Source organism: Micropterus salmoides, unplaced genomic scaffold (genome assembly GCF_014851395.1).
Source record: "Micropterus salmoides isolate LMB-PRFRI ecotype aquatic unplaced genomic scaffold, ASM1485139v1 Ms_hic_scaffold_14, whole genome shotgun sequence".
Classification (NCBI taxonomy): domain Eukaryota; kingdom Metazoa; phylum Chordata; class Actinopteri; order Centrarchiformes; family Centrarchidae; genus Micropterus; species Micropterus salmoides.
The window spans coordinates 22,201,943-22,342,509 of NW_024040485.1; the positions used below are offsets into that span (position 1 = coordinate 22,201,943).

At 39.7% G+C, this 140,567-nt stretch overlaps 13 protein-coding genes and 4 non-coding genes across 25 annotated transcripts in view; 11 read left to right on the forward strand and 6 right to left on the reverse strand.

Moving 5' to 3' along the window:
• LOC119902315 (receptor-interacting serine/threonine-protein kinase 2-like) overlaps window positions 1-4,863 on the forward strand; it is an 11,566-nt gene extending 6,703 nt beyond the window's left edge. The window contains exons 8-11 of one of the 5 annotated variants that reach the window (XM_038718421.1): window positions 759-860; window positions 1,009-1,105; window positions 1,288-1,512; window positions 1,661-4,863. In XM_038718421.1, the coding sequence (XP_038574349.1) occupies window positions 759-860; window positions 1,009-1,105; window positions 1,288-1,512; window positions 1,661-2,052 (816 nt within the window). In that variant the 3' untranslated portion in view covers window positions 2,053-4,863. Of the gene's footprint in view, window positions 1-758; window positions 861-1,008; window positions 1,106-1,284; window positions 1,513-1,660 lie in introns of all 5 variants that reach the window. The other 4 variants (XM_038718420.1, XM_038718419.1, XM_038718423.1 and 1 more) reach the window with 4 other exon arrangements.
• A 716-nt stretch (window positions 4,864-5,579) lies between these two features.
• LOC119902317 (Y+L amino acid transporter 2) lies at window positions 5,580-17,205 on the forward strand. 3 transcript variants are annotated; one of them, XM_038718424.1, is made up of 10 exons: window positions 5,580-5,756; window positions 6,051-6,585; window positions 10,643-10,768; window positions 10,854-10,998; window positions 12,128-12,251; window positions 12,507-12,610; window positions 12,909-13,005; window positions 13,137-13,286; window positions 15,625-15,808; window positions 16,137-17,205. In XM_038718424.1, the coding sequence occupies exons 2-10, from the start codon at window positions 6,066-6,068 to the stop codon at window positions 16,229-16,231; spliced, it is 1,545 nt and encodes a 514-aa protein (XP_038574352.1). In that variant the 5' UTR covers window positions 5,580-5,756; window positions 6,051-6,065; the 3' UTR covers window positions 16,232-17,205. The 3 variants fall into 3 exon arrangements, 1 of the variants encoding a protein (XP_038574352.1); XR_005444318.1 differs by lacking the exon at window positions 5,580-5,756 and having other exon boundaries at window positions 6,066-6,585; window positions 16,137-16,371; window positions 16,780-17,205; XR_005444319.1 differs by lacking the exon at window positions 5,580-5,756 and having other exon boundaries at window positions 6,066-6,585; window positions 16,137-16,371; window positions 17,042-17,205.
• A 465-nt stretch (window positions 17,206-17,670) lies between these two features.
• Window positions 17,671-20,854, reverse strand: wu:fc46h12 (uncharacterized protein LOC568958 homolog). Its single transcript, XM_038718426.1, has 5 exons — window positions 20,669-20,854; window positions 20,084-20,192; window positions 19,307-19,417; window positions 18,985-19,063; window positions 17,671-18,086 (listed from the first exon to the last, which is right to left on the reverse strand). Exons 1-5 carry the CDS (start codon window positions 20,764-20,766, stop codon window positions 17,995-17,997), a joined length of 489 nt encoding a protein of 162 aa, XP_038574354.1. The 5' UTR covers window positions 20,767-20,854; the 3' UTR covers window positions 17,671-17,994.
• A 3,734-nt stretch (window positions 20,855-24,588) lies between these two features.
• Window positions 24,589-36,363, reverse strand: ccdc39 (coiled-coil domain containing 39). The gene is made up of 20 exons (XM_038718427.1): window positions 36,117-36,363; window positions 33,172-33,291; window positions 32,912-33,058; window positions 32,658-32,816; window positions 32,451-32,543; window positions 32,013-32,141; window positions 31,685-31,876; window positions 31,495-31,598; window positions 31,273-31,405; window positions 30,200-30,394; window positions 29,937-30,101; window positions 29,703-29,840; window positions 28,341-28,549; window positions 28,031-28,154; window positions 27,750-27,909; window positions 27,467-27,573; window positions 26,225-26,365; window positions 25,788-25,967; window positions 25,535-25,623; window positions 24,589-25,211 (listed from the first exon to the last, which is right to left on the reverse strand). Exons 1-20 carry the CDS (start codon window positions 36,213-36,215, stop codon window positions 25,034-25,036), a joined length of 2,862 nt encoding a protein of 953 aa, XP_038574355.1. The 5' UTR covers window positions 36,216-36,363; the 3' UTR covers window positions 24,589-25,033.
• Window positions 36,364-37,368: 1,005 nt separating this feature from the next.
• On the reverse strand, window positions 37,369-41,222 carry dcun1d1 (DCN1, defective in cullin neddylation 1, domain containing 1 (S. cerevisiae)). The gene is made up of 7 exons (XM_038718429.1): window positions 41,123-41,222; window positions 40,237-40,450; window positions 39,860-40,028; window positions 39,104-39,234; window positions 38,943-39,025; window positions 38,748-38,844; window positions 37,369-37,968 (listed from the first exon to the last, which is right to left on the reverse strand). Exons 1-7 carry the CDS (start codon window positions 41,123-41,125, stop codon window positions 37,892-37,894), a joined length of 774 nt encoding a protein of 257 aa, XP_038574357.1. The 5' UTR covers window positions 41,126-41,222; the 3' UTR covers window positions 37,369-37,891.
• Window positions 41,223-41,449: 227 nt separating this feature from the next.
• On the forward strand, window positions 41,450-42,849 carry setd9 (SET domain containing 9). Its single transcript, XM_038718430.1, has one exon. It carries the CDS (start codon window positions 41,496-41,498, stop codon window positions 42,366-42,368), a length of 873 nt encoding a protein of 290 aa, XP_038574358.1. The 5' UTR covers window positions 41,450-41,495; the 3' UTR covers window positions 42,369-42,849.
• A 1,164-nt stretch (window positions 42,850-44,013) lies between these two features.
• eif4a2 (eukaryotic translation initiation factor 4A) lies at window positions 44,014-48,810 on the forward strand. Its single transcript, XM_038718428.1, has 11 exons — window positions 44,014-44,140; window positions 45,019-45,076; window positions 45,186-45,318; window positions 45,519-45,658; window positions 46,072-46,240; window positions 46,334-46,443; window positions 46,774-46,917; window positions 47,276-47,413; window positions 47,539-47,628; window positions 47,881-47,960; window positions 48,037-48,810. Exons 1-11 carry the CDS (start codon window positions 44,112-44,114, stop codon window positions 48,179-48,181), a joined length of 1,236 nt encoding a protein of 411 aa, XP_038574356.1. The 5' UTR covers window positions 44,014-44,111; the 3' UTR covers window positions 48,182-48,810.
• LOC119903055 lies at window positions 45,358-45,430 on the forward strand. Its single transcript, XR_005444416.1, has one exon. It is a non-coding gene; the product is annotated as a small nucleolar RNA SNORD2 (small nucleolar RNA).
• LOC119903054 lies at window positions 45,910-45,984 on the forward strand. The gene has a single exon (XR_005444415.1). It is a non-coding gene; the product is annotated as a small nucleolar RNA SNORD2 (small nucleolar RNA).
• On the forward strand, window positions 46,493-46,674 carry LOC119903053. The gene has a single exon (XR_005444414.1). It is a non-coding gene; the product is annotated as a small nucleolar RNA SNORA81 (small nucleolar RNA).
• Window positions 47,001-47,180, forward strand: LOC119903052. Its single transcript, XR_005444413.1, has one exon. It is a non-coding gene; the product is annotated as a small nucleolar RNA SNORA81 (small nucleolar RNA).
• Window positions 48,811-55,346: 6,536 nt separating the features above from the next.
• On the reverse strand, window positions 55,347-62,592 carry b3gnt5b (UDP-GlcNAc:betaGal beta-1,3-N-acetylglucosaminyltransferase 5b). The gene is made up of 2 exons (XM_038718431.1): window positions 62,355-62,592; window positions 55,347-57,545 (listed from the first exon to the last, which is right to left on the reverse strand). The coding sequence occupies exon 2, from the start codon at window positions 57,275-57,277 to the stop codon at window positions 56,114-56,116; it is 1,164 nt and encodes a 387-aa protein (XP_038574359.1). The 5' UTR covers window positions 57,278-57,545; window positions 62,355-62,592; the 3' UTR covers window positions 55,347-56,113.
• A 3,527-nt stretch (window positions 62,593-66,119) lies between these two features.
• tbl1xr1b (tbl1x receptor 1b) lies at window positions 66,120-90,862 on the reverse strand. Of its 3 annotated transcripts, none has more exons than XM_038718435.1 (16): window positions 90,690-90,862; window positions 88,476-88,540; window positions 83,722-83,825; window positions 82,311-82,456; window positions 81,940-82,159; window positions 80,107-80,239; window positions 77,767-77,908; window positions 77,274-77,337; window positions 77,076-77,173; window positions 76,087-76,147; window positions 75,150-75,271; window positions 74,925-74,999; window positions 74,125-74,252; window positions 70,629-70,794; window positions 69,369-69,470; window positions 66,120-68,914 (listed from the first exon to the last, which is right to left on the reverse strand). In XM_038718435.1, the coding sequence occupies exons 3-16, from the start codon at window positions 83,777-83,779 to the stop codon at window positions 68,888-68,890; spliced, it is 1,542 nt and encodes a 513-aa protein (XP_038574363.1). In that variant the 5' UTR covers window positions 83,780-83,825; window positions 88,476-88,540; window positions 90,690-90,862; the 3' UTR covers window positions 66,120-68,887. The 3 variants fall into 3 exon arrangements, with proteins under 3 accessions (XP_038574363.1, XP_038574360.1, XP_038574364.1); XM_038718432.1 differs by lacking the exon at window positions 90,690-90,862 and adding an exon at window positions 90,241-90,442; XM_038718436.1 differs by lacking the exon at window positions 90,690-90,862 and adding an exon at window positions 90,237-90,442.
• Window positions 90,863-100,113: 9,251 nt separating this feature from the next.
• On the forward strand, window positions 100,114-102,441 carry kcnmb2 (potassium large conductance calcium-activated channel, subfamily M, beta member 2). Its single transcript, XM_038718438.1, has 5 exons — window positions 100,114-100,388; window positions 100,818-100,940; window positions 101,115-101,288; window positions 101,555-101,750; window positions 102,039-102,441. Exons 2-5 carry the CDS (start codon window positions 100,882-100,884, stop codon window positions 102,321-102,323), a joined length of 714 nt encoding a protein of 237 aa, XP_038574366.1. The 5' UTR covers window positions 100,114-100,388; window positions 100,818-100,881; the 3' UTR covers window positions 102,324-102,441.
• A 2,310-nt stretch (window positions 102,442-104,751) lies between these two features.
• Window positions 104,752-118,319, forward strand: LOC119902325 (phosphatidylinositol 4,5-bisphosphate 3-kinase catalytic subunit alpha isoform). The gene is made up of 21 exons (XM_038718437.1): window positions 104,752-105,091; window positions 105,995-106,410; window positions 106,686-106,895; window positions 106,985-107,235; window positions 107,582-107,827; window positions 108,048-108,133; window positions 108,238-108,343; window positions 109,006-109,158; window positions 109,735-109,869; window positions 110,975-111,099; window positions 111,250-111,331; window positions 111,509-111,673; window positions 111,841-111,944; window positions 112,208-112,379; window positions 113,314-113,420; window positions 113,678-113,799; window positions 114,226-114,304; window positions 114,533-114,703; window positions 114,873-114,990; window positions 115,090-115,241; window positions 115,415-118,319. The coding sequence occupies exons 2-21, from the start codon at window positions 106,059-106,061 to the stop codon at window positions 115,683-115,685; spliced, it is 3,207 nt and encodes a 1,068-aa protein (XP_038574365.1). The 5' UTR covers window positions 104,752-105,091; window positions 105,995-106,058; the 3' UTR covers window positions 115,686-118,319.
• A 131-nt stretch (window positions 118,320-118,450) lies between these two features.
• LOC119902327 (calcium-activated potassium channel subunit beta-3) lies at window positions 118,451-123,139 on the reverse strand. The gene is made up of 4 exons (XM_038718439.1): window positions 122,355-123,139; window positions 121,054-121,251; window positions 120,373-120,541; window positions 118,451-119,746 (listed from the first exon to the last, which is right to left on the reverse strand). The coding sequence occupies exons 1-4, from the start codon at window positions 122,435-122,437 to the stop codon at window positions 119,378-119,380; spliced, it is 819 nt and encodes a 272-aa protein (XP_038574367.1). The 5' UTR covers window positions 122,438-123,139; the 3' UTR covers window positions 118,451-119,377.
• Window positions 123,140-124,133: 994 nt separating this feature from the next.
• mfsd8l2 (major facilitator superfamily domain containing 8-like 2) lies at window positions 124,134-132,885 on the forward strand. Its single transcript, XM_038718440.1, has 11 exons — window positions 124,134-124,252; window positions 124,456-124,641; window positions 125,475-125,537; window positions 125,640-125,759; window positions 125,980-126,059; window positions 126,546-126,828; window positions 129,565-129,638; window positions 130,098-130,311; window positions 131,204-131,326; window positions 131,500-131,630; window positions 132,098-132,885. Exons 1-11 carry the CDS (start codon window positions 124,177-124,179, stop codon window positions 132,176-132,178), a joined length of 1,431 nt encoding a protein of 476 aa, XP_038574368.1. The 5' UTR covers window positions 124,134-124,176; the 3' UTR covers window positions 132,179-132,885.
• Window positions 132,886-140,567: the final 7,682 nt, after the last annotated feature.

Consider the following 140,567-nt stretch of genomic DNA (forward strand, 5'->3'; position numbering starts at 1 on the left):
AAGGATTAGTTAATACAAGAAATTGACTTTTGTTTTTTGTGTTCTTGGTCAGGAAACAATAGTGAACTTGTACAGATTAAAGACCCAGGCTATTCTGTAAGTCCCAATATAACATTTGGTGATGATAGTTGAAAATGTAGATTTATTTTTCTCCTGTTTATAAACATTACTGATGAAACAAGCCTCAAAATGCAGTGGAAAACATTAATAACTTACATTTAGTAGTGTGTTATTGTGTGTTATAGTGAAGAAATATCTATGTATTAAAAGACCTGTCAGTCATTTTGGGAGTAAGAGAACATTCTAGTCTTGTGTTTTAAATGCTGTTACTAATAATACATAGTCACTGTATATTACTTTTAAGTTAAGAGCAGCCATATACGGCAGGGGTTTAACACCGTAGGGCCCTTCAGCAAAACTTCCACCAGGGGGAGAATAAAGTGAAAGTTAACATTTAACTGTGGTCAGATACATGAAACCACTTGTGCTCCACAAGCTGTTTGACATAGTTTATAGTCTTTTTTTCCTCCTTCTTTTGTAAATCTAAAAAACATATTACCTTGTGTGCTGTGTGGACAAATCAAATCAGCATTTTCTTGTATGTAAGGGTTAGTGAATGAGGTGTTTTATGTATTTGTGTTAACAGCAGGTAGGTTGGATTTGTTTATGACATACATTATTCTTAACTTTTGATTGTTCTCCACTAATCTTTCCTGTCAGTGTGACCCCTTCCGCTCTTCTTCCTTGTTCCTCCACAGTTGATCAGAGCATCAGGTTGTTGTTCAGCCCAGTCAGTGTGTGAGAATAGGAATGATGAGGGATGCCTGAACATGCTGAAAGACAGGCACAGCCCTTGGCCGGTCAGTAGATGAAATGAGAAGATAAAGTCTAATAAGAAACAATGATGCTTGGGGTTGCACTTTTACATTTAAGTCTTGTCTGTGTTTGGTTTTATGTCTGTGATGTCTGCATGTAAATATAAATTAAGTATTATTTGTTCTGCCACAGGAGAGCTCCAACTCAGGCTCAGGCTCTTGTTCCTCCCAGGACACGGACATATCTCTACCAGGTGCCCTCACCAGCAGCAATGCTGCACCTTCTAAAGGTAATTAGAACAGGACTGGCTGACCAGACTGCAAGATCACAGATGAGATCGGATATAAAAACGAAGGACAAGCTCACAGTATAATGTTTTAGGTTTTATGGAAAAATCTGTATACAGTACATTATAAGCTTTGTTTGCTACGTGGGTGCATCAAACTTCTTGTACTCTTTTTGATGTAGCAGGACTTCCATCGTCATTCTTAGCTCATCCTCTGGAGGCTCCCGAGTCTTTGAAGGACAACTGCACCGTCAACAATTTGAACAGCTACCAGAGTGCGAGGCCCCTGAATGATTTGAACATACCCATCAAACCAAGCACGCCCGTCACTGAATGGGAGACGATGCTGGATAACCTCACGCTCAAGCCTCAGCCTCAGCCTCAGCCTCAGCCTCAGCCTCAGCATCATGGTACAAGCAGTTAAAGCATAATGTGTGAAATGGGTGGTGATGATGATTATAATAACCATAATAATTAATCTCAAAAGTTAAATAAAATATTTTTAGTTTAAAATTTGTAACCATTATCTGAATACCTCCTCCCTTCTCTCTTTGCTAGCAGCAGAATCCTCTCCTCCCTTGCTGCACTCCTCTTCCTCACAAGGCCTAATGGCCCTCTGGATTGAGACACGGCGTGAGGAGATCGTCTCCCAGATGACAGAGGCCTGTCTGAACCAGAGCTTGGACGCCCTGCTGGCCCGCTCCATGATGATGCGGGAGGATTACGAACTGGTGGTTAACCAGCCCACGCGCACCGCAAAGGTCCGCAAGCTGCTGGACAACTGTCCCCGACACAACGAAGACTTCTGCCGCGTTGTCGTCCGCAAGCTGTACGACAACAAGCAGATGGGCCTGAATCCCTACCCGGCTGAAATCAGCTCTCCTACTGCAGCCCTCCTCCCCAGCGCACCGCCACTGTCCATGTCCTACAATATCCCCAGGAACATGTAGCAGCAGTCACAGCCAAACAATGGAAATAATCCAGATGCAGACTGTGCTACCTTTACACTACACTCAACTTTTACTGGTTCCGTTGTCATCAAGATGGTCAACATTCCTCCCTTCCTCAACATTCCCTTTCCCTCAGAAAGTCTGAGAAATGGCTGGTTGAGCAAAAAGAGTCCCAGGTACAAAACAGAGCTATTGGCTTTGAAGTAATCCACTCATCAACTAGAGACAAAAGGTTTTATTCTGTATAATCAGAATCAAAAGGTTTTGACTGAATCAGTGATTTAATGAATGAAAGTGACTTATTTATAGTCCACTTTCTTTATTCTGTGGGTTTCTCTCCTTTTGGTATCTTGTGCTTTTGTCACCAAAACTCAGTTACCAATATGTGAAAGCATAATTATGTAGCCCACTATATTTTTGTGCGTGTGTGTGAGTGAGAGAGTATGAGTGTGTGTTGCCTTATTTGTAGAATGCAAACCTCCTCAATATATACTCAGTTGATCTGAGTAAGTGACAGGAAGACTGTTAACATGCTGGAAAACCTACAGCAAAAATAAGTTTTATTTCTATTATAGCAATCCTAAAGTATTATGAAGTATGTCATGGGTTAATTATCCTGATAATGTTTACCACCCAAGCGAATTGAGTGAGTATGTTGCCTGCTACAGTTACAGAGAGTGTCTGTGTTTTTGTAGCGAAGCACATGACTTACATTAAATGTGTGAGAAAATGCACAGTCAAGTGTTGTGCAAGGACGACTTCAGAGCTACTGATACCAACTATGTGGTGTTGAATGTAACTCAACCGAAGAGTTGGAATGAATTGTGATTTTGGTAGACTGCCGCCATGTGACTGTATGGAAAGTTTTTGTCCCTCTTTTCCCTGCCCCTGTTTTTTCAACTGCTGAGCTAAAGAGAGTCACTGGGACGTGGAGTAAAGAGGAAGATGAGATTGTAATATAACACCCAGAATGAGAGGGACGTGTGTGTCTGCATGTCTAGATTAAAAGTGGACCAAAGTATTCTGCCCTGGAATTTCTTTTGGTCTTAATAGTGGCCTCACCTCTTAGTATTCTTCATAATGTTCACACACACTCGTCTAAATGCTTCCCGAGTAACAGTTTATTTATGGACTCTGAGCTAAGAAGAAAAACAAGTTTCACATTTTTAATGCTCTGCAGATGCATAAGACAACTACTACAATTGAAGATCAAACCTGCTTTGCTTGTAGAGCAAACCTTAAGTGTAATTGCTTTACACAGAAGTTTAAGCAGTCACCCTTGACTCTGTACAACTTTTTCTACTGTAGCTGTGTTTCCTAATCTGACAGTATCGCTTGCTAATATAATTATTTTCTTTTTTTTCTCATAGACAGAGATCAGTAGCATTCAGCAAGGCACAATCCTGTTGTGCAGGAAATGCAGGAAAAAACACATACTTTTTACCTTCTTTGGAGGGGGGGTATAGGCATTGCTTGATGACGTCATGTCGTGGGGAGACTCTGCATGTTCAAAACCCGAGTTTGGGCTGTTTTCAGTACTGCTTTAATAGCCTTCCTGCGCTTGGAAGGGTTCATTTCAGCATGTAAATATCAACACTCATGTTCTCTGGTACCTTTCTTTATTTTGATAGCCAAGCCTATCAAGAAAACAGCATGATAATTATTATCAGGTCGGTAACAAAGGCCCAGCCAGCAATCACTGACCCAACTGATTCTCACCTGAAATGAAAACACAGTATGTAACAGCATGTGGAAAGCAAACAGAACAGCCTACTAACCTAACAACCGGTCACCTCCATCACATGGAGATGAAAAAAAGAAGCTGCTAACTGTAGTTTTGCCTAATTTTATAATAAAGAAACTTGGGTTAAACGAATTATATCTGTTAGGCTATGGCAAGTTCACCACAGCGTTTTTTTCCTGCTTTGCATCTGGCAACGCCCATCCACCCTTTTAGTGTAGTAGCCTCTAGTGTGTATGTTGTGTGCACGTTTGTGCATATAGTTTCTCATTAAGGGCCTTACAGTCTGTCTTTATCACTGCTTTTGTTTCCTCAAATGGGTGCCTAAATTACAGTAATGTAGCTGTGGCGTTTACTGTTTGTACAATCTATAAATTCACTGCAGAATAGCATTTGTTTGGTTCCCATTTCTTTCAATAAATGCACTTAATCCTTTTAGTATGTGGATGCACAGGTTCCCCATCATTATGTCCAAAGTGTATTAAAGTTTAATAAAGAACGTTTTATGAGAAACGGTTAGAAATGAGCCATAGCAGGTCATTCTTACTAAGACACATTATTACATGAAATTGTACGCAGTGGTATTTATGATGTTATTTAAATTACAACAGGAAGGCCAAGCAAGGTCGATATGCTTCCATAATGTTGGACTTGTATTGCCTTGTCTTTGATAACGGTGCCTCATATTTTGCTTTTGGTCTCAACTATAGTAACGTGCAAAAGCCTTTTACACACGTATCGAGCAAAGTTGAGTAAAAATGCTATAAATTTGATAGGCCAAGTATGTTGTAACATTTTGTACTGTAGATAATAGTTTCATCTATTTTATATATATTTTCATTTGTTATCTCTCGTTAAAAAACTCATGCATTGTTTTTAAGTGATGATTTGATATTTGTAGACTCCCCTTCTGCAAAACACTGGCCTAATTTGGTGTCATTATCAGTATCACTTGATCAAACAATAATATATGTTACATGAAGTTCAGTCGATGTGTAATTGTGGTTTCAACAGAAACTAGGATTTTTCATATATTGTATTAAACACTTCATTAAAATGGGTACTTTTTTTTTTGTTTGTTTGTTTTTTTTACTCCTACCTGCTTTCTTCACTCCACGAGCACACTTATAACACACACTATCAGCTAACATAATGTCATCATCTATATAAACCTGCTGATTGGGATGCCAAGAATCAACACACTAGGGACAGGCCAGGGACTCCTGACCTCTACTGTCCCCAGTAGGCCTGCTGCCGCTTTTAGTGCAAAATATCACTGAAAGTCTCAAAATGACCACAAAGTGACACAGCACAACCGTAAAAAGATGCAGCAGTACTTCAACACAATGTAAAACTACCACAAAGAGACATAAAACAATCTTTTAAAAAAATCACAAGATCACCACAAGGAGACACAGAATTGCCTCTTTCAGTCTGGGTGTCTTGCTCCTATGTTGGAGGGTTTGGGAGTCTGTTACATGTCTTTGCCCAGGGCTCAATTGTCTCATAATCCATCCATGTAGTAGCGACCTGTCTGAGTGACTGAAACAGGCGTTGGGCCAATCACAGCGCATTAAAATATTCTTTAATGACAGTGCACATCACAATATGTTCTATGTTATACAGTCTGCTGACTGTATCCTGTATGTTCACCCAGAAGCAGCTTGGCTCCCCCCTCTGTCTTAACTTGTTTGAGGGCTCCCTGGGGGCAGGGACGAGGTCTTCTTGTCTGAAAATAGCACAGAGGGGGAACACGAGAGTGCGTTCGCCGGGTGCTGGAAAAATATGCGTTGTGGTTGTGCTGGTCTGCAGGGATTGCAACATCGACGCCCTGTTGCTGCCTCTCAGATATGTTCTCCCCAATGCTTCACCGCCTGATTCAGAGGCGCAGCACTGACCTGAAGACAACACATGCTCAGAGGAGCAAATATACCTGGTGATCTTTAATAAGAGAGCACATAAAGTAAGTTCACTTTTTGTCAATTTATAAATAACTACACTATAAATATGTTTTGCTCCTTTCAGGATGCATAAAGAGTGGACTATGGGGGAAATTGTTACTAGATTTGGCCACCCGTGTGTCATTTTCTTGTTTAGTGGACATAGCTGTTCAGTTTCTATTTTTCAGTCTTGAGATGCGTAGCTGGACAGTAAAGGAAAAGCATCTAAATTGTGTCATATTTATGTGGAATAACTTTGTTTTGACTGTTAAATTGGAATAATCCCTTTAATTCTTGCCCCATCATCTCCACACCAGCACTAAAGTAGGCTAATGGGGGATTTGAGGCAGAAGATGAGGGTCATGTCACAGATGATATGCCCAAGTTCACGGGCTTCGTCTGACGAAGACCTAAAGGCCCCAAAAAATGGGAAAGAAGAGAAAATGCAGATGAGGCGAGAAATCTCCCTCATTAATGGAATCTGCCTCATCGTTGGCAACATGATTGGCTCTGGGATCTTTGTCTCACCGAAGGGTGTACTCATGCACAGTGCCTCTTACGGCCTGTCTCTGGTGATTTGGGCTATTGGAGGCATCTTCTCCGTTTTTGGGGCTCTGTGCTACGCAGAACTCGGCACCACCATCACCAAGTCTGGAGCCAGCTACGCCTACATCCTGGAGTCATTTGGAGGCTTCCTGGCTTTCATCCGCCTGTGGACGTCCATCCTGCTGATTGAGCCGGCCAGTCAGGCTGTTATTTCACTGACCTTCGCTAACTACCTGGTGGAGGCTTTCTACCCCACCTGCCAGCCGCCGTACGATTCTGTCCGGCTCATTGCTGCAGCCTGCCTCTGTAAGCAACACTTCTGTGTCTGAGTGTGTGTTTGTGAGATGAGGTTCAACATATAGGGGAGACCGGGTATGGTTGTAACATGGGAAGACTTGTAACAACCCCAGTTCCACCAATTAGAGATAAGATAGGAGTTAGGAGATCATTTCAGTATTTACCTACTTCCTCCCCAATCAGGCATGGTGGTTATCAGGTCTGGAAAGAGGTATATTCAGAATATATAGAGAAAATACTGATTTTGAGGTAAGAAAGTAAATTTTTGACCAAAACTATATTTAGTTTAGTATCTATACCATTGCAAATAGAATTGTATCACTTATATTAGATTGAAATGTAGTTTCTTAGGCAACATGTGATGCATTTTTCCCTTTTTACTAATTTCAAACTACTAGGCTAATACAGCTAGCTAAACATAGGCTGACAGGGGTGGGGTGGGTTGTAACACTTGAATATTTTAAAGAGTGCCCTCTTGGCCCACCCAACCTGCACTCCAGGGTTACCAACATTCATTTGTCAGCACTGTGACCAGTACTCCCCATTCACATGTTATTCACATGTTTGCGTGAGTATCAGCACTCGATCATTTCCATACTCCGTCTCCACCGGTGGAGAGGTCAAAGAAGTGTACGGGCAGCTTGTGAGAAATTCCAGTGCGCAAGAAAAAGTCCCAATACATCAAAGAGTAAAATATAGAAGTGCCGGTACTATGTACCGGTGACTACCGGCCCACTTCGAGCACTGACTGTGACTCTGATTAAGAATATACACACACAGACAGACACCTCTTTTTTGTTAGACCCAAGGATGTACAAAGATGTTCTTTAATTATGTTCATTTTAATAGTATTAATTAAGTATATAAGTTTATTCGATAGTAAATTTACATTCACATACTGTACATATGTACGAGTGATCAGACATAGTGTGTTACAGTGAGAGAGAAACTTCTTTTATGTCACTACCTGTTTTTGAAGCATATATATTAGGGTAGGTTGTAACAAGGGAATACAATTGCATTTGACATTAACTCACGAGGTCTGTGATATTCTTGTTGAGGATTGAATTGGTGCCATTTGTAGTGAACAAATGTGGGTACTTTGTATTAAAGTTTGAGAACTCCGGCTACAAAATTCAGTAAGTTATAGTTGCTGAAGCAAATGGTGTTACAACCATACCCGATCTCCCCTAGTTCATCATCCCAAAAAAATTGATAGTGAGATTTAGGCTTTTAGAATGTAGTTTCTTGAAATGTAATCTGTAAACTCCAGGGTGTGTTCTGATAGCTATAAATGTGCATCTAACATGAAACATGTAAGTATGTGCAATTAAGTAAATGTAATTTACTTCTTTATTTGACAGGGACACACACATAAGACAATATGCAATGCATACAGGTTTCTAACCATGACTAATTTGCAACCCCTGTCCCTGCTTGGACTTTGAAAGTTAAAACAGAAATTAAAGAGTATTGAGTTGAAAATATCATAACCATTAAAAAACATACAATAAATACATCCATTACATGCAACAAGAAAGGGCCTAAAAAGGAATACAGACCAATATTAAACAGAGACCAGAAACATTCAACAATATTTTTCAATACAACAACACAAAGTAGGAGGTGTATGCATACCTGTGTGCTTGTGTGTCCATGCATGCTCACACATGCACACCCAAAGTGTGCTCAAACAGCATGTTTGTATGTGTATGTTTTGTATTGTATTGTAGCCTGTACAGTCAGTGTTCACAGACTTGTTGAAGTTTCAGCCATTGCTTTTTATGTGTGTTAAAACCCTTAGGTTCTGTCAATGTTTAGATTTCCGATGGTAACACATTCCACAAATGTCCGAGATTCCTCTTACTGAAAACAATGACTGACCAAATGTTTTGCTGCTTTACAATTTCCACTTACTGTGCCTCTAGTTCTGATTCTCCCATTTTGTTTCTCTGACAGTTGGCTGTTTAATTCTGGCACAAGATTGTTCACACCCTTCAAAAATTGTTTTATAAATGAAAAGTCAATTTATTATGCTTCCATAGAATGAGGCATGTTACAGATTTCTGATCCATTACTTTTGATGCCTGTTTACATGATAACCTAATGGGTGTAATTGTTGTTTGGTTGGCCTGATCCCAAACAGTAATACAGTACATTAAATCAGAAAATATCATGGTATGCATAAACTGCCGTGCTTCCTTAAGGGGTGTAAATTGTCTCATTAAACAGAAGCAGTTTACGTTTACAAGACCAGAAATACTGCTCCCACTACATTGCCTTCATCTAGTTATTGTTTTATTGTTTCAACGAGATAACAGTTTGTCAACTGAGTACCGTGATCTCAACTCAAATAGTTTTGGGTGTTGAAGATAATTACTTTCAAGCTAACTTTTAAGAGTGCAAATTTAAATTAGTTTATAATTTGAGACCTGGTCGGGTGCTCCAGACTTAGAAATTGTAGTTATAATAGCCGTTTTCCAGTGCTGAGGTAATTCGGTAGCGCTAATGAATAAGTTGACCACATGTGTTACTGGCATTAAGAGGAGAGAACTGACCATGGTTATCCTTGGCCTTAGATTACTCTAACTGCATAATGACAATAGCTGTCTCACTTTGGTCTGCCTCTTTTATACAAAAAAATGTTTCCTGGTCTTGTGTGTTGAAACTGTCCTGGTTAGAAATTTGCAGCCAATTCCTCAGCTGATTGGATAAAGAATTTATTAAATACATTTGCAGTTTCAGTCCTTTCATTACTGACTATTCCATCCCATCCACTTGTCCATCCAAGTTATCATCCCTAAGATTGTCATTAGATCAAACCCCATTTTTGCCATTTAATTGATTTACTTTTTTAGTGGTAGAGTCCGCCACTCCTGCATTGGCATCAAATTGCCAGTTATCCAGAATTATTGTTTTTAATTTAATTGAGAGCTTTACTCTCTGTAGCTGTATTCAGGAATTGCCATAGCAAACCCAATTTGTCATAAGGTCGGTGTTTTGGGTTTCATTTAGTTATTTCCTGTTTTATGTTGATAGAGTCCGTGTCTCCGTGTCTTTGTGTGTTTTGCCGCCTGTGTGGTGTGGTCTGCCCTGCACTGATTAGTTTCACCTGTGTCTAGTTATCCTCCCTGCACAGGTGTAATTAGTCTGTGTGTTTGCTTGTCTCTGTGCCAGTTAGTGTTTGTACAGTGCAGCCCTGCTATTTTGCTATTGTTTGTTGCCCCAGTATTTTTGGACTTTCTTGTTTCTCTTTGACCTTGGCTGTACTTTTGGATTTAGATTTTTGCCTGCTCCCTTCTGCACTTGTTTGCCAGTTTGGATCTCTTTCCCGGTTTTTACCCTTGCCTGCCTCACCTTCCCATAAGCCTGTGTACCTTTTGATTTAATTATTAAATATCACTTGCTGTGCCCCTTTTTTTCCTGATGCACGATCGAACAAACCTATATCACCTACATCTTCATATTAAAAGCATTAAACTATTATTGTGAAGCAGTCACAGGAAGCACAATATATTTGTCAATGTAAGTATTCTGTTTAAACAGATAAAAAAAGATTTAAAACTACCTATTAAGGATGACAGAGGCAAAAACAAGTGGTAGAGTGGTATTATAACTTAGTAACCCTATGTGGGACTGGCACCAGCTATAGTTAGACCGCCAGTATTGTAAAAATACCACCATGGTTTACAGCCTAGCTTTGTGCTATGAAGAACGTAGTTAGCAGAAGTGGTATTTAGGTTACAGAGCCATGCTATGAGTCATGAGCTGCCTTACCAAGAAGTGAGTTTCTGTTCTCTCATACTATATGTGGCACATATTCTAGAGTGGCGACGGTCAATGATCTTCGGCATGGGGCTGAGAGATAGCAGGCTTCCATTAGCTATATAGCTTTTGAAATTGAAATTGTCACAAAATGCATTTCACAAAGTGACAAAGGTGGTTTAACCCTTGTTTCCTTGAATGATTTCTTTTCGTCTGCACAAATATGTCCTGACAAGAAAGCAGAAGCTGCACTAGAAGCTGTAATAATTGTATCATTACCTCACTCCTCTGGTTTGTCCAGGTATGCTCATCTTCATTAACTGTGCCTATGTGAAATGGGCCACTCTGATCCAGGACATTTTCACTTACGTCAAACTCATGTCGCTCTTCCTCATCATCATTGCAGGAACCCTGAAATTATTTAATGGTAAGATTACATAAAAGTTCTGAATGCATCACTGCAAATATGAGTAATAAACACCACATGCGTAAAACTTTCACTTTTTATATAGGAGAAACAAAGAGCTTCGAAAGTCCATTTGAGGGTTCCTCCACAGATCCCGGAGCCATAGCTTTGGCCCTCTACTCAGCTCTCTTCTCCTACTCTGGCTGGGATACACTCAACTTTGTCACTGAGGAGATTCAGAATCCAGAGAGGTAAAACACACATACAATGACATACAAAGAGAAACACTCACTCAGAGACATGCAAATGTACACTTGAGTCTACGTGGACACGTTTGATCCTTTTTGGCTTGATTTCACTTCCTGCTTCTGGCTCGCTAGTGAAGAATCTTCACAGTGACAAACGAGAGCTCTTTTTCCCCCCGTAAATTATTCAGGGAAGTTTCACAAAGAGGAAGTGTCACTTTTGCAGGAACGACCTGATCATGTTTGCACAGTTACACATTTGCACCTGATAGCTACCCAGTACAACCACTGTGTGATTTGCTGGCCTCTGATCAGCCCCACTGGAGCGGTTGGTGTTAAGGGGCAGGGGCTGGTTTTCACCTTCCCCACCCAGATTTATCCTGCCGGTCCGAGAACTGGACCGACGACCTCCCAGTCACAAGCTCACCTCTCTAACCTTTAGATCACCCTTGTCATTAAATGACAATTGGTTTTGATCTTACTCTGTATTATCTATTTTTCCCAAACAGTTAAATGACTATGTAGGCTAAGTGTGAAAATGCATTGCTTGTAATGATGAAACCACAGAGAATTATATGATTCTACAGTTCCCCTCAGCTCTATGGAGGATCAGCTCATTGTTTTGGTTTCCATGCACTCAGCTTTAATGTTTTAGTCTCACTTTCACCGCTCTCATAAACCTTGTTTACAGAAGAAGCAGTTTTACGTTAAACAACAACTGTACACTACCTGTGACTAGCTGCTGAACACAGTGGAGCATTTAGCAGCTAAAGAGACATACATTTACCTCAGAAGTTAGTGAAGACCAAAACCAGAGCTAAAATATGGTGAAAATATGTCAGTTTTATGTTTCGGCTGCAGCCAAGTGGTCAGAATATCAGTTATTACAGGTTATTGCAGTCTTTTACAAGACATGTTGAAACACGGGCAGATATAATTCTTCCTTTCTGTTGTTGTTTTGTTTAGGTGAATTTGACAGAAGTAAAATCACTTGAGTTGGGATCACATTGTAATCATGTGTAATCATTTGTAGGTTGGAATTAAACTGTAAGTTAATTTGTCATGACACAAACCCTCTGTAATCTGTTTCCTGCCAGGTTTAAGTGAGTCAGTAACCTCTCTGTTGTTTTTGAAGGAATCTGCCCTTGGCCATTTCCATTTCCATGCCCATAGTGACCATCATCTACCTGCTGACAAACGTGGCGTACTATGTAGTTCTGGACATACCATCTCTGCTGGCCAGTGACGCCGTAGCTGTGGTAAGACAGCAACAGCCACTTGACAGAGATAATTCCCTCTGATGCTAAATATAGCCCTGCTCTCTAAGAAATGTTTGACCCAAGACATTGCTGTCTGACTTCAGAAACTAAAGTGGAAGTTCCTTGTGTGATGTCAGTGAAATGTGGATAATATAATGGTCTGCGCCATTGATAGGCTCTCCTGAAAACCTATCTGATTAGACGTAGACCCAGAGTGTGCTGTTAGTAGTAAACCATGTCAATCTGACCCCACAGACATTTGGGAATGCAGTCCTGGGGCCGCTCAAGTGGATCATCCCTGTTTCAGTGGCCATGTCCTGCTATGGAGGACTAAATGCTTCTATCATTGCTGCCTCACGGTAATGAGGAAATACTGAACCGGCCCTGACTTCAGGCTCGTATCATCAAAGCATTTTGTTACCTTTATTGAAAGGTTCTATACAAATACAGTTGTCGTTGTCGTTGTTGTTGTTGTTGTTGTTGTTGTTTTTGTTTGTGTTGTTGTTGTTGTTGTTGTTGTTGTCGTCGTTGTTGTCGTCGTCGTCGTCGTCGTCGTTGTCGTTGTCGTTGTCGTTGTCGTTGTCGTTGTCGTCATCGTCGTCGTCGTCATCATGATGAGTATTTTGCAAAAACTTTCCATCTTTGTCGTTCGTGCAGGTTGTTTTTCGTTGGGGCCAGAGAGGGCCACCTACCCAACAGCCTGAGTATGATTCACATGGAGCGCTACACACCCATACCTGCACTGCTGTTCAATGTGAGGACCAAATATTTTATCTTATCAAAACAAACTATCATCTGTTTCCCACACAACAAAAAGGCATAAATATATGAATTCATGTCCTGATAGAATAATAGGTGACTTGTCATTGTGCTGTGTGACTGCAGGGGTTAATGGGCCTGATCTTCCTGTGTGTGGAGGACGTGTTCCAGCTCATCAACTATTTCAGCTTCAGTTACTGGTTCTATGTGGGTCTGTCTGTAGCCGGCCTCATCTACCTGCGCCTCACTCAGCCGGACCGATACAGGCCGTTGAAGGTGCAGCTTGTCTCACGCTTCACATGTCATTCTGCGTATATTGTAAAGAACACTCACCTAAAGGATTAGTAGGAACACCTGTTCAATATCTCATTAATGCAATTATTTAATCAACCAATCACATGGCAGTTGCTTCAATGCATTTAGGGGTGTGGTCCTGGTCAAGACAATCTCCTGAACTCCAAACTGAATGTCAGAATGGGAAAGAAAGGTGATTTAAACAATTTTGAGCGTGGCATGGTTGTTGGTGCCAGACGGGCCGGTCTAAGTATTTTCACAATTCAACCATTTCTAGGGTTTACAAAGAATGGTGTGAAAAGGGAAAAACATCCAGTATGCGGCAGTCCTGTGGGCGAAAATGCCTTGTTGATGCTAGAGGTCAGAGGAGAATGGGCCGACTGATTCAAGCTGATAGAAGAGCAACTACAACCGAGGTATGCAGCAAAGCATTTGTGAAGCCACAACATGCACAACCTTGAGGCGGATGGGCTACAACAGCAGAAGACCCCACTGGGTACCACTCATCTCCACTACAAATAGGAAAAAGAGGCTACAATTTGCAAGAGCTCACCAAAATTGGACAGTTGAAGACTGGAAAAATGTTGCCTGGTCTGATGAGTCTTGATTTCTGTTGAGACATTCAGATGGTAGAGTCAGAATTTGGCGTAAACAGAATGAGAACATGGATCCATCATGCCTTGTTACCACTGTGCAGGCTGGTGGTGGTGGTGTAATGGTGTCGGGATGTTTTCTTGGCACACTTTAGGCCCCTTAGTGCCAATTGGGCATCGTTTAAATGCCACGGCCTACCTGAGCATTGTTTCTGACCATGTCCATCCCTTTATGGTCACCATGTACCCATCCTCTGATGGCTACTTCCAGCAGGATAACGCACCATGTCACAAAGCTCGAATCATTTCAAATTGGTTTCTTGAACATGACAATGAGTTCACTGTACTAAAATGGCCCCCACAGTCACCAGATCTCAACCCAATAGAGCATCTTTGGGATGTGGTGGAACGGGAGCTTCGTGCCCTGGATGTGCATCCCACAAATCTCCATCAACTGCAAGATGCTATCCTATCAATATGGGCCAACATTTCTAAAGAATGCTTTCAGCACCTTGTTGAATCAATGCCACGTAGAATTAAGGCAGTTCTGAAGGCGAAAGGGGGTCAAACACAGTATTATTATGGTGTTCCTAATAATCCTTTAGGTGAGTGTACATAGTGTGTATGTGCACACATTCAAATGTATCTACAGTTACATTTAGATTCACAGGTCTTATTTGTCACATGCTCATGCAGCATGTGAGATGAAATGCAGTGTGGTGTCCTTAGTTAAACCTTTGGTTAAACTAAGAGATAGAAATGTTTTTTTATTTTATTTGACCTTTTCTTTTCTAAGGGAGACCTGGCCAAGGTAGCACACCAGTTACAATTTAAATGGGAATAAAAAATACAGTTGACAGTGAAACAAACAACAATCACATATAGAAAGGAACTAAATCCAGCTCACATGAGGCAGTTACATGGAGTTTTAAGCTTTAAATTCAGTTAATGGGACTTCATCATTTAGATGTAGTAAGTTTTGTAAATCATTCCAAGTCTTTTTTTTCCCCCATCTGGTAAGAGAGACAACTAGTGGAACGGAGAATTGCTTGAAATCTGCTTCAGGAGATTACATAAATATGCCTGCAAGTTTACCCACCATGGGTTTGTTCACAAAAATATACAAATTAAATTGTCTGCATAGACGTAGTAATAGTCAGTCTACTACATCAAAGAGTGTACAATGGTGAGTACGGGAACCAGAGTTAGTTATAAAACACAGCACACTATGGTACACAGAATCTAAAAGGTGAAGTGTACTAGAAGCAGCATTCATGTAGACAACATCATAGTCCCATATTTAAAGGATAAAAATGATTAATAGTTTAAGTGTATGTTGGCCCAGTTGTAAGGGAAATCATACAATAAAATATTGCTTGCACTTGAGTGCAAGTGTGCAGGGCACTGAATGGGATGCACAGAGGACAATGTGCTACACAGAGCAGGGGCTATAAAGAGGTCACCATCCCGATGGCCCGAGGGAGGAAACCCCTTCAGCTGACTTAGCTCATCAGCCTTTTGTGGACAACCTCAGTGGCCTTTCTGTGTTAAATTAACAAACAAATATGACTAAGACATTTGCATACAGTGGGTCTGTGATTTTTTGTCTTCTCTGATTATGAACATGATGTGAAGCATTCATACAGGTTACACCGTTTCCATAGTTCATGTAATGGCATGTAGACAAATAAGGTACTAACCAGATTTGTGTCCTTTTCTCTCCACAGTTGACCTTGTTCTTCCCCTTCATCTACTGTCTGTGTAGCCTGTTCTTAGTCATCGTCCCTCTGTACGGAGACACCATCAATTCTCTAATAGGAATTGGCATTGCGCTGTCTGGGGTGCCAGTCTACTATGTGGCCATTTACCTGCCAGAGGAGAGGAGGCCCAAATTCATATGCAAGTTAAACAGTAAGTTTTAAATGTTATATTTAAGGGCAGTAGAATGTGTTTTCATTTAAGGGTATGATTATCAGGACATTACTGTATTTGTTGAGCCACGTTCAAACATGTAAAGAGGAAGTGACACAAGCAAGACACTACATGAAGAGTATGGTTACTATGTTTATCATTACACAATCATACAGCCTTCACCCACTTTGTCAAATATCTGTCCCACGGGTTTTTAGATAACTTTCGAAAAACAGCATTAATCATGTTGGATTATCAGAGTAAGGTGTAAATGATGTCTCAACTCACTCTTTCTTTTCTCATCCCTCCCACATCTTCTCTCCTCCAGCCTTTGCCACCAGATCCATCCAGATGCTGTTCTACTGCTGCCTGACTGAATTTGACACAGAGACAGAAGCACAAGCCGGCAGTAAAAGGCAGTGAGCAACAGACAAAGCCTGCCGTTCAGTAGCCAGCTTTCGGCCGGAGGCCTCAGTCCGTGTTATCCGTGTTGTGTTTACATCTGTGTTGACCTCAAGGCCTTTCATGGAAAGAGCAACATTTGTGGGGATTGCTCCTGCCAGGTGAAGTAAAAAAACAAAAGGCTTGACATCTGAAATGATTCAACACAAACGAGCAGGCACTGTGAAAATGTGATTTTTTGTTAAACTTTTTTTTTTTTCACAGAGATCAAGGAATATCTTCTATGAGGATTTAATGAAACTAAGGGGAAAATATGTAGCTCAAACTCAATCAGTATTTTTCAGACTTGTGTGCAGATGTAAGCTGGTAACATTTTGTCTGACACTGTTTATATATCAGATTATGATTATGTGGCTGGAATTCAATCATGGCATAGTCGCTAATTATCAAAAGAATTTCAAATGCTCTAATTTATCCAGGGATAGTTTTATAGTTTGATTACATATTCATCTGTGGAAAAACTGTAAATGTAAAAACATTGACATTGTCAATTTCAACCAATTATCTAGGATTGGTTCCTGAGAAGCTTCACTATGGAGCAGTTTAAGTTAAGTTCCGTATATATTTATTTTTTTACTTATTTTCAACTTGTTATTTCAGAACAGGTTTTTAGAAGCAGAGCACCTTGTAACTCACTCATTCACCTTTAGCTGACTGCAGCTTCTCCACAAGGGGGAGCTGTTTTATCTGTGTCAGACCTGTTCTACACATGCCAACCTGAGCCAAAGTGACAGGACCATAACATGTTGCTGTTACTTTTCTTGCCTCTAGGTGGCGCAGGTTGGACTGGAACTGCAGGTCCAGTACTGCTGCACATTTTAATTGTCAAATGATAATTGACCAGAATGGATGGTACCATTTATAAGACGTGATTTTTGTGCCTCATACTGTTTTTGGAAAACAGGCAGATATATTTAAATAAAAGGTAAAACCTCTACTTTTCCAGTTAACTTGAATCTGTTTTCAATCAGTTGAATTAAAATAAATGATATCTATGAATTAAATTAAACGCAGTTTAATCACATCATTTTATGTTTAACTGCAAATGTTTTTCATGCATCCTATTATTTAAATCTCTTCTTTGCCATTGCATCTCTGTTCAAAGTACCATTTCATAAAAGTAACTGAAATTTCTATTTTTTTTTTACAGCTTTGCAACAAATACACATGTATTCTTAGTCAAACACACTTGAATACAAATTGAAAATGAGCTGTTATGATGAAACCTCACTGTAAAATTTGACTGGTAGACCTCATATCACACACTTAAGTGGAGTAAACTCAACCACATACTTTACTCTCATCTTATCATTTTGTTGTGCTTTGTTTCTAACATCTTACTGTTTTCACTTCATCATGAGAAGCTTCAGATTGTTGGCTGAGCAAGTCTTACAAGAGGATGTATTTTCAGTTTTTATTTCATTTATTTATGGTAAAAACATGACATTAATATAATATTTAAATGCTGTTCAGGGGAATTCTCTGTGCATCAGCTGTTAAAAAATCCTGGAACTTCATTCATTTCATCATGTTTATATAACACAAACAACTGAATTTCAGAGAAAATACAGTTGAATCAAACCATTTTAAAATGCACTTACAAAGCATTTTTAACACAAATCTTAATGACGCACACGGAATAAAACAGGAAAATACACTGTTAATAACCAATTTTCTCTGAAGTCTTACAATCATTTAACACATGAAGTGACATTTGGAGCAACTTAAGATAAGGTGCAGTTGGCAGTATCGAACCCAGAACAGATCCACTTGTTGCTGAACTGTTTGTATCCTTCAGCATTGATCAGGTCACTTCCTGAACAGAGAAAAGCACACAGACAACTTATTATCATGGCTCCTTATGGATTTAAACACTGACCAAAGTTCCCCAATGTTAGAAAGAAAATGCTGCATAAGTGCCCTCTTGAATGCACATTTCGTAAATAAAACAAAATATTGTGCCTTCTATGTGTCCGGTGTGCAAGAGAACATGATGCAGTGCCCTCTAGAGTGCCGGGGCATACTGTGTATATGTCTAGGGCCCATTTTATGCTAAAGGTACCCTTCAGCGTCTGTATGAAACTTGGAAATTTCCCAGTTCCGAGCAGTCTGGAACGTGGCATAACCCTACCTGTTAGCATGGCCGATGTGCACAGCTGTAGGGTTAGCCGGTCTACATGCATAAAGTCAGTGACTTATGCCATGTTCACACTGAAAGCGAATCCAGCGTTTGTCACCCAGTTCCCGGGAGTTCAAATTATTCAACTTGAAATTCGCTTGACATGATGTTGAAAGCTTATCAGTGATGAAAATGTTTAGACTTCACCTGCTGACTTTGGAGCGTTGTTTGGAGAGGACCAGGCCAGCGGTGTAATGACAATCCACTGGCCCATGGGGAGCTGCTAAAGAACGGGGAAGTAGACGGGGAGCAGAGCTGCAGCTTTTGGACAAATAAACACCTGTAGTGGGTCTGGATTCTGCTCTGACAACTTAGCTGTTTAACCAGGGGGGGAGGTGCTGCCCCACTATTTTCGCCCATGTCACTCAGACAGAGTCCACTACTGTTTATTCCTATAAGTCATTTAGACCCCAAAATATGTAAAACAAGAGAGAGAAAAAAGGTCCATAATAACCCTTTATTTCCTATTTCTAGAAGATAGAACAAAACCCACTTGAAGTGGTTCTTATCTAAGCAAAACATTTGAAATATTTACCGTCCATCAGGTTCTGAAGGCTACAGTAGTTTGTGTTGTTATCAGCTGGATCTTTGGAAAACTCAGACACTGCCTCGCCCTGCATGTCAGAAACAAGAAGGCAGAATTGTCATGAAGCATGAAAGAAGGGAAACCACATGTCAAAGAGGAATGTCAGTGACTAATGCTGATTAATTCTGAACTCCGATTATCTCTTTAACTTCTGAAAAAAGTAACTCCCCACTGTAACATCACATGCACATTTTCAATCTGCTTGATTTTTTCATCAAAGCCATATGACATATGAGTGTTATTACTCATTCAGAAAAAAACACGCACTTACAGTCACTTTGCAAACGGTGGACTGCTCCAGAAGAAACTGTAGGTTGTTCACTCTTTTGGTTGCTGGAGAAGTGTGGGTGGCTGTGATCAGGTACGGGGCTGTCGACACAAGCTGCAGCACATTTCACATTCAGTCAATTCTGACAGGAACATTCTTACTGCACATTTCAAGCTCAGTTTGTTAGTATGTATTTCTACATTGTGCATCGGGTACCACTGATCATATCGCAGTGACATGTTTCAGTTTGCACGTACTGTTTAGTATCTTGTGAAATTATTTTGTTTCTGTTAACTGTTTTAAGAATCTGTGTGGCTGTGATTCAAGTGCAAGGTATAAATGGTAAGACATTATAACTGTGTTTTTAAATACATTTTTCATTCAATATCTGTTTATACAGCCTCCACTTAGACTGCCAGGAAGTGTTATAATGGTTGACAAATACATTAATAAACAATTATATCTGCTTACAACTACATTATAACCCATTTATTAAATGTTCATGTACAGCATATAAATGCAAAGTTAAGTGTTACCCAGAAATGGCACAGTATGTTCCTATATCTGTTCTGCATGTTCGCAAGATATTAAAGGATTAAGGTACATCTGATTACATTTATATGTCACACCATGTTCTATCCAGACATGTTCGCAGGCAAGTGGCATTACAGGCATTCTCTATCGAAAATGTTTCATTATGGTTTATTTGAGATGTTTTAAATGTTTAAAAATTCTTCATTATAATTCCACAATGTATTAGTTGACTTAGATGTTTCTGACCTCATATGAGCACCGCTCTCCTGCATATAAACAGCTTTGCCGGATCTGCCAGGCCTTGATCTGGCTCACCAGCTTCCCATACACATCTTGGCACGAGATGCCAAACAACCTGCAGAGCACATCAGTGAATGTTAGATTTGTTCTCGTCGCATTTAGTTAAAGGCTCATGAATTATTTCACCAACAACAGAAAAAAAGGGATTAATAAAAAGATGAACTTGAATCTGGTAATCATTTCTCTGCACAGATGTGACTAATGTGAGTCCTGTCTCCACCGTGTCCAAGATAAAATGCGTGGGAAATTAGGCTGCACCTTGTCCAACATGTATTTGACCCCTTTATACTGTGACAGCACCATCATATAGCCTTATCTCTGTCTAGCTGGTCACATGGTACAGCATGGACGTTAATAATTAAATGAAGCAGTTTTACATTTTTGCAAAAATATGAAAGATTCCTTAAAAGCACCCACAGTACACTCATATACAGTTTTCTTCAACACAAGCTAATTAAATCTCTAAATTCTCTCTCTTTATATAATTGGTGACTTTGCATAAATACTCAAAAGAAAACTTTACAACATTACCATTTGACTTTGCACTGTGCGGTGCGGTCTGCCAGTGAGATGGTGAGTGTGGCCCCCAGGAGGAGAGCTGACGCTGCAAACAGGATCCTCAGGTCCATACCAAACACCGGGTAGATCAGGTCTAGTGTTCTCAGTAGGCTATGTGGTCAAGTGTGTGGATGTCCTGTGAATGTCGGCTCGATCTCTCCCCCGAGGCCTTAAAAGGGCAGCACATCACAGGTCATGTGGAAAAACTGGAAAAGAGGATATCGATTAACACGGACACGCAGCATGGGTCAGAGAAAGAGAGTGGAGGAAACTGAAGTGTTTTCGGCCTTAATGGGCTGTGTAACCATTTTAAATACAGATGAATCCTTTTCAAAGCATTTCAGAAGTTTTTAGATTGATTTAATATCTTCTGCAGCCATTGCTTTCCGAGTGAAACACCATATCACCAGCATCCACAGCAACATTGGGCCCCTGTTACCCTGGACAACCCACAGAACACATTGTGAACAGTTTTCAAAAAGACTCTGTGGAAGAACCATGGAAGAACATCTTTTTTTGGTGCACAGTAATGTAGAAGGGGAAACTTGAATCATACTTAATTAAGATGATTTGTGGTTGGATGATTAAAATCAGTGTTTTGAAAGAAGTCTCTCCTTAGTTAGAGTTTTTGCCTGTTCTGCCTCCCAACACCTGCGTATATCCAATCAGTAACACTGATTTAATCATTTGTTGTGCTAATTAGGGGCAGCAGGAACAAGCATTGAAGACACGATTGACCTCTTATCACCTTTTAAATTAATACTGTATGATGAAGGTGTTGCTTATTTACACAGCAGACACGCAGCAACATTAACAATTGTTTGGAGTCGCGTTTCTGTCCAATATTTGTGATTTAATTCTCAACAAATGACACATTTCTTATAAACATAATCATCTGATACATTTTTAATATGAAATATATTATAGCAGCTTTTATATTTTAAATGAAAATATCAGGGGCTTTTTCTTTTTCTCAAACAGTGACATTTGTTCAAACAATTGTTAATTCTAATAATAAATCCAATTCAATATTGTTTGGATTTACAGGTTGGTGTTTGTTGGTTGATAGCCACGCTTATGCTGTGAACAAGCATAAGACAATATTTCTGAGAGGTGTAATGTTAAAAACTAAAGAAAAGGAAATGGTGCAAAAAATATACTCAGTTTTAGGTTGCTCTCTACTGTCTGGAAGTGGAACTGCAGCAAGAACACACCATTTTTAACTTACTAACATAAGCAACACACACAAACACACAGCTTGTTATATTTTCTCATCACACAGTTTTGCTGATGTTTCAGCACAGACAAGGGAGGATTTGACTCTGGTTTAATTTTTCAGTCTTCATTGTCCAACTTGTCATGTGGGACATTATCTTGCTTTGAACCTCTTGAACAGTGTCTTGTATTCACAGGCTGTGATAGTTTTCCAGTCTCTGTTTTAGACTGCTAAACAACTGTGGTGTCACTGAATCAAAACTATCTAACTATTCGTGAGATATCTCATGTTTGTTTAGGTGTACTGGTCTGGAAGTAACTAAAACAGGTTGTAATGTCACTATGTTGAGACACATCAGTTCATCGTTTTCAAAACATTTTGAACATTGTTGCGTTGTTTTCTTGTGAGCTTATTGAGACTGACCCTGAATGTGAACAGAATTACATCCTGAGTTATTGGCACTAAAAGAAAGACAAAGTTGACTAAATCAAAACACACACACACACACACACACACACACACAAAGACAATATTTGTTTTTGGGGAGCAAAGCCTTCCAACAGATTTATTAACCTAGTTTAACATCTCTGAATCCGCCCACATCTGCAGATTATTCATCGATTCAAACAATAAAAGTGAAATGAAGCATTTCAGTCTGAGAATGAGGTTACTGATTTATTTCTTCCATGCATTTTTATTGCATTTAAAACAGCTCACTAATCATGTGTGTTTGGTGAGAGTGGACGATTGAGAAGAAGAGGTAATTAAATATATGATTGCTGGAAATACAGCATTTATTTTGTAATGCATAAAGTAGATATGGGCACAGATAATTCTGTGAAACTTCAGAAGAAACTGGTAAACTTGTTTTTACATTTATGCATTTTGAAACAGAAAAATACTGCATAACCTTTCTGTCATTTGGATTATTTTGTACAATTGCCACGTCTCACAGCTCTCACTACGATGTCACTCAGCTTTCATTGAAAATCTAGTAACAAACCCAACAGCTCCCTGCAGTATGTCACGGTGGAGTTTAGGTTTATTTTAATATTCATGATTGCAGGAAATGTGTCACTAATGTTTTAAAAACAACTAAAACTTCTGACACTTCAAACTTGACACCATGCAGAATCATTCATTTTTACCTCCCTTTGATGAATCAAGGTAAATGCAGTTTATCATTTTAGACCAAATCAGGTCTTTTGCTCAATTAAAGTTTGTCAGTTTAACACCAACTAAGACTCATATTTTGTCCTCAGTAGTACTGTACTTCCACTCAATTCTGCATGTTTCAAAGAGAAAAATCTTAAAATCTCAAAAATACATACATTAAAAACTGCACTGAGAATCCTCTTTATCCACATTTTATCATAGAGGTAATAAAGTCTTGTGTTTCATGTCTAGTAACCAAACACGCAGAAAGCTGTGAGTTGAGGTCTCAGACTCTGGTGAGGCTCTTTACTGTTAGACTGAAGTTCAGATCAGGTTGGAGATGCTGGATAATGCCATAGAGCTGAAAGACACAAACGAAGCTCAGCATTAAGTTCAGTTAGGAAGATTATTTTAATGCCTCTGTTTCACAAAACTGTTGCGACCCTCCTCCTCCAAGGTTTGACCCTGGCATTTGCCATCTTTATATTGTGCACATGGCAATAGAAGTGTTATTTGTTCACTCTCTCCTGAGTGAAATCATTTTAAACTCATCATATTCAGGTCCTGTGTGGGAGCATTGCCTGTTTTCACTGTACAGTCAACAATTACAGTGTTATCAGATTGCGTACTGCATTAATTACATCAGAGAGCACAAATACTGAAATGGTTTTATGAATGTTTTACCATATACATTTTAAAAAAAGGTTGGATATTATACCCTGTAAGGTTATGAACATTAGTGAGTCACCTGGTTCAGGACTGGAGCAACTGCCGTTTCATTTAGCTCCTGATAGGACCAAACAACTGTCTGAAGGATTGCCACAACTGTGGGACATATAAAGATATGTCACTAATATAAAGTTTGACTTTTATTATAATTATATATATAAGCTTAAAATGCTTAAAATGCTTACCATTGTCTGTTGAATTAGATGTTAGCAGGACCGACGTTGCCTCGATTGATTCTGATTCAGTGAAGAGAGGTGGTGTCATTGGGGACATCTCCCTGTCATATAGGGGAAAGGAAGCTGTGGAAACACGGCAATTAATTAGCTGACACTTTAAATCTAGACATTCAAACTTCTTACACCAAATCTTAGCTCTATACAAAAAAAAAGATCTCCTTTAGTGACTTCTGCTGGTGAACTCACTTGTCTGTGAAGAGCATGAGGCCAAACATCCAGCAAACAGGATCAGCAGCAGCATGTTGAAGCTTTATTCCAGCAAAAGAGCAAAATCGTTGTGTTCCGCCTGCTTCCACAGAGCCTCTGGCTACTTTTGTTCTGTACAAGGAAGTGATACCCTTATTCAAAAGGTGCAGCAGCAACAACAATAGACTCTTGGAAAATTATCTGGGCCGGAGGGATTTGAGTGGATGACCGAAAAGCCATACCATTCAATGAAATATGAGAAGGAACTTAGTCGGTCAAGCATGCAATTTCCAAGGACAATTATCCGTTCCCATGTGTGCTATAAGTTTTAGTTTAACTTAAAACAACCAAAGACAAACTGTGGCAGCAAGATTTTTCTGTCTTTTTATTGAGATGTATTTGAGTCAGTTACATTTTTGAGACACAAACCCCATAAAAACAAGAACAGGAAATAAAAAACAAGGGTCGTGTTTCTTTTTTCAAATTAAGTCTGTCTACACATGGTGGGCACCTCCAATCTTTTTTTGGAGGATGTGACTGTCTTCCTCAGGCTACATTACAGTTGAATAAATAAATAAAATAACTACAAAGAAATCAACAAAGTCTACAAATAACACACTTACACATAATACTAAAATTAACAGTAACAGACTTTTTAATCCATCACAAAACAGAATGACCCACACAAGTTATCCTGAACCTCTTCAGAATTGTGTCCATCAGATAATAAAACGTTATTTTGTGCAACTATAATGAATAATTTATGAGAAAATAAAGAATGATGATACATCGGCCATCAGACAGAGGAGCAGCACACTACGGGCTCTTTAGCTTTCTGTTGCTGCTGCTGCTGGTGCTCGCAGAGCTGGAACGTCTGGAGGTGGTGAGAGGAGAGGAGGTCACAGTCAGATCCAAGCCCAGTTCCACAGTCTTCAGTACGGGGGAGTGAAGAGCAGAGGCCCTGGGGCTGCTGCCTGCTGACGACGCAGGAGATCTACAGTGCAGAGAGAGAACAACACCATAAAGATAGTGAGGGAGAGCAGCATACAAAATTTCTCAATATTTTTTGTTAAAAAAGTGCAAAGAATCTCGAATGGTATCTTTAAATATTTTAACGTTTTATTTATACAGTTAAAGACAGGTCAGGCAACCACGGTCTTTCTCACTGAGAAATTCTCAGCCAAATGGTTATAATCCATTGGCACGAGAGCAGTAACAGTTCAAAAGTTTAAACCAATGGCCATCCGACAGTAAGCGCTCATTATTTCTGTAACCTCTCACCTTCTCTGGGGAAGAGTTTTTAGCAAGAAGTCTGACCTGAGGGAGGCGGAGCTGCAGGCAGAGTTTGTCTTGGAGCTCCGATGGCTCGTAGGAGTGGAAGAAGGAGATGGAAAAGTCAGATTGGCCTGAAAAAAACAGCAGAAAAAAAAAGACAGTTAAGGAAACCTGTTTTTGCTATTGCAAATCCCCCTAAATGACTCCAAAATGACAGTAAAGCACAGCCTGTCATATCTTCATGCTTAAATGAATCATCTGAATATAAAACAATGCAGTGTTTATTGTTGCATACCTGCAGGAAGTATTTCTCCAACACTGTTCTGAGGTCAGGTTTGTCCTCCACAGCTTCGTTCAGCATCTTGTCGATACTCCTGTTGAATTCTTTCAACTCCCTCAGCTTAATGTCCTTCTCCTCAAAAGTCTCAGCCTTGGTGTTTTTTGCTGAGCGGATCTCTTTCGTCAGCTTAGAGCACTTGCAAACGGCAGGACAATAGCAAAATTAAAATATGATTGTGGTAACTGCAAATAAATGTTTGTATTCCAGTATACGTGCACTGTATATACACACACAATCAGTGCATATTGTTACTGTAGTGTACACTGGGTTGTGTCAAAAAAGACAAAACAAATCAGGTTGATATCCAAGCAGGTTACACCATAAATACACATATTGTAATTGTGAAAGATGTTAAAAGTGACTAGAAAAACTGGAACAGGTTGACATCAAACCTGCTTTGTGGCTCTGTCAATTTTCTCATGCTGGGAAGCAATTTCTTTGTTCAGTTTATTGATGAATGACTGTTTTTGCTCTATCTTATCTGTCTCCACCTGCTCGTCTTGCAGCAGACTCTCAAAGGTATTGTTCATGTCCTGGAAATGGAGGGCGGTACACAAACACACACACACACACACATAAGCACACAAAAGCAATTTCTCTGGCAGGGACACAATTAAAGAATACACAAAGCTAACTGTGTGATACTGAAAACGAGAGACATAGAGAGAGAATGGAGGACAAGCGGACAAAGAAATTAAGAGAGAATGCTTTCACAAGGATGACAACGTAAAATAAAAATAAAAATAAATGAAGAGTACATTGAAAGAAAGCAGGACATTTTAGATGGTACAGTATTACTGTAGCTCTTAAGAAACGAAGGAAGTCATGCTATCAACTGCAAATCATACTGAAATCATATTAAATGTTCAAGAATACATCATGTGAGCTGTTAAGACTGATTCTACTTTTGATACTATTTTTTATGTTTTAATCAGATTTCTCTCAGATAAGTATAGTTTGCACCAGCTGTTTGTTAATATATTTGTTAATACATTTCAATAAAAAATGTAATTAGCAGTTAAGCTTAAAATATTGTTTGACCCGATGAAATTGTTATTTTGGAAGTTATGTTACAGCTTGTGACACTGCAGTGACTTCCTGTTTACATAGTTGATTGCATCTGATTAGTCAGCACTACAGATATTCCTAGCAACTAATTTGCACATGATTAACGTCTTTACTAGCTAAGACATTTCTTAAGTTTTAGTAAATCACTAGTTCAAAACAAGCTATCCATTAGCAAGAATTTCAGAAGAACTTTATAAAAACAATTTTGAATAGCTGGTGTGACCCAATGCAGGAGAGGGATTGTTTGCACATTTTTAGTAGTCAGTCAGAATTCTTGGTCCCAGAGAAACTATGATTATTTTTTTTAATACTATCAACTATTATGATGTGATTGACTATCATACTAGGGATAAATGAGGAATGGGCAACAAATGTGAACAAATGTTTGACAGAGTTTAGCATATTTAAAATGACTTTTACAGGATGTATTGTAAATCTAAGTTACTTCTGTGAGTACAGTAACAGGATATGTTACTGATTAAGATGAGGTATTTTAGTATTCAGGGATTAATTGCCTTTTCCATTTCTAAATGTTCTGCTCAACACTGGCTATAAAAAGAAATAACCTGTAAGTCCTGTTGGAGCTCTTGGATTTGTCTTTTCTTATACTTAAGCGTCTCTTCAGCTGCCTTCAACTGCTCTTCTAGCTTCAGCTTTTCCTGGTACTCTGGACCTAAAACCAAAACAGTCTAAATTACTTGTGATCACTGACTGATTTTAACCAACAAAGAGACATACATAATACATAAACATATGCATAAACATACATAAATCATATAACAGATGCAGATGATCCCCGATAAGTGTGTCGCTGGTTTAGTTACATTCATTCTACCTGGTCATACGTACTGGTTTCATTTGTTTTGTTGAGGGATTTGCGAAATGCTGAGTTACTGTTGTTGAACAACTGAATGGTGTTGTCCAGAGCTCTATTTTCCAACTCCATCTTGCGGATTTTAGCATCCAGACCATCTCCCTTCCGCTTGAGCTCCTCTTTCTCTTGTGCAGCCTGATGAAAATTACACAGCAGTGATTCAAAGTGCTGGTGTGCACTGCAGGAACAAATCTCACCTTGTTCAGCTTCAACAAACTATGTATGTAACATGATGGCGTTTTTAAAGACCTCTTACCTTCGTGATGTAGTAAGCCTGTGATTTTTCTTTTTCCCCCTCAGGAGCTGCTATTGAAAGCGTCACCACCTCAAAGCGTTTCTTCATCATGTCGATCTTGGAGAGTTTCTCATTCAGTTCAACACTGAAACAGAATCAATTGCTATCTTAAGTGATTTTTTTTTTGTAAAAATGCTAATGTAGTTCAGTATACACCCTGCTGTTTGAACATAGCTGAGAGCAAAGTTTATAGTTTATATATAATAGTCAACTAGATGAGCACAAGACCACAGGAAAGTAAGATTTGCAGTCACAGGTGATCAGTTTTTACCTGAGTCTCTGTCTCTCCTGCTCACTGATCTTGAGCTGCTGGCTGAGCATTTCTCTGTACACCTTGATCTCATCCTCCCTCTCATTTATGGCTTTCTGTAGCTCCAGTTTCCTCTTCTCCAAGGACAGCACAGTGTCTGCCTTGTTGTACAGCAGATCCCTCATACGTTTGACCTCTATCTTCATGATGTTGTGGTCCACCATGTTGTCCTTATGAGGAAGAACATGTGAGGTCAGCAACACAGTGGTTTTGTTCTGCATGCAGATGGTGCTCATTTCCAGATCACATAATGTCTGCTATTTTCTGGTGCAAAAGCCTTCTAAAGATTTTCTGACTGATTACGTCTTAGCTATTGTATGTAAATGTATGTGTGGAAGGTATGGCATGTGGTGGCAAAAAACAAATCCAGTGGTGTCTCCAAATGCAGCTGTGCTTGATTGCTGGAGAGCTTGCATTAACTTCCTAATAGTGAGCATTAGAGCTGTAAGTGATTATTCTAAAAAATAATAATAATAATGATTTTTCGTTACTCATTTTGTCTATAAAATGTAAAATAAATCATTAATTTATCTCTTGTGCTAAAATGAATAGTCCATATCAGTCAAATGAAAATTAAGTGACTAACTTTGATAATCAATTAATTGATTAAAGGAATAATTCACCATCTTGGAATAAATGTGTATTCTTGTCAAGAGATAGATGAGAAGTTTGATACCACTCTCATGTCTGTACAGTAAATATGTAGCTGAAGCCAGCAGCCTGTTAGCTTAGCATAGTCATTAGCTTAATATTAGCTCAAAACAATAACCGAAGTGTAATTCTGCGTTTTATGGAGAGGCTTGGCTATTTCTGGAAGAAGTAACTTCCTGGAGTCTGGTTATGAATTGACTGCTGGTTAGGTCACCTTGGGCTCCAGGAAACTGTGACGGCACAGTTTTCATTAAATTCTGACATTCTACAGGCTAAACACTTAGATAAAAGAATAATTCATAATGAAAGAAATTGTTACTTACAGCCCTATGTAGTGTATCTCCATCAAACATTTCAGAAAGCTATTCAATTTACAGTGATATTAATCAGAGATAAATAACAGATGTTCACAGATTAGGCGCTGTAACCATTCATCTTATTTGATTAATGACATACTGTAATTTTGCTAATCAAACTAGCCCTCAACTCATTTTCTGTCAATCAAATAATTATTTCAGAAATGTGGAGAATGACCTTCCAATATGAGATATGACCTTAACAAACTTAACAAAAAATAATCATTATGTCTTATGTCTAATCTCCTAAACATGGTTTGAACACCTACTGGGAACTGCACATCTGTGACTAATAACTATGACATCAGTTAGTTACCTGTTTCCTCAGCTTGAGTCTCTTCAGCTCCTTTTCATTGGTGCTGCGGAGTAGCATGAGCTCCTCTACCTTGTTGGCCAGATCTCTCTTTTGCGCTTCTGACTTCTCCATCTCTTTCCTCAAATAGCGAATATCATCCTGTCAGAGGCAAAGATGCGTGTGAGATGGAATTGTTTCGCTGGCTCAGTGTGTGAAAAAAAAAGAATAGTATGGTGAAAAAATATTCAGACTGACCTCAGACTCTTTGAGGGTGCTGGTAAGCATATTTGCTATCTTCTTCTTCTCTTCTAAAGCTTTAGTCAGCTCAGTGATCTTCCTGTCTAGCATCTCCTGTTCTTCTGAGTGAATGTCACCTTGCAGCTGTGCCAGTTTTCTACCCAGGCAGATGATCTGGGAGTCCTGGATGATGCAGGAAAGTGAAAGGAAAATATTTATTTGTGTATTGCATGGCCTAACACCGGACTAGGGAATGCTGGGTAGTGTTATTGTAAGCGTGCCTGTTCACTCGTGGTCATCTGCTGTCTCATAAGTTCCTTCTCCACTTTTCTGAGCTGGCTGTCCAACCTGGTGATGGTGGATTTACTCCTCGAAACATGGGCGATAGAATCCTTCTCCTTTGTCTTGAGGGCCTGCAACTTCTCTTTACGACAAAAAAGCTCCTCCCTGTAGTCACACAGCTGGACATCCAACTCCTATAGCAAAGCACAGGGTTACACAGTATTACATATTTCTGGGCACAATATAAGATGCCTTCTCAAATGTAACAGTGATTCCTATAACACAACATCTTTTTTTTTATTTGGTCTTTAAACAAAACAACTCTCTAACATGCCATGGAGCACTGTATGTCGCATGAGAGGCAACACCCAAAGGCAAAAAGAATTCCCAAAGCACACGCTGCTTTGATGAAGCTTATTGGGGTGAGCCGAGGATAAGTGATGAAGGCATCCGAGATTAATGTATTAACAATTTTAGTAAATCAGACCCCTCTCGTCTGGATTATGGTGAAAAGACTGTAAACAGACATTGTTCAGATTAATCTTAGCAAGTAAATCAAACTGAAACTGTAAAAGTGGAGGGTTGCAAAAGCAAGATTTGAAATCTGTCCCCTCTTCCAATGCACAGTGGAAATTATGCCCTGGAAACCAATGAGCAATGTTGCTTTGGGTTCAAAAACTGGTCATTTTCAATCTATTTCATCTTTGTAATTGCACCACAACTCTAATGTGAACCTTAAAGTTTGTATATCTTTCCAATACATGATGACCTTATATGGTAATATAAGGTACAATTCAAAGAGTATATTCAATGATAAAAAATACAACAGGTGAGCGGGAGAACTGTTCGCTGTTTGAGATAACTGCCCCCATGCCACGTTGCCCAGCGCATGCAACAGCAGTAGTTACTGCAGTAGTTACTAGCATAAATAATAATCAAAGAGTGTGCTGATATGCAAAACGGCTCTGAGATGAGAAAAAAAAAGAGTTGTAACATGTTCAACAACAGTTCTCTTCCAACTGCCACTACAGCAAATAAACAGTTTATGGTTCAGGATTGTTACACTGCTTACCTTGATCGCCAGTTCCTCGTCCTTGAGGAACTGGTCCATCTGTGCAGCTCTCTCCTCCTCACTAAGGGCGGTCTGAGTCACAACTTTCAGCTTGTCTTCCAGTGTAACATTGTAGGCCCTGGTGTCCTTGAGTCTGCAGCACACACATATGCAGACAGAGCTTGCCTACTAAAGCCAGAGTGGCAATATGGCAACAGACACACATTCTAAAATTCCACGGACCTGTCATTGTTTTGCTGTATGTCTTTCTTCATTCTGGATATGTGGGACGTCACAGACTCCACATCAGAGGTTGCTCTGTCCCGTGCACCTTTGCAACTATCCAGCTGCAAGACACATTCACAGGATTCTCAAGTGACAAACATTTAGTCAACTGTAGTTGAAAAGCTTTTCATGTTGAGCGGAAGCTGACCTCATCCTGCAGCCTGCTGCAGTTATTCTCCTGCTCCTTCAAATCCTGCCGCAGCTTTACAGCCCGTTGGTTGGCTATGGTTATCTTCCTCTCAGTTTCCTTGTTGTTGTTCCTCTGAGTATCCAGCAAGTGCTTCCTCTCTATAATTGTGGCATTCCTTTCCCTGATGTTCTGGTTGGCCTGGGCAAGTTGCTGGTTGGATGAAGGAACAAGACAGGAACACAAAGACTTGTTACTCAAGTCTACCTGTTTGGCGTGCGTGCACATTCTGTTGGCTTTGATTTTTAAGGCGTTAATATGCTTTAGTTTGAGTCAGCATGTCTTTTACCAGTGCACACTGCTGCATCTCAGCGTCTCGTTGCTTCATCTGCTTGATTGTATTTTCCCACTGGTGGATGAGCTGCTGTGTCTCCAGGTGGGCCTTTTGCAAGTTTTCTGTAGTTTTATCCAAAGCAATCTGTTAGGAAAACAGAAGAAAAATGTATTGTCGTATACACTGTGACAGTCTGTGGCTTAAAGATTTCAAACAATTTCCCATGGAAGTGATATTCAAGGACAACATGATGTATATCCTAATTTATTCTTAAGCAATTAAATGTCATCTTACATAATTAGGGACATAAAAAGCAAAATGTTTTGCTGTCAAGCCAAAATGCGTTCTTCCTAAACAAACATCTGCCAGGTACCACTGGCATTTTGACTGATGTATAGACGAGGTAAACATCTTCCATACAAACAGTGAGAATGTAGTGTTTTCTTACAGTACCTGTGCGGATATAGTCTCAGTCAATTCTTTGTCAAGTGCTTTGCGCTTTCCATTGGCCTCCAGTGTCTTCTTCTCTATAGCCAGAGTGAGTGACTGCATCAGGAGAGATTATAAAGCTGTTAGCTCAGGATGAGTCAGAGTTGTAGTTTAGTTTGGATGTAACTGCTGCTTAAATCAGAATAGATGTAGAGTCTTATTTCTCTCTACCTTGATCCTCTGCTCATCTTGCTGGGCGTACTTGATGATGGCCATTGTGTCCTCATCTTTGCGTGCTGACTCTTCTAAAAAGGCATCCATAGTCTGCTGGTCCCAGTTCATCTGGTCTTTAAACTCTTCTAGCTTTTGTTTAGCCTTGAATATATGGTTCTGGGGGTATACACAACGGTTATGTAGCACATTTTGCCACCAGCAGCTATAATTGTTTCTATTTTTAAAGTATTTATGTTGTGGATAGTACAGACCTCTAGCATGTTCCTTCTCTCTGCTAAAGCTCTATGGTCACTCTCCATTTTAGCAATTTCCTGTGCCAGGCGACCTGTCTCCCTTTCTCCGAGGGCCATAAGGTGTTTCTCCAATTCTTCTTCTCTTTCCTTTGCCTTGTACAGAGCCTAAGTGCATTAAAATCAAAATGAGAAATTAACAACACACCCTGACACTATGACTGTAATCCAATTACCAGAACAGACACATAATAATAAACGGTGTCTTCGGATATACCTACCTCGGTATTGTCCAGCTCATGTTTTGCATTTTTGAGAAATTCAGTCAATAACTGCTTTTTTTCCTTGTTTCCCTCAAGAGTGTTTTCCAGTTGCCCCAACTTAGTCTCTTTCTTACGAATCTGTTGTAGAGGAAGTTATCAGATTGAAAGCATAACATATATGACATACAACCTGTCGCATGGTTATTCTTGTGAGCAGTCTCACAGGGTCTAGATGCTTACAATTGCAGTGCAGTTGTTCATAAAAAATAAAGCATTATATAATAGTAACTGATGAAGCTTGTGTGAGCCTATGTGGTAAGATATTTTAAATATGTGTCACATGACCTATGTATCCAGGGACGTAGGAGCGACTTTGAACCTGGGGGGGACACTGAAATGCTAGGGGGGTTCGGGGGCATGCCCCCCCATTTTTTTATTTTAAATAAAGCACTTAAATGCTCATTCCTAATGATTTTTGAAAACAGAATGTACTTATTAGTGTGGCTGAAAGAGGGTCTTTGTAGTGACAGAAGATGGAGAGGCTGACTGGATAGACTGGAGAGGGGAGACTATGAAAACTCGAAGAGGGAGAGGGTCAGAGAGAGGGAGTATAATATAACTAGAACAAAACAGACTACCATTAAAACCATGGAACAGCTGCTAGTTAATGTAACTAGCCACAGTACAAATGTATTTAGTTATCCATATCTAATGTTACACTTGATATAAGCTGTCTGTGATATTTCCTGTGTCTCTCTTGGCCCTGACTCTCCCTGCAACAAATATTTGTGAACACAGATTTGTCTTTCACAAAGTCTTTTTACTACGTGAGTTTTAGAATTGAATATGTCGACTAGCCGAGACACATACACACCTCAAAGGCACAAGTTTTTAAGGTCAAGGATGGTCACAAACCGAGGCAAAAAAGTGGCCCAGGAGTTTGTCCCTGGTCAGCCCGCTCTCCAGACAAAGCATGAGTCGGGGCTCTGGGTCTTTAGAGAACTTTATACTTTTACTTTTTATTCTAATTTTTTTTCAAGTAGAGTACATAACTAAATGAGCCATTAAAATACATTTTCAAAACTAAAAACATCCCTCTAACACTCCTAAAGTAAGGTAATCACTTCAGCTGAGCCCTTGAGTAGATAACTAAATAAGCCTCATCAATCATCATCAGTCTGACCATAAACTGGTGCTCTGACTCTATTCTGCTATTGACCTCATCTCTGCTGTCTGTCTCATGTTCACCATGTCAGCCCTCGTACTGGTGCCGCTGGCCAGTGGCGGGTAGAGTACTCAAAATCTTTACTCAAGAAAAAGTACAATTACTCCCATAAAAAGTAAAAGAAAACCAATTACAAACCTACTCATTTAAAAGTATAAGCTAATCATAGATTATATCTGCTGTTCATCAGGTTTCGAAACAGCTGCTGTGCAACAGGTTATTTCTAGGGAATGCAATTTGTTTTGCTGGTTGATTATTTTTAGTTATTTCTGTTTAATAATTATTTTCCTTTTTAAATCTCCATGAATGTGTTGATAAAATCACTTTAGATTAGCAGGCTTGCTGCCCAGCCGGCTATTGTTGCCTGCATCTTTTATTATGGACATGTAGCCAACCAAACCACTTGCTTTGCAGTAGTACAGGCAGCCAAAACAATCTGATTATTCCTAAAGCATCTAAATAATCTTTACAATGCAAGGAATTATTGTGGCAGTAACAAGGAGCAGCTCGTTGTTGAAGCAGGTAAACCTAGGCCTACATACAGAGGAAGCTGTGCGTCATGCGTAATGCCCAACAGGACTGTTTTATCCGCCCGTATTTTCTCTCTCTGTGCATCTCAAATATGATTGTTTCCTGAATAAATAACAGCTGGTAGCTGTTGAGTGAAGCCAAGATTCGTTTCACCGGCGACCTTCTGTTTATCGACTCACTGTCTGACATCGCTATAAAAGAACATTCGGTTAACGAAGCCTATTGCAGATTACAGACTGGTGAAGTTATGAACGGATAATGTAGCGAATTACAAGTAGATTACTGGCCCACAGAAAATACTGGAGTAAAGAGTAAAAGTTGGCTACAGTCTTAAAAAAGGAACGTGAAAAGGTGCCAATTACTTTTTTTAAATTGTATTTATTTATTTAGCAAAATAATGTTACTCCTAACAAGTCACTACCCACCCTGCAACACTGCTGTCTTCAGGTTCAAAAAGAACAGCACAAAATAAACGTAATATTGAGGCACTTTGTTGCACCTGCCTCGAGCGCACTCTTTTTTTCTCCCTTAACTTTTCAGCACCACCTTTGCATTGTGTCGCATGTTTTCTATAGGCCAACATGATTTTTTTCCGCGTTTCAACTGTTTAATTATGTCTGATGCGGAGTGTGTGATTGATTAACAAGTCACTCAAACCGCCTGGCTATGAGCCAACTCCAAAATCGCCGACAAAAGTGAGGACGTGAGGGACAAAACATTGATTTTGAAATGTGTGGGGGACATGTCCTCCTCATGTATAATGGCTCCTACGCGTATGTATGTATCTATACTTTTGAATAAACGAACTTTCAGGCATCATTAACCATCTAAATAATTCAGCGCTGTGAAACATTTCTGCTACAAATATAAAGTCACCTAATAATTCAGCGAATATGTATACATTCAGTAGGTACACTTATATGTATATGCAGACATAATATGTAAAAACATCGCAAAATTCCACACATTTTAAAAGCATAGCCTAAATCTGGCAGTTTTCTGCATTTGGCATTGATGATGATTTCTTTTTTTTCATACAACAAACTTTTTTTATGTGGTCATCTAGTTAGTCTAAGACGTTAGGATCTCAATACTGACCACGTTAGTTAACATTAATTCACAGCGCTATCAATTACTTACTTAACTTGCAGATACTAAAACAAACAGTTGAATTCGTGGTGTCATAAATAATTATAACAACACTCACCTCTTCTATCAAAGCCTTGTTTTCAGCGTTAGGTTCCGGGATAGCAAAGCGCTCATCCCAGCCTACCTCTGATAAAACTGTATTAAGAATGCTCGACATTTTCCTGCACTGCTCGACCAAGTCAACAAAAGAATAATAATTCAAAAGTGAAGAATAATTGTGATGAGAATAAGTAATGACCGTTGCCGCTACATTATAATGAACTGCAATCAGCTTTGTTCCTTCTCCGGTTTAACTGTCTGTTGTCAGTCGCCCATGGCAACCACAGCTGCGCGAGGCTACAAAGAATGCTGCAGCACTTTACGTGACGTTGTCCGCTATACGTCACAAGTCTTTTATTGCAGCCTTCGCTAAGCCACGCCCCGAATACGCAAACTGGCCAATCATAGCGCACTACAGGACTGGCTCCACACAGGTCCACTCCAGTGACTCCTATGCAAAATTTGTAATTGTAATCGCCGAATGATTGTAATAGTGAATAGAGACCTACTCAGCTTTCCAAGAACAGTGTTGATCCTTAATATTATTGTCCTCTGTCTCAATAGTCAGGTGATGCAGTAGTTCAGTTTTGCGGTGGTGATGGCGCATAGATAAGATGCTTGCCTTTGGTGTGGGTTCGATTCCCACTGTGAGACATCCACCATTGTGTCCCTGAGCAAGACACTTAACCCCTGGTTGCTCCAGAGGCGTGCAACCTCTGACATGTATAGCAATTGTAAGTCGCTTTGGATAAAAGTGTCAGGTAAATGTAATGCACTGATCGGTTAGCTTTTGCTTCTGTCTTTATTTTTTCATGTCAGTTTGACAACCTGATAACCTTCAAATGTATGATGCACACCCTTCTGTCTGCTTCTTCCTGAAATCACTTTTTCGTTTTTCCAAAAATTAGACTAATTCTCCAGGGGACTTGGCTTTGCAAAGGGTCAATTCCATTAACATGTCAAAAACATTCAACACAGACAATACAAGACCTGTGCCAACATTCAGTGTCAAAATTCAGTTCCACAGATTTCTCCAAGTTAAAAGGAAATTGTAATAGTTTAGAGCAAATAACCTGCCGAACATGAATCGTGACATCTGCTAAATCATCAACAAAACAGCATTTGTACTGGTGAGAACAAAGAGCGCTTCCATTTTTGATGGTATTTGACCTAATTTAACTCAAAACTCATACAGGCACTAACCTAGTGTTCAAGAACCAGGGTTTACTCAAAGACTCTCATCAATCTTATAATTTCAGAGGCCAGGCAGCTTTAAAGATACCAAATTGAAACATTTATTTTATCTTCATACATTTGTGTTTAAACAAACAGCATTATGCTTAAAAAATTACAATCAATGTTTTATACTGACTTGTCTCACAAATGTATCTTAAAACAAAATCAGGAATGCACACAAGAGTATTAAAATTCAATATTTAGATTACAATTCAAAAGTGTGTCTATCTACCTGCTTTTGAGCGGAGCGCGACCATATCAATGATCCATGTGGGCCAAGATGGCCACTCCTCTCTAGTTGGCTTGAGCGCACACAAAAAGCCCAATACTTTAGATAAAAGTTCCAAACCACCACAAGCTGACCAACAAAGAGATATGCCTTTTTATATATGTAAATACACACACACATATATAAAGTCTCTGCTGTGTAAACTATTTCAGTCCTGAGGGTTGAAAAGGCAACATAGTTCTCAGCTCAGTGCGGTCCCCCTGTCCTCCATTCACTGCGTGCTGTTTTGTGGAAACCTCTCTTGGATGTTCCTTCTGTGAGAGCAGCCCTTAAACTGCCGTACTTTTGGTCCCAATATGCGGCCGTGCAAACTCCACAAAGTCATCAATGAGGACAGGCCATGCTCCTATTGAACGAACAAACAAACTATAGGTGAAGTCATTATCATGGAGAAGTGATATTTTAATACTGTAAAAACCAAACCAGATCAGAGGCACTTACTGTACTGTAAACGTCAAGTAAAAGCTCAGGCTTCTATTTGCTTAAATCACTGAACTCTCATGGCCTATATTACAAACAGAGTGTCTATACAGGACAGGCCATGAGATGTGCACAGCCCAGGACCAGAGGGCTCTGCAGCAACTGCTGCTGAGAAGAGCATTGGTACCCATCTCCTGAGCATCAGTGATGTCGGTGAGGTGCTACGCAGAGCCCAAAGGATATTAAAGGACAGTATCCACCCCAGCCACAGCCTGTTCACCCTGCTGCCTTCTGGGAAGAGGTATAGAAGTTTCAGCTGCCGCACCACGAGACTGCAGAGCAGCTTTTTCCCCCCAAGCTATCAGACTTCTAAATTCAAATTCATCCTCAGCACTGCTCCACTGAATAAAGTTTATTTCTGTCTACCATTTTTGTAACTGCTTTTATATTAATTTATACTGTCTGCTACGTAGCAGAAGGGGGATACAATCTCAATTTCACTCTATAACCTGTTGTATTGTGACAAATAAGTCAAAACGTGGAGCCACACCAGGCCAGTAAAAGGGACAGGTGTCTAATTAGGACAAGGTTTTTAATTGAAGTTTTACAGTAATGGGATGTGAAACAACAGTAACTGGGTCATAGACACTTAATGCACAGTGACAAATGGGTTCACTTTTAGCTAAGTGTAAACACTGTACAAACCTTCCTCATCATAATTTGACATGTCATCTGTGATCATTGTGCTGAAGTCTAGTAAGAGGTTCCACGTGTCCTTAGGAATTGATCTTTTGTGGTGCTCCTGCAAATAAGTTGAAGGAAAAAAATGTTGAAGCAACACAAGAAGAAGAAAATTATTTGAATTTTTTAGAACCATTTTGAGTGTGAGTATCAACTTACAACTAAAAATTTGTTCCACAAGTCCAGGAACTTGAATCTTCCAGCCAGTACTAAATTCCAATATGCAATTGCCATTTCTAAATCTGTAAGAAAACCTGAAATAGGTCGATAGACATTCAACAAAAACACAGTTAATGTAATGAGCACTAAACAACTCTTACCCAAACCTTTCTGGCCAGGATTCTTTGCAAAATTAAATGTAAACTGGTAAAAGTCCTTAAATTTCCCTTGGTCCTTTAACTCTTGCTCCATCTTTGGCAGCTGAGCTTTTAGCTTCTCTATGCTGTCACACCTGGGGAAACATAAAGCAGACTTTTTGCTGGACAAAGAGAAACGTATTTCCAGTGAATTACATCCATCTTGGCTTGTTGTGAAACTAAGCAACTACTAAGACACGTGTCTAACATAAAATTTGCAAACTGGAAGATGTTTGATATCTTCTAACCTAAGCCTGGGAACTCTACAGCAATAAGCAAGTTTTACAGTACACTGTAGGTGTACATATAATATTTCAACTCTCAAATAAATATTCTGTGCTATAATGTTAAGACGTTTAAATGGATCTATATACATGTAAAAGGGATGCTATTTAAGTTAACTATGTTTACAAAGGCTGAGTTGATACCATATTAAGACAATTAGGTCCATACTCAAGAAAACAATACAAAAAGGAACATAGAGTAAGCATTGTAAGACTGATACATGTGAAGTCTTCCAATTTTAGTCACTCATTTAAAGGGCATTTTAGACGCATGTGTCACAATCCTTTCATGGCTCTCAAACGGACTTTCTTTTAGCAGACATTCTTCAATGGTATGGTACAGTAGCTCTGTGAGTTTATAACGTTAAAGTCCACTTTACAGAGAACAGAGGAGGCATTTCAGGATTGCTTGTGCCATCTGAGAATATATTCTCACCCCTGTTCTGCCATGCCATCCATGAACTCCTGTTTTGAGAACTCGCACTGTGTCGCTGCCCTGAACTTCCAGGCTATGAGGAGGACACTTATACTGGCTGGGTCCAGACCCAGGTCGTCACAGAACTGCTGGATCCCATCAATGCCGATCTTGTTGTCATCGTGAGGATCTAAGGATAGGAGTGTGAATAGTGATTTGGTTAAATATGAATTCACAGCTAGAGGAAAAGAGTTCAACATTCAAGATGACAATGAATATTTTAAGTTTCAGTTTTACACAGTGAGACGAATTCCGCTATTGTATATAAAAGCTGTGACAAGCTGCTTTAAATATTATAGTGGTTCTTTATTCTTATTAACTAAAAGGTTCTCCCATACCTCTGTATCTGTTGTACAGCTGCTCAAGCTTCTTCTTGTCTAAGGCTCCTTTTAGATTTGTAACATAGAGCTCTGGATTTTGGAAAAACTTGTCGGTGGCAACATCTAGTTTCCAGTCATTCTGTGATAGGCAGGTCAGTGCAGTCTTCTCATTGGATTGTGTGAAAATCATGAACTGACGAACTTTATCCTTTTGTGAGGACTTCAGCTTGTTCTGCACAAAGACACACAAAACACATGTTATTGCAAAAACGCACGGTTAGATTAACGTAAAGAACAGAAATAGCACAATGAAGCACATCTGCTCTGTAACGCAATAACTAGTTGCCAAAAACTGAAACTGCATACCACAGCAAGTCTCTTAACAAACCAAAATTTCACATGGCTAGTTGTTAACTACATAAACATTGAATGTTGGTTAACGTTAATCACATCTAACGTTAAATAACAGCAATAAGAGAACTAGCAGTAACAACATGCTATCCTGACAGCAGTGACCGTCTTGCTATATGTTGACTGTTAGCTAGCTAGTATCTTTACATGTATGATGTAACATTAACTTTAAAATGTAGTCATAAAATCCCGTGGACAACTATTCATAGTTTACCCTGTTGCATTGTGTGTAGCTAGTTTTGTTTGTCAGTGGCTTAAAGGGCTAGCAAGCTTAGCTAGCTAACTAGGCGAGCTGGCTAACATTAGTCTCACCCTGAGCTACTTAGCTAATGCTAACGTCGAGAGCTACGCTTGTTTTCATAATATAAAGAGACTATCAAGGTCGTTAGCGCAGCTTCTTGACTACATTAATCGCCCCAAAGTAATGGCTCATGTGTGCGAGCACTGTTTATGTTTGCGTCACAGCACCAGAATAAAAAGAGTCATTTCTTACCATGTTTGTCTCTGCCCGACTCCCTTTCCTCCCATCCAGCTGGCTAATGCGTGTAAAGTTTTTACAACTCACTTCAAACGTTTTTCCGGTTGAAGCATCACTATTATAAAGTAAAAGCACGACATTAGTCACTCCTCGATTATGCCATATTTTAAGTGTTAAATTTGTCGATTCATTCATTCACTTATTCATTACTTAACACATTTTACCAATTTATTGTAATGTGGAACCTTTTAAAAAGTTGAAGAGTTCATATGGTTCAGACACGAATTTGGACACATTAACAAGGTTCTTTTTTATTTTGGTGCAACTTGTCGGAAGTGACTTAAGAAATCTTGAAAATGCGCTCGTTCCGCCGTGTCCGACCTATCAGATGTCGCTCTGGGTGTTTAGAACTGCTCTAAAAAGATTTCAGAACAAATGGAAATCGTACAGACACAGGTTTGTGCCTTGGGTCGTAATGAACCTGTCTAAAAATGAGAAAACCCTGCGGCAGGTGACGGAGCCCTCGAAAGACAAACTGGTCCCAGACGACGAGGTTTCACGGAGCCTGCTGCAGCTCTTCAGAGTGCTGTTCAGGAGTCATGGGGCTAATCATGGGGAGCTCCGAGCAGCTCAAACTCACTTTCTCAGACAGGTAACAAGTGACGAAGACCAGTGTGGAGGAAATGCAGCGTGTGGAGATGATGCCATGTTACAGGCTCTGGGATTTTGTATTGACCGGAAGCCTAGCACTTTGCCCTCTGCAGGAACTGGGGTGTTTATCACCAAAGGATTTGTGCCCAAAGGAGCCGCAGTGGCCATGTATCCTGGCACAGTCTATCAAGCCTATGAGCCAATTCTCCTCCAGTCCATTAGAAACCCTTTTATATTCAGGTGTATTGATGGTGTCTTGATTGATGGAAATGACAAAGGTATCTCCAAAATGGTGTTCAAGTCCTGTAGTGGCAGGGACAGAATATGGCCTTTCATGATGAGTGACACCAGCTGGCTGACAGCCAGTCCACAAAACCCACTTGCTGTTGGTCAGTACGTGAACAACTGCTCCAACGAGTGGCCTGCTAACGTGTGCTACCAGGAGTATGACGTGCCGGACAAATTTCCCATCGAGCTCCGCCAGTATCTGCCTAATGTCAACTACAGCCAGGCCACACAGAGGCCTCTACGCTGTGTGGTCCTTGTATCACTCAGAGACATTACAGCAGGGGAGGAACTCTTTTCGAACTACTACACCATTGTGCATTAGATTCAAAATACACTCCACTGTTCTGCTTTGGTGTCAGAACTGAAGAAAATGTAAAATTTTCAAATTCAACCAATATCATCATGGTCTGTCTTCCAAAGGGAACACCCATTTTCAGAAACATCTCTCTTTGAACACACAGCATTGCACTGGAATAAAAGAAAAACATGTCATGTATGGATTATTGTACTATGCAAGAAACAGAAATGCTGTTTATTGTCTATTGTAAGAATATACAGAACAACCTAAGATTAATTGGGCCAGGGAAATAGGCCACACAGCATGTTCCAGATCTGAGCTAAAGTCCAAGTTGCAATTCAAAAGTACCCTATTACATTTAAAGATTGTGCATTCAAAACATCACATAAGTAAAAAGTGTTATAAGTGAAAGGTGTTATCAGCAATATTACATACATTACAGCATATTACCTGTGTTTTTAGAGTGTTGTGTTTATTATTTATATAAATATAATATTTTATATTATTGGCTTGTTATTACTGATGTTTTAATGTTTAGGAAGCATGTTGCAAAAAAGTTAGTTTTGTTTAGTATCTTTTCAGAATTCAGCTAATATATACTGCTGGGCAGTTTAATCAATAACAGTTGTATAAAGGTGCTCAAATTCTTCGGATGAAAACTTCAGCCTTCAAAGTAACTAATTAACCATAGACTGGAACTACTCAAGTGAGGTAGAAAACTTGAGCTTTGCTGTAGGAGAAGGGATCAAATGCTCAGATTCATTGGGTTCTAAAACCGAACAAGTAATTCAGAAGCCAGCTCTTGCATACAAAACCCCCCCAAATGATCATGGCAACAAAGACGAGGCACCAGACACACAGACTCCAGACAATCCAGAAAGAAACTGGTCATGTCAATTGGTTACATTCAGCTAAATTCAACAAAGAACGGTACAAAAAATTTAAAAAAATACATCATGTTGGATATTATAGTGTAATATGGATCTGAGTGAATGAATGAGGGGATGAAAGAAAACTGTAGTGAAAAAACTTTTTAGGTAAAATCAATTTGGAGTTATTCAAGTCAAGCAAGTAGTTTAAATGTACAATATTATGTCTGGTGCCACATCCTGCCACAAATCTGCTGGTAAGGCAGGTTTATCTGTCCAATCAGGTCTAATCATGTTTCTGTAGGACGTAATATGTTTTAGGTCTCTCTGCTCTACCCTTGTCACTACATATACAAGTTACCAATGAGAGGTATTGTATACTGTTATGTTTTAAAACTGTGTCCAGCATCCAGCATCAATTTGAAAGAGCATATTAGTCCATAATTGTGATAAGCAGCTGTGGTTCGTAGTTAGCTCACTCCCTGATATTTATTATCACAAAGTTTCCTAAGCTAACTTACCAATGCAGGAGAAAAGGTAAATATGTATGCATACACTGCTCCATTCCCTCCTCACATGTTGCGCAACCTTGTCAGATGAGTTTTGACCTGTCAGAGCCGCTGTAGAAGCCGAAGCACCAGTCATTACTGCAATATCCTTCCGCTGACAAATATAGTATGGAATATTTGTAATATTCTTTGATCGGTTATTGAAATATACCATTTATATATAGCAGATAGAGAATAAAATGTAGTGTGACCAAAAGCCAGTCACCTGTTACTATATTGTCAACAGAGCTGAGTGTTAAGTTCGTGAGTGAAAATAGTCCGCTGCATAAAGGCGGTTGGCATCGCCATCAGCGATCTTTCCTGTCGCATGCTGAAGTTGGGAACGGATCATGTCTAGCGATTCTGCTGATTACAACAGGTAAAATCACACATTTGGTCTCTGTTTTCAAAAATGACACTTGATGTTTAGGTGCTCTTAAGTGTGCTACACTAATTTGCACAATATATGATACCGAATTAGTTATTATCTATGGAGTTAAGCGCCAACTGGTGTGAGTGAGGGCGATGCTAACAGTTAGCTTCGTGACGTTAGCTGCCCAGCTACACCGCAGTTCCAAATTGCCGTTACAAGCCACTTTGATTTAATTTCTTTTTATGTAACGTCAAGTAAAACATTTGTAGATACCTGGTTGTATTCTTAAAATAATTGTTTGCTGTATATGTCAGCGGAACCGTCGGGGCTTGTTCTATCGGCCTAGTTTTCAGGCAGCAGGAGCCCCGTTGGCCGCACAGGCCCAACTGTCCGACATGTTGGCTAACGATGAGGGAGGCAGAGCTCCATGTTGAGATGTGCGGAACGTGTACAGATGTGAATTTATCGCCTTTGATATGAATCGCAGCGGGCATGTGAGCCGATCTGAAACGTTTCGAGGTTAACGTTACATAAGTGGGAATATTTGGAGAGGCAGGAAGGTGAGCTCTGCTCGTGGAATCTGACACGTGCGCCCAGCAAAGCCCCGGACTCTGTAACAAGACACTGTGGGAGGAACCCAGACCGCTGAAAACCCACTCTGAACACATCTGACTTGCATTAAACTTTAAATCGGTTATAGGTATCGTGGGGCAGGCGACTTTTAATTAGGAACTAACGTTAGACACGTGGTAGGAGTTGACTGCTCATTTTTAGTGTCTTGTTTTTTAAGTAGCCCATCAAGACCTGCTTTTTCTGTGATGTTGTCCCATAACATTATTATTTCAGCATACTGAAATTTGGTTTGTGTCGCTTCTATTAAACAGCTCAAAAGATAGAGACCATGGGGGGCCAGATGGTATGGAGCCTGATGGTGTCATCGAGGTAAGCACATGATAAATTACCGTAGTTTTTATTTTTTTTCCCAGTTTAAATTAGATTCAGCTTTGAATTTGCTGTCACTTACAAGGTATTGTCCCTCTATGTAATTCAGAGCAACTGGAACGAGATTACAGACAACTTTGATGATATGAACCTGAAGGAGACTCTGCTGAGGGGAATATATGCATATGGTTTTGAAAAGCCATCTGCTATTCAACAAAGGGCAATCATTCCTTGCATTAAAGGTAGAGAAACCAAAGCTTACCGATTTTGCTTTTACGTTTGAGTGACATGATGCTTTACCATCTTTCGGGACTTACCCATTAATGGGGATAACTTTTTTACAACTGATCACTCAGTACTATTAACTTTGATGCACATTTCTGAAATTGTTAAGTTGGAAGAAGTCTTTCCTTACTGCAAATATTTGTCCCTTTGCTGTCAGGCTATGATGTCATTGCCCAGGCCCAGTCAGGTACTGGCAAGACGGCCACATTTGCCATCTCTATATTGCAGCAGTTGGACATTGAGCAGAAGGAGACTCAGGCTCTGGTGTTGGCTCCCACAAGAGAGCTGGCTCAGCAGGTACTGTTCCTGAGGTTACAGTAACCTCAACAGTGTCTCAGACCTATACAGCATATTGAGGACACTTATTCAAGTATGAAGGTATATTTTTTTTATATATTTTTTTAAAATTTGTCTAAATTCTGAAATTGTGACACAAAGTATCCTCTTACGATTGGTGTAGTCTCTATCCATGGCTGCATTGGTCTAAAAGGTGATCTGGCTTACCAGCATTGATTGTGCTTTAAATATTCATGTTGCTGTGGAAAACTGGGTGATATGATGGCATACCATCTTTCGGGACTGACTCTTGAAATGGAGACTTCATTTTAATTTACTGATCACTTTGAACAGTTATTCTACACTCCTGTGTTTAAAATGTTATGCCATCTGTTCCACATCCTCATAGTATTTTTGCTGTCTCCGCTCATTAGATCCAGAAGGTCATTTTGGCTTTGGGTGACTACATGGGGGCGACCTGCCATGCCTGCATCGGGGGAACAAACCTCCGTAGCGAAATACAGAAGCTCCAGGCTGAGGCCCCTCACATAGTGGTAGGCACACCAGGACGTGTGTATGACATGCTTGGCAGAACACACCTGTGTAAGTATTACAGGTCATGTTCATCAGAAGCATTCTCAGCTGTGACTCCTTTCACAAATAAAGCTTGACTTTTGGCACCACATTTCTACACAGCCCCAAAATATATCAAGATGTTTGTTCTGGATGAAGCTGATGAGATGTTGAGTCGAGGGTTCAAGGATCAGATCTATGAGATCTTCCAGAAACTGAGCACAAACATTCAAGTAAGTGTATCTTGGATACAGGCACAACACTGACAGGCTAAATGCGGTGCCCTTCTGCATAAACAGAAGTTTGCTATAATTGTGTGATCCAGATTTGATCTGTTTCATGCAATAATGCTAGCAGAGTATTGCGTGGAAGGAGATTATGGTGCACTGTGCTGCAAATGAGACGTGGTCGAACCTCTTTCTTAATGTTCGTTGACCTCCGTCTCGAGGTGCAGTGCCACAGCTAAATCTGCATTTAAATGTTTTGCTTTTGAAACACTGTTGGAAGTTTTGACATGGTGGTCTACTATGTTTATAGCAACATGTAATCTGTGCCTTCTACAGGTTGTGCTGCTCTCTGCCACCATGCCATCCGATGTGTTGGAGGTGACCAAGAAGTTCATGCGAGAACCCATTCGCATCTTGGTGAAGAAAGAAGAGCTTACCCTTGAGGGTATCAAGCAATTCTACATAAATGTGGAACGAGAGGTGGGTTTAATTGTCTGTAACACGACACTCTCAGTAAAACTTCAGCAAGCTGCTTCTCACTGCTCTGACAACTTCTCTAACGTCCCTTCCCACTAAAGCACCCTGCTAAAACTGCAGGAGCCAAGCCTCTGGTTTGGCTAATGTGGCCATGTAAGCATGGGTACACCAGGGAAGGAGATTAAAGGCACAGTATCAGAAATGGGGCTCGGAGGGACCTCTTTCTTAATGTCCAGTGTCCTGTCTCAAGATCCTGTGTTACAATAGCTGCTCATTTTTATATTAAATTTTATAGTCCTTTTTTTTTTTTTTTTTTAAAGATTCATTACTTGGCATAATGCCTTCATTGTCATGTCTCCAGGAGTGGAAGCTGGACACCCTGTGTGATCTGTATGAAACACTGACCATCACCCAGGCAGTCATCTTCCTAAACACGAGGAGAAAAGTCGACTGGTTGACTGAGAAGATGCATGCTAGAGACTTCACAGTCTCTGCTTTGGTAGGATCTGTTCTCTGCCTGCTTGGCTTAACTGTTAAGTTGGATCAGCACACTGTTTTGCTTGTCAAGGCTTATCAGTATTAATGCTGCACATTTTTCCAACTAAAATAGCTCTCCGTTTACAGCATGGCGATATGGACCAGAAGGAGCGCGATGTGATTATGAGGGAGTTCAGATCTGGCTCAAGCAGAGTCTTGATCACTACTGATCTTCTGGTTAGTATGAAGGGGTCTATGTCTAATCAGTTGTGACATAAAACCCCAAAATGTTTCTAGTCCTGCAACAGTCCTAAAATGACCACGCAGTCAAAACGTTTGGGGAGATTAGGGCTCGGTCTCCACAATGGGTTCTTCTACTGTAGGAATCTGTTACTTAATACACGAGCGACATTAACATGTGAACAATGTTTTGGCCATCTTTCTTATGCATTTCAGTTATGTTCAAATATTTATCTTGTCCTCCTTCAGGCTCGTGGGATTGATGTCCAGCAGGTTTCCCTGGTCATTAACTATGACCTTCCTACAAACCGGGAGAACTACATTCACAGGTAAGTTGCATGACATTGTGCCCTCCCAATACACACAATGTGCGAGTCTAACACAGCTCATCTCTATCATCTCCAGAATTGGTCGTGGTGGCCGTTTTGGCAGAAAAGGAGTTGCTATCAACTTTGTCACTGAGGAGGACAAGAGGATTCTTCGGGACATCGAGACATTTTACAATACAACCGTGGAGGAGATGCCCATGAATGTGGCTGACCTGATTTGAGCCCTGAGGGGAGAGAATTTTTTTTTAAACGCAGTGATAGCGATTGTCCACTTGCATTGTGCTTATTATTCGAGGGGGAAAACTTCTCAATGCTAAAACTTGGGTCAGAATTTTGGTATGTGTTAAAAGCGAGGTGACTTCTATGGTGGTCCCTCTCGGACAGTTGTAGAGTCTAACCTCGACAGCTGGTTGGTTGGAGCTACATAGCCATGGGGTCTGTAAACATTAAGGTCCTTATCAGGTATTTCTTTCCATGTTTAATTAAGATGTGTGTATTTGATGTTCTCCATCATTTAGTAACTTACTTGTGGACTAAAAGGTATAAGTGCTGTATAAAGTCTGCAAATTATGTTATGCTAACATATATGCGATGTATCGTGGGGCTGCTTAATAGAGGCACTTGTCATGTTATACTGTAGATTCACTTGCTCTTTTGTGAATGTTAATTTAAATGTACTTTATTTTTATCCCACTTGCTCTATCAGATTTCCTCACTGGTTGGCTGTATTTTGCTGACATGTAGTTTTACCCTTACCGGAATATATTGCTACCCCCTCCAACTACTTTTCAGATTTCTTCCCCAGAATTGTATGAATGTCTTAATAAACTGAAATTACTGTAAAACTTGTCCTATGGAGTACTAGTGGTCACTTGTCTGTGTTTTTTCTTTTTTTTTTTTTTTTTTTTTTTAAAGGAGTCTCAGATGTTTACATAGTAGTAGGTAAACACTAGATGAGTGAATTTTGGGCCCCGTTTCAGGAAGCAGGATTAGTGAAAATTCAGTGTGTTTAAGCCTGAGGCTTTGAGTGAGAAACTGGTGCAGTTGAAACAAGTCTAAATGTAGTTTGAAAGTGAGTTTCATTGCCTGAATGTGTTTTTTAAATGTAAAATAGACCTCTAAAACTTAGACACACCACTGGGGGCGGGGGAGCAGTAATAGGTTAACCTACTGGGTGTGATTGTGACTTTACAATCACAGGTTCATGACTAAACTGTGTCGTTGATCTGTCGAGTCTGTGCTATTTTCATAATCATGTAGCCGATATCCACTCGCATTTAGTCCCGTCGGGTCACGGCTTAATAAATATAGCCATCTTATTTAAAATTGTAATTGTAATGGGCTGTAGCACTTTATCATTATGGAAATTCCAGTCTAGTAAATTGAGCAACGCTGTAAAAGAAGTAGCCTATTAATGTTAAAGTATTGATCCTTCCTCCACTCCTGCATTTTTAGAACCAATCGTATTCCGCGATGGTACGCGTTTATATTTCTAGCTCCACCCGATTAAAATAGAGGCTCTGCCTTTATTTACCCGTTGCCATGGTGAATCGTAGTGTCGGAGCTCCATTGATGGCTTTTTTCGTCCCCACGCACGCGCTTCTATCAGGCTCAACATACTCAGTTGATTGAACTAATTCAGCTGTTCTGAAACCGAAAATTCAGAGTTTTCCATCTCAGGCTCAATCAACTCAGAGCTCAGGGATAAGCGTAGAGTTTGTTACGCCTGCTTTCTGAAACAGGCCCCGGCTTTGTTAAAGATGGATGCAATCTTAAAGTAAATGACATAGAAAGGCCACCTACACACTCCGGGGCTGCTTCAAGCACTACACTTTCCATCCAGGATCAGTGGGCTCACTTGTCGAAGATTTGCCACAGCACCATCTACTGGCAAGCCAGAGTGTAGGTGCACACCCCGGCCAATTGGGGCTGGTTGAAAATCTATGTTGAAATATTGTGACAAAGTGTGTTCCTTTAATTCAGTCCAAAAACATTTGATGCCCACTCAGTGTTTTAAGGGAGTTTCTTTAAGCATACTTTTACTTGCATTTTTATAATAATAATAAAGGCTTCCTGGCAAAGGGTCTGAGGGCAAACTTCCCCCATGTGCACTGAAGTTGGCCGGTACAACCTGGAAATATTTATGTACCGTGTCACTGAATGAGAAAATTACTTCCTAATAGATACCTGCATTGATGAGATGAGTGACAGGTTCCATTTTCATTTAGTCACCCAAAGAGAGTGGTGACATGTAAATGCTAAAAGCTGGGTGTGCCATTTTGCTTAAGGTATTTGAATGTTGTCCACCATAGAGACTGTCGCATCTTTGCAAATGAAACGTCAAGTACCATTTTCATTTGTAATTTGTTGGAAATTTTTACATTGACTTAAATATTGCTTGCATAAATGAAAAATCAGGTTAAATTGTTTATATTGCATTTTAATTTTCAAATTTGAATTTTAAACATTCAAATGTTCAAACTTTGAAAATTAAGTGTCAAACAACTTTACCATTTTCATTTAATATGGTCATAGATGTTATGGCAATTTATATCTTTTTGCATTATTGTATGTTTCTTATACTATTTGATATCATTCATGTATCAAGAACATTATGTACTTCACCACTTTAACTGTCAGCTCCACTACTGCACTTTCGGGTACTTTTCTGCTGGTCTATTCTCATACATGATAATGACCCAGGGCCCCGATCTGTCCTAATAGGTGGTTAATTTCCATTACATAGAATACCCCATGTGAGTGTGTGGAAAAGAAAATGCAAAAAACGTAAAACTTAAAGTCTAGTCCCGATTATACACCTGGTCTGGATTTTTTAGATGTTCTTTGGATGTATAAAACCTCTTAAAGCCCTCCGGGTCACCTGCTTGAGCTACTTCTGCTTAGACCGCACATACTAAATGTTACACACTAAAGTTTAAACTTTTGTCAATAGAACATGATACACATTGTTAGATCGGTGAGATTCTCAACAATTCAATCATTTAAATAATTTTACAGAAACCAAAATACTCAGATTTATTGGTACAGTAAAGAAATTAAAGGCCTCTCCCATATAGATGCCTGTCCCAAATATAGAAAGGGGGACTTCAGCGATATAAGCAAATAAAAGCCTGGGCTACTAATTTAAGTTTTAAATTACAATGTTATTGGGGAATTACATTATCATTTTAATTTATATAGGCTTCCATGAGCAGAAAGGAGGAGTGGGTTGCATAGGTCTGGTAAGCTCACTTCTTTCTCCCAGATTTCTTTTTCAAACTTGTAATCCTCACTCCCAATTGACTCGAGTGACATCACTTCAGGCAATTAATCAGATTACTTGCAGCTGCCTTTTTTCACATATGTGTGTCAGTACTCCCTAAGACGTTTGAACAGAGTTTAATGTGTAAAATTGTTCCTCTTTAAGCAGCATGGAAATAGAAAACCAACAGCTTCCGATACCAAAATGTTTGTTTAGTTCCTTTTTATTTATATGTTCCCTTAAATAATAAACAAGCACTGTCTAGTAGAGTAGAGTTTATGCAACGGTTGCCTTTCAGTGTAGTAAAAGGGGGCATCTACCAATCTCTGATGAGGTGCTGCATTTTGAAGCTATCAAGTTTGGTCCACAGGAAACGCTACTCTAAAGCAGTAAACAGAACTGCTCCTATAGACTTGTACAAATGTTTACTTTAGGATTTGTGGAATCTTTTCTATCTAAAATATTTTTGGAACCTCACCTCAGAAGTGTCTTTCCAGAGATGATCAAGAAAAGATACTGTCAACCTAATCCTCTCTACTCCACCCTGCAGGTTTCAGTACCATCCAGAATTATTGTCAGCATTGGCAAAACATACTCCATCAGACCTCATCTGCATTTAGCTTACTTCAGGTTGCATTTCCTGACACAGGAAAAAGAAAACCGAGATGAATTTGATTATGTTTTATTGTGCAGTAAGTTAAATGTAGTTGCATCAGTACACACAGTCCTATGACACTTTTTACACAGCACATTTAAGATAGTAAATGATACTTTGACAACCAAAGTAGAAATGATGAGAATAAGCAGAAATCAATGTGTTTGTTTTTTCAAGTTGCCTTGACTAAAAGAACATAGGACACCTGCAAATTGCAAAGTGTTTGAAAAGGATGAGCACACATCAGCAACGCATTTGTCATTTCGGACTTGTTTCTTCAGTATGCTGCTTTCGTGTAAAGCCGTTAGATTGTGAAGTATGGGATGTGTTAAAATTATGAGTTTGTTGTGCAAATTTACAGCACAAACTCATTAAATCTTTAAGAAGTTGTATGTGTGTGTATAATAATTTTACACTGTTAAAAAACTAATGAATTCTGAATTGATAATTTCTTGACCTCTAGACTTTTTATTTTGTTAATAAATATGATCATATAACTTATCTATTTTTTGAAAGCATTCTTACTTTTATCTGCAGAAAACTGTTTTCAGTACTGTACATACATAGAGAACCATTTCTACCAATTATTCCTCTTAAAACACAAATTAAGCTGCTATCAATGGTCTTTAATTTAGTCTACCTTAGCTTAAGGGCTGATAACTCCAAATAAAGATGACCACTTCCCTGTCACTTCTCTCCAAAATTTCTGTACTGGGCAAACAAATGCACCAATGTCTAACATTCAATTTGGCCTGTGTAGTTTTTTAAAATTGTGTCTCTATCAGTAATGCAGATAATAATAGTAAATGTTTTCCCAACAAATGATTGCCATATTTGATCTTTTATATGATGTCCTCTATCTGCCATAATTTAATCTGGAGAATAATTCAAATTTAAACAAAAGATCTCATAAACGTAAGAGCTAAATCTATATTTGGAGCCTTTATAAGTAAAGTATACTAAGTATAAGGGAAAAAATCCAATTGTTGTAAAGAATATCTATTCTTCAAGCGCGAAAAAGACTGAATTGTTCCTCATTCATACTTGTGAAGTTTGCAAACGACATCACCATCATCGGCCAGATTTAAACAATGAGACTATCGTGAGGAAATCAACAATCTTTCAGGGTGGGGCACAAAGAACAACCTACTTCTCAACGTCCGCAAAACCCATGGAGCCGTTTGTTGATTTTAGGAACAAGGAGACAAAGACAAACACTCTTGTCAACGTCAGTGGAGTTGAGGTGGAGCAGGTGGACAGTTTCAGGTTCCTGGGAATCAGCATCACAGAGAACCTGACACGGTCAGAAGTATCCGCTGTCTTACCACCAGACTTCAGAGCAGCTTCTTCCTGTCAGACTTCATAATTCATCCTCAGTACTCCACCATGTAACAATGGAACATGTTTTATTTCTGTGACTTACGCTATTATTTATTCACCCATCTACTGTATTTCATTTTTGTATGTAACATTTGTTTTTGTGAGTAGCATAAAGAGAACTACAACTTAATATCGTTACACAATCCTGTGTTGTAAAATGCTAAAAAAAAAAAAGAAAATCTACCTTGTACCCTGTACCTTTCTTGCTGAGAGTTAGATAAGAAGAATGAGACAACCCACTCATGTCTGCAGCAAAGAGCAGCAGGCAGTTATCTTAAGCATAAAGACTGGAGGTGGGGAAACAGCTAGCATGGCTCTGTTCAGGTTTGGGGTTTTGTTAACATTACAAGCCACATAATGTGTGAAGTAGTGAGCTTCAGGGGTGCTGATAGGCTAGCGGTTTCACGCCATTTCCGGTCTTTATGCTAAACTAAGCTAGCTGGCTGTAGCTTCATATTTAGCCTACAGATATTAAAGTGGTATTGATCTTTTCATCTAATAACTAGCATGAGATCGTATTTCCCAAAATGTCAAACTGTTTCTGTAAGTCACCGGTATTTACCAATTTTCACTTGAATTTTGTGCCTTGCCTGAAAATCATCTTTCCTAAATTGGCAAACACCCTGTTGGCGGCAACATCCGTAAAGGATACAACAACCTAGGAAGTATGTTCATCTTGAGCAAGCTTGTGGGGACAGATTTCCCCACGTGTAATCCTTTTTGTTGCTCGTTATGAGGCCACGGTTACGTCTTGTTATTTTTAGATCTCAACTTTATCTGCACAATTATTTTGCCACCTCTTGGGAAGTGACTAAAGATTAGCGTCATTGTTCTGATGACAGCAGTGTCAGCTACTGACTCCACATGGCCTGATTCTCAGTAATGATCACTTGAGTAAATCTAAAATTACCAAACCAGTTTCCTTAGACTAAACAGCTCATGTATTGTACATGACATTATCATATTTTCTCATTTAAATTAACATGTATATTTATCATCTCTTACTGATATCTTACTATACATCCACAGGCAATTTCAAAAACAAGAGTTTATTAAGCCAATGTGGGCAACTGGTTTTTAGGCCCGTCTACATCCTGTGTGTGAATTATTCTTCTTTATGCATTGCCTTGGAGCAGCTGTTTGGAGGACAGCTAATCCAGGCAACATCACATTTCAGGATGAAGTGCCATAAATAAACATATAGACAATTTGCAGCAAGTCAAGGTGAAGTAAGGAGAGGGCAACTCTGACATGTTTACTTAATTAAGAGATTAAAAGAAAAATGTATATTTGATGAGATGAAATTTGAAGAGAGAGAGGAAACCCAGATGCTGCTGCAGCAGAACTACACCATCACACACCTTCATTGTGTGGGTTTGAAAATCTTCATTCTGTCTGTGTGGCATTTCACCCCCCACGTCTGAAAATTGACCACCAGTTCCGTTTGTCTGTGGAAATTTATGATTTGTATCGTGTCGGTTGAGCACTGACAGTTATTACTGTTAGCAGTATGCCAGATGCCTCCACAGAGCAGACATACCAAGGACTGTTTGAGAACTCTGGCAGATGCCGGGAGGGTATTTTTGGCTTCACGTATCACATGTCAGATGGAAAACGCCTAAATGTAAATCCTAGTGAGCAATGTTCCTGTACACAGGCAAAGTCTATTCCCTCACTTATAAAGAATAGAGTGCTTTCATGCAAGATTGTTGAGGCGTGTGTAGCACCTACACCTGCTCTGCTGCCTGATGGATGGATGGATGGATTGAGGCTTCGGGCTGATTTGTGTAGTAATTGTCATCTTACACACATGATTTCAGTTTTTTGCTTTGCATGCATAATCTGTGTCTAAACTAAATTGTGGTCAAAGTGTAAAAAGTTATAACTGACACTGGCTGGAAGTCAACTTTCCCTATTGAGCAGGTTACCAGTCAACACAGGACTAATAAACACAATCTCTCCCTATCTCACCTAGCGGCGCATTAGTCTCCAAACCACCTAACTTGAAAATCTTTAAGTTAATTAATAGATGTTTCCTAAGCTCATGTTTCCTGGTCAATAAACTGATATTATCGATGACTACTACTAGTAACTTTCACTTGAGATTTTATTTCATTAAAAAACATTTTTCGCAAATTTAATTACAAAAAAATATTACGACAAAACTGTCAATTTAGAACTCACACCTTGTTGCTCATCATTATTTTCAGCACTGTAACGTCTTCTCAGTTACACGTCTACCCTACTTCACTGAGGAATTTTGCATTTCATGATGAGACCTTTTTAGATCCAACACATCACTGACCTAGTGTGTATGTTTCTAGCATTCATTCACACAGCAAGAATGCCTAAATGCTTTGCACCATCATTTTAGAAGCACACACAAATATAGGTCCAGTTTAAAAAGTGAAGTAATTTTTTCTATTAAGGTAATAAAATAGATAAATGCCAGTGAGAGAGGCAGCCTTGTGTTAAGAAAATGTTTTTGTTTTTGAGTATTATTAGTTTTGGCAGAAAAATCCAATGCAAGCAGAAAATACACTCAATCATCTGGCTGAGATGGAAAATAAATTAGTTCATCTATTACCATCCCATTTGTGAGCACAGTGGGTAGCTAGGATCTTTTTAGGACCCTTTTTCTTTACACATTCTGCTGTCAATGCAAAGCTAGTGTTATGTTATTAAAACACAAAGACTACAGATCACTGACGTGATGTTGGTCTCTCCAGGGTTTTGACATGGTTGTCCGACTGAAAGGACTGAGGTAATATTCACAGCGATGATCCTCCTTTCATTCTGACCTATGACACACTCCCTCCCACTCCGTCACACATTGACAAACACACTGAAGCAATACTACAAAAAGGCTGCTTTGCAAGGGTAGGTGTAGCTGTAGAAAGGGTTACAAAGGAGAGACATTTTCACGGCTGTGCAGTACAGCCTCCCCATCAGTCCAGAGGTTTTCTGTTTCACTTGCGGGTGGGTTGCTGCCTTCCATAGGTCATAGATATCTTCCACGTGACCATGTGAGGTCATCATCTGGTCATAGATGCACAAGTGGTAGGGCGTTTTGCCCTCCCCTGAGAAATAGATGTGCTCCTGCGGTGACACACCAATGGCGTTGGCGCAGATGCCCATGAACACATCGTCTATGTAAATAGAGGCGTTTAAGGTCAGGGTGGCTTGGTAGATTTTGTCCGCCACATCCCTGGAGATGACATACCCAGCCCCAGCGGTGTAGTCAGGGTACAACAACCACTGGTACATCTCAAAGGGCACATAGTACTTGCTGTCTTTGCTGCGAACTGGCGGCGCCCCTCTGTTCACTCGACCAATCCAGAAGTCCATGACACCTCTGTTGCTCATCTCCTGCAGGTAGCGCACCAGGTTGGGCATGTGGACAAAAATGTCATCGTCAGCGGTCATGAAGAAGCGGGCATGAGCACAGTGGCTGTGCGTCCAGTGGAACTGCAGGATCAGCTTCAGGGTCAGGTTGTGAAAGGAGTCTAAAAAGTCTTGTTGGATCAAATCACCATGGAGATGGTCCTCGTGGATTAGCTGCTCCTGAAAACCAAGTCCACTCCTCTTGCTCCATGAAGGCTCATCCTCCTTGATCTGAGGCGCTCCTAAGGCGAACACCACCTTGACTGTCACTCCCAGGGTGTTTTGGATGTAGGTTTCGTTACCCCAGGTGGATCTGATGGCGTTTCGCCTCTCAGTGTTCTGTGGGGATGTTTTGACAAAGAGGAGGAGGAAGATGTCCTTGCCAGCGCATTTCTCTGGGTGGTCCAGCTGGTAGCGGAAGTTGCTGAAGCTCCTGGCCTGTTCACGTGGGATGGTGAGGCTCTTGTTGATGAAAGTGAAGCTGTTGACCAGGTAGCGATAGGAGTAGGATTTGACGTGGCTGACAACGCTGTTGTCCAGCTGCTCCCAACAAACCATCACCACCGACAGCACCAGGCAGGTGGTCATCAGCTGCACACACTGGCATTTTCGTATCCGGCGGAAATTCACAAACATCCTGGAATCTTACTACCCGGTGGCGGTGGTCCCTGTCTGATTGGTGATGGTGGTGAAGCAGCTGGTGTGTGCAAAGGAGGAGGCGAGATAGTTGAGAGTCTTGTTCCAGTGCTTCAGAGGAGCACTTGGTGGGTCTTCCATCCTAGGCTTTCCACATTCAACAGGAGGCATAGGCAGCTGTAGGAGTCACTGGGTCTAGGCCCTCCATTGCAGCAGAATCACTCACACCCTCACAGTTGCCCAGAAGTGAAGCTGTCGTCTTAAAGTACTGAAAAGAGAGAGCAAATTTACTTCGGTGAAAGAATACTCAAGATAAACCTCAGCATCCTTATCCTATAGAAATTCATCTATTTCTAAATATCTGGTTTTCCAATATCCTTCCTAAGTAAAGTGTCACAGTGTGCCATCATGACATGTTTTGCAAGCAAATATTTTATATATTTTCTCATGTAGTGTTGCCTCCGTATTTTGTAATAAGATAAGTGCAAATGAAACTATGTTTAACTGAGACTTTTTTGTTGTTGATCTGAACTTGGCATTTGTCTACACCCACTTGTATTCAGCGTTGTGTAAGATTAGTAACGTTAGCTAAAAATCAGTTTGGGGGGGGGGGGGGGGGGGGGGCACTGAAAGCAAAAGCCAACACAGCAAATGTGGCAATGCAAGCCAGACCATAATGGAGGGGTTTAAGGTGCAGACCAACTGAAATCGCTGAGAGTCATGGAAAGCATTCGGACACAATGGACAGTGTCAGAATACCTTGGCAGCACAATACGGGACGAGAATAGCCTGCTTCCGGCTGGGCCTGGGCTGAAACCAAGGGGGGATCATGATGGGACTGTGGCCTGGGACTCCCGCCGCACTCCGAGAGCTTTTTAAACATCATTGGATGGCCTGTGCCTAATGGGGTCACTGGCTCGAAATGGCTCTCTTTTCTCTCTGCCCGATAATGACAAACTCTGCTTCACCTCTGGTTCACCTCAGCTTCATGCTCTTATATGGAAACACTTACTGTTACACCCAATTATTTCTTATATAGTACACTTTACCAAATACAGCATAATATGGTATATGTGCTTAAAAGTGAAAAAAATTAACTCTTCAAGACTGAATGCTTCAGTATTGTTTGTGATCCACATATTTAAAAAATTTATTTCACAAAATTCAGAGAGTTTAAAATTCCAATTCTTGATTTATTTCTATGCTTTTCTGTCCATTTCTAAAATGCTGTTTGACCAGTTGTTAAATGAAGGTGGAGCATGTTTTAACCAGTTCCTTTAACCAGTCTGTTTCATGGCTGCAATTCTAAGTATGCTGTACAGGTATAAGTCTTTTTCTAATGAGTGACTTCAGATGGTGGTATACAGAACATAATACATTTTGGTTCAAGTGCCTGTTTGATTTGGAACATTTTTATGATAGAGGTTATAATTAGTTGCCCAGACATTTTTAGTAATGGGCAAAACACATGTGAACAATTTAACTGTCTGGTTTACTGAATATTGTAAATTTTGATTGTATTTTTGGCTTGATAAAGAATCTTGTGTATATTTTCCATGAGTATTCCCTCTAATACATAGAATTTGTTGCTTTATGCATTGTTTTATACTTTGTTTCTCTGTTGTCCTCTTTTAACTGCCGACCTAGTTTTAAGTTTCACTTTTACCTGATTGTGTGTTGTGTTTTAATGTTGTTATCTTCTATTCAATTCAAGTTCATTTATATAGCACCAATTCAAGCAATTTGAGCAAGCACTTGGCGAAAAAGAAAAACTACGTTTTAACAGGTAGAAACAAGTATTTTATATATTTTTGAAAGGGTATTCCTGGTGTCCATGTTAGTATTTTTTAAATCATAAAGCTTGTTAAGAGTGCTGCTCTTTGTTACCTTCTTTCTTTTGGAAATTGTTGATATAGTTTCTAAGTTAAGCTTAGTTTCTAAGCTAAACCAAATCTATTTATTATGGCTTTGAAGGAATTATCATCATTCTTAGTATTTGTGATTTTGATGACCAAACTTTTTACACATTATCCATTTTGTTTGGTTTAAATTTAGCATGCCATTTCTCTGAGATAAATTAATTTGTTGTTTATGTAATGTTAAATTTCCAGTTATATAGAGTGTTATTAGTGTATCTGTTCAGCCATTTAAATTGTGCAGTATCTTTATCTTTAAAGATTAATGGCTTTATTTAAAATGGTGCCAGCTCTGTCTTTAGTCCATTTCATTATGATACTTAGTTGTGTGGCATGAAAATAATTCTGTCAGTCTGGGAGTGTTAATCCACCATGTTCTTTAGAGTTTATTAATGTTTAAAGTTTGGCCCTTTTCATTTTATTATCCAAGATAAAATTAATTATCTTTCCGTTCCATCTTTTAAAACTTTGTGGAGGAATTGAAATTGTGCAAGAGGAATTGTGAGGACCATCATTTCAATTGTTTCTACTCTAAAGATAGAGTCAGATTGTTTTCAGTTCCTGTTTATTTTTTTCTCTAGATTCTGATAATAAACCTCATAGATTTGGCATAAATCAGTATGGATTATAATTAATTTTATTGTAAATTAATTTTTTTATTTATTTAGTTGGTTCCACTTAAATCTGAGCTTTTTAGAATAATCTGTTTGTTGTTCACCTATAGGCTACATATAGACTAATTGTTTATCCTGAATGATCACTATTCCTTTATACTTTTGATTGTCTCTAAAAGTGGAAGCTATAAAATTACGTCATCCGCATATAGTGTTAATTTATGACACTACACAGCCTACTAAAATATTGCATTAAAAATGCAGTCAACAACAACATGTGTCTCTAGAAACAACGTCCCTGTTATTCTAGATAATCCACAGAACACGTTGCTAACAGTTTTCGTGGGGAATTTTTCTTCTTCACAATGGACAATGAAAATTGTCCACAGCGAGTAAAGCAGACATTGTTTCTGTAAACATATGTTGCTGATTTTTTATACATCATTTTTCAAAGCTTTAAGCAGCACAGGTTCCACTCTCCTCCACTGTATCGTGGTGTTGGCAGAAATCTTAGAGACAGATATCCCAAAACTTTCTGCATACCACTTAAAGTAGGCCTACATTTGGGTGAACTGGCCCTTTAAGGACGAGGTACGCCCAGCTGTCCCTGCCTATAACATTTCTCTTTTTTTGCCTGCTGCCTTTATGATTACATATAGGGGAGACCGGGTATGGTTGTAACCCTTTTTGTTTCAGGAACTATAACTTTTTTTAGCTAGAGTCAAACTTTTATACAAAGCACCCAAATTTGTTCACTACAAAATGCACTAATTAAATCCTCTAGAAGAATCTCACAGACATGAGTTGATGTCAAATACATGGTGTTCCTTTGTTATGACCTACCCCAATACCATGGTAAGTTGTAACACATGCTGGGGTAAGTTGTAACAATTAGACAAAAAAAGCAAAAATGGATGCCAGACCATATGATGCACTTCAAAAACAGGTATAGTGACATAAAAGAACAATGTTTCTCTCTCTCCGTAACAGACTATGTCTGATCGAGTCGCTTGCATGTGTGTATGTAGCCTACATTTGTCTACTAGAACAAACTTACTTGACAGTATAATATATGTACACTTTAAACATTTCTACAATGTACCTAATTAAAGAAAATCTTTTTACATCTTTTGGTCTAACAAAGCAAAACATCTGTGTGTGTGTCTGAGTGTCAGTGTGTACATATTCTTAATGAGAGTCACAGTCAGTGCCGGGCCGGTACTTATCGGTATGCAGTAACATTTTACTCTTTAGCGTACTGGGAATTTTTCCTCATGCATTGGCACTTCTCACAAGCTGCCCGTACTCTTTTATGCCATCTCCATCGACGGAGACTGAGTAGGGAAAGGATTCGGGGCCCAATAACATGTGAATAGGGAGTACTGGTCTTAGTGCTGAAAAATGAATGCTGGTAACCCTGGAGTGCAGGCTGAGTGAGCTCAGAGACTGCATAGGGCGCTCTGTAAAAATATTACAATCAAGAAAGTCCTTAGTTGTATGTATGGGGGATGGTTGTAACAATTTTAAAAGAAGTGTTACAATTAAATTAGCAGGGGAAAAATGCATCACACGTTGCCTAAGAAACTAAAATTCAATCTAAGTCATACAATTGTATAGATACTAAACAAAATATAGTCTAGGTCCAAAAATTTTTCTCTCTATAAATTCTGAATGCACTCGTTTCCGGCCATGACAAACACCACAACTGACCAGGGAGGACGTAGGTAAATACCAAATGATTACATGACTTCTATCTTATGGTGGTGTTACAACTCTCCCCATGTTACAACCATACCAGGTCTCCACTACCTACACATATGTATCAGATTATTCTACAGAAGAAGTTAAATATTACCCATTATTTAGGCTACTCAGTGACCACTGTTACACTTCAAATTCAAATTAGCTTTATTGGCATGAATGTATAGCAACAATATTGCCAAAGCTATATATAAAGTACTTAATAATTATGGAGGAATTGCTAACGCCCCATAGACTATGCACAATGCATTTGGGCTATGGACTACGTGAGAACAGGCTGTTTCATTTGCACAGTAAAAAAAATCCCAAACAAACACAATAGATAGCAAACTGAATTGTACGAGTCATCAGTTCAGTCAACAATGCGTCTTGGCTTAATTAATAAGACTTTTTATCAGCCCTTTTTATTGTGTGCTGGTCCTATTTTTACAAAATGTTCCTCGCAGTTAGATGTTTTGTGTGTGGCCTATGCGTTTCTGTGGTCTAATAATTGCTGATGTGTACACGTAGCTGCTTAGAATGGATGAATAGATTTAAAAACACGGATTAACCATCTGGGCCTGTAAAACAGGTTGTTCTACCGTCACTCTGGGATAGACTGGCCTACGGAGCAGGCAAGAGCGCATGCTGATCCGTACCGCTCAAACTCAGCTAAAGCAAGCGCTGTGGACGTGAAACACGCCACGAGCATATTTCCAAAGCCACCGATCGTATAAATCCATTTGAAACACACCTAGATGGGAGGGAAGGAAAATCACACTCGGGCTGGTAACTCCAACAACTCACCGGCAAAAGACAGCCCTTCCTCCTCTCTGCTTGATGTGAACTTTTCCTTCAGGTGGCAGGAGGTCAAGCGCGTGCCAGGAGCAGGCATCAACCCCACATTAAACAATCAAACCCTCACGTGTGTCTGAGTGAGAATATCTGTTTTTTCCCCCCCTCTCCTGATCCTTTCCTCTGAGTCTCTAGTGTTGCTTGTAAATGTGCGTGTGACCTGGTTCTTCTTTCTCTCTCCCTCCTCTTTCGGGCGTGGGGGTGGCCTGCGCTCAACAGGCAGAGAGAGAAGAAAGGTAGGCCAATGATGAGAGGAAGGCCAGCCCTCTGTGCCTCATCCTTGTTCTCTGAATGACATTTTAAGATTTAGATTGTATGTCAATAGCATGTAAGCAAGGCAGCTAGTTTTGTTTTTTTTATAACATATACGTCGGGTCAATCTTTTCCACAAAACAAGGCAATGTTTTTTGTGAGTGTTAATTCTTTCTCATTGTCTCACAAAAACTCAATGTCTGACTCTCCCTCAATGAAAAATGAAAATGGGAAGAATTAAGCCCCCACTCTCCCCCTGAGCAGGGGCGAGTTCAATCTCAAAACGTTTTGCAACGTTTCTCAACTGCTTTCTCCCGTTTGGTGGGCGTGTCACACGTGCTTGACTGATTCCGGTGACATAGTTGGTAAGTCTTTCTCTCTGTTGGCAAATTAAATTGTGTGTACACAAGGAGCTAAAAGATTTCCAACTAAGTTTACCTGACGGCTCTAATGGTAACTGCTGATAAATGCCAACCGACGTCTTCTGTTTCTAGGAACTCCAGGCCATCAAATCTGTCTGACCAGGTAAAGACTGACTGACATGGTCGCAGGGGTCCATGATTTTAATATACTGCTGAATGAATATTTTTGAATTTAGCATTTTCACAGTGTTCTCATAGCCATTAGCCAATAACATTTGTTGTGAACAGTAGTGGTTTGTGTTGTATTGAAGTTGTTTTGCACTTTACGTGGGTAGTTTTTCATACTGTGCATAATTGTTATCTTAATGTAGATAATGCTTTAAAAAATAAATATAAAATCTATCTAATATTTTGTAGAATATTTTATCTTTCTGCTACATCAAGAGTGGATGTTTTAATATTGAAGGTTTGGAGCCGCCTCTGTATTTGGGATAAACACAGGAAATCCCTTTTAAAAGTTTTCAGCATTAAGCTACCAGACAAAAACAAAGTAGAAGTCAAAAGTGCTGTCAGTCAGTTTTACTATGAGTGTTTCAGTGAGTGTAACAAGCAATAAAATTACTGTGGTCCATTATGTTGCTAGAGGTCCAGATACAGTGCACAAGGGTTATAATAATTATATTGCTGGGTCTCAGGAATAAATAGAGATTTGAATATCTCTGTTTGTTAAGATGAAATTCAAGAGATTCAAAGCATGCTCAATACTTTCTCTACTTTGAATGTCCTGGTTTGTAATGGATCTCTGTGCCGTAGCTGTCAAAGAATGGAGATGCTATAAACTCAGAAACTGTTGAATGGCGCATCAGTGCTGCTCTCTTCTCTCAGATTACCTGAAAATGCTGCCCACAAAAAGCTGCAATGCAAATATGTGGGCACTGAGCTACTACAGTATTCATACAGTATGTCATGTAGGAAAAATTGCTCCGGTATTGTCGGAGAATTACTAAGCTTGTCCATTAAACAGGAGAGGCATCACTTATTTTATTTTCGTTGGCCAACTTTTGAATTGAACCTCAAACTAAGTATTTTTGGTTTGCTTACTGGGATATAGAAAGATGGAGTCCTAGGAGATTTGAACTGAGATAAGGACTCATTAATTGGTGGTTGAACTTTGGGTTAGTAAAATGTGATGCTTCTTCTCCACCATTGCTCATAATAATAATTCATGCATCACTTAATTTCATCATAGCATACTATACACTGATTCACTGTTTGTCCATTTTGAATAATACAGAAGGTAAAGAGCTTAAAAATTAATTGCATTTTAAATTGCAATCGCAATATTGAAAAAAAAATTGCAATTAGATTATTTTCCAAAATTGTTCAGCCCTAGTATCCAATCTTTTTTATAATGCTTTATTTTATGAATCCTGTAATTGCCCCAATCCTTTCCTAGTATGTTTCCTGAAGGAATTACCTAACTTGGTACTAATTATAGGAAAAACGGAGAGATGTTTAGTTATTTATTTTTTAGTTTTTAAGAAAGAACCAGGAAATTATATAACATTGTCCTTTGGTTGACCATTTTGATCAACAACTACAAGATTGGTTGACATGTCATTTTGTACTCCCATTAATGCACTCACAATGACTCCTAATAACTTTGGTGATCCCAATTTTTTATTTTTTTTATCTAGCGCCTCCATGAGGTTCACAATAATGTTTTTTTTTTATTGTTTGTTTTTGTGAAATGTTGGAACACTAATATATTGATTTCTAGACATTTATGGTTCCCAGATGATGTATCCTGATGATGATTTTCCACTAGCGGTTGACATTTGTGGTTTTAAGTGAAATGTCTCAGCAACTTTTTGGATGTATTACCATGATCCAATTAAGAATATACAGCTACATATCCTTTCCAGGACATTTTAGACTATTATGGGACTTACAAATAAGGTATTGATGTTTATTCATGATTAATTAGTTTTGTCACTTTAAGACATTTTTGCATATCAACTGGATATTTTCCAAAGTTAGTATGAGAGTATGAAATTCCTTCTTTGAGTTCCCCCAGGCTGTGTTTACTCGCTGAGCTGCGGCATAGTAAAATTATTAGTACTAAGACAAACCTGAGTTGTTAACATCTGGTTAAACTTTAAAAATATTTTCTGTCATTCTTGATATCTTTTCTTATCAGGTGGTTTATACACTCTAAAACAATGGTTTGGCCTAGTGCAGATACAACATGAATATTAAATATAAAAATAAAAGGTTCACTACTCACCAGAGGATGAATTGTTTGTCTCTTTTACATAATGAAAAAGCAAATGTGTTTTGTCTTTTACTTACTTTGTTCCTTTTATGTCATGGCAGAGCTACCACCATTTGTGCATGAATGGCAACCAAGATGTAAAACCTCGCAGAAAGTACACAAAAGATGTGTACTACTCTTCAACTTCTTTACAAATGGTTGTATCAGGAGACAATGAACCTCCTATATGTTTTGATCACAAACATGCAAACACCGATGTAATCAAAGAAAAAGTAGTGCAGTATGTGCATGAGTCAGTAATGACACCACAGAACTTTTTCAGGAGCTCAAAGGAGTATAGAGTCACAGTCCCGCTTCTGCTTCTCTTTTCACTGGTCACACTTGTCTTTCACGGTCAGCTTTGTGGTTATGCTGCAAAGCCCTCTCATTTGCACTGCCTGAATTTTTGTTTGCAGTTCTGACACAGACCTCTTGCACCAGGGAGTTGGGGGCACAGACACCCTAAACACGTAAACTTTAATGGATGAAATGTTCAAATGCTTAAATGTTAATACTCGTGTGGGGCTAGATTAACAGTCATAGCATCAGCAAAGTCTGCAGGCTTCATACTCTAAGGAACATAAATGCCTGTGCAAAATTTCACAACAAGCCATCCAACATTTCTTGAGCTATCTGAAGTGTTGCCAGCTTAGCTTAAAAATGAAAGTTTGTCCTGATGTGTATGCATGTCAGCAAACACGTATGTTGACATTCTGCATGACAGAACGCACAGGTTATACTGGAATAGTGATAAAGAAGCAGTGTGGAAATTAAAAGCCAACACGTTGCTATTATCAAAATAGATTTTATTCTAGACCTTGAAATCTGTGTAATATTACAACAGTCAGATCAGGAGGCTGCGGACTGCAACCATGTGAGTGAGAGAGAAAAGAGAGTACAACATAGGTGAGGGCAAAGACAACACAACAAAAAAACATGTATCTGCAAATTGTTATTTACATGTTCCGTGTTATAATACATCAACAATTAAATCCAGATTTTGTATTTTTTGTTCATTTTGTGTATGTAGCTAGAAATAAATCAGAATTACAAAAGTTTTGAGAAGTACAAAACCTTCAAGGGCTCGCCAACATAGCAAAGATAGAATCAACGTTAGTACTTTTGGTAGGAGAAAAAAATAGCCAACACTTGAATGCAGTGTAAAAAGCTTATCATCTAAAAACAAGACATTATAAAATACCATTCCACTGTCATAGACATCATTTGAAATAGTGTCTTTGTGGTACAGTCCAATCACTGCTGACTGTATTAAAGCAAACTTCAAAATAGTTTTTAGCTTCAGTACAAAATTTTTTAAAACAAGAGACATTCTGAACAAAACCTCTGAAATGGTCCGACAACAACGTGTGTGTGTGTGTGTGTGTGTGTGTGTGTGTGAAGCTGTTAAGTTATGGCTATGAGATGAGACCTGGAATGCCATGAAGTTGGCTTGGTTCGACTTTGACGCACCCCGAGGAGTCAGACAAGACGCTTTTCATCCTTATCTAAACCACTAGAATGCTGCACTTTCTGCATCAATTCAGATTCATCATTAAGAGCATTTTAAACATTGTGATGTGTCTACAGTGGCTGGAATAAACACACATCCCAGTTTCTCCATTTTTAGTCTAAAGTGCAGGAGAAGGACAAAAAAACACCCTTCAAAAGGACTGCCCTTTTTATTTTGCTATGACTGTTTAATGGTATTTTATAAAAACCCATTGCTCATGCTCACAACCCTGGTGATGCAGAAGAACATCACACGCTGTATTTCAAGCATCTTAAAAAAGTAACTTTAAAATCCACCCGTAGCGTATGAGTGGCATACAAAAGAATCTCCTGTGATAGCACAGATATATATATCTATATAGATATATCTATATCTATATATTATATGCAGATACCAAGTTACATCAAGTCATATGCTGCAAGACTGCTTTATTACAAGAAGCACAGACTTTCCTCAAAATGGCAACTCTGAACACTACAAACAAAAGCGCCATCAATCCGTGCATAGGCCTGAACACAGCCCGTCTCCAGAGTGTGTGTGTGTGTGTGTGTGTGTGTGTGTGTGTGTGTGTGTGTGTGTGTGTGTGTGTGTGTGTTAATGCTCGGCAACGACTGCCTGACAACAGCAATCCAAAGCAGCGACTGTCGTGTGTACTTCGGTCACCACTGGAGATGAAAGCCACACACGTTAGTGAAAGTCTGGAGGTTTTTAAACAGACTGCCAAACCTGCCAAACTGTGATATGAACTCCAATATCGTCAATTAGCCATTTCGGCTTTGACGTGATGCTAATATTGAGCCATGATTAAAAAGGTGCAATCAAAGACCCTGCGCCTGCAGTGGAAGTGATACTCCAGATGTCCTGCTGTTTAATGAGCAAGCAGGGGAAGGAGGACACAATAAGCAGGTGAACACTTAGTCTGATTATCATTAAGCAATGGTTAGAAACAAGCCATTAATTGAGGAACCAAGCACAATATGACTGGTAATTGCAGTTTTGGGCCCGTTTTCCTATCTCTCTCTCTCTTTCCCCTACAGATCCCAGAAGCTGCATTGACACTATAAAACAAGTTATTCCAGTGCCAACGTTACCTCACAACTGACACTAAAGCACAACCGTCTATTCGTAAGCTTGAGACACAGATAGAGCGAGCTCGGTGACGGAAACCTGAAGCCGATCAGTGTCGATGCCTTTCTGCCCAGTGCGCTGTTAGAACATGAGATCCGCTTGTTGTTTACCAGCTACAAAGATTATCTTTCAACCTAGAGGTTTTGAATTTTCAGAGCTCTATATTATTAACCTGATGAATTGGGAACCCCTGAAAACTATTTTTGAGGATAAGAGTTGCAAAACCAAAGGACAGTTCAGCCTTTGATTAACTGTTTTATACTTTGTTTTTTTTTTTAAATGTAACAAACCTATTGGATAAAATGAGCTGACAAATACCTAAATGATTTAATCTTCTAAGCTATGCATCTGCATTTGTGAACCTTGAGTGCCAAGAAGTGGATGAACAGATCTCCCAATGAACAGCCACTGTAAAAGACAAACACCCCCTGCCCCCTCTCTCTTCTCTCCCACCCAACATGTAATATAAAACCTACAGAGATCAGTGAAATCCAAATTCAAACAATGTCCACAGGACACCAAATGCTGACATATGCAATATGCACACACCAACAGAAAACAAAAATCTTCATAATTCTGGTACATAGGATAAAAAGAGGAAAGCAAGAAGAATCCTGGTGTTTTGGTTTGCATGTGATGGGTCCAACAAGTTTATACTGTATGAAAACAGAAATGTTTCTTCCTGCAGATCTGTGAGCAACACGTCCATACAGACCTGTTGTAAGTCTGACACATGCGTAAGAACTGCGTGTGGTGAAGATATGGTCCTTTCGTGTACATTTTGGGAGGGTGGGGGCTCCATTTGACTGTAACGGCGGGCCATGGCATCTGATGGGACTACAGCAGGACAGGCAGGGACAGTCAGTCATTTTGGCTATGTACACATTCGTAGTCGGTCCATGGCTCCCCCACATGAGGGTCATTTTCTCAGGTCTAATACACAAACCTGTAACAACAGGAAGAAGCAGACCGTTAGATGCAAGTTTCAGTCTCTGCCACATCATAGAGCAAGAACGGCTCGAGGGGAGGAGAGACCCTGCAGTGTGTTTATTTTACAGACAGCCGCCAAAACGGTTCTGTAGAGCCCCAATTCACAAACTGATTTGCGGCTGTGCACATTTCGTCCATGACTTCAAATTGTTGAGTATTTGAATGTATTTTGCATCATATTCACTGTAGCACCACAAACAAAAATGTTTAAAGGTGGGGTAGGCAACATTGGAGAAACCAGCAAGAGACACTAGATTTTGAAAGTATACAACAGAAAAAATCCCACAAACTTCGTGGGTCAGCAGTTTGGTGTGGAAGTTGTAAATAGAAGTCAAAATGTGTGTGAGTGGCTTCTACGGTCAGTAGGGATTATAATGTGTGTGACAAAGCGCTCATGCAGCACAACTCACCGATCCATCTGACGCGCTAGCTCCTACTTTGTCTCCTGTAGCGTTCCAGCACACCTCAAAGATCCCTCCTGTCCCCCGGTAGCTGTGGACTAAAGCACCCGTCTGAAGAAACACACACACATTAGCAATGGTAGGCAACATCTTTATCCTCTGTATTTATGCCACCTTTGTAATGTCTATAATAAAATGTCTAACGTTTATTACTGAGTGTGTAGGGATGGGGATCGAGACCCGGTTCCACAAGGACCCGGTTCCAAAATTTCTCAAAACCCGAAAATCGGTTCGAGCTTATCGATACTGCTATTGAGACTTGCAGGTCCTATGACGTAATGTTATGTCTCGAGCGTAAATTCGGTTTTATTTTGCAACACAATGAATAAGAAAATCATCAGGCTGCAGCCTCTGTCGGCTCCCACACGCCCACAGCGGCAGCAGAGCGAGAGGCTGTGCCATCGCGGTGGAATACAGTGAGGGTTAATCTCCAAACTACTGTAACGTTAGTTGATGACAGCTACGCTCGTTACTGTAAGTACGTGCAATAAAACCTTCGCAAGTAAAAAGACAATACTTTATCAATTCACCTGTCTGTAAGGTAACGTTAAACATGTAGAAATGGTTAATTTAATCATCTCTGTCTTCAGTATCTAACGCTAGCTTGGCATTAGCCAAATGTTAAAAACAAGCTAAATAGAAAGCTGTCTGTCTGGAGCACAGACTGGTCTGTAGTCTTAAAAACTCAGCTGCTGGCTGAGACAAACCAGCTGCTCCTTCTTCTACCTGGTAACGTCACCTGCAGCCAGCGAGAGAGGAAGACTGATACAGACTGATGTTATTCTTTCTGAACGTCACTCACTACTTGTGATGTCAGATAAAGTTATTGAGTTACTTTGCTGTTGTAAACATTAATGTTGCTGCTCTAGAAACAACATTTAGCTGTATTTAAAATATTACATTGAAAACAACCAGGCAGTTAATATGTACACTTTAATATATGTTTATTTATTGCAAGTGATATGTCATCTCAATATATAACGTTATCGCACATTGAATATTTTCCTCATATTGTGCAGGCCTATCTCATGCCCGCTGGGTCTGGTCTTACCAAATAAATCATCACTAAATAATAGTAAAGTATCGATAGTGGTATCAATAAAGAATCGTATTGTTAAGCAGTCTCAATAAGGGTATCAATATCAATAAAAATTAACGATCCCCATCCCTATGAGTGTGTGGTTATAATCGTCAAGTATTATCCCAGACCTGAGTGTTCCAGATGTGGACACACTTGTCGAAGGAGCCGCTGGCGAGGTGCCTGCCATCAGGGCTGAAGGCCACGCTGTAGACGGGCTCCTGGTGGCGGGTCAATGTGTGGATACACACGCCGCGCTCCACGTCCCACAGACGCACTGTAGAATCAAATGATGCGCTGGAGAAGGGGAACATAAAGTGAGCCAAGTGTCCAAGTCATGTGGCAAAAAGAATTACTGCCATTAAACACACCCGTGAGATACTGTATGTCAACAGGACATGACAGCTCTCATTAAAGAGACAGTAAGTGGTTGTAATCCAATACACTGTTAAATTCAACAAACACTTCCTCAGTTTACTAGCTCTCCTTTTTGTATGGGGGAAAAAAACTTTTTTCTACACAGCCCTGGCTCTGTAAATGGAAAACAAAGAAAGTGCTGTGAACCTTGCCGCACAACATTGTTCCAGCCAATCAGCAACATTTAGTGCTCGTGCACAGGAGTGATGTGGGGAGGGGTGCAGTGGGAAAAACAGTTTTATACACCTAATGTGCTGCAGGACTCCAGTCACTGTGAAGAAATAAAGATGGCTGAGAAACAGCCAAAGAGGAAAAGATCTGAAGAGTATAAACAGAGAAGAAAACTATATGACCAGGCAAGGCCGAAGGAGTTGGAGGAAACGCTGGAGAAACCTCAGAGATTTGAATTATGGAGGGCGGCGCTTCTGAGGGAGCGCTGAAGCGAGGGGTGTATTTGTTTAGCAGTTGAGTTCAAATATCAGCAATCCTTCAGTATAATCATTTACCTTCCTAAATTCCTAATTATCTTTAAAAGGAAATAATCTAATTAATCACTTGACTATGAATGAATCTATTTCCCCAATCTGAATTAACAGTGTTTCCCCTAGGATGGAGTTGTAGCAGAGGAGTTGTAGCATCTCTCTGAACAAATAGTTGGAAAGGCTAGAGCAGATAATAAATAAACAACACCCAAAGATCAGTCTACTGGGAAAGAACTACAACCATTAAGTAATTTGGTTGGTTATGATGCTCTCCACAGGGATTTTAGATTTATGGCACAGCCTACTTAGGGGGCATAACCCCCTAAAACCCTGTTAATATGACCTCAGAATCATTATAGATACAATTGTTCATATTTGCATTTTGTGTCTTTATTTTAAAGATTTTGACATTTATCTGTATAGACATTAATATAAAAAAATAGGCAACATGAGAAACGACCTCCCTTCTGAGGTGCATTTTATTCGCATCCTCATTAGCTTAAAAGGAGTAGTTTGCATCACTAATTTGCTCCGGTCACCACCGTCCTTTCTTTTCCTAACAACCACATTTTCAGACTCATCTGAAAACTGAAAAATGATTAAGGATGTACCTGTCTGTAGGCTACAGGACAAAGCTGTAGGATACATCAGTTTAGTCTAAGTTAGTACCTGATTTTCTACCAGCTACCAGTTACTTTCTATAAATTGACTAAAGTTACATGGCAGCCAAAGGTTGTAGCCTTCTGTATAAGCTTTCCTGCTCAGCTGTGCAAGGGGAGGGGAGATGTTAGCTAGCGCAAACAGGGTTGAGCCTAGGGTGGGGTAATGTCGGCAAAATTGCAATCAGCCAACGGTATATTTTTAAGACCTTTTTAAGACCACTATGAATGAAATTTAAGACCTATATCAAAACATCAAAAAAAGAAACATACAAGGAAATGCAGTCACAAAAATACTTGCAGAGTAAATAAATGTATTCAAATAAGGATCGAGTGATGTTTACAAAATTGGCATTGGACAATGTCAACAATGAAACACTGGGATGGACGATGACATTGATAAGCTAAATTATTAACAAGCTGGGATGAGGTGCACCTGCTGCCGTGAAAAAGGATCACGGGTGGAAATATCCAGTATCGAGATCTGTGTCTTTACGGTGACTTTATAAAACATAACCTGCTGCTGATGGAGAAACTCAGGGGAGCAGTCAGGGAGACAGAGAGAGGTGGGGAAAGCCAGTGTGTTTGCAGTGAGAGACCAGAGGTAAAGGGGTGTGTGTGAGTGCAGGTAGAAGTCGAGGCAGGTGCAAAGCAGGTACATTTACAAATAATAGAAATGATGTCCATGAGGATTAAAACATGCTTTCACAGGGTGATATAATGTAAAAAATTAAGATGGTATTTTTATGTTGGGGGTTTGGTGGTCATCCCCCAAGAAAATTTTTATGTTTTCCAATCAAGAAATATGCAATTCCACATAATTTAATAACATTGTTATTACCACATCTGTGAATGTGAAGTAGGAAAATCAGGCGCAGATTTTAATAAAGTACACCTCAAAAGCTAAACTTGCTAAATAAGTCTACTGGATTTGAATTATAACCGTTACATCTGGGAAAATTCATGTGGTTAGTTTGCTCTCCACAATGATTTTACATTCATGGCACAGCACCAAGCTGTTTTGAGCCTCACCACCTTGTAATGGCAGGAAAACACTATTAACATGACCTCAGAGTTATTACAGATAGGACTGTTCATGTTTGCCTTTTTGTGTCTTAATTCACTGCTTTATTTATTTTAGAAATTAAGATAAAAATAGGCAACATAAGAACCACCTCCCTTCTGTATAATTACAAGCATTTCATTTGTACATTAAAATCCAAAAGAGTAATCTCCTCATTAGCTTAGAAGGACTAGTTAGCATTCCTCATTTGCTTTAACGTTACTAACCTCAGCTCCTTCGTGGTCACCACCGTCCCGTCTTTTTCATTTAATTTAATCATCAAGATGTACAGTACAGAGCCGTACTCTAACAACTTTATGTTGCTCTTATCCTTCGCTCATTCTTTGAAGAATGAGGAGGGAGACAGCCATGCGTTGAGTGTTACCGTAGCTTACTGAAAATCATTAATAATCGTGTGAAATCTTTGTTGCGGCGCTCATTAAGTAGCAACAGTAGGCTTCAGATAAGTTGGTAGCGACTGGTTTTAAACAAGCCCTAAGCTCTGTTTCTCTCAGGCAAGAGTCGCTAAGAATAAATCCATTTTATACCTGTGGTACAATCAAAAAGAGACTCACGGCAATAACACGACAACTGCATGGTGGTCAACACCACAGGAGGAAAAAACATTCTAAAGTGCTGTGGGAGCATTTCAATGAGCATTAGAGGTAGCGTTACATGGACGTTGAAAAATTAAAAACGGTTCAAAATTATTTAAGACCTAGAACACAAACTTAAGCGAATTTAAGACTTTTCAAGGCCTTAAATTTTGATTTTGAAATTTAAGACTTTAAGACTTTTTAAGACCCCATGGAAACCCTGATTTAAGTATCCTGATATCTCCTTGTATTAAAGGGAAAATATATTATTTACAAAGAAATTTTTTTTCTTCCACACACAGTATTTGTGTCATCTTACCTCTATAACTACAAAACTACCCTATAGCATATTAAGTCCAATGACACAAGCAGAGTGAGGGTGGTGTTCAGGTGCTGCTTTGTGGTCTCACCTGGCCAGCATGAGGTTGGCGTTAGGGTTGTTGGTCCCGGGGCCTGTGGGGCTCCACTTGATGGTGTAGATTTCTTTACTGTGGGCCTGGAGGTCATGGACACACAAGTCCTGCTTCATACTCCAGATCTATACCAGAAAGGAAGAGGCCTGCTGTTAGTATGGCTTTTATTGCGATGTGCATAGGCACATTCAATTGGGAATTTGTCTGATTAAGTGCTTCTTTTGAAGCCAGTTTTTACTTCTGTGTCGGGTCTAGGCCATGGCTGACAGTGTACGCTGTGTGCCTTTATTTATACCTGTGCATTGGTGCTTGCGTCGCTCTGCAAGTACGTCAAAACGCTTGTTAGTGCTAGGGTTTCTATGTTCCACTGTGTTCAGTTTCTTCTTCTTCGTTGGTGTAGGCTACTACAAACAATGGTGTCTGAAACTGAGCAGATCATGTTGGTGTTGGAGCTGATTGTTGTTGAACAGCAGTTACTTTTGGTGAAATTGCTAAACCAAATGAGTGAAGGCGTCGGAGGAGATGGTATGTACGACCTTGGAACTGGCTGAGGCAGAAGAAGGATAAGCCGAAAGTGCGTAGGAGGAAATGCGATGCTACCAAGCTGACCAATCACAGTTCTTACGGTCTGCGTCGCTGGGACGTGTAATTGCGTTGTTGGGGAGGTGTGCTTTAGTCTAGGGCATCAGCTACGTGTCGGCTATGGTGTACCTACAGCGTAGATTCTAAGCAGAAGTATAAACTGGCCTTTAGCCATTAAGTGATAAGCACTAACTCTGCATGTTCTGTCGACTGACCTTCAATGTCATGTCATCTGAGCAGGAGGCCAGCAAGCTGCCGGTGGGATCCCACTTGATGGCGTTCACCTCATTCTATAGTGAGTAAGATGAGTGTTAGAAAGTAAAATAAAAACAGCATATTTTACTGTAAATTACTTCTGTTATGTCAAGTGTATTTGGCCAGCAGAGGGTTTCCATTTCCCTCCGTCAGAAAGCAGCGCTCACACAGGAGTCTTGTCTTACCGTGTGTCCCTGGAAGGTCTTGACAGGTCTGTCCTGACCCAGCTTACACACATGGATGCACATATCTGTGCTGCAGGAGGCAAACGTGTTGTTGCTCTGCCAGTCTACGTCCAGAGCAGGTGCTGTTGGGAGTCAGAGACAGAGCTTATGCTGCTGCAGCAGTGAGGTATGTAGACATGAGGAGAAATGATAACATGAATATGGTGGTCTGAATATGAATTTCTAATAGCCACATATGATCAGATAATTATAAACATTACTCTAACTCAGCAGTTCTCAAACTGGGGGATATCAGGTCATGACAGAAAAAGTTTGAGAACCACTGCTCTAACTGCAGACAGTTGGTTTTAAAACAAAAACATGTTTTCTGCATATTCATTTAAGGGTAAACAAACCAAATAATGTCAAAAAGCAGAGACGTAAAGAGACGTTGGGTTCTATATGTAAGTCACAATGTGTGAAAGACGTCATGACAGAAAAAATATAAATATTTTATCACTAGGGCTGGTCCGAATGTCATTTTTTGGCTTCGAAGGTTTGATAGTAATTAAGAGCGAATAATCTACCTCTCTGTACCTGAGAGTCCAGAGTGAGAGAGTCTGATCTGAGCAGGTCCAGAGCAGAATCCGGGAATAGTTTAGCCAGATGGGGGTCCAGTGATAGCAGAAGGGATTTGAAAGTGCTCCCACACAGCTGAGGGTTTCATTTTGTTTTCTCTTTGATGTGAACTGGAGCGTTACGTTCACTGTTGTGTGCGGAGGTCAGGCGCGCGAAAAAAAATCTCGGAATTGAAAATCGAATGTGTACCCAACAATCCAATATTCGGGTCCAGCCCTATTTATCACTATGCTCTTACTGCAGCTCAGCAAATGGCAACATCTGACAAAAAACAAAAAGACAGTCATATGGGATAATCCAGCCAGCTCCTGTCACTCACCCGAGTGGAAAGGAAATTGTTGCTTTGCCTCTCCCGTGTGGGCATCCCAAATAATTGTGGTCTGTGTTAAGAAGGAGATTTTCATTATTCATGCTAAACTAATATCGTTTGTGTTTGGAAAGCAATTAACATAAAAATAAAAAAAAAAACATAGAAAAGGTGTTATTTGAAAAAAATACAGAAAGTCACACTCAGGTCAACTAAGTAATGTGAACATGTTGAGGTAATATGCAGTTAATACATCACAAACACGTGAGGTCTTTTTATACCTCCAAGACATCAGCACTTGGGCATTGTGATGTATGCTAAAGGTGACACTGTATGTCCTTATACTTTAATGCACTAGATGGCAGTGTTGAACCGTATTCAGAAATTGTTGTCATTTTGAGACAGGACAAGAGCATCTCAATCTGATTTTTGGTGGCATCATAAAGCAAACAAACTATTCACAGCTTATTATAGACTGTAGCCCTTTGATGTATTTCAGCTGTGTGAATTAAAAGCAGTAGTAACTTTTTTGGGCCACTTTAAGGGCCATAAAAACAAAACAATGAGTTGAAAGATGATAAATCAATCCATGCAGCTAAAGAGAAATGCAAAACATTAACATTATATGTAATATTGATGATTGCAACTTTAACATCCTAGAAAACTTTCATTCCTGGAAAACTACTTACCACTACAGTATGTGGTAAGGTGTTGTATACTGTACGGATTGTTAATCCCCTTGATGAAAACTGTGGTTTGTGACATTGGCCTACATAAATAACACTGACCTGACATTTAGGATCATCCCTCACTGTGTTACATCCCACCTCAACATCCAGTTTCAATGGGAAATATATCACATTTTAGTTATGGTAGCTATAAAGACTGAATAAAGAATAAGCTCTCAAGGTCACGCCAGATGCATTTACCAAACTTATTCAACTTAAAAAATAATAATAATAATAATTTAAAATCCAAAGCCAAAAATCAACGTGCCTTACCTTGTCTACACCAGCACTGAGGATGAAGTTTCCTTTCTTATTCCACTTCAGTGCAAATATAGGACCTTTATGCTGACCCAAAGTACTGGCCAGGTTACCTAAAAAAAAAATGCAACACAGCTTAGAAAGAGAGCAGGAACATTTTCTTGTCCATGCATCCTTGCAAAGGTATGATGTAGTACAAGGTAAGAATCTCACCGTCTTTTGTCCATATTCTAGCAAATCCATCATATGAGCCTGTTGCTAGCAAGGTTCCCTCACTCTGAAAGAAAGAGACGGTTCTCATTAGTTTCAAGTCAGTTGAATTTAATCATTCGTTTTATTTGCATATTCTGATTCAGGTAGAAGTGTGCCTGATTTAACAGGTTATATTCCACTTTGTTAATTAAACGAAGTTTTAAGAAGTAAGTAGTTAATGACCGATAAAATATTAGCGCTGATTTAGCGTTGCACGCTGACTTGTACTACACAGTGAAAAAATTGTTTGAAGCTGAGCAGCATAAAAAGGCTTTTTTTGAGTCGCAACGATATATCTGGTTGGAAGAAATGCCTTTAGCAAAAGTACTGTTCACAGCCACGCACACATACACACCCCACGAGATTAGATTACCAGAAACTGCACTCAGTGGAACAGACACACAATCATACTGTTCAATTACACACACACACACACACACACACACACACTCACATTCCAGTCTAGTGAGGTGACGTCTTTGTTGCTGGGCACGTCCTGGCCGCCTTCCCGTATGCAGTGCCTCAGAACCAGCTGGGTTGATCCGCCTGTGCTGTTCTCACTCAGGTTCCAGATCCGTGCTGTTGAGTCCCCAGACCTGCACGAGTCAATACACACATACGGACACACAGACAGACAATCAACAAACATTAGGCACCAACATAGCTTTGATTCTTTAAATCAGTACTGAAAATGGTATAAAACTGACCATCGTTGCGCTTGAGTAGGGTTGGGGTTTGAAAGCATTTTATCGAACCTGAACCCAGTATCAAATCCGAAATCTTTTTAAATCCCTATCAAACATTTTCACATCATCTGTTGAGGAAAAAGGAGAAAGAAATTTTACAAGCACAAAACTCATTAATTGTTATGGTTTGTGTGGATGTTTGACCTTCATACAGCCCCTCTTAAATTACGGGACCGTGCCAGAGGTAATTGCATTTTTCTTCATTTTCATTTAATTTTGAGGGGTATGACCATGCTCAGGAGCAAGCAAGACTGCTGAATATACAGTATATGTACCTAGTCCAATATGCGCCCCTGTTGGGTTCGCTACTTTTATAAACGAACACTAAATTGCTGCTGTAGGCAGGAGAAAGTTTAATGACATTTAAGAAAGACGACCAAATACTCTGTGCCTTGACTTAGATTTTTGTTTGCAAAATTAAATCACTTCTTCCTACTGACAAAGGCGTTGATCCATGTGCTGTGATGGAAATTAATTTAATGGATTAATTATGGCTATGGGTAAGGGCTTTTTTTTCTCTGTTAGACAAAACCAATCCTGACATGGGCGTCGATGGAGCAATGCACTAATTCATACTACACCTATTTCCAACACATTAATAACTTCCTTTAGTCCAGATCATCTACTGCTGGTTGGTCTGATAGAAAGTGACTTGGAAAGAGGGGGCCAGCTGGTGCATCTTGTCCAATAACATTCTTTCGGTCAGACTGCTTAGAAAGGTAGGGATCTTTCCTGAGCCATGTTCACAAACATACTGGGAAGCACAGGGGGAGATGTAAACGGTGGTTTCAATGACAGGCTTTGTTTGTTTTGGGAACTAATACAGTTTGACCCTCAAAATTAGGGCTGCACAATTTGGCCAAAAATGTTATCACGATAAAAAGTTTCATATCTTTCGATGTCTATAATTATCACAATAAGTATCAAATCGTTATTTATTTCGAGTTTAAAGGCTGATTTTTGCTCCTGAGTTAAAGTTGAAGAAACCTGATGGTTAATTGTGGTTTAAACTCTTCTTTATATTCAACACTTGAAGCCAAACAGTGGATCACTTCACAAATCTGAGGTAGAACATACAAAACATTTATGATAAAATCTTTGTCAACAAATATGCATGAGTAAAATTAAGTAAAAGCTTTTTTCAGTCCTTTTTCCTCAACAAAATAAACATCTTATTAAAACATTAAGTCCTAATTCGTGTATGATTCAAGTGAATAAAATCAAAAATTTATTGAACATTTATTATATATTGTTATTAAAAAAATATTGCGATAATTATTGTTGTTTTACTGTCCAGCCCTACTCAAAATTAAATGAGAATTCAGTGAAATGCAATAATTGTGTTTTTGCCTAATCAGCTAAGAGGTGCATAGTGTTCACAGAACCCAACCCTACTCTTGAGGCTGTCTGCCAAACAACAAGTAATGCAGACTGCTAAAGACGGTGAAACTGCAACAGACTTCTTGGTTTGACATGCGGCACTTCATGTCCGCCATTAATTAACCCAAGAATACAAGGCCATGCTCAACAACAGACCCCCCCCTCTTAGTCGACTGGTCCATCAGTAGGATCTTGGTTGACTAATAACTACTTAGTCAATGTGTTTTACTTCAGTAAAGCCTTCAGTCATTCATTGTTACTGGAATCTCCAGCCTCACAGTAATAATGTGAAAAATGCTTTGCTCTTTAATAAACACTTTGCACTCGTCCGGAGTTATAATGACACTGAAAAAACAATGACTTTAATCAACAAAGATTTGTTTACTGATTACAAGCATACTCTGCTCATATACCCAAGTTCATCTTTTTTTAACTCTATAACTGTTGTTATATTGAGAATTACCAATAAAAGATAAATTAAATTAGCTCATTGGAGGTCCATTTAGGTTAAGCAAGTAAACCTACTCTTGGCCACAAAACAAGACCAGAGGGACTGCTGTGCATTTTCAAAAAAAATGCATTACTCAACTGTCCCAGTAAGAACGACACTTTTCCATACTATTCTAGACGCTGCAAGACCAGTACAAGAGGGGTGTGGAGATACTGACCCGGAGGCGAGGAGGTCGTTCACTGGGTTCCAGGCACAGATAAACACTTCGGATTCGTGTCCCCTCAGGACCATGGCTTTACTCTGAGGGATCTCCACGTCCCTGTCCACCTCCATCATCTCTGAGTGGTGATCTACAGGAATGAGGGAGAAAACAAACCCTTTAACTAAAAGTTTACAGTATTCTTTAACTACTGCCCTAATGTTCTAAAGGTAAGGGGAATGCAACTGTTATTTGAATTTTCGAGGGTAATTATATATAAACAAGATGTGATGAATCACCGCTTCTAGTAAAATAGCCTATTACTTTTGAAATGAATAACCAGTGTCTGCCCTCACACAGGCTGAGGAAGAAGGTGAGAGCCAATCAAAAGTCTCTACAAGTAGAATGGTTTCTATGTTCCGCTATGTTGACTTCTGCCAATGAGCTGGCTAACTTCCAGTTTAGCTCGCCGCTAACTTCAATGGAGGTAAAATAATAATTGCGCGCCTCTTCTATACTTTCCAAATGTTATTGACCAAATTGATCAAATATTGATCAATGAAACAAGTCATGTGGGGGGTGTCAAAAGAAAGTTCCCACGGTTGTGTAGCCGATTGTTGGCCACTAGTAAAACTGGTTTCAAAGCATGGAACACTTCCTGGGAGCATGAAGGAAATGCGATGCTACCAACATGCACAATGAAAAATGTAGTTGCACCAGTGCAAGTAAATGGCGTGAACACTATCCTGAACAGCTGACAGCGGTGGAATTTAAGAGCAGGCTGTGCTGTTGCACAAAGTTATTGAGCCCATGTAAAACACAGCACATTGAGAGCTACGGTTGAGAACCCTTGAGAACCTGAATCTACCCCTCAGTAGCACTCACTAATTTGATTCAGATGGATGGTGTGTTATAACATGTTGGGAAGTTCTGAGCAAGAACAACCACACCACATATTTCCTTTGACGTTAAAACAAACCACCAATAGTATGCTAGGTGAAGGTGAGTGGAGACTGTGCTATACAGGCAGGACAAAATGAGGAAACACTTGTGCGTGTAAAGAAAACACCAGAGTAGCTTCTTGTAATGCCAAGCAAGCCACAAACATTTTACACAAAACAAAATCCCAAAGTTGTACTGCAGCTGTCATGAGAAAAGCAAACAGAGCGCACACATACACAAGAATAAACAAAGACGGTCAGTTTTAACTCCATGCAATTACACTGCACTACATCCAGGGTCCAAAATTAACTTTTTGGCTCATCTGGTTTGTTTTTAGTATGCAAATTCATCTTTAGTATCACTTTAAAGAGATAACATTGGATTTACTTTTATTCTGAACTTTATAATAAAAAAACAATTAATTACCTTCATGCCCTTAAACTTATACTGTTCTTACACTTCATCATCAGAGATGTATTTGTCTACCGTTCTCAAAACCCTGCTCACTACAATCACTATGCCGTGTGTGATGCAGGAGACAGAGGTGTAGGGGTGTGTGTGTGTGTGTGTGTGCCTGAAGGGAAAAGCAAGGTGAGCAGATTTAAGTAGTTTGTGAGGAAAGACTAAAACAAAGAGGGGAATCAAGCAGTATTAAAATGGGGAAGTAAGAAATAACCTAGTATAAATAGGATAATGTAGTCATTCTGTGGGAAACACTGCAGTGACATGTCAAATCCCAAACAGCTTACACAGCATCTTATAAACAGGACACTATTACGTCAAGACATTTAACTAAATAACATAAAACGTTTCTAGAATTTGTACGACCATTTGTTTTTCACCCGAGCGCTAGAAAACACATGTTAATGGGCAGATTCACAGATTGTTTACAACCATGAGCTAGCTTACTGGCTAAGGTGTGGGATCCGTTTTCCTCCCCGTTGGCAGCGCCCTCTCCGTTCTTGGTGCTTCCCTGGGGCCCTGTGCTGCTGCCACTGCCTGCCGCCGCCTGCTGCTGTTGGGCCAGCTTGTCCCTGTAGGCCTGCTGCCTGGTCTGGACAACATCTGGCATCACAGCATCGATCAAAGACAGCGACTCGATGGGCCGTCCGTCAAATAAGGTCCCGTCCTACGCAGGCAACATATATTCACTTTATCCTTCAGATTACCCAACAAATTCACTGCAATGCATGAACCAATAGACAAACTTGACCTCTTCTTGCCAATGTATTGTGCGGTTACACTAATTAGTAGTTGACAGTTTAAAGATGGAGCCTGACCTCATTGATGCTGACTTCAGCCTCCACATACTGCAGGCCCTTCTGGATGATGGAGATGAGGGCAGCAGGGGGAACCAGGGCTCCATTGATGTTGGACTGGCTGATGTGGCTCTCTATGCCAAAGGTGAATGCTGAGTGGGAGAAGCCTGGAGGAGGCATGGACCATTTGGAAAGTAGCCAAAAGTCAAAGTCCGCAGAGAGGCAAGAGCCGTATATAATGCAACATTCAAAATCTTTTTTTTTTCCAAGTAGGATAATCAGTGATATTCACAGCAAATACAACTGCACGCAAATAAGTATTTGCCAAAAAGAAAAAACAAACACAAAATAAAAAATTTTTGTAATGGTGTGCTCAAACTTAAAGCAAATCCAGCGTTTTGCACGGCTTGATTACATACAAAGGCAATGCAAAGATGCGAATTCACTGCCTGGAAGATGCGTTTGTTGTGACATTCGCTGGTTCTCTCGAGTTAAAAATTTTCAACTTGAGCGAGATATCTGCATGACGCTATGTTGCGAAAGCCTAGTAGCGGTGAGATTGTCCGGACGTCACAGACGGCTTCAGAGCGCTGTTTGGAGTGGACCAGGCAGAGCCGGGGAGTGACATGCCGCTAGCCGACAGAGAGCTGTTAAACTACAGGGAAGTGTAGAAGAGACAGGAGCAACGCTGCAGCTTTTGGACAAATAAACACCCGTAGTCGGGCTGCATTATGGTCTGACAACTATGCCATTTACCCGCAGGAAGAGCTCAGAGTTAACTGCTTTTATTAAATTAGCTTTTTACTTTAGTTTTTGGGATTACAACATTCATTTATATTCACTCAAGCTTCTCAGAAGCTAGCTTCCATGCATTTCCGGTTCCACTTTTGTTGTTAGCGTTGGTTGGCACCCAGAGCTCTTTTGGACTATTACTTCTACTACTACCACTAATAACCAGACAAAACTGGACCTTCGCTGGAGAAAGGAAAGAGAGGAAATTTAACTAACTGGTGAGTTCAGAACATGTGTCATGTAATATGTGTAACTTTTTACTAGCTATCGTTGTACTTTACTGTGAACAAGTTAGCATAGCATAGCCTTGATGGATCCGAATTTCATTCAGAAAACAAACGTTTAAAAAGTTGTTATCCTGCTGACTTGCTGACAGACCTGACAAAGCATGACTTCATATGTCTAACGAATCGGCATCATATTGTAGTTATTTCAGCATCAGTTTGATCTCTTTATTGCAATTAAATCACAGCAAAATGTTTACTTTGGGTTCATACAGCTGTAGTAATTGCGGGTTGTGTTTATTCGCGTTATTGCGTTGTGTGTGAACACTTGGCAGTTGACCAGCGATATAACCTGTGCAAGGAAAACGCTTCGAGGATTAAATTTGCGTTGTATGTGAACACACTGTAAGACTTACCTGACTCTTGCAGGTATCTGTAAACCAGGAAATTGACCTCATCACTGCTTATGCTCATTTTTAGTCCTGGTGATTAAACCATTGGGTCAGCACAGGATAGGAGTCTGTAAAAGAATAGAGAATTGATGGTATTACACAACATAGAACTGAGCTGAAAGGAGACTTCAGTAGTATCTTCAAATTATCTTCACCACTCAACTGCATTAACATCACACAGAAACATAAACTGATAGTAAGACTTGCAGGGCCACTGAGCCAGGTGTAAAAGAGTGCCGTCTCTGTCTCACACACACACACACACACACACACACACACACACACACACACACACACACACACACACACACACACACACACACACACACACACGCTGGAGATGGTATTACACTATGAGCTAACTACCTAGCTCACAACCAAACTGGCACACACAGTGAAAACAGAGAAGAGGAAGAGGTTAAAAAATGCATCACCCTGCTTGACCTAGATCTTGCGACTTCAAAACAGAGAAGTAGGCAAACACAAGCTGTTATCTGCCATTAGATAAATAAAGATGTTTCGTTCCTCTCCACATCTGTTGGCTGCAAAAGCCTCCTGGCTCAAGGCAGGCACCGGTTTCCATTCATTAACCTACAACTGGAAATAATTACCAGCCGTCTTCATGAGGCAGACTGGGCATGTTGGCCTAGAACGTCTGGAATAGATGGAGTTTAAACCTCAGTAATAACAGATTCTACAGTGCTTGCGTCGGGGCTCCATATTTATTCATGCAGATCCCGCACTGTTTAAATGGGATTGTGGAAATAAACAAGGGTTCTGGACGAGGGACAGAACCTGTACTGTTTCTGTCATACCAGGCCGCTGAAAGTCAACACGTCTCATGCCGCATCCCAGAGGCTGAGATCGAAGACCAAGAGGTCTGGAATCTAGTTGAAGCCCTTCAGCTATCCCTAACAAGATGGTCATAAAGTCCTGATAGCTAGTGTTTCCCACACTAAAGCACCAGTACTCAGTAAAAGGCTTGTTAAAATCAGAACATTTCACAGAAGACTTCAGCAATAAATAATAATCTTTCATCATACAACACAGCATGCTTCCAACAAAATGTGCTTTACCCACTGAATCATAATTCCTAAAGATCCGGAGCGGTGAAGTAGCTGTCTGTCAAACTAAGATTGGCTCAAGCAGCTAGAATGGACAGCTGTAAAGATACTTAGATTTTACTCAATGACATTTAGGGCTAAACAATTAATCGTTTTCAAATCAAAATTGTGATTTGAAAGAACACGATTAGCTAATTGTGAAGATGGTGATTAAAATGTAGGTTAATTATATAGCACATATGATCCATTTTACAGTCATGCAGATAAAAAAATTCATTCTGTTGTCATCCTTGTGTAAGAGAATCGCTCATGTACATTTTAAATCAACAAACGAAACTAGAGGAAAATGTGGGATAATGGCGTCAGTAGAACAGACACAGGCGGTGGGTATGCCGCGAGTTTGTCCAACATCAACTCACACTTAAGTGTTTCAGCAGCGGAGCGTTTAGCTTGCCCAACGTTCTTCATACTATGTCATATTGTATATACTGTATACCAATACACCTACCTCAGGTCATAGGTCTTATTTATTTTTTCCAGCATCTTTTGCACTATGCTCCATCACACTGTGTACATGTATGTGTACCTGTATATCATATCCACCTTCAACATGTACATAATGAGAATAATAGTTTACTCCTGCATCCTTTGCACTGTGATCACTGCACTATTTGTCAATATGTCTATATTATTTTGTTCAGTGTGTATATTAGTGTTGTCTATACTGTTTATTTTATTATTATTTTATTGTTGTGTTATGGTATTTTTATACGAGTAAGCACATCATGAGCTGATCCTGAGTCAAATTCCTCGTATGTGTACACATACCTGGCAATAAAGCTGATTCTGATTCTTCTACTATAGTTAAGTAGGCTACATAGTTAAATTGTTTCCTTTTTTTCTGTTTTAACTGTGTGTGTATATATAAATAGATTGGCAGTGAAAATTGAACTTTAGCTAAACCTTTTTTTAAAATATCCCCAAATCAATCAGCCCTAGTGACATTAGTCTCACATAACCAAAAGTCCAGACATGAGCTGCAACGATTAATCGATGAATTGTCAACTATTAAATTAATAGCAGTGTTTCCCAGACATACTTTACTTGGGCAGGCAACCCAGGTATAGTAATGGCCACCCAAGTATATCTGGCGACCAATTTTAGCATTTTGCAGGGAAACATAGAGAGAGTTGTTATTCATTATGTTACAAAACGCGGATGTGGTGGATATTTTATAAGCACGGACCAGGTAAAGTGACAGTGAACACACCTGTACAGTTGTCATTTGATACCACGCTGGTTTCAATCGTTGCAATAGGCTTCATCATTAACAAGCCTCCTCCATATGCGCCGCACCTCCAACTGAAAACTGAATCGCGAGTGGAAAAGTCCAAAAGACGACTTGTGTTTCTTTTTGACAACTTTATAAAACATTGCCTACTTTTTAAGAAAAAAAGTCTCTCTGATTCCAGCTTCTTAAATGTGAATGTTTTCTTCTTTCTTTACTCCTCTATGACAGTAAACTAGATATCTTTGGACAAAACAAGACATTTGCGGGCATAATATTGGGTTTTGGGAAACACTGATTAGCATCCCCCCCCCCTTTTCTGACATTTTATAGAACAAACAACTAATCAATTAATGGGGAAAATAATTGACAGATTAATCGACCATCAGTTATAAGTAGTAAGCAAAATTCTCTTGGGACTGATGAGCATTAAAATCAAGCTGTTGGTTCTTTATAATTATGAATACATGTGAGTGATGTTAAACGGGGTATCAAGTGCATTTAAATATGTGATTTAACATGCATGAATATTGAGATTAAAAACTTAAAAATCATTTGCCCTCACTAATTAAGTCTTTTAAATTATAAGACATAGTCTTGGTTGGTTTCTATGTCATACTTTGCCTTACTCCGTCCCAAGATTTTTAGTCTCCCTTTCTGCCACCCCCTTAAAGCAGGCGTTAGACCTTCAAAAATCATATTGACAGACTTTGACTCACTAAAGGTGTAGAGAGGCATCGCAATGCAGACGTGGAAGATTCTGCATCAATTCAGTGACAAAAATTAATCGTGAGTTAGCAGCCTACACAAACTTATAGCCTACTTACGTTGATTGTCCTAAATATGTAAAGTTATGTTGTAAGTTACATCGCTCGATAGCATCGAAAGGTTGGCAAACGTTGGGCTACTGTTACTTTTATATCTTGTGAGATATGGCAGAGATCAGCAGCGCATGATAAAAAAATGCACCCATTATTTTAAATGTGGACATCTGCGCACATTTCGGATTTTATGAACTTACTGGGAATCACAAACTGGACAAGACGCACACTGTGTGTAAAACCTACCTGACAAAAATGTTATATTTTGGTAATACAATGAATTTAAAAGAAACCACGTTAGCCATTTTCACCCTTAGTCAACGTCTGCAACCATGAAGAATACAGCGAGCGCAGCTACTAAGTTGAGAATTGAGGAGGCGCTGTCAACAAGCCATCCAACTCTAAGAGAGATTTATGTACTGAGTTGGGTCACACAGACACTGGTATTGAAAAGATGCAGCTTTTTATATTAGAGACTGTGAGACCTGATTTTTTAAAGCACTTTATAAATAAAAAGGGAGTTCAGATTTATCTGACTGCTTGTATTAATTGATGAGAAAGTAGCCATGTGCAGTAATATAGAAAACTGAGAATGCGATACACCGAGAATCATTGAAAAGTGAATCGCAATTGTAAGTGATTCACACCTCTATGAGTTACAATGACCACCCACCAAATATTCCTACATAGTTAAAACTAAAAAACAACAAACAAATGTCCACTCAAGAGACACCTACACTATGGAGCTACAATTACACAAATTATAGGTGCTCAAAGCCACAGTTTCAGAAATGTTGTTCCACAGTTGCACAACTATATTTTGAATAGCATCCTATATGATACAAATTTCAACCAAAAACCAAAGTGTACTCAACCAGTGAAACGCTCCACCAAACCTTGAGTATTGTTCATCCATACAGCAGTAGAACCACCACACTAATAAAATTACTCGGGCCAACATTACCCCAAAGCAACAATGAAATAATATGCCAACAGTGTTGTGCAGCCTTCATCAATAGGTGTTGGTTCATATTAATTCCTGCTCTAATAGGATTATTCTTACAAAGAGCTCACTTTCTATTAACTGAAGTCACAACAATCACTTCTCCTGCACGTAACCTCAGCTTACTGTTGAAACAACAAGGCGTGCAGGATATTCACTGCGTTTACAAGCAAGCCAGCAGTTCTAGTGGTTACCGATTAAAGTTCTTGATTACTGCAAAAAAAAGTTGTGTAAACAACTGGGTTATTTTATACATTATACGTACATACGTTATACATTTGAGAATGCATAATTTGTTAAACAAGCCTAATACTAACTGTTGGTCTTGACTGTGTCATTTCTGTACACCGTCCTCCCATTGGTTTGGATACAAAGCTAAATTACAGCCACCTTATTCTCTGTATGACTCCTGACATATTGCCATAGCAATGGGATCTTCCAGACAGCAATGTAAGTGTGCAGGTTTAAAAAGAGGCAAAACAAAATCTAAACACGAGGACAAAAACAATAAAGGTGTGACAATAAACAGTGAGATACACTACCCATATGAACAAGATCTTCAGATGCGCAGCATAGCTCCGTTGTCCTCGGCAACACTTCTCGGCTCCTGCAAGAAAAAAAAAAAAACCTGAATGCACCTCTTCCGATTCCTCAATTATAATTAATCACATCTACATCTTTATTAATTTCTTTGAATCGCTTGCACTCAAAATTCTCCAAAAATGTTGAGTACAAGTGATTAATTCCAATTAATAGTCTCCTTGGTGTGCTTTTAACATTTCAGACCACCTCCCACCATTTACTGTTGTTTAGTAATCTGCCCCGACTTTCTAAGTAATCCCTAAGTGACACTTCCTGCACATGTTATTATGCGTTTACATCTTGGTTAAGCAGCACAAGAGTGGTATAGGTCATGCCAAATGCTCACAGGAGTGTGTTTCTTTATCAGTGCTGTGACAAATTACCTTAATTAGATTGGACATTCAGGCAGCAGAGTGTCAGAGAGTGGGTGAAAAGGCAGCAAGTGGAAAGTGTTATGAATAAAGGGGCGTGTCACCAAACAATGAAAGAAACTGGGTCAACAATGTAAAAAGCCAAAACAGCCAGTGGATATTTGTGCTATGCATGGTGTAACTATCCATGAAGGATAGTATTTTAAAGGCAAGTATTTTTGTTTGTTGTATAGAGGAAATTAATTACAGTAAATATACATTTTAGATGCTTGCCACCTACAATATTAACAAACATCTAATTTCTGGCACAGCATCCCCAACTGGGGCCATGGATTGAGGTGTTTTAGTCTGTTTTGTATGCAGCAACATTTAACTGCGCAAGTCAGATGATGTTTTGTCGACATTACAGAAGAAAACTCGTGTATGTGGTAGTTGGGCCCGGTTCAGCTGCCCTCCTCAGGTCAGATTGATTTCGTGCTAGTTAATACCTGCAAGGTATGTCACCATGTTAATCTGTCGGTAACGTTAGCTAAATTAGCCAGATAGCATGGCACGCTACTTGCTGAAATACATTGCCCATCCCCCACACACGGTGGCGACACAAACTACAGTGTGTATGTAAATCAACACGCTGTTAGAGGCAGGTTAGTCACTAAACAGTTTGTGCCGATGAATGACTTAAAACACACGTTTTCCAATGTAAGGCATGTCTGAATCGAATAACGTTACCCCCCCCCCCCTTTTATTACTGTATTGCAACTCTGTATGTATTGACTACATTCATTTAAATCACTAAGGTTACTATAATGCAGTATGTAATGGTGGGATGACAATTGCCCACATACTGAGTACACATACTCACTAAGTGGACTTATAGGGTGGAAATGGGAACATGCTTAATCGGCTGTAGACTTCAACATAGTTGTCAAGTAAGCTAACCTACTATGCGCGTCTTCTTATTTACCTCCCAAACTAATTTCAGTAGCACTTATTTACGACACGTTTAGACGCGGTACCCAATTTGCCATGCGCTAGGTAGCGTTAGCTCAGTGGCTAACACGCGAGTACCATTAGTTTTGCGTTGGCGGCGGCCAGACCCGTCCTCACACATGCCAGGCAGGCAAGGCGGTCCAAGATTTCATTTATTTGATGCAAGTCACCAACAACAACCAACTACCAAACCAACGCAGTTAACACTACATGGGTTCGCGTTGTTTTGAATTACTTTATGTAACAACTCACTACAACAACGTTGAGTTAGCTTCTTGGAAACAGCATTTCTGACGCGTTACCGTCAGCTCGCTAACGCTAGCATGCTATGCTAATGACAGTGTTGCTATAATCTCGTACCTACTTGGGTAAAAACCTTTCAATTGACGAAATCTTCCACAGTTGTTGTGTTCAAATCAGACCATGTTATCTCTTTAATCGACTGCAAGACAGGTCGTTTTCGCACATATATTAAATGTCGTTAGGTTATAATATTTAAAGTAAAGCCAGGCGGTTAGAAGCAGCAACGGCTACAGACTCGACACAGTGGAGCGACCTGACATGCAAAAATGAGCTCACTGTAACTACTGTTGTTTCAAAGCGCCACTCTGTAAAGCTCAATTTAACGATTAACCCCTAACGACGGCGGTGTTAAATATATTCACTGCCTCCTCGATCGATTAGGGCAAAGTTGGGTGGGTAACTTATGCAATATGTAAGCTAGCTAATAGACCTATATTCATCATAGCCTTGTTTCAAATATCTACCCAGCGTAACTAACGTTAACAATACAAACGATAATTCTCAACTAACCTATTTTCCAAAAGCACCAGAAAAAAACGCCGTGATTTGTTAAAGCCGTCCACAAGCGTTGATTCAATATTGGCTCCTGGTCCGTTTGACAGGTTCACAGCAAAATGGAGCCACGTTTCCTCGTTGAAACCGACCAATGAGACGGAATAAGAAAAAAAAATGCCGAGGCCTCTGGAAGTTTGTCCCGCAGCCAAGCACCAGTCATAACACTGTCCTCGCCCATCCCCCACTACGCCTTATTTTTGCTTGTCGGGTCACCACTAGCCATGGATTAATGGCACCCCACCCCCATCCTGTGCTCAGTCATTCAGACTGGGAAAGTCAACAACAAGCTTACATCATCATTGCAATCTGTGTTTTACACAGTGATTTTTTTTTTTTGCTGTATGCATAATCCATAATCATATTAATTTCCCCAATGTTCCCACAGAAGATGATAGCCTAAAAGTGTTCATGCTGTATTCTGATGATTTATAAAATATCAATTATTCACTTGAGTAAAAATTGGATCCCAACCAAGGCAATTCAGTATAATGCATCTTGTGTCACAATGTACCTAGTTTGATTTTGATTAGTGACTGTCCTGATTTTAAGTGGCTGTACTCCCCCAGCCTTTTCCATTGTGAGATGATGACATATTGTGAAATGCAAACATGAGGGCTCTTTAATTAGTTGTACAACAGCAGCAAGTGTGCAGCATATTCAGCACACCCTTTGTTACATGTTCTTGTTCTACTAAATATGTTGTCATCTCTACTGAAAGCACGGATGCACTTTCAACAACCCTTCTTTATTTCCCACACTCTGTGTATCCTCACAAACATGAGAAAAACAAAGAATAAGCACAACTCCAAAATAACGTGTGTAATTTTGTGAGACAAATCAATTATCATTGCAAAAAAATGGCTTGGCATATGCTATCATCTTTAGCCAAGTCAGCACTGATAATATGGCAGAGGAACAGCACTTGCATGCAATCAGGTGAAAGTCTAAAAGGTTAGCATGTATTTGCATAGCCTATCTGATTAACTGTGATGGATTTGGCTCTAGCAGACATTGCATGCTGCTGCAGTCCACTGATTTCTTTTGCCTTTACCTCTTAGCTTGTGAGCTGTTTGATCCTCCCACTCAATTATCTCAGTGCTCATCTGGCCCTTTGTCAACATCTTTGGAACTCATCCACGAGAGATCGCTAATACCTTGTGCCATACATATGGATACTACAATGCATGATACTTTCTTTACATAGAGCAAAGCCGGGAGGATTCTGCCAGTAGTGGTAGTCACAAAACTGTGCACAAAATTCTGCAAAACTGGTTTCAGTTTCAGTGCTGTTTGTCTCTTTTAGTTAATTTATGGGTGATTTCCCTCATTCTGCCTCTTGCTTCTTTCTCCTCAAGCCAGGAGAAACAGAAATATGTGCTCCATCACTCCCACTGTGTGAGGGTGTTTTGGCCGCCAGTGAAGAAATGTGAAGCAAATTCCTCCTCTGTGCCAGGCTTTACGCAAAATGGGATTCACTCTAAGGGCAAATATTGTGAATTGAGTCACCTCTTCTCTATGACTGTACATCCTACTCATATTTATATACAGTGTATATACTGTACATATTTATATAGAGAGAGAATACATAACATACATCTGTAAAATAAAATCTTTAAGTAATATGTTCTGTTGCTAGCAGAGTACGGTAGTTCTCCCTAAAATGAGATTAGCATGGTTTCCCTCCATAAATGTGAGACAAGAAGGAATACAGTGGTACAATATCTGTGTGGGGGCAGGGAACTAATCTGCAGGACAATGACACGAGGTTGCTAGGGATGTGAGCACAGCGGCAACACTGATAAATATGTGCTGGACCTGTTGGCATTGTGTAATTGCTTTGATACTGGAACACAAGTGGAGGCAAGCTTTATCAACTGTCTTAGCAACAGCAGCATTGCCTTTTCATTTTGTGTGTGTATGTTTGTGTGACAAGAAGAAGGAAGAAAATGAAAAGGAGATTAGTAGCTACATCTAAGATAAGGACATATTTTATTATTACTTGCAAACCCCACAAAATAAGTAATACCCACTTATGACCCACTGTTACAAGTTTACATGCACACAGAATACACAATGATGATTTGGGTTTTCTTTATTTGCGACTACAGGTGTTTTTTATTTTATTTCTTGACATGGATTCTGGCACCTATTTCCAGGAAAAATGCCTAAAATAACATACTCAAAATAAATCAGTAATATCTCCTCAACCATTAGGCCTAGATGCATAATTCTTGTCTCCTTTGAAAGGTCAGAAGCTAAGGATTATAAATCCATTGTACATTAACATATTTATTTTACCATTGCAGACTACATGGAGATGAAATACAGAAAAAATATGATATTTCCATCCTCGCCTGGTAAAAAAGCTATATTTTAATGCAATAAACCATCATAAAATAGATTATTATGCACCTGAATATCTTCTAATACACCTGGAATACAACTGTATTTTTTTTTTTACAACTGTAAATTTGATGAAAAGAAACTGATTTACAACAGTTATTACACGATCTTTCAAAAATATACCAGGCGAATGTCCTTATTTTGGCCATATTTACTGTTTATATGTTCACTTTTATTGGAAGTTATCTTCAAAACATTATTTCTTTCCATACAACCACGTTCCAAATAACATAAAGCTTCCAAAACATTGAAATATTGATTAAAAAAAAGTCAATATATATGACGAAAAAGCACTCCTATGCTTTACAGGCGACAGCTTGAGAATAGAACATCCTACACTGTAAGTGGGCTCTTTCTCTTTGTATTGAAGAGAGGAATCAATTGACATCTTGCATGTCTGTGTAGCTCCTACGGGTCACCAGCAGAGGCCAATAAAAAACCCGCCTCCGCCAAAGTAAACTCTTCTTCTCTACTTCAATCTGACCACAAAAATGAAATTTACGGCTACCTCACCAAGCTGACCTCACCAAGATGGCGGCCCGCCAGACGGTCTCTGTTGACACAAAGGACCGCAAAACAGCTAGAACAGCGAAAATCGATTACGTACCCTGTATCGGGCAAGTCCGTTACCAAGTGTTGCGATAAAGGCAAAGATCCAAAGTATGATGAACTAGAATTACCGCCCCACAGTTCGCCTCCACCAAGCACTAAAGTTGCAGTTTATATGCATGCCTGTTCAAACTCATAATATAATGTAGTGAATACTTGGAAGGAATTGAATAAAAGGTTTTATGCATATTTTATCATTATATATCACTATATTGATGATTCACATGTATGATTCTAGTGAATATATATTATTGTAGGATTATCATAGATGTATTTGCTGAACAGGTACACATGTATCTGATTACTAAATAAAGATGGAATATTATAGGGTATAGCTATACAAAATGTTTTCTCCTGGAATTTTTTAGATGCAGAGCCTAGGAATGAGCTGTAGGTGACACTCACTCACTTACAGGACCACGAGCTAGGCGCACTGCAATACATTACTTGCAGTTGCGTGATTCCAGTGTCGCTTGAAATTAAGAATGAGGAAGTGAAAGGCAGAATGGATGAGATGGAGGAAAGTCCGTAACATTATTGTTTACTTATTGTGTCCCAGTCAACGTCCCAGTCAACGTGTGTGAGATCTGGAATCGCCCAATTGATTCTTACATTATTGCTAAAAACTTATTTTGACCTTTGACCTTTGAGTCATAGATGTAACATATGTTTCCAACCAATGTGAAATATGGTCACAATCTCCCCTTCTGTGGCTTCTGTGGTTTTTCCTATAGACTGTTTAAAACATGGACAAAGTCTCTGCGACAACAGGTTTCTGAAGAGCAAATGCAAAGCTCAATGTGGGCAGCTCCAGCCATCGCCATCTCGTCATCAATTCGTCATGGCCTTGTTTTATACATCAGTCTATGGTCATGGCCAAACAATGTGTTTTGTGAGGTCATGGTGACCTTAACCTTTGACAACCAAACTGTAATCAGTCTAGCCTTTTATCCAAGTGGACATTTGTGCCAAATTTGAAGGTTTTTCTGAGATATCGCATTCATGAGAATGGGATGGACGGACCTTTAAAAAGAACTTTAACAAAATATGTGAAAAAATATTATGCAAACAATTTCTCTCTGCTGGAGAATAACAACCTTTTTGAAAAGTTTCAATCTGGTCTCTGGAAGTATCACAGCACTGAGACTGCCCTGCTTAAAGTCACCAACCTTTTAATGGCTACTGATAGTAGCATGTGCTCAGTGCTTGTACTCCTGGATTTTAGCGCAGCATTTGACACAATTGATCACAGCATCCTGACAGACCGAGGGACTGGGTAGGAAGTTCTGTGTCTGTGTGAATCAATGTCTCTTCATTTTGGTTTATAAAGTATGGTGTGCCTCAGGGGTCAGTTTTGGGACCTTTTCTTCATATATACTTCCCCTTGGGTACATCATTCAGAAACATGGTGTCTCTTTTACTTTTACTATTACTTTTATGGCTCTACATGGCCTCTCTCCCTGGCGTGTTCTAGAGGCCTGGCTGAAAACTAAAGGGGACAGAGCAGTCAGGGCCTCCAGGCTCTGGAACAGAATGAACGTAGAAATCAGGTCAGCTGAGTCAGTGAATCCTTTAAGTCTCATCTTGAAACATACTTTTATTGGAGAGCCTTTTCTGATTATATTTTAGTTTAATTTTATTTTAACTGTATTTTAATTCCTTGATTTTTATCTGTTTCTAGTTTTTATCAGTTTTTTTTTTAATGCTGAGGGTTTTATGCAGTATTTTATTTTACTGCCCTTGTGAAGCACTTTGTAACATGGGTTTTGAAAAATGCTCTATAAATAAAGATTTTTCAATCACCAGCGTGAAGGCATAAAAATATGTACAGTAAAGAGTCACAACTTTCAGACTGGGACCCACTGCACAATAACACCACTTGTGTTATTTCTTTCAGCTGAGCGATGCACAAAAGCACATGTGACACTCCACGGCATCACCACTCAAATTGTGTCCAATATATGCTGTGTGAAATAATAGCAATTCAAATATTTGACAAGACCAACCTGACCTAATAGCAGCCTTCAAATGCATCATTAACACAAAGAATCATGTCAGTAAGAGAGTGAGTGACAGAAAAAGAGAGAAAGGGAGCAAGAAAAGGGACTGCAGACAGCTTCACTGCCTGCTCAGCAAGAACTATTTTTAGATCCCATGAAACAAAGAAGCAGAATCGCCTTTCACTCCCTATATAACTATCTTGTTTCAACTCGAAATGTGGTACTTGAAGACAGTCTGCAATTCTTTCTAGCTTTATTTAGGCCTAACCTCAAATAAATATGAATGCCTTTCCATCTGTCTTTTTTCTCATCCTGTTATATTTGTGTACATGTTGTCCTGCTGTCTTACTGAATGTAAAAGGGGCTGTAGTTATTCCAAGGCAAATGACCAGGGTATAATTAAAGGGGAAAGCATCTGAGCTATGAGGTAGGAAGGAGCTCTGGCATTCTGGAGATTGTCTTGTATTGTACTGTACTCTCCTGGCAGTGAATGTAAAGTGGTGAGCGGTACACACTTCTGCTGCTGCTGCTCTAAGGGGCAGACTTTCATGATCACATGCACCAAAGGGAGATGAGTAAAGACTGCAGTCAAGATGGCTCATCAACTGGGGTCTGCAAGAGAGAATCTTCTAGCTGGTCGGATATATACTGCCACGGAAATCATTTCCCATAAAGAAGTCATAGCTTTAGATAACAACTAAATAGCCTCTAAAGATAAAATTTGCTGGAAACAATGCAATGCCAAATGTTACATTTGAAAATGATTTTTATAATAAACACATTTCTCAGGGGTTCAGCATGCAAAGCAGAATCTTTTATGTACAAAGATCTGATATAAAACATATAGCTGTGCACATAAATGCCATTCATTTTTTGCATTTTGTAAGATAGAAACTTTCAAGTCAACAGTGTTCATTTTCTCTGGATCACCTACAAATCTAGTACATTTCAATGGCAACAATAAAAAAACAATGGTGGTGGTTCTTTGACCAAACACTGAGAAAATAGAATATCTGCCAAATAAACTGATATCTTTACAAGGGTTTGCTCTCTTTTGTATTTTTGTAGGTACATATACTAATTAAGAAACATAAAGATATAACTATAATAATATATAATGATGATAATTATTCCCAACACATTGACTAAACTGGCCTTTAATTCCACACATTTACACTTGTCGTTTTACCAAAATAAAAGCATCACTTCAAGAAAATAAATTATGAATGACTGGCACTCCTTGTGAGCTGTTGCTGGTAATCAAAGAGGAAACCCCCAAGATTTATCTTTCTCCAGTTTCTGATGCTGCAGAGACACCTTGTGGCAAGAAATAGCAATGTTTCCTCACTTCAGTGTTTGAAGCAGTGGCTTGCAAGTTGCCTATGCTGTACAGTTATGACTTGTAAGGCAAAGGTGTTTGAAATAACTGCTCCTGGATGAGCAGCATAGTGACAGGCCCACAGTCGAGCCAGTCAGAGCCAGTTATATTTGGAGGTACAGTGGAGATTCATTGTGCTGGACCAAATCATTTTAAGCATGACAGCATTGTACAGGGAACTCAGATTACTAACACAGGTATGGCAGGCATTCTGTTCACTTGGGTAAGGAGTTTAAATAAGAGATAGCCAGCTGCTGTCCCCGGGAGCCCAGTCCATGTTGGAGAGCCACTGCTGACAGTTATAGCCCAAGTCTGGATTATCATATCAATACAGCAACAAGAGGTAGGATCTCACAGATTGTACATTTTACCACTGCTATTTCAATTTAGTACACACTAGTCACACACAAAAGCTGGGGCTTATTGTAATTTGGATGTGCAAAGACAAGAGATTTTTATAGGCACCACAGGGAAACACTGACTATGAACACAGATAGCATGTTACGATACCATGTGGTCAAAAATGATCCAGCCCACAATAGAGGGTCAACACACGGTACATAGCTGAGTTTTAATCTCATACACATTAAAGTGATTCATTAGGGCTCAGACTGAGCTACAGTGAGATTCATCTCCAGTATAAGATGGCTTTGGACATTTCACTGTATACAGGGTCTTGTTTTGAAGTGAAGTTTCTGTGTTTATGGAACAAGTAAGCAATTGCAAAATACACATAATTCAATTATGAATGGATGACACTGAGCACTAAAATATGAACTCCATTCAATATGTTTGAGACATGCCGTTTTCACTGTTCACAGTGTTCAGTTGCAAGTAAGTGTTTACTGCTCTGCTATACCTCTGTCGGGTGCTGTGAAGTGGAGCATGCTACTTTTTAAAGGCACCAAATACTATAGGACACCTGACAGGGGAGAAATAATCACTGGAAGGACAAAGCAAAAAGTACACCGTGAGACATTCTTCATCAAAGAGCATGTTGATAGCAGGCTGGGCTTTGAATTCCACAGTGCAGTTAGCACGCAAGGTGAGCAAACACCTACTAAAGCAAAATTTGCAGGATCAGAGTTGAGCCCTGAGACCTAGTCTCTGTATGTTTCACTTGTACATATATTATGAGCTCAATAAAATCCAAAAGAAGTTACAAATATATAAGATCATGGCCATATTATGAGACAATGGGCATAGACATGTAATAGACACCCCCTCCTATAGAGTAGCAAGACTCCCAGACTGAAAGAGCATAACAATTACAAATGACATGGCCGTTTTGTCTCTTTTTGTCTCTTTGTAGTTGTTTTGTTATAATTGTGATAACATTGTAGTTGTTTTTCGTGAATTTGTGTTTTCTGTTGATCTTTGTAATTATTTTGTGTCTCTTTGTAGTCATTTTGTGTTTTGTTCAGGCCTGTTTAGTAATCCATCCATGTGTACGATGACACCTGCTCTACAGTCATGTGGTCTACCACATGCCATTTTGGCATCACTCAGTCACGTTTTCAGTCCTGCAAGATGAGAGAGATGCAGCTGGAAGAAATATGAAACAAGGACACACCAATAAAGAATATATGTGAAGTTGGCTGATCCTATCTGCCTGTGTCTCAGGATATATAGTTCATTAAACTGATAATTGGAAAATCTGAACAATACGTGTCTGCTGGGGTAAGCATTTTCACACTAGTGTCAGGCAATGGAGCACCTCTTCAGACGCACAAAGACTGTCTCCTTCCAGAGCTTAATGCGGTGACACTGCAGACAGGTAGCTTTATAAATGGGCAGTGATATGAAGAAGAACGCAAATATATCAAATATCAATCCTTCAAGTTGGTGACTGTCATTCAGAACCACTGTTCACCCTATGACCGTGACTTTATTTCAGATTCACTTAAGTTTTAGCCATTTCACTTAAACAATTTCAGATTTTTTAGGGATCTTATGAACTTCATTGGAATGAACATGCTTTTTAATGCCCCAATTTGATCCTCTGACATCACTGTCAATTTTGATATATTATTGTTTGAGAAAAGTGCAAAAAAGCCTTTGCTAAGGCCAATGTGAAAAATATCTATTGTACATTTTTAAACTTATTTCCTTCATTTGAAGCTAACTTGGAAGGCTCTACAAGGTCAGACTCAACACTGTGACAGTGTCTGTGTACATTCCTTATAAGTTATTAGGTAGGAAGTCACCTATTACTGTAAGTCCAGCCTACATGAAGCATGAGGCATAGCTCCCAACAAATGTACTGCTCTCACACCCCACCCCACACCAAAAGCTTGAACCTGACTGTAAGTTGGCACAAGGAGTAAGGCGGCCTTTCTAAAAGTACGTTGTTTCCATGTTAAGCTGAAATCAATATAGTTATGTGTGGAACTTGAGGCACTCGAGAGCCAATGATCAGCAGGCTTTTATGGAAGAAAAGTTGTAAGAAAGACCATAAAAGTCATGTAAGTGTGACTCTTTGTTGCGGGTATGCATGCAAAATCGTGTGGCGTGTTTTGAGGAAAGCATAAACCTAGATAACACTTTTTGGTTTCCTTCAGATTGCTTTTGTCACACTGACGTTGTCTCTCTGCAACATTTCCCCTAAACAGCTGGGAATGTAATACAATGACGAAATTACTCATCTAAGAGGAACTTGTTGGCTGGTTTTGTAACTATTCTTCTCCTAACACTCTGGCAACGTTGTTATCCCCCATAGAATGAAAACAGCCTGCTTATTGTTCTTACATGTTAGAGGATTGGATGGTTGCTACAGAATGTATGTACTGATTATTCTGCATCTCAAAGAGAGTAAAAAAAACAATAGGATATGATTGTTGATTCCCACTTGATTGATTGGTATTTCTCGTTCAATTTTGACTCATGCTGGACCACAAGGCAGTGACATCACTGCTACCATGACGACACATAACTAATAACATGTAAATGTTCTAAATTGTGTTATTGAATAAATCCCAGGCAACCTCAAGAGTGGGTTTGCATCGACCCTTACCTTAACGCTAACCCTTGACTGACCAAAAACAAATAACTCATAATGCCTCACTTTCCAATTCATTTGCATCTGAACTGAGGCTAATGTTATTTATGGGACCCAAGGCTGCATGTGTAGCATTGAATGCTGTGTTTTCCGCAAACGATAGGACCAGCAGAAAGCCAGAGGAGGCACATGCAAGGTGTTGTTGTTGTGCCAAGAGAGGACCCAATGACTTTGTGTTGACAGCAGAAGTGTTCATGATACAGCAGGTAGGTTTTTCATGAGCATCTCATCAGCATTAACACCTTTCATCTGTGGCTATCTGTCATCTTGTTTACTCTTTGTAGCGTTTCTTTGTGTTCAAAATGAGATATTTACCTGGTGGGGTCCACTATATCAGAGGCACTTCCTGTCTCAGCACTGCATAACACCCTAATGATCAGGAACTGATGTTTGAAGGGATAGCAAGGCATATACTTAATATTTCTTTTCTACAAAGCTGGACATATTTACAAAAGTTTGACAGCAAATATGCACCAAAGGTACAGTATGATTTGCCATCTTACAAATGTGCTTTGTAATTGGTGACTTGGGATGTCTGAAGTTTGTAATCTAACGTTTGTAATCTCGTGAAAGTTCAAAAAATGTACTCTTGCACTTCAGGACAGCTGAAACATAAACCTTGACATAATTCACAGGTCTTTTCAGCAATCTTTCCGCTCCACTTCAGCAAACAAAGGAGGACGTGGATCATCACAAAAGATGTTCTTTGTGGCAGGGGCCAAAAACAAAGCAGGATCGGATGGAGGAAATGAAAGGAGGTAACAGATTCATACCATTTCAGGCTTATAAAATCACTCAAAATGCAAAGTGGCTCATACCTATCATTCATAATATTTGCACTGTAGCTTTAATATATATATATATATATATATATATATATATATATATATATATATATATATATATAATGACTCCTCCTCATTTTCCATCAGCAGGTCATTCTACCAGAAATTTCGTGAGGTAGATTTATTGGACAAGAAGAAGACAGTGACAGCTCTAAAGCCCGGTGAAGATCGGGCCATTTTTCTGGGTCTCGGAATGATCCTCTCTTCAGTCATGATGTACTTTGTCTTGGGAATCACTATATTACGCTCCTATGCAGACAGGTAAAGGCCTGTTGTTAGAATAGCCTTCTTTCTTTTACAGCCTATAAAGGAGTTAACGGATATTTCTGTCAGAAACATGTTTTATTCATCAGATGTGCTTGTTGACAAACTGCTTTAATGCTCTCTGAACCTGTAAATTGTAAAAAAAGAAATTACTACTTTATGAAACTATACCCCAAGCTGAGTTGATTTCATACCATGAGATTCCCAAAATGTTTTCTTTTTTTGTTGCATTAAATTGGATCCTCATTTAAATGTTAACACAGTGTGTGGACACAGGAGAGTGTGTGTGTTGTCCTCAACTCCACGGTCACAGCAGACATGAACTGTTCCTACAACTGTGGGGCAGACTGCTGGAGAGTCTCCAAATACCCCTGTCTGCAGGTCTATGTGAGCGTCAATAACACGGGCCGTATCAGCCGTTTATCTCACAATGAAGAGACCCAGGACACCAGCTCTGAAGTGAGTACAGTGCCAGTAGGTAAATACTGAGAATTACTGAACTGTTTCAAATGTTGATAACGGCTGTCAGACGTTGACCTGATTACAGACCTACTCTGCTCCCAATTCAGAAAATGTTAGTCGATAAAATTTGGATTTTTCCTGGTGAAGCTGAAATATGATACATGAACAGTGATGTGTTCAATACTGTGAAATAAAAGAAACGCATCACCTGCCACAAACACAAAAAGTATAACTGACTGATTATCATCAGGAGAACCTCATTGTCCTTCAATCCTGTCTTTGCAGTGTTTCTATGTGCCCAGGTGCCAGAAGGACAGTGTGGCCATGCATGTCATGATTATGAACATCTCAGAGCGCCTGAAGGTGAACCAGCAGGTCCCCTGTTACTACGACCCCAGCGAGCAGCAGGAGACCGTTCTCCTGACCCGCCTGTATGACCACACTGTTGTCTTCCACTCGCTGCTCTGGCCTTCCTGCATGCTTGCAGGAGGGGCCCTTATCATCATGATGGTGAAGCTCACCCAGTACCTCTCCAGGCTGTGTGAAGAGATAGGGAAGATCAAGAGGTGAAATTACGTGAAAGCCATGGTGGTTTGGTGATGGACGTACGACATGAAAAGGATTGTTTTAACCAAACGACCTTGCTGTGACCTCTTGCAAACCTTCCTCCACAGTGAGACATTTGGAACAGTTGACTCTCACTCCGGATCGAGGGTGTGTGTGACTGTTTATAAAAGGTAACTGAATGTTCCAAGGTGGAAACTGTCAGCGTTACACAGGGAAAACTATGACTGGATTTTACATGGTGTTAAACTTTGTAAAATGTTTATTTGGTAGTTGTTTCCAAGAGTTTGTTACACCTGTAACCTTAAATGTGGTATATTATGAATATGTGCTTGCTATGTCACATATGATATACATGACAAAACCAACCTATATTTAAGTCGACAGGGGACAACATTGCTGTCTGTCCAAAAATGTTCTCTATGAGGTTATCAGCGTTGAGGACTATTACAATTTGGTGAACTTTCTCAAACGTTCCTGTATTTTTAAAATCATATGTGATTGTTTTCTGAGACATTATTATGTTCTTATTTGATCTCAGCAGCCAAATAATATGTGTAGGTCTCTCATGATGAAAAGTCTGTCATGAATGAACATTAGATGTACATAACCTGACATGATGTTTTTTATCTGTCAAGATGTTGGATAATTTGGGAAATTCAGCTCACCAAACCACAATGAACATATAAAGACATAGTATTTAAAGTACTTTGCATGTTCTTTGAAAATATATTTATTGAGACATTATTACAACACAGTATACTTGTCGAGTTATAGGAAAAACTTACCTGGGAGTTTATTCTTCAACACAACAACTAATCAAGGATATCTCATGAATTAAAAGAGCAATTTAATGCTCCCATTGTGGGGATTTTGCAGTGGTACTGTACTAAGCAATGTGGTTCTTTGTGGTCCTAGTCACACGCTGTGGCTCTAAAGTTAAAATAAATGATCAACCCCCAGGATGTCTGTACACAAGAAAGCACACAGTGAGCACATCCGCATCAAAACACACATAATGGTGATTGGCTGATGGTAGCCATGAATTTGGAGAATATCCCCATCTTAGAATGTATGACAAATAATCAAAGGGCAAATGTGGTCATGTTTCTCTGTTACTAGAAAAGTTCCGATAAAGGTTGTTGTGAATGGACGGACTGCAGTATATTGTCAATGCAAGTAGATTTAAAGAATGCTCAGGATAAGTGAAGGAGAAAGGTGTGCAACAAGATCAGACTTCGATTCAGAAGTTCACACTGTTAGAAGACACTGTTAGAAATTTGGTCTAACAGCTCGCTTGAATGTAGACATGATACTGGGATATGTGGTACATGTGACATGAGATGTGCAACGGCAGAAACTGTGGAAAAGAATAAGTGTAATCAGTGTGGGGAGGGAGTTATGAAGTATGGCAAGCAGACAGTCCAAAGAGAAAGAAAAAGATGTCATGAGGAATAGGTCCAAGAGAAAGATGAGACACAAGGATGCAGTTAGAAAAGAAAAGATTCAAGAAATAAGGGAGAACATATCAGGTAGGAAGCATGATGAATAATGCTTGAGTAAGGACAAGGTTAAGTTCATAGCATTTCAGCTTTTCTGGACATGGTGATAAACTGGGCTGTGGAATTCAGTGTTCTATTCATTTTTAAATATATAGTGCTAATTCATAACAAATGTCACTTTTAATAAAGCAGGTCTGGACCATACTTTAATATTATTTTACGGAGACCCAACAATTCCCACCATGAGCAAGCATTTGGCCACAGAGACAAGGAAAAACTTCCTTTTAAGAGGTTGAAAGGAAATCTGACAGAATAGAAATAGTTGTCGATACTGCAAGAAAGTTTTTGGATATCATGGGAGTTACTGGACTGTTTCAGGCCGTCTCAGAGCTTTTATTAGGCAAGTTTTATTGGACAATGGGATGTGGGGTGGGGAAGAACTTTCCTTCATTTTATGGTTTATTTTTTTTAGATTGAATAAGAGAATTTAGTCTTATTTTCAGTCCAGAAGAAGGTGGCAATGCAACATTTTGATTGCAAACTGCCTCTAAAAACCAACGAAGAAGAAAAAGCAGGGCAGTTGTGCAAAATATCAAGTTCATACCATAACCACTGAGCACTGAATGTAGTATGTTACGTAATGTCCACGGTGGAAACATTCAAACACAACATGCATTGGGATTAATGAATCATACATACTTTTTCTCCACGTTTTCTCTGGGGGGCTCCATCCGCGCACAATGCTGGTGAAAGAACTGGCTTTGGGTTGTGAATATGAACAACAACTTTGTTTTTTCTCATGTGCTCTTCTGTGGTATTTAGTGTAATATCAAAGAACACGGTAAACAAGTAGTTTCCCTTCAGCTCTCCAGTTTCCTATCATGACAAGCTGCCTTCTCCACCACCACCTAACTCACCCTGTGTGGGAGGGCGGTCCATGATGATGAGCCTGCTAGCCGTGTGGAGCTAGTGTGCTACCAAACTGTGCGGTGTATTTTCGGGACAGCACGATGAAGAACATCATGAAGTATTGTATACATATTCCACTACAGCATATTGACAACATTACCGACAGCTAGGGGCGTCTTTTCTCCACTGTAGCGGGTCTGTCCCGACCACCAGTATCATTGGATGGACTAACGTTGACCTAGCACCGCTGCTTGAGACTTCCCGAGCGGGCACGAATGGGATTTACTCGGCTAGCCGCTGCTAATGATTGTGCTGGTTGAGTAGCTTCGAGGCTAACCGGTTGGCGCTAGCTATCTGACACAGGTAGCTTTATATTTGTTTATTTGTGTTTTTTTATTGTGTGTTCGCTTTTACTGTTAACCAAAACAGCTACCCGGTTACATGACAAACTGTCGGGTCGCACCCTATATTGTGAGTTAGTAACGCTAGACCAACATTAGCTTATGTATCAATCGAGGATTTTTCATATCGTAAATGACATTGATCTGCTTAGTGAACTTGGCTAGCGTGGTTAGCTAGCTAGCTAAGAAACAACACCTAACATTAACCCACTAACCAGCTGCACAACACAAACTAGTCTGTCAAGCCCAGGCTAAAGGCTAAACCTTAGAAGTGTTAGCCACACTTGACCAGTCTGTTCGTAAGTTAATGCTTGTTAGCTAACAAGTTTGTTTACATGATTTTTGAAGTCCTTTAATTCGACATCACTGGACATTAATCAGTTCAAGCTGCCCTCTTTTAATTAGTATTAGTTATTTTAACACCTACTTACTAAAGCGAAATATGTTTCCGTCTCTTCTGTGATACCAAGCTATGTTATCATCAGCTTAGCTGCTGACGTTGTAACAATTTAAAAACGTAACGTTACATGTTTTAATTACTAACGTACATCGTTAAAGTTTGTAAAGTTAAGTTGTCATAAATGTGTTGCTATGGCTTGTCTGTCAAACCGAACGAAAGTCACTATATAATGGATATGTTCAATATGGTGAGATCAAAAACTTTAAAGCAATATACTGTGGTCATATAGGTATTCCTCTATTAAGTTATTACTGGATTTCTGTTAAATTGGGACACCCCCAGGAGTGTGTATTTAGCATTAGGCAGCTTTATGATCACTTAAGCCAAATATTCACCACAAGTTTTGTATTATTGTGCGCAGGTCAGTGGTTCTTATATAATCCTGTTTCATTTTTTCCCTCACAGTTGGTTAACATAGCTCATCAGATAATTACCAGGCTCTGAAAAGGCCGGATTTGCAGGCACGACCATGCCTCCCAGGCCCTCCTCAGGAGAACTATGGGGGATGCACTTGATGCCCCCCAGCATCCTAGTGGACTGCCTTCTGCCAAATGGCATGATTCTCACGTTGGAGTGCCTCCGGGAGGCCACACTCATCACAGTCAAGCATGAGCTTTTCAAAGAGGCCAGGAAGTACCCTCTTTACCATCTGCTGCAGGAGGAGAGCTCCTACATCTTTGTCAGTGTGACCCAAGAGGCAGAGCGGGAGGAGTTTTACGATGAGACCAGGAGGTTGTGCGATCTCAGGCTCTTCCAGGCCTTCCTCAAAGTCATTGAGCCAGTAGGCAACAGAGAAGAGAAAATTCTTAACAGAGAGATAGGTAAGGTTCTTGAATTATCACGCAGCTACAAAACAACCTACTGTACATTACAGTAATGTGCTGTACTGCTTGGCAGTGACAATACCCACAATGAGTAGGAATAACATAATACTTTTGTCTTTACCGGACCACATATATTGTGTTGCGTGTTGCACTGTATTATGCCAAGGCTCACATTTCACATGTCATGAAAAATGCAAAAAATCTAAATAATACATTTTGAGGTTAAACGACACAGCACTCATTTTTATTAAGCACTGTTTTTCCCTTTTTAGGTTTTGCTATTGGAATGCCTATTTGTGAGTTTGATTTGGTGAAAGACCCAGAAGTGCAGGACTTCAGAAGGAACATTTTAAATGTTTGCAAAGAGGCTGTGGACCTCAGAGACAGTAATGGACCCCACAGTAGAGCTTTGTACGTATATCCTCCCAGTGTAGAGTCATGTGCAGAACTTCCCAGGCACATCTATAACAAGCTAGATAAAGGTAAGACATTTTACTCTGGGCAGCAAATGTTCAGCATCTCTGTTTATGAAAATTGTTTTTCAATTTCATCTTTTATTTTTTTCCCTCAGGTCAAATCATTGTGGTCATTTGGGTTATTGTGTCACCCAGCAATGATAAACAGAAATACACCCTGAAGATCAACCATGACTACGTGCCAGAGCAGGTGATTGCTGAAGCCATCCGTAAGAAGACACGTAGTATGCTGCTCTCCCAGGAGCAGTTAAAGATGTGTGTGCAGGAGTATCAGGGAAAGTACATCCTCAAAGTCTGCGGCTGTGACGAGTACTTACTGGAGAAATACCCTCTGAGTCAGTACAAGGTAATCTAATTTAATCTTAGCGTAGCTCTATCTGATGCTACTGTGCTTAGAGAGGAAGAGATCCACTTCACATCAAATTATCATCCGACTAAAATGTGCTCTGTATTCGTGATATGAAATGTATCGGACAATGTGCTGCCTGTAAAATGTGCTGACTCAATAGACTGTATACATCATGGTATATACGTACAAGGTAGTGAATGTTTTAGTTGTTGCTGAGTTGTTTAATCCAATAATTTACATGTTGATTAAACCTAGATATTCTATGAATGGCTTCAAAATGTCAAACGGCATGAATATCACAATCATGACTACTTCAAAATGTCACTTTGTCTGTCCTCGACAGTACGTGCGCAGCTGTATAATGCTGGGACGGATGCCCAACTTGATGCTAATGGCAAAAGACAGCCTGTATTCCCAGCTGCCCATAGACAACTTCACCATGCCATCTTATGCAAGGCGAATATCCACAGCAACCCCCTACATGAATGGGGAAACAGCCACAAAGTCTCTATGGACTATCAACGGAACGCTGAGGATCAGGATACTATGCGCCACTTACGTCAATGTTAACATCAGAGACATTGACAAGGTACACATGCAGTACAGTGGTGTGGTGCTGTGACTACTTCATCTTGTTTTATTAAAAGGTTCAGTTGTGGTTTGACTAATATTAATTCATCACACATCTCCAGTACCTTGGAGATTATTAGAATATTGTGCACAGTGTCCTTCACTTAATGTATTCAGAAAGGCAGCAAAATCACTCAATGGATTAGTATATAAATCTCTTGTTCCTGTGGCTGCTCTAGATCTACGTCAGGACTGGGATATACCATGGTGGAGAGCAGTTATGTGACAATGTCAACACCCAGCGTGTGCCCTGCTCAAACCCCAGGTTGTACACAGTGAAGAATAGAGTTCCATTCTCTGGGATTTCACTCAGCCTTATTACAGTAATTTGATTGATTATGTTAATGGTTCTTTCCCTGTTTATTCCAGGTGGAATGAGTGGCTGAACTACGACATGTACATTCCAGACATCCCCCGTGCTGCCCGACTCTGCCTCTCCATCTGCTCTGTGAAAGGGAGGAAGGGAGCTAAAGAGGTTAGCAGTGAAATGTATAATGCTTAAGATTTCAGTCTTTTTGTGTTATAATACTACAGCAAACACTACTTAAAAAGCTACTTTGTCAGAAATAAATCAGAAGAACTGGTGTATCTACATGCTGTGCAGCCAAATATACTAGCATTGTTTTGATGAAGACATCAGTTATTATAGGAAATGTTGGATTTGCATTAGCAGTAACATAATACAGTTCTGACATGGCAGTGGGAGAATAAACAGTAAACAGCGAGGCTGATGTCAGAGATAAAACAGTAATGCTGGATTACATACATTGATACCTTGCATAGGTAGGCAAGTGCTGGAATGGCGGGCTCCTACACTAACAAAGAAAACGTCTGTATTGAGACAGAATTACAGAATAAAATACGTTGAATGTCTGTTGCTAAAAAATGTTTATCAAAAATAAAATCAGAAGCAGGGTTTGATTTCATGAAATTTTTATATTTAAAAAGTTATAAATGTTACGTTGAAATTGTTGTTTGTTCTTCTTTAAATCTATTCTTCTTTGATTTTTATTTAAATCAAAGCAGGTAAAGCCTGTTAACGTAGGCATGGGAAATAAACAACTTCCATAGCCTCCAGCTGCTGTCTTTCTAATAATTTTCTTATGCATATAACATCTTATTGGGATTTTCCTATAGGAGCACTGTCCCCTCGCCTGGGGCAACATCAACCTGTTTGACTACACCCACACACTAGTAGCAGGGAAGATGGCTCTCAACCTGTGGCCTGTCCCACATGGCCTGGAAGATCTGCTCAACCCTATTGGCGTCACAGGCTCGAACCCCAACAAGGTGAACAGCAGATGTCAACATTAAGAATATAATACTCACTCACTGTTTGTGAGAAATGGTGTGTAATATTTTTTTTACAGAGTGAATAGTAGTTTAATGGATAGATTTCAAATGTAAACAGACATTGCTTTTATTCTACCATGCAAGTGTTAAAGAAAACGTGTTACTCGAAAATGTGTTTTTGCAATAATATTAATTATAATAGAATGTAAAATACACAGGTTGTCATAGCAGATGTCTTTCAGTTACATGGACCAGAATGGACCATAATGAAACACTAAGAAGATTGGATAACATGGCTAAAAACATCATCTTTTTTTCCAAGACTTTAAGCATTTCAAATATGTATTATGCTTGTGCCTGCGACTGACCTCTAAGCTTCATGACCCAGTTGTAATCCAGCAGCTCGTAACCACCTGTAGAGTTTCAACGCTGGATTTAAGCCGCCTTGATTTAATCAACCAAGCCTCTTATCCCACTTAATTAATTACTCATTGACACAGGCACCTTTCTTTAATTACAGTTAACACCTTGAATGACCTTTTTCCCCCCTTCCACTGACTTCTAAACATGCAGGAAACCCCTTGCCTGGAGCTGGAGTTTGACCATTTCAGTTGCCCTGTCAAGTATCCTGATATGACCATTATTGAGGACCATGCAAACTGGAATATATCCAGAGAGCTTGGCTTTAATTACTGCCACACCGGTTTGGTAAGATAACAAGCATTTGTTTTAAATTTTTTTCACTTTCACTTATCAAATTCATCATCAGGGTTTTTCCTGTCTCAACCTGGGGCATGGTGGTACCATCCTGATCACGTGCATACATGTTCATGTGTACCGTGCCTTCAGCTGGCTCAGCCAAACACTTTTACAAGCAATGTATTTCAAGAGTTATAATAATGATATGAAGAACATGACAATTATCAAGTTAATGCAATTAATAAAAAAAGGTACCTTGTTCAACATTAAATCAAATACAACATAAAAGCTAATGTGTTAATTTACACAGACACAAACTGCAAGATGTCAAAATTAAATATAACATCAGGGATTGTTTTCATTTAAAGTTAAAACTGGTCCTGTTGCAGTGTAGCTGATGTATATTCCTGGATATTAAATGTCGATCTGCAGCTTTCTGTAGTGGTCCCAGTAATATTTGTTCTTCCAGAAGCATGTCATATCACATAGTGAAGCAGTTCTTGAGACTGAGAACACGACTGCAAATACTGATATACTGAATATCTTGTAAAACTATTTGATTCTGCTGGCAAAATATTTAGATCCCCCTTCTCCTGTTTTTGAAGCATTTAAAATGCACATAAAACACATTTAAGGACAGCCTATTACTTTTTTAAGATTTTTTTTTTTTTATACATTTTACTTACCTAATTTAAAGTATTCGCTTTCCTCAGTATATGTGGCAGTCATGTTATCAGATGTAGGCCTAGACATTGTACTGAACTAACTGTATTGTATTCTAAAAGTTAGTAAACTGTGGTGATTATGATACAGCGTCACCACAACAGAGTAATGCTGCAAATGCAGTAACAAATTACAGAAATCCACAACGTGCAACACCGTCATAGTTCTGTCAAGAGCTGGAGACCAAGTCTGAGGGAGGCGGCCGCCACGAAATTCTCTATGAGATCCGATTTTCATTCAGAGCAGCTTTTACATTGCAGTTCACTCACGCCACAGGCAACAGCTAAATATCACCTTTTCATTTACATATAAGTTTTATGTGATGTAATGCTGTGAATGATGTTCAGTTTATTTGATATCACTGTGTTACATGTGTTTTTTGGTGTCATAGAGTAACAGGCTGGCACGTGACAACCCCCTGACTGACAGCGACAATGATCAACTGCGCCAGGTGTGCAACAGAGATCCGTTGTCTGAAATCACTGAGCAGGAGAAAGACTTTCTGTGGAGGCACAGGTAATGTGTGTGTGGTTGAATACCATTATATGGGTTTCTGTAAGGGATCCAAATAACTACATTTTACACTGTAGTCATTGTACTGTCATATGGGGCAGATCTAGATGTCATGAGTTAAAACTAACTTATTCTCTCCCCAAACTATATTAGACAAGACTGTGTCAATATGCCAGAGATCCTTCCTAAAATCCTCCTGGCTGTGAAATGGAACTCCAGAGATGAGATTGCACAGGTAATCTCCAGTTTCTACTGCTGACTCAACTTGTGTTTTTTTTAAGGACATCATGTGGGGAAATGGATATGTGCCTAATTTTTTTTACACAGATGGTGCAGACTGAGGCACTCATGGTAGTCAATGAATGTATGTATTTATTTTATTTATATGTATTTATTTATTTTTTAATTTCAGATGTATTGCCTTCTGAAGGACTGGCCTGCTATCAAGCCAGAACAAGCCATGGAGTTGCTGGACTGTAACTTCCCCGATCCAATGATCAGAGAGTTTGCTGTGAAGTGCCTTGAGAAATACCTAACTGATGACAAACTCTCACAGTACCTCATTCAACTGGTTCAGGTGTGTTGCATTCTCATCTGTCTTTGAAAACATTGTAAGTAAATAGTGTGAACCTTTTTCACTATGACATGCTATTCTGATTGCTTTAATACTGTAGAACTTTTTTTTTTAAAAGCAAATAATCATGTTTTTATTGTATTTTCTACGTTTTCTGTCCCTGTGCCCAGGTTCTGAAGTATGAGCAGTACCTTGATAACCCACTTGCACGCTTCCTGCTGAAAAAAGCATTAACCAATCAGAGGATAGGACATTTCTTCTTCTGGCATTTAAAGTGAGTTGATTTGAAAAGGTCTTCTTTCAGAAATTTGGAGCTGTTGGTATATGACTGTAAAGGTTAAACTGTTGTTTGAATGTTACTTAACTGCCTGGTCCCAAACCATGTTGAATTCAAGAAAGTTCTGTGACAGCTAATGTCAGTCAGTGTTTTTGGACACTGTGTGAGTGTATTTGTATGGAGGCTTGACACATTTTCCACTAGGACATAAACAGCCTCTTATTGTTCTGTTTTTTTTCTTATTGCCTCTACGTGTGCAGGTCAGAGATGCACAACAAGACAGTGAGTCAGCGGTTTGGCCTGCTGCTGGAGTCATACTGCCGGGCCTGTGGCATGTATCTGAAGCACCTGAGCAGGCAGGTGGAGGCCATGGAGAAACTCATCAATCTCACCGACCTCCTCAAACAGGAGAAAAAAGATGAGGCACAGAAGGTAATTTGACAGCCGCCGGCTGTTAATTGTGATCTACTGAGTCGTTGAATTTAATCTGCCAATCTCGCCACAGAGACGCCACTATATAGTTGACATTTCTCAGCAGAGTGATCCTCACAGTAATAGCCATAGATTAATACAGAAAATTCTCAAATAAAAGCTGGTACTTAAAAAAATAATAATTAGTTTCAAACAAAAGCCAGTATGACCTGTGATAATGTTGACGTGATACATTTAGCATAGTCTGTATTTCCACAGAATTATTTACATCATTATCAATTGCTTTTTACAAAAGAACAGATCTCTTTAATTCTGTTTGACTGTTCTAGATGTTTAGCTTCTGTTAATAAAGTTGAACATTTGTAGATGTTTCGCAATAAAAGCCTTCTAGGAAAGTGAAAAGAGCTGCAATAGCAAATGAATGCAGATCAGAGCACAGATATGCTCAAATAAAATATAAAATGCTAAAATAATTTTTAGACATGTGATATGGTCATGTTCTTATTTGTAGTAATCACAAATCTGATTTATTAAGCAGTGTTAGCTAGCTCACATGTAACATCAAGTTTAACGTATTAGTACTGGCACAAGAATGTTATAGCCACTAGCTGATGTGCCAGTCACACTGGTGATGGTTTCTAAACAAATAAATTAAAAAGCTAGTTAACTAGCAAATTGACTTCATATCTAAATACGACATTATCAAATCAGTAATTGCCATTATCCAAGATGAAATGACCACAGCCCAGCCTCATAGCACAAAAATAGTGCTCTGTGAAGCAGCATCACCTCATTGTGAAAGGTTAATCATTTTGCTGAGGAAACGCAGCAGCAGCAAGCAGACTGTGCGTGTACATGTACCTGTCTGAATGACTTTATCTGCTGTTTAAAACTAGTGTTTTATTAAACGAAACGTTGGTTTCTGTTCTTTAAGGTTCAAATGAAGTTTCTGGTGGAGCAGATGAGAAGACCTGATTACATGGACGCCCTGCAGAGCTTCACCTCCCCACTGAATCCAGCACATCAGCTGGGAAACCTCCGGTAAACGAGCACTCCCTCTGAAATGGCTGGCATTTAATGTTTTTGTTTCCTCTTCAGGTGTTGTGCTTGCCTTTTCCTCTTCAACCATAAACATATTATTATATGTGATATTATGTGATAATGGCAGTGTTGTGTAAAGTAACATACTCACTACACTTAAAGCACAGCCTCATTTTACATTTACACAAATAATATGTATATATTGTTTATAATCAGGACTCATGAGCACAGGCAAATTTACACTATCTCTATTTCAGCCTGGAGGAATGCAGGATGATGTCATCAGCAAAGCGACCTCTATGGCTTAACTGGGAAAACCCAGATATGATGTCAGAGCTGCTCTTTCAGAACAACGAAATCATCTTCAAAAATGGAGATGGTGAGATTTTCCTCCCATTGGATGTCTCTTGCCGCCTCTATCTCTGTTTGTCCATCCTTTCCGTTGTGTATCACTGTGTAAACACACACACACACACACACACACACACACACACACACACACACACACACACACACACACAGACTTGAAAATGCTCTTGCTGCGTGCAGCATAATTCAGTTTAAGCCTGTAGGGCATATCATAACACACAAACATAACCTCATTCGTGCTCTTTACAAGGAACAAGGCATGTTATTTGAATTGCACTTTATCGCAGCTGCTTGTGCATTTTGCTGCACCATCTATGACCAAACTGACTTTGACAGCTCTGCTCCATAATGCATCACGGAGTTGATCAAAGAGCAGCTAAGTAGCTAATAATCGCCTTACTGTCATCCCCCTCATTGTCGCTCTCTGCCTACGCAGATCTGAGGCAAGACATGCTGACGCTGCAGATCATTAGGATAATGGAGAACATCTGGCAGAACCAAGGCCTTGATCTCAGGTAGGCTCCTCACATCATCATGACAGCAAGGATGCAGGTGCACGTTAACAGGCGCTGCATAGTTTTATGTTCTGCACTCCATATAGTGAGTATAGAAGTATATCTTCTTCTTCATACCTGATTAGTGGTAACCCCTGCCAGCTACCTCCAGTCATTTTATACGAAGTCCGTCACTACTGTCCTAATTATTTCTGCCTCTTTTAATGTTTCTTGTCCTTCCTCTCCCAGGATGCTGCCGTATGGTTGTCTGTCAATTGGTGACTGTGTGGGTTTGATTGAGGTGGTGAGGAACTCGCACACAATCATGCAGATCCAGTGTAAAGGAGGCCTAAAGGGGGCACTGCAGTTCAACAGCCACACACTGCATCAGTGGCTCAAGGATAAGAACAAGGGGGAGATGTGAGTGGCAAAAACAGGGATTTATGCAGCTTTTCTCTTCTTCTATAGGCTGTAGAAGTGGTGTTAGTCATAATATAAAGCCTTAATGTATCTTTTTCTTCCTTTTTATGAGAATAGTTGCATACAGTTATTGAATCCTACATTTCCATCTCTTTGCTTTTTTTTTTAGGTATGACCAGGCCATAGATCTGTTCACGCGGTCATGCGCAGGATACTGTGTTGCCACATTTATCCTGGGCATAGGGGACAGACACAACAGCAACATTATGGTCAAAGATGATGGACAGGTAAAGGTTCCATTTTAACATCCTTTCTATGTTATATATGCATACTCTCATTCTTTCTAAATAATTATTTCATTTCTTACTTTTCTTATGTTTTCACAGCTGTTCCACATAGACTTTGGCCATTTCCTCGACCACAAAAAGAAGAAGTTTGGGTACAAGAGAGAACGCGTACCCTTTGTGCTCACACAGGACTTTTTGATCGTTATTAGCAAAGGAACTCAGGAGTGCACCAAAACAAGGGAGTTTGAAAGGTAACACCAGCAGAGCTTGACTTGAGTTTGTTGTCTTGGGAGAAAAGAAAATGATCAGTTACTTATAAAACCTAATCAAAATGGACGATTGAACTATTCTATGTGGCAGATTTAGAAAATATCCTGCACTTGTCTTTGTCTCATCTTCCATGCTTGTATCTCTTTTTGTAAAGGTTCCAGGAGATGTGTTACAAGGCATACCTGGCAATCCGGCAGCATGCCAACCTCTTCATCAACCTCTTCTCCATGATGCTGGGCTCGGGGATGCCCGAGCTGCAGTCATTTGATGACATCGCTTACATCAGAAAGACCCTGGCCTTGGACAAGTCGGAGCAGGAGGCCCTGGACTACTTCATGAAGCAGATGAACGATGCTCACCATGGCGGCTGGACTACCAAGATGGACTGGATCTTCCACACAATCCGCCAGCATGCCATGAACTGAAATGACAGCTAAAGAGAGGACTAAAGGACTGTGGCAACAACAGGACACTAAGAACCAAAAGAAAAGTGAGAAGGGAGCGAGGTATTTTCCCAAACACACTAAGGCTTGGTTAATTCTTCTGCCAGCATGTGACTCTGAAACATTACCTGCCAGTGCACCACACAGAAGGTCCTGTTGCAGGGACATAATGCCTAAATGCTCTAAATGTCTTCTCCCTGCACTATGAACTTAAGAAGGAAGGGTGGAGTTATATTTCGTCAGTCTTCTTCATAGGAAATTAACAAGTGTAATGGACCTCAACAACGTTGGCCTTCTTCAAGTAGACACATTTTTATTTTTCATTGTTTTTTTTAAATTTCCTTTCACTAAATGTTCAACCATTAGCATTAAGAAAGGAGCATCATGAAATGGTATATAATATGAGCACCGCTTCCTTTTTCTAATGATAAACTGACAGAGTGTAACTGCATTATTTCCACTACCTATTTTCAACTGATATATAAATATATATCGGCACAAGCACGCAGCCAGGCCAGCTGAGACAAAATGAAAGGGACAATGGTAAGCCTGGCGGGTGACCACAAAATCAGTCATAAGTAAAACAAAAAACAATCACTTACATAATTAGTTCAGGACTGACAGATGAGGTGTTGTTTAACACTTAGTTAGCATTTAACTCTTTTGGAGCAACTTAAATAACGATTTAGCCTACAGTCGACTTGTCCTCAGTTTGGTACCCATGTCATGACAGAGAACTGACTTTTGTACAGCAGTATATCCATAGACTTGTATGCATTCAGTGCACATAGTCTATTTTCCACTGAGCCAAAGTACTAGATGTTTAACCCCACTACTTAGCAGTCTTATTGTAAAAAGTAGTCACTACTATTCCAAGTCTGGTGTGTACTCATAGCACTGATCTCTGCAGTATTTGTTGTTTGTTTTGTCTATCAGTATTATTCTGTCAAATGTTGAGGTGCAAATGTCCATCTACCCCCACGCATGTTGACCACAGATGGACTGGAGAAAACCTTTCTGATGGTCAGCTGTTGATGTAAGATGTTATGAATTAGTCTTTGTTATTCAACAGATAAAGGCAAGAAACGCAGGGGAGAAAGGATGTGCACTTTTGTGTGCTGTGCTGTTACACTATGCAAGTTGTGATCCTAATATGTACTGTATACTGCAAAAAAAAAAGTTGATGTCAGAGTGAGGCAGAGAGAGAAATGCATCTCCCCCGACATGCTCGCACAGAGCAGTGGACTTTTCACAGACAGTACATGGAAGAGGGAAAAAAAAATGCTGCACTGTAACAGAATCGTCTACTTCTTCCCAACAAAAAGAACTGTGAGAAACGCCTTCGGACCCTGCCTTTTGCTTCTCCTTGCCAGATTTATATTTGGAGCTACAATCTAAGCCATCTGTAAAATGTTAAGAATTTTGCTTCTGTCTTCTCGCTCTTGATCACATGTTTTACAGACAGTAGATGGACTCTGTCCTCAAATATGGTCGCCGATTGTGACATCCAGGTAAAGAAAAAGAAAAATAGTAACAGAAGTAAGTTTTTTTTTTTTGTTTGTTTGTTTGGTTTTTTTTTTGGTTTTTTTTACCTTCCAAGTGTCTTCTTCCCTCTTCTTTTCCTATGATTGTCACCCTTATGTGTGAAAGAGTAGTCTTCGCAGGTTTGTTCACTGAACAGACTCGTATGTAAGAGGTCAGTAAATATTCTAGCTTTATCAAATAATACACAACAGGGTGGTTTCCTGAACACTCAAGTCTGTCTCAAAGTCCAGTTTTTGTTTTCTGTACATGGGACTTAAAAATGCTCAGGAAACCGATCCTACTGAGATTCATGTGCTTCTGTACAGGCTACAGAGCAGCGGGCCGGACCCAAACTGAGAAAACTAGACCCCATATACTTTATAAAGAACTATCTAAATGACGCTATTTCCATTTGTACTTGTCATGATTGTTTTCTGTTTCTCACACTGCATTATGCACGAGGTCCTCGAATATCTACTTTTTTTGTTTGTTTGTTTGAGCTGATGTTGTTTACTTGAATTTCATGTATAAAAATTACCTTGTTACCTTGTCTGAGGTACAACAAAGTCACAATGAAGGTAACAGATACAGATAACTGCTACTACATGTGCAAATGCTTTCCTTAATAACTACAGAGGTAATATATTTTTGTATTTTTAAATGTAAGCAAACTCATATATGTAACTGTTAACCAAAAAGAGAAAAAAAGAAAGGAGGAATCATGCATAATGTGCACCACCCTCATTCAAAACCCAGTAGACAGCTTCTAGTTGTTGAAATGATATGAATGACAAAGCAGAGGTGAATTGTTGAATGAAGGACAAGTACTTGATGCTATTGTCAGAGGACGATTTTCACGTCTAGTGAAGATCTCTTATCCTAAGTAGAAGTCTGTAAGCACAATAAGGAGTAAGAAGCTACCCTGCATGTTTTAAAAAGAACCAGACTCCTATGTTAGTTATATATCCATCTGTATATATATATCATAAAACCTCTTCAAATACTTGTTTTAGGCATTCTCATATGACCATGTCTGATAAGAAATTGTATGCATTCATTTATTGTACTGTTGAATAAAAACAATTCTACCTATCTGAATAGATTACGGAACAGCTTTATTACATTGTTTTACACGAAATTTGTGTAATTTACAAGGCACTTTTTGATAAAAAATGACAGTGTGGGACAAGGCTTGAATCAGGAAACTTCACCTAGAAAACTACACACAAGACTCTTTACTGAGTGAACTGGACTGGTATCTAGAAACTTTTAAAAACTTTGACTTAAAGATGGTACTGCAGTAACTATATCTTATATAAGATACCCCCCTCTATAGTTATTATGACATCAGATATGCAGTCTGGAATATTATTCATAAAACACGCCAAATGAAAAGCAGTGTTTCACAAAGTTGTCTGAAGTGTGCTCTGTGCAAGCAACAGTGATGTCACAGTGTACTGACACAGTGTGGAGTACATCGCTGCAGCAAGGTGAAAAGTTAAACTGCTGGAGATCAGCAAAACAAGACTGTCAGATGGTGTTACTCTTTAAAGAAGGATATAGTAATCAATTGAAGCGAAAAGCATCTGCCAAGGCCCTTTAAAATCTTTGTTTGTTAAACCTTGCACAAGTGCAATTATTTTAGGTTTTCTGAAACAGAACATAGAGATCAATTTAAAATGAAACATTTACCTTCATTTTTTCATTTTTAGAATGTATATAACATTTATATGTTACTCCATTAGGAAGGCTCATTCACATGTCAGCGTTTTATTCTATTAATGCTGAATTATATTATGAATCTGGTGATTTCAACTTTTTCATGTTTTTGTGTATTGGGACGGACCTTAAATCTTTTTTTAAATTTTTTTTTATCAACTTTCAACTTGCCATCAATACATTTTCATTGTGGAAAGGTGTGTGTGTGCTCTGCCTCTGTGATTGTACCACAGCCATCTGCTTGTCTCTAACTGTGTTCAGAAGCCTGTAGAGTTCAGAGAGCGGAGACCAATTCTCTATGCTTAGGAAGGTTTCTGTGTGGTACTTATACTCTGACCGGCTTTCTACATACCGGCCTTGGGGCATATTATGTACCAGTTACTTGTTTGAAATAGTATTTTTGGCATGTTTTAGCACAAACACTGGATATGTCATGAAGGAGACTGCATGCTGGACCTCTGGAGGAGTCTGTACAGTTTGCCCTGAGTGTGTCTTGATGTCAGCCTGCCCCCTGCAGTCTCACTGCACATCTCAGAGGAGAGATGGGCTAAGTGCTGTGTCAGCTTCACAAGGCCCACCAACAGAGCTCCGCCACCCACCATCAGACAGGGCCACTGCAAGGCAAACAGGGCCTCCTGACAGGTGTACTTCTTGTGCAAGATGACAACCCTGGGGTGCCTCGTGCGGTCAGTGAAGCAGGATGAGGTGTTCCCCTGATGAGCGTCCAATTTGGTTTTCACTTTCTCTACTTCCTTTAGAAGTTCTGTTCTGTCCCTCTGACATTTGGGTATGTAGAAACACTGGGAAAGAAAAGATATCATTCAAGTGTAATTTTTATCAAGTGATCTGCTTGTTACAGCTGGCAGCGCTGATTGCAATCAGTGAGACGAGCTGCAAGGTTTTTCTTTGATTCTGTTTTTTTTGTCTTAAAAAAAAAATCCTTTTCTAGCCTCTGTGTGCCGCACTGGTACTAAAACATGTTTCATGCAATACCTCTGAATGGAGCAAAAGGGCGGTATGAGAGCATTTCCTAATAATGTCTTCTGGCTTATTCACGAGGGTACAGTAATCAGAGTACTGCTAGCTTTCCATCCTGTCAGCTAGTTCAGAACAGTTTTTTGCCTTCACCGCGTCCTCAAGTGCTTTCTTGGGTCCCTGCTTAGATGACTAATATGAAAACTAGGATGACTCTGGGTCCTGATAAGCAAAATTAAGCTCCGCAACACAGAGTGGCCCTACATGTTAGTTATAGTACATAGACATAAAGCTTTAATGTTCAAATCCACTCCTCAAGGGCCAATACCCTGCAGGTGTTCCTCCATTACAGTTGAAAAGCCACACCTGGTGTGAAGCAGATCCAAACCTGAGGCTCATAATACTCTGAGGTGAGACCTAAAACCTGGAAGTTACCACCATGAATCCCTACCTCAGGAGCAAGGAGGACAGATTCCTCGTCAAAGTGCAGAAAAACCATCTGATTGGAGGCTGTGAGGTTAACTGTCACCCTGAGGCATGGCACAGTGCTCACACCTCTGCAGTCCACCTCCAGGATTTCGGTATTCAGCAGAACACAGCTGGCCTTCTCCTCCCAGTTCCTGGAAAACAAGGGGAACATTTCAGGGGTACCTAAGCCAGGGTCTCCATCCCTTTTATCAGCATCACACCAGAAAGCCAATGATGGTTTCTTATTAGATATATCATGTGAGGGATGTTCTAAATGTAATCTTTGTAACATGTAATCCCAGGAAAAGAAAAAAACAATTGATGAAAAGCATGATAAAAAAAAAAAAATGAGATACTTACTATCTCAATTTTCACTTAGTTGACATAACTTACTAAGAGTATTTGCATTACTTTAAATCAGTCTGTCCACCAGACTGAAATATCTCAACTATTAACCTTTGGTCAGCCACTAGTAGGTTGACATCATGACAATCATGGTGTGGTTTGTCATGACATCTTATACACACACCCATATTCCCCTTCAGGATGAATTGAAAATTGAAAATTTTATTTTCTCCAGTAATGTTAAAAAATCACATCCAAGTCATAGGACTGTCTCTCATATGGAACCCCTTCTAGCATGATCAGACAGACTACAGTGTACCTGTCAATACAAGGTTTGACCATAGTGATGCCGACCACAAAGAACATGAGCACAGAGAAGGCCATCATAGTGAAGCCCAGCAGGATGACTCTGTCCTCCCCGACACTCGACACTGGTATCTGGGTATGAGCTCGCTGCACTCCATGATCATCCACACCTTTACACCGCTCCTGCTTCTCCCCTCTGTGGAGGAAGTCTCTATGTCTCTCAAACACACACATTCACACACACACACACACACACACGCACACACATTCTCACACACACACACACACACACACATTCACACACACACAGGGATACGCACAAACACACACCACACACACACACACACACACACACACACACACACACACACACACACACACACACACACACACAGGGATACGCACAAACACACACACACACACACACACACACACAGGGATACGCACAAACACACACACACACACACACACACACATTCACACACACACAGGGATACGCACAAACACACACCACACACACACACACGCACACACACATTCACACACACACACACACACACACACACACACACACACACACACACACACACAGGGATACGCACATGAATACATGCTTGGACACCGGGATTGGAACAATTTAAACAGATACCAATTGGATTTTCTGACTTGATGCATCAAACATGTTGATGTTTAGCTTGAATAATGTTTACTGTGTTCACCATCTTAGTTTAGCGTGTTAGCATGCTAACATTTACTAACTTGCACTTGATCTGATGGGAATATTATCTGCAGGTATTGAGTCATAAACCACAGTACTGGACAAATTCAAATTTTGACCTGACGCTAGATGTAAAGTCGGGATTGCCAAGTCTTTACAGTGGTGAACTGAACATTACAACAATGACCACAGTGAATGCAGCAGGGTACTCTCGAGTCAAAGCTCTACATTCTTTTCATTAGACCCTCTAATTAAATACCCTTGTCTTTCAAACTCCACATCCCCAGTTCATAAGACAGCAAGGTAGTTAAGAATTTCAAGTGGAGAACCGTGTTTTTTGTCAGGTATCTCCTCCAGAGCCACAAGAAGACATTAGACAAAAGCAGTGGAGTGTCATTTTAATGCAGTTTCAACAATTTGGCAATTTGGATTTTAGTCAGTTCAAACCTCTGCATCTGGCTTTTTGGCCATGTGTGTTTTTCTACAGCCCTGACAGACACATGTGGTGTGTATAATCATGTTTTTTTCTTCGTAATGACTTCCCACCAGTGTTTTCAAAGCCTTGCTGCCTGGCCCAGTCGATCGTCCTGCCTTACCGTGTCTGCTGCCTGCGAGCACCCAGCAGGTTGATGTTAATGGGCATGCTGAACGACCTCCGGGGAGCTGTGTTCAAGAACATGCCCACTCCTATCTCTATCTCAGCCACCTCCCAGCTCTAAGTGTGTATGTCCACCTAACAAGCTCCTTTCTGTCTGAAATTCAAATGTCCTTCTGTCAACAGCTGATCATTTCGTATCTCCCACAGCCTCCCGGGCAGCACAGTGACTGACTGAGTGGACTAGATTTGCAGTTTATTCACTGGGGAAGTCACCGTTGTTTACCAAGGCTCAAAGGTGAGTACAACAACACCTTCCACCCTCATGTGTGTTTCTATAGAAACCACCACAGGTAAGGCAGGTAGGATGCTAATGGCCTCTCAGTGGGCCTGTAAGGCTCAGCTGCATGCAGGGGCATAGCACAAAATTGAACACCCTGTACATATGCACTCTCTATGGTCACCTCCCCATGTACACAGCTATTCACACAAGTATTTTTTATGGGCCCTCCTCACATTAGGGTCCTGCATACTCAGTCCTCTTTGTCCCCCGAGCCCTACACCCCTGGCTGCATGCAGCGATTTGTCTTCGAAAAGCTGAGTGAGTCTCCACCTGATTATTAAGTTTTTCCACAGAATGAAACTTCACGATGACACTGCACAGGTGAGTTTTAGAGCCGGACAAAAAGTCAAAAAAGTTGCGATTGTATGCAAAATCAGCCACCTTTACACACATATACACACACATACAGACGGCATACTGACCCAAACACATGTGTCCTGTGAGATTTCATTATCCTGTATGCCTTATTGAGCTCCAAGCCGACACTGTATTATCTGAGTGCAAGATGAGTGAGTTTATATATGTTATTCAAACAATCGAAACTCTTTGTATTATTCATGGGTTGCTGGGAAAACATATGGAGGTATTAGCTTGGTGACATTTCTGTTTAATATAACAAGCCCAAGGCTAGGAACACCCTAGCAGCTTGGAAATGGAGCCAACCATTCAATAAAACAGACAGCGGTGTCATACCTAATTTATTCAGCATTGAATACAATACAAAGTGCTATTATTTTGAATATTTTCCTTAACCTTTTTTCATACATTTTGTTGTAAGGCTACAATTGCATTTCCCAGAATATGAATTCTGGGAAATGCAATTGTAGTTTATCTAATATATTTTATTACCTGTATGTTTTTGTTACTGTGTGTGATGTATTGTGTTTGTAAGCTGGCAAATGGAGTTTTTAAAAAAAAAAACGCTTATTCAGTCATTCATTTCTATAACCTACAAGAGGGCCAATAGGCCTGCCACAATTCTTCACAGGGTTGTGGGAGAATGCTTTTGATGTAACTGAAGAAAACAAGATTAAAAATGTATGGAGCTCAGTGTACTTTATCTCACCTAGTAACCCAAGACATTGCCTTGACCATGAGGCTCACAGCGTGATGCTGCACTGAGGACATAACTCAAACAGAATTTCATCTTTAACGTAAATGCCTAATGGAAACAGACTACTGCATTCGCTTAAAACCGGACTGCATTGTTTATGTTGCTGATTTGATGTTTTCTGTTGTGCATTTGAGGTCTCCCCCCAGCTGAGCCTTTTCTATAGGAGACGCCTCGCGTGATGTTGTATCTTCGTCTATCTCTGAAGTTTCGAAATTAGGGTGTACAAATTCCTCTGATTATCCAGGCCAGCAGTTGTAATTGGACTCACAATGTTTCCTGTTATCTGACTATGCCACTGAACAACATTTCTGAACAACATGCGCGGACAGAGGTCGGTACATAAAAGACAGCAAGTCATTGAGCACAATGGAAAATCACAAAAAGAGGAATCTAACTTTTTTTACCATTGGACTGATGTTTATGCTGAGCGGCATTGAGTATGGTAAGTCCATTATGACAGCTTTATGGAGTTGAAGACATGAGATAATGGTCTCATTAGAGCAGTATCTGCCTGGCATTTTGGCTGCAAGCACACATCACAAAGGCTACGGCATCTGATTTAAATTAAATATATTGTGCTGTGTGGAAGTGAGGCTCGTCATTTACAAATCTCCCTCCTTTTCCCCAACTCTCTGTTGGTCTCAGCCGTCATTCTGCCTACAATATGGCGGTATCTCCAGATTTTGGAGGCCCCACCATACTTCCTGGGTCTGGGTCTGTCTGCCTTCAGTCTGAGCGGACTGCTCACAGGCCCGCTTTTTGGGTTCTGGTCAGATCGGAGCAAAACTACAAAGTCCATCATCCTTTTCTCCAATCTTTTTGAGATTGTCGGTGAGTAATCAAACCACAAGCCAAGAAGCCACTGGCATGAGGGGCCTTTACAGAAATACTTCACTCATTCATTACACACTGCATAGAGAATTAGAGGATTATGAAGTCCCTCAGATGGCAAATTAAAAAATAGTCCTTTTATTTAGTAGCTATTGGAATTTGCCTTTTTTTCAAATTACCTCTCAGTTAGCAACTAAAATGAATTACTACTTCTTACATTGTATTGTGGGGATAATTTGAGTAGGATATACGCTGACTAGACATTCACACAACACTGCAAAATGGCAAAAACACTTGTGGGCTGAAGTTAATAAGAAGACGAATACAGGCATGCCAGCCACTACTACTACATACTGGCTAAATGTTAAAGCCAGCATGCTAACATGCTGACAGTGAAAATGCTAAAATGCTAATGTGTAACGTTAGTAGGAATGTTTACCTTGTTCATCGTCTTAGTTTAGCATGTTAGAATGCTAAAACATTTGCTAATTAGCACTAAACAAAAAGTACAACTTCCGCGACCGACCCTGGATAAGCATATGAAGATGGTTGGATGGACAAAATACAACTGAGGACTGATGGAAATCACATGTTCTGCAGGTGTTTGGTTATAAACCTAAGTACTGAACACACTGAAATGTTGAACTGATGATGACACTTGATCAAAAGTTAAGGTTGTTACAGTTTATCTGAACAAATGTCATGTCAGTCTTGACCAATGCCGCCATCCTTGCCAAAAATTATTTTCTACCCAACCTTCTCATAACCTTTGTTTCACACTAGAGATGCATTTTGGTTCCCAAGCATGATTTTCCTTTTTTATTTGTTCTCAGGTAACTTCATGTATTTTATTGGATACTCAGAGTGGCTGTTGCTATGCAGTCGGCTGGTAGCAGGTGACACTCGCGCATGTCATGAAATTATACCCAAAGCACGTTCTGTATCAGCATGTGCGTACTTTGTGAAGGTGTAACAGAAGGATGCTGTTTTCCTCTTAGGTGTCGGTGCAGGAGCAGGCTCCTCCATCTTTGGTTTCCTGACTCGGAGCACCCGGCCAGAGGAGCGCGCTGGTATCTTTGCAGCCGTTATGGCCTGTCGACAAGTTGGCCTCCTTGTCGGTCAGTTTCTTCCCCTTCATCTTGCCACTGTGAGGGGTGTCATTTCATCTCTCTCCTCCTCTGTCTTGTGAGAACTATCAGACACCGGGAAGGATTTTGTGATATCTTCTTTGGTGTTCAGTTTCAACTGTGTGAAGGAGACATTCAATAAAATCACTCAATCACCATCCTCTGTTTTCATTCCATCTCGTCTTTAAAGCTCTTCCTCTTGCCTTTCCAGGGCCGGCGTTCAACCTGTTCCTTCGGCTGTGTGATTTCAAACTGGGGCCCTTGGTTGTGAACAAATATACGTCTCCTGGGGTAACAGCATCCAGATAATCAGTAAACTAAGGTTCTCTGAAAGCCTCATGACTACAGATACAATTGTCAGAAATAGTCATTCTACATTCTGCACTCCTCCTGGCTCACATGTATTTTTTTCCTTTGTTCTCCTCTGACTAAGAAGAATACAGAACGCCTGCAGCGATACTCAGGCCCATAACCACCCGTATCGATCTATTTCCATCTCATGAGTCTCTGAATAAAACACCTGTAGAATGGATGTAGCTTAAATGAGATATAACAAAGCAACGCCTACTTCCATTTTCCCACATAATTTGACACTGCATGTCTCTCTTTATTTCACTGTGCCAGGTCACTTTATTTGTTGAACACTCTCCTTCATATATCAAATACCTTGTCTCCTGATACTTTTTAAAGTATTTTGATGTTGTAAAAAGACAGTTTTTTTGCAGTTATCTATAAAATATTTGAGGATATTTTTGTCATTTTCCTCCTTACTCTCAGATCTTCATGTGCCTGTTGTGGGTGCTGCTCCAGTTTGTCGTCCTGGCGATGTACTGGGATGTACCACCCATCAGCTCAGAGGGGGGAGCAGTGATGGTGGAGATGAAACAAGAGGAGGGTGATGAGGAGGCGGTGCCACTGATGGGGTCCGACGAGGAGCCGGTGCACACCTACAGAGCTGTCAGCTCCGACCAATTAGAGACCTCCGGCGCGTCCGAGATGGAGCCCATCCACGGTGCCTTGTCGGTCTCAAACCCCTTCAAAAACTTCAGTGCCAGCAGAGGTGAGCGAGCAGGTTTGACTGCTTGTCCTGAGCAATGATTGTCAGGCCTCCTCTTCACTGTTTGCAGAGTTCAGGTAGGAATAGGTGTCACTGCCAATGCACATGTTTCATATCTGCTCTATTGATTTTTTTGCACGCACACACGCACGCACACACGCACACACGCACACACACACACACACACTTTCCATTCTCCAGGGCTCTCTGAGGATTTCTGCGTGGCATGTCAGATCAGATTCCCTGTGTATTGATTGCACTTGTGTGTATGAGTCTGGTTTATGTCAGCGTGTGTATGTCTGTATGCATATATATGATGTCAGGTGTCTTATTGGATTAGTGTCATAGTACGTTTACATGCGATGCAAGCAGTGATTGTGTGCCATTATTGATTCACTTTTTCTGTACTTTGTTAGTCTGTGTGTGTGTGTGTGTATGTGTATGTGTGTGTGTGTGTGTGTGTGTGTGTGTGTGTGTGTGTGTGTGTGTGTGTGTGTGTGTGTGTGTGTGTGTGTGTGTGTGTGTGTGTGTATGTATGTGTGTGTGTCTGTGTGTCAAACCTCTGTATCGATTCTCTCACTCTTTGAAGATGTGGCAAAGGGATGGATGGCAGACTTCCTTTTTTATTGACTGGCTTGCTGTGGTTGACTTGTGGATGAAATGGAGACAGAATTGGTAATGTGGCCAACATTCTTCTTATTGATTCCTTTTTGTTTTGAAGAAAATCTACAACACCAAAAACTCGGGAGCAAAACTGAGCAGGATGTCTGCAGCTCTAGCACATTCTGTAGGAGTGTCTGTTAGCCGTAACAGTGTGTCGGGTATTCGCTCTCCTGAATTATTGATCTTCCCTGACTTTTTGTGTATGAGTGAGGAATCTTTGAAACTCAGGCAGATCTTTCACTTTCTTTTATCTACTCTTTTTGTTTCCGGTTGGGGTTGTGCATCACAAACAACACAAGTAAAACCTGTGTGAATTTCTGCTTATGGAACAAGGAACATTTTTTGCATTGATAAGCAGTATATAAACAATTAAAAATGGTTATGCTGAGATTTAGCTGAGAAGATGGCTACCACTCTGTGGTTTTCCATAAAGACTATTTTTATAGCTAGCCATGGCTCAATGTAGATTTTCAAAAATATGCTGTCCAACATGTGCCTTTACATGTTATGTCTCATTTGTGTAATCTGTAGACTCAAGGAAGTCACAATGCCGACCACAAAATTGTTCTAGACTAGCACACAACTCGCCCTAAAGCCACAAATTGTCGTTTTTTCCTTTCTTCAGTGTACAGCCTAAACAAACGAGATATGCTGGTAAACAGACTTTGCCACCTCTGGACAGAGCCAGGCTAGCTTTTGTTTATGCTAAATTAAGCTAAGCTAAGCTAAGCTGTTGCTGGTTCTAGCTTTATATTATATTATGCCACAGTAGGCTATATATAATGAGAGTGAAATAGGTCTTCTCATCCAACTTAGCAAGAAAGTGGTGCAAATTTCCCAAAATGGCTTTAAATTAATGCCTAATTACACAGTGTAACACATTTTTAGTCATACATAATATCTGCAGACTTTTTAACACATTTATAAACATTTTTAAACATACTGGTGAATAATTTGTAAATGTTACTGTTAATCAATGCTTTATATATTTATTTATTTTTTGTTATTGTTGTTATTGGTTATTAATTTTTTTCCCAGCCTAAAGGGCCATTACCAGTTTTACACATGAAGACTCCTTTGCTTTTCAGTGAATTACTACTACTACTAGCAAAACTATGCTTTAGAGGACTTTTGTCTAGTCTGAGTATATCGTTATATAATAATGTTGGCTGGAAGTGGAATGTTTGTGTCACAAACTGGGCTCGTGTTAGAGTGAAAGATGTGGGTGTTTACGTGGCAGGGAGCGTCTAATGAAAGATGTTATCAAGTTGCATCATGGAAGTTGTTGGATTCAATGTTTGTGGGGCTTGACTCACACTAGGGAGAAAAAATCAGCCTCTACTGTATGGATTAAAAAATAAATCTCACTCTTCCAAATCAACTTACTTTATGAAAATTCAACAATAAATCACCTGATAGCACCTTTAAACCCATATGATAATGTTTAGAGCCATATAAACCTACATAAAACTTGAACATTTGATAATAAAAACAACGCACGCATACTGTAAATACATACACTCCACATACAGTACACACTGTATATGCAGTATAGTAAAAAATGAAAATTGTAAAAAAAAACTGAACAGAGAGAACTGAACCACACACTGTAATATCAAGCCATTCCTCCAGCCATCTGGCACGTACTTCCAAATTTAGCAGCAAGCCCAGCTCATTTTTCCTGCTCTCCAAGTCCATAAGGGAGGTTTTGTTCCAGGAAAAGCTGGTATCAAAATTTGGAATTTATTAAAAAAAATGTTTTTCTTGTGTCATTCATGTTTTGAACATAAGAAAAAAAGCAGAGCCCTCACTTATCTGTAAAAAAGGAATAGACATTTCGTTGGGCTGGAGGATCAACATGACCAACCAGCCAGGATTAGTCACGGACTGTCTCTTTCAAGCTAAAGATTACTTTCAGATAGTCTAAGTTTTCTTTTCTCTTTTAAACTTAACCCACCATGCCAGTTGAAACTTTCAATTTAATGGTACCACTTGAGCTTGTATTTTTTTCTTTTTCATGATTTTCTCATTGGTTTCTCTGGCTTTCAGTATATCTCTCTGACTTTCATTCTGTAGAGTTCCTGAGAGAAGAGGTGGTTGTTCTCCTCACGGCTCAGTTCATCACTCTCTTCAATCAGACAGCGCTGGAGGTGAGAGCAGCTACCGTTGAGATCCATCAGCCGGTGTTTCCAAGCATTTCATACAATGTCACACCATTTTACCCCGAGCTTCATCCAAACTGCATCAATCTCAGCCTTACCTGGAAAGACCTGCACTGTTACTTTGAGAAAATAATCAAGTATCGCTTAACGCTCGAAGTCAAACTGATGTAACAAGTGCGAATAATCAGTCTCAATATCCCCGACATGAAAAACGAAGAGGCCTTCTCTCTTCTCATTAGACTGTGATAGTCTCACACATTCTGACCTGGATTATATAATAACAAATATCAAAACAGAACAATTCTTTTGATCTGGACTGAATGAAGCAGTTTGATGGACTTAAAAGGTGCTCTTTTCAGCTCTAATAAGAATCTCCACCTCTCTCTCTGACTAAATCACTTTGTCTAACTGACTGACCTCGTGAACATCTTTCTAATAAATCCCCAGACCATGGTGACTCCTCTGACACAGCGCTACTTCAGCTTTGGCGAGCTGGGCAACAGCCTGATGTACAGCCTGTGTGGGGTGGAGGTCATCCTGGGCTTCTTCTTTGTGCGCTGGCTGAGCAGGAAGGTGGCGGACCGCGCCGTGCTGGCCGTGGGCCTGGTCATCTGCTGCACCGCCTGTATCTGGTGCCTCATCTTCCTGTGCAACCCCCGAGGTGCTAACCTGTCCGGGAAGACATACAAACACAAAAACACAAGACACACACAGACTGCCTCATGTTCTGTGCCAAATCATAGCAGAGCCATATTGGGTTACACACTGGCTGAACTGAATGTGCTCTGTAAATGATATAACTCAGGCTCTGGCAGGCCAGCAGGAGATCATACAGGCAAACTGGATCCTGTATGTTCATGTTGGCTTGCGTCTGTTGCCGCTTGTCACGTTTATCGCTCTGATTACAAGTGACAGGTGCTGGAGCAGGGGAGTGCCTGAGTACATATAAAAGGATTATAGTAATCTAATTAGACAAAAATGCTATTTGTTAAGGCATATCCTACATTTGTTTGCTATTTGTTACAGTTACAGTTAAAACAACCGAACAAAAGCAGATACCTGAAGAAAAATACGTGTTTGCTTGGACCACTAAGAAACATTGCATTTTGATTATAAGATTATATACTTTCAGCTTGTGCAGGAACATCCAACAGTTTGAGTGGGCACAGATTCACACAAACATGTGCATGATGCAAAGCAGCAGAGAACAAAATGTAGTGGCTGCCAGCTTGGCAGTGGTTTTGTTTTGAGATAGAGCTGTCTCTGGTGGTGCCAACCCGTTTGTGGAAGGAACTTAAAAATTGAGACAAGAAGGGATGGATAACGGAAGCATGATCTGTCACACAGTTCCAATTATTATCACTCTGAAATAAACGGCAACAAAATATTATAACATAGCTAAGATATCTATAAATGCATTAATTGCAGGTATTTCAGACTTAGTGTTAGATTACAGTCTGTAAATGTAATTGTCTAATGATATACTTCATATAATTTGGGGGCAAACAACTGTAATTCAGTAATCTAGGATATTATTTTGCCATGCCTGCCAGGTGGTTATGGATGGGAGCTGTCATCCTTCATCATCGGTGTATTTCTGCAGCTGCTGGGGCTTCCCTTCGTGGCTGTGTCTCAGGTGTCTCTCTTCTCTAAAGTCACTGCAGAGAAAACACAAGGTTGGCTTGTCTTACTTTGGCGACGTTTGCACAATTCAGCATATTAAAACAACAGATTGCTGCTCAGCATATGTGATGTACAGAAACGGTTAATACATGCTGTATTTCCTAGCCATATTTTAAATGTTTGTAGATGAAAGGATTAACCTTTAATTCTTTGTGATGTATCAAAGGATTCAGCCAAGGTGTCAGACGCTCAGTTGGGGGCCTGGCCACCATCTTGGGTCCTTTGTGGGCTGGAGGATTGACCAATAATTTGTATATAATGCTGGGCATGATGCTGGCTCTCCTCTTAATGATCACAGTAAGTAGAGCACAGCTCCTTTGAATTTTAAATAGCATTAAACAGTCAGAAAATCACTAACATGAATTAAAGGAAGAGTTTGATATTTTTGGGAATATGACTAATTACTTTGATTACATGAGTCACATCAATACCACTAGCATGTGTAAGAGTGGTATCAATTTTCTCATCTAACTGTCAGCAAGAAAGCGCCAAGAATGAGTGTATTGCCCAAAACTATTAATTTAATTTTGATCACCTCAAGGAGCTGGAATTGACATCGTTAACACTTTAACCCAGAGATTCTTCTTTTCTGCCCAACCCTGTATGTACCTTCTCTTAAGAACATTTTCTTCACATACCCAAGCTGAAAAACAGTAGCTATACTTGCCAGTAAGATGCTTAACTCAGCATGTTTTTGATAGCCTGTAATTATTACTTGGTGCTCTCTATCCTCTAAAGCCACATCACGACGTACATTTTTGCAGGTTATGACAGTGCTGTCCTACGACCGCCTGACTGAGCCCAGGGCAGTGCAGTGCGCCCAGAGCTCTGACAGTGGAGGATAGAGCTGCAGTCTGTCTGAAGAGCAGGAGAGGCTAAAGACAGACAGAGGACTGCCCTTCGCTTGTCAGAGAATCAATACGAGTGTCCTGCAGAGGAAGCTGAATGAGTGTGGAATAAAAAATGTTCAGAACACATACTGTACCTCAGAACCAGCCATAGAGGTGGTCAGACACAGGTGAACACAATGTATGTTTTTATGCTTTTGCAAAATTGTATCAGATTTGATTAGAATCCACGATTGGATTATTAATTGTATTTTACACAAGGGGGCGCCATTGCTCTCATATTGAATATTCAGAGGGGTAATTGAAGATGAAAGCCATTATTTTTAAACTGAACTATTTATATTCCCAGGTGTTGATGAAAAGATAAGAGAGCAGGTTTTTCCATGTGACCTATGTTTACCAAATTTTCATTTATTGTTCCAAAGTCTTTCTTCTTTTACAAAAAAAAACAAAAAACTAGCTGAAAAGGAAACAGTTGACACAATGGGTGCAGAAGTGGAGTTGTCAATGTCTTAGCAGCCGCATGTCACTGTAGCTGATAAAAGAAAGTGAAGCTTTACAGATTTCATGATATTTATTTGTAGTGTTGGAATAAAACTGTGTCTTTTTGTGTTAAAATTAAACTAGAGAGATGTTATCTGAAACCATTCCTCTGTATCTTGTGTGCAAATGAGAAGCTCCTGAATTAAAACCAAATTTAAATATTACTTGTTAATTAGCCCTCTCTATCATTTTACTATAGGGCGGATTTAAAGTTTAATTGCCTTTATTCATAATTCAAAACATGACAAGGTGTGACTTGTGTAGTCAGCTGTTCTTGCCTATATTCTCCTCTAGGATGTGCTGTATGCTACACATCTGCATCTGAGAGGAGAATGCTGTAAGCAACATCAAGGCATGGTAGATTCCCTTTGTACCAATGAACATGGTTTTGGCCAATCTCTGTGTTTTTGCATAATTGCAGATAAGGCTCAGTAACCTTTCCAGTTTTCTACACTCAGCATGTGATGTTTGGCTTTCCAGAGGCTTTTTGCCTAAAATGGAAATTCTAATCTGTGGGACTCAAGGACATAATATATATAAGTACTTTCATGCCCTGATCAGCGTATTCAGGTACTTGACATTTTAAGGGAGATAACAGGGTGCATAGAATCAGGTCAAGTCTGAATTAACTCTCTTTGAACTCACTTGCTTTTTCAGCATCATTCCTGCTGTCTTTTGTGTTCTTATACAAAATTCCTATACAACAACCTAACTATCCACAGCCATTTTTAAAGATCCTGAAAACTTGCATTTAAATTGTCACTTATTCTCTATAACATTAAATATTCACGGCCAAATAAATATCAATGATGGTCTGAGTTGAAAAAAAACAACATTTATATTAAGTATATTAGATATTATTCATTAAACTAAATAAGAAATAGCACACATTGAAAACTTTAATTCATAAACAATAAAACATGCCCTTTCTTATTTCAGTACACTGATGTTACAATGCTTAACCAGTAGTATGTTGGCCATTGTTAGCTAGCTTTTAGTTATCAGACTTTGGGTTGATATTGCCACTGTACTGAAAGTGGTTGCTGACATTATGACTTTTGCTAATGTTACACTACATGTAAGCATGTAAGAGATCAATATTTCAATGGTTTTGTTACAAAAATAGATTTATTATTGAGAGTTGTTTATTTTGTTTATGTTTCCTATGATTGTATAGTTTGTGTTAATATGTGTTGGCAATGTTGTATTGTTTGCAGTCATGCAAATAAAACTACTTTAATTGAATTTGACCTGAGATGATGCAACTCTCACTCTACCGTAGCAACGGATTAAGCTAAAACAGCCTATGGCAGAAAAACCTAAGAAGCATCCAATAAAAGTTTCTGATGCTACAGATAAAAAAGGCTATTGGACAGGTTGGAATTTTAAAATATTTGGAGTAGGCTATGTAGCTATTGCATTTACATTTTTATAACCTTTTGTGAATGTCTGAAAATAGAGGTGGTGATGGCACAGTTGATAAGGGATTGATTGGTGTGAGGGACCCGGGTTCAATTCCCTGTTGTGACATATCCACCATGGTGTCCCTGAGCAAGACACTTAACCTCTAGTTGCTCCAGAGACTACGTGACCTCTGACATAATTAGCAACTGTAAGTCGCTTTGGATAAAAGCGTCAGCTAAATGAATAAATGTAAATGTCACGCATCGATATTGTTTGTGCAATTACTCTCACTGCCAGAAAGGGAGTCAGGACTGCACTGTAAGTAAATCTTATGATTAAAAAATAAGAAGAAACCAACCTTACATTATATTCAAGTAGTATTTATGCAGAATTGAACAGTTGAAGTCTCTGGGTGTGGTTTGATCAGATTTGATTGACAGGGACTAACCAACAATCAATTGCAAGATTCTGATTGGTGCACAGAAAAAAACACAGTGATCTCTGATGTGAAATAAACAAAACTATTCAAACCTTGGCAGAAAATTGTGTGTTCCTGTAAGACCCTATCGCTCATAGAAAAAGCTATGATCCAGCTTTCATGCACAAGCTTGTCTGGGTCAGTGCGGTCAACTATATTTCGAGCTTCTGTAACAGCCTATAGAGGCGGCACACAACCCCCAAGGGTATAAATAGAAAAGTCAGAGGCCTTGGGCTTTTATGTTAAATATACCAAAGGTAGGCACAGAGGCACAGGTTATGAAATTTTAAAGATACACAGAACAACCATTTGATGCAGGAGCCAACAATTATTTCTGTAAAGCATGGGCAAGAGTTAGTCGCTATGGAGATGGAGTTTTGTGAGGGGGAAAGTAAAATGCCAAAGATAAAATAATATTATGTAATGTGAGACTGGAAACCCTGGGTACTCTGGTGGAGCTCGTTGTGGAACAGATGAAGGTGTAGTAGAGCTTCAGTGGAAGCATCTGCATGTTGTACTACTACGAGACTATAAATTGCTCAGTCTGCTTTCCACATACTAACTGTTTTCATGCCATGTCTAGAAAGAACAACTCGGCTGCGTGCAGTTATTTTAGCCTCAGTAGAGTGTAAAAATATCTTGGTAGCTGTAGCCATTTTTGCTTCTGTACAATGACCTGAAGTGTGAACACTGAACTACATTTTAGTCTGTTATATCTCAAGTCTTATCCAAATATTTTGTCCCTAGAACCCTCCAATTTACATATGTTTACTATATATATAATATACATATTATACTTTCTACACATTGGTGTGTTTCTGATGAATCAGTTTAGGAGCTAAAGTCGTTATAATGTTGCATTTTTGGGTGACAAACTCCCCTTCAGGAGGCAGAGCAATGTGGCACAGGTCCAGGAGAAATAAAGGTAAATGTGACTATTTAACGCCTTTAAATCAAGATAACATTTTGGGGGAAAAATTGCAAGCATGTGCATGAATCTCTTAAGAAGGATAATTTATGGTTTTATGACATATACTATTTATAAATATATATTTCTGAACCCTGACCTTCCATTTATAGCGTCATGGAAACTCTGTGCTGTTACGCTGCTCAATGATGGTGATGTATAATCATGTAAAATTATGATATTTATGATATTTCTATGTGTTATTACGTTCTGGCAATAATGGACACATAAGTACATTTTATTTTCTAAGGGGGCAAAAGGATGGTGATTTAGTAGGATACATTTTTTTGGTTTTACGAGAACCAACACATAGAAACACATTCTTGTTACTTATAAGATTACATGTTCCTCAAACCAAGAATGATCCAAATTTGCCATATATGATAGATGATAGTACGAGCAGCATTTTGCAAAGACTAGGGTGCAAATTTTGAAAAGGAGAGAATAACATGTAATCATACAAATATATGAAGGCAGAGGACAGAAAATGTGATCCCCAGTCTCTATTTCATGATCAAAAGCTTCCTGAGGAAAAGTGTAATCAGACATGAGTTCATTAAAATTATTCGGGAAAAATAATTTGAATGTATGTTCAAATAAAAGTTATTTGAAATGCATTATCAACTAATAATTGTTCCACAGAAATCTATGTTTTCCCATACACATTGTTGACCTGATGGAACACAAAATAATGACTGATCCATTATCACAGCTGAATCTTTTTAAAGGTTTTTCTCCCTGTAAAACATAATTACCACAATAGAGGTTTAATAAAATATATCTACTTTTTAACAATGGGAAATTTACTCAGGCCTATTTTCCCTTTTCTGCATCGACCTGCTTTGAAGGCAAATTGACACTGTCGTCTAACAAAGATAAAGGTAATTGGTCACAGAGTAAAACAGCATTTGACTGGAGCCAAAGTATAACAATTATGTTAGCGGCAGCAGAGGGGCAGAGAGTGGCTCTTCTCTTCCTGATGGTATTAACTGGACTGAGGATGGTTGTTAATGGGTCATAGATGATAGATGAGTTATCGTCCGGTGAAAAATAGGAAGGGGGATGAAATCAGGGCAGCAATATTCATTCCATGATTCACCCCCCACCACCACCACCATGCTGCCATCCACATTTTGTACAGAAAGACTTCTCCCTACAAATCATTTATTAAGAGATTTAATTTCACAGGAATATATTTATTCAGGATGTAATTTTGTTTCCTTGGTGGAAGCTATTCATTAAAAAATCTTTTAAAATAGATGTCAAAGGGTTGGTCTCCTGCCAGCTCAGGCAAAGATTTACTGTTCCACCGTTATTGTTGCTGAGGTAAGAACCTGATTTCTGGACGTCATTGCCAGGGTGTGGCTCAAGTCCAGTGCTGTGTCTTGGGGGGATTTAGAGGAACTGCTAGTCACACACACACACACACACACACATAAAGGGAGGGAAATTACCTAAGAATAATGTGAAATATTTTCTTCATCTAATTCGCAGAATTATGTGTGTAAGCAGTCCTAATACTGAGAAGTGGAATATACACCTTATAGCAATATATCGAGATGGCCGACTAATGAGCTGACAGGGGAGTGGGAAAAGAGAAGAGAGGGGAGGTGACAGTGCTTGGTATCGATGAATACAAAGCACAATTTTTCATTTCCCCCCTTTCTCATAAGCAGCTTTAGATTCAAACATAGGACAAGCTGGCGGGAAGGCAAATGGGTTGATTTATCACATGTGACGGCTGTGCTCCGGGGTACATATATGTGTAGAGGCTAGAGACTCAGGTAGCCCCCTCTGCATTTCTTATAGCACCCATCACTGTGTGTTTGCATTCTGCACGGCTGGCATCGCTTCAGATACATTGAATCAATTGCCTCCACCCACACCAACCATCCACCCCCGTACTCATATATGAGCCTCGGCGAAATTAATGCCTCTGGGACATACATGAGCACTGAGTTTAAGGCAGTCATTTGCAATGGGCTGCTCATTGATTGCAGCCCATTGTAATGGCAATGGAAATATATTCAGATAATTATCAGGCTCATTCCCGTGGCTTGCTTATGAACCCGGTGTTGTTTTGCAAAGGGAGAGAGCAACACCAGAGAGCCTCAGAGCTGACAGTAAATTTGCTCATCAACCAGTTTCGTTCCAGTGTGAGGTAAAATTATACAATATTTCACGGTCTGGCCCTTTGAAGGTGGCATTACTCAGCAAAGCTCAATGTGCAATGGAGCCAAAATGTAATAGTGTTCTAACTCACACCATATTTTCACGGGTGGATGCTGGCCTGTCCAACCTGCTGCATGAAGAAATGGTGAGAAATGAGAAACTCTTCTTATTCGCTGCTGCGTGTGACCAACTGTGGTAAACAACTCAAGTAAACAACCAGTCCTCAGGTTTCATGTCACCCGCCTTTGTCCTCCTGTGGTGGTAAAAAAAGCTTGGGTCATGCTTGTTGTCTGACAGAGCTAAGGTCAAGGTTTATCTGCGCATGGACATGTGGGAACCCATTGATCTCATTAACAGCATGTGCGAAGAATATTATGAAATGATGAGAACTTCATAGGAGGTCAGCCGAGGATCAATATTAAATCCTATCTCATTTATAATCCTGCTGAGCAGAGAGGCTCCGCAGGGCTTAGCTGCTTAAAGAAGATAGCGTTTGACAATTTACTTTAATGCCCATATGAATAAATGTAATGATGTGTGCATAGAGATGAATTTTTGTTATTGTCTGTTTGCAGGCACTTTTTGTTGTCAACAAATGCACCATAAATACACTGATGGATGATGGAGAGGCTTGACCAAAAAGACACACACACACACACACATACACGCAAACGTGATCAAGGAAAGTACTGACATAGAAGCAATATGAAATTTAAATCAATTTCAAAAACGTCAAATGTTTGTTACATCTCCTGGCAGATTGATGTTGTGTCCTCGGCTATTTTTAAGGAGGTTTGGCTGCTCTTATCTGCTATCTCCACCCTCTTAGACACAGCATCTTCAGATCAAGGATTAAGCTTCTCATTATACACATCACTTAGAGGATTAACCCTTTCGCACACTCTTATCTCCCCAAGTTATGAATCTGACCGCTGATGGATGTAAAACTGGATGAGGGGTTTGTGTAAAATTGATTTTGAGGCAAATTCCATCAGGCAGCTGCGAAGAAACTCTGAAAGTTTGTCTCCCACTCTCCCAAATGTAGGAATTTAACCTCTGATTTTGTATGTTCCTGAGCCAATTAAGCTGTGAGATTGTTTGAAGTTGTAGATTGAAAGAAGAGCTGTGCCGGTTTCAGGCCCCAAACAGTGAAGGGAGACCACAGGGGTCCAGGTTCCCAGAGCCTGCATGTGTAATCCAGTCTAACATGCATGCAAATCTCATCTGTGCCCGCACACAATGGCCTGTCTGTGTGGAGGCGGGAGGAAGGGAAAGGGCAGCAGGGAGAGAGAAAGAGAGAGCGAGAGAGGAAAAGCTGTAAGTGTGTGTCCTCTGTGCCAGAGCATATGCCATGATAGCTCTTTGGAGACAGAGCATAGAGACACTAAGGTTCGTAGACTAGCAAGAGTCTTTTATCGGAGTTGATATTTAAACATCTGCATAATTAATCCAATATCTGTGAAGCTCTCCGAGGAGAAAAAAAAAACACATCATCGCCTGTGGAAAAGAGAACATTGTAAATTCCTGGCACTGCTCTGAGTGCAGCGCTTCTTCTCTGCAGTGTAAAAACAAAAGTTGGCAACCCAGATCTCAGGGGAAATTAAAAATCTTTGTCTTATCCAGCCAATTAAATGAAATACACCTTTTTGTACATGGCTGGAGCTAGCCACTGGAATCTATTTATGACTGTGTTGTAGTCAACACTACGTTGCTCATCGCAGAGAGTTTCACTTTACTTCACCCTGCAGAGTGAGGCTGGAAATAAGGGGTACTTGGCCTTTTTTTTCACAGATGCAGAGACGCAGAAAACGTACTTTCCATCTGTCCCAATCATATAGATTTATAGGATTATCCCAAATGCTGTTTTAGTCCTCGGCACAGGCTCAGCTCTTTCATGTGAAACATTGGATTAGATAGTCAGGGAGCCTTTGTGTGAGTCGTCTCCAGTCTTCCAATGGCTCCTTTCTCTGCCATCTTATTATTATTGTGTGTGAGGGTGTTTCTGTATGCACGCCACGCCCTGAACTTTATTACATTTCAATAACTTTATATGTGTGTGTGTCTTTCTTTTCCCAAGCTAGCACCTCTGCTCTATTGGGACCCCAGTGGGCAGACCATAGCTCAGCAGGGGGCCTTCACTCCAATTTGCCATCGTTTGTCACCATTTGTTTGTCCTGACAAACAAAATGTTGGCCCTCGGTCCCCTCCTGTCTGACCGCAGTCACACATGGGATCAGCTGCTCTCCTTTTCTCAGGGCTCTATTTCGGCAGGAACTCTTTCTTTTTATTGAATAATTCGGCTTCGCATCGCTAACTAACCGGGGCAGACTGTGCTTAAGCATGTGCTTAAAATAGTTTTCCCGTCTAATTACCTAATTTCATCTGACATTAATATTAGAGCATGTTACTGTTGCATTATTGATGGTGTGTTTGTCTTGGTGTATGAGATGTTAATTAAAACATAAACTGGAGCTATGTCTGTATGACAGTTTCTTTATCCGGGAGTCAGCAGGCTTATAGAGATTTCTTTTCTCTGACCCTGTCTTCTTGTCTATTGTTGATGCTGTCGCATGTCTCCTCCAGCCTCTGCTTCATTGTGTACTTAAATATCTCTATTACAGGCCATTCCAAAGGTAATTGCATAATGCACTGTAAAGCCACTTTTACGGTAAACTCTAGCTAGACAGACTTCCATGAACAAGAGGCCAGCAATGTTGAGCACTGACGAATGAGGCAGAGATGTTCGATGCTGATAAGAGTTTCTGCATAGCAGGCAAGGCAACCTTCTCCTTGGCCAGATAGCCAATGTTGATTTCCTGCCT

Coding starts and splice junctions, on each gene's coding strand:
- tbl1xr1b (XM_038718435.1), bottom strand. CDS start 83,779: ATGAGCATAAGCAGTGATGAGGTCAATTTCCTGGTTTACAGATACCTG. Junction 80,240..81,939: donor CGGATCCCACACCTTAGCCA/GTAAGCTAGCTC, acceptor TCATTCCTGTAG/ATCACCACTCAGAGATGATG. Junction 74,253..74,924: donor CAGATGACATGACATTGAAG/GTCAGTCGACAG, acceptor TTTCTGGTATAG/ATCTGGAGTATGAAGCAGGA.
- kcnmb2 (XM_038718438.1), top strand. CDS start 100,882: ATGTTCTTTGTGGCAGGGGCCAAAAACAAAGCAGGATCGGATGGAGGA. Junction 100,941..101,114: donor GATGGAGGAAATGAAAGGAG/GTAACAGATTCA, acceptor ATTTTCCATCAG/CAGGTCATTCTACCAGAAAT. Junction 101,751..102,038: donor CCCAGGACACCAGCTCTGAA/GTGAGTACAGTG, acceptor CTGTCTTTGCAG/TGTTTCTATGTGCCCAGGTG.
- setd9 (XM_038718430.1), top strand. CDS start 41,496: ATGTCGCTCTGGGTGTTTAGAACTGCTCTAAAAAGATTTCAGAACAAA.
- mfsd8l2 (XM_038718440.1), top strand. CDS start 124,177: ATGGAAAATCACAAAAAGAGGAATCTAACTTTTTTTACCATTGGACTG. Junction 125,538..125,639: donor ATGCAGTCGGCTGGTAGCAG/GTGACACTCGCG, acceptor TTTTCCTCTTAG/GTGTCGGTGCAGGAGCAGGC. Junction 126,829..129,564: donor AAACTTCAGTGCCAGCAGAG/GTGAGCGAGCAG, acceptor TTCATTCTGTAG/AGTTCCTGAGAGAAGAGGTG.
- eif4a2 (XM_038718428.1), top strand. CDS start 44,112: ATGTCTAGCGATTCTGCTGATTACAACAG. Junction 45,659..46,071: donor CAAGAGAGCTGGCTCAGCAG/GTACTGTTCCTG, acceptor TCCGCTCATTAG/ATCCAGAAGGTCATTTTGGC. Junction 47,414..47,538: donor ACTTCACAGTCTCTGCTTTG/GTAGGATCTGTT, acceptor CTCCGTTTACAG/CATGGCGATATGGACCAGAA.
- wu:fc46h12 (XM_038718426.1), bottom strand. CDS start 20,766: ATGGACCTGAGGATCCTGTTTGCAGCGTCAGCTCTCCTCCTGGGGGCC. Junction 20,193..20,668: donor GCACAGTGCAAAGTCAAATG/GTAATGTTGTAA, acceptor TGTGCTCTGCAG/GTTGTTTGGCATCTCGTGCC. Junction 18,087..18,984: donor CCTTCAGAACCTGATGGACG/GTAAATATTTCA, acceptor TTCTCTGTTCAG/GAAGTGACCTGATCAATGCT.
- ccdc39 (XM_038718427.1), bottom strand. CDS start 36,215: ATGTCGAGCATTCTTAATACAGTTTTATCAGAGGTAGGCTGGGATGAG. Junction 32,544..32,657: donor AAGATGAGCAGAGGATCAAG/GTAGAGAGAAAT, acceptor CTCCTGATGCAG/TCACTCACTCTGGCTATAGA. Junction 30,102..30,199: donor AGATGACCACGAGTGAACAG/GCACGCTTACAA, acceptor TGCATCATCCAG/GACTCCCAGATCATCTGCCT.
- b3gnt5b (XM_038718431.1), bottom strand. CDS start 57,277: ATGTTTGTGAATTTCCGCCGGATACGAAAATGCCAGTGTGTGCAGCTG.
- LOC119902325 (XM_038718437.1), top strand. CDS start 106,059: ATGCCTCCCAGGCCCTCCTCAGGAGAACTATGGGGGATGCACTTGATG. Junction 109,159..109,734: donor CAGGCTCGAACCCCAACAAG/GTGAACAGCAGA, acceptor CTAAACATGCAG/GAAACCCCTTGCCTGGAGCT. Junction 112,380..113,313: donor AAAAAGATGAGGCACAGAAG/GTAATTTGACAG, acceptor CTGTTCTTTAAG/GTTCAAATGAAGTTTCTGGT.
- LOC119902317 (XM_038718424.1), top strand. CDS start 6,066: ATGGGGGATTTGAGGCAGAAGATGAGGGTCATGTCACAGATGATATGC. Junction 13,006..13,136: donor TACCTGCACTGCTGTTCAAT/GTGAGGACCAAA, acceptor GTGTGACTGCAG/GGGTTAATGGGCCTGATCTT. Junction 13,287..15,624: donor ACCGATACAGGCCGTTGAAG/GTGCAGCTTGTC, acceptor TTCTCTCCACAG/TTGACCTTGTTCTTCCCCTT.
- dcun1d1 (XM_038718429.1), bottom strand. Junction 40,029..40,236: donor GCTGTACAACAGATACAGAG/GTATGGGAGAAC, acceptor TCCTATCCTTAG/ATCCTCACGATGACAACAAG. Junction 39,235..39,859: donor GATGGCATGGCAGAACAGGG/GTGAGAATATAT, acceptor ATGTTTCCCCAG/GTGTGACAGCATAGAGAAGC.
- LOC119902327 (XM_038718439.1), bottom strand. CDS start 122,437: ATGTTCTTGAACACAGCTCCCCGGAGGTCGTTCAGCATGCCCATTAAC. Junction 121,252..122,354: donor GCTCGCAGGCAGCAGACACG/GTAAGGCAGGAC, acceptor TGAGAGACATAG/AGACTTCCTCCACAGAGGGG. Junction 120,542..121,053: donor GTCAAACCTTGTATTGACAG/GTACACTGTAGT, acceptor CTTGTTTTCCAG/GAACTGGGAGGAGAAGGCCA.